At 30.2% G+C, this 106,130-nt stretch overlaps 3 protein-coding genes and 2 pseudogenes across 13 annotated transcripts; 1 reads left to right on the forward strand and 4 right to left on the reverse strand.

Annotated features, from left to right (window-relative positions):
* Window positions 1–11,548: 11,548 nt before the first annotated feature.
* On the reverse strand, window positions 11,549–20,495 carry LOC145184570 (QRFP-like peptide receptor). Of its 2 annotated transcripts, none has more exons than XM_090093894.1 (2): window positions 20,375–20,495; window positions 11,549–15,505 (listed from the first exon to the last, which is right to left on the reverse strand). In XM_090093894.1, exon 2 carries the CDS (start codon window positions 15,491–15,493, stop codon window positions 14,219–14,221), a length of 1,275 nt encoding a protein of 424 aa, XP_089950020.1. In that variant the 5' UTR covers window positions 15,494–15,505; window positions 20,375–20,495; the 3' UTR covers window positions 11,549–14,218. The 2 variants fall into 2 exon arrangements, with proteins under 2 accessions (XP_089950020.1, XP_089950019.1); XM_090093893.1 differs by lacking the exon at window positions 20,375–20,495 and adding an exon at window positions 16,334–16,812.
* A 3,494-nt stretch (window positions 20,496–23,989) lies between these two features.
* Window positions 23,990–25,838, reverse strand: LOC149886186 (uncharacterized; annotated as a pseudogene).
* A 2,958-nt stretch (window positions 25,839–28,796) lies between these two features.
* Window positions 28,797–84,680, forward strand: LOC149886187 (uncharacterized). Of its 9 annotated transcripts, none has more exons than XR_016454208.1 (17): window positions 28,797–28,984; window positions 30,514–30,669; window positions 33,126–33,182; window positions 38,223–38,250; window positions 39,195–39,249; window positions 41,815–41,966; window positions 42,725–42,847; window positions 44,211–44,258; window positions 44,376–44,481; window positions 44,557–44,781; window positions 44,921–45,027; window positions 45,938–46,026; window positions 54,735–54,870; window positions 64,815–64,841; window positions 65,687–65,760; window positions 70,594–70,752; window positions 74,711–75,040. XR_016454208.1 is itself a non-coding variant. In XM_090093353.1 (16 exons), exons 2-16 carry the CDS (start codon window positions 30,577–30,579, stop codon window positions 74,919–74,921), a joined length of 1,554 nt encoding a protein of 517 aa, XP_089949479.1. In that variant the 5' UTR covers window positions 28,844–28,984; window positions 30,514–30,576; the 3' UTR covers window positions 74,922–75,040. The 9 variants fall into 9 exon arrangements, 4 of the variants coding, with proteins under 4 accessions (XP_089949479.1, XP_089949481.1, XP_089949478.1 ...); XR_016454209.1 differs by having other exon boundaries at window positions 28,809–28,929; XR_016454207.1 differs by lacking the exons at window positions 28,797–28,984; window positions 74,711–75,040 and adding exons at window positions 29,236–29,514; window positions 84,365–84,680.
* On the reverse strand, window positions 72,419–73,494 carry LOC149886188 (uncharacterized; annotated as a pseudogene).
* A 7,171-nt stretch (window positions 84,681–91,851) lies between the features above and the next one.
* LOC149886189 (neuropeptide Y receptor type 6-like) lies at window positions 91,852–100,003 on the reverse strand. Of its 2 annotated transcripts, XM_090092910.1 has the most exons (3): window positions 99,942–99,988; window positions 99,750–99,835; window positions 91,966–93,952 (listed from the first exon to the last, which is right to left on the reverse strand). In XM_090092910.1, the coding sequence occupies exon 3, from the start codon at window positions 93,938–93,940 to the stop codon at window positions 92,636–92,638; it is 1,305 nt and encodes a 434-aa protein (XP_089949036.1). In that variant the 5' UTR covers window positions 93,941–93,952; window positions 99,750–99,835; window positions 99,942–99,988; the 3' UTR covers window positions 91,966–92,635. The 2 variants fall into 2 exon arrangements, with proteins under 2 accessions (XP_089949038.1, XP_089949036.1); XM_090092912.1 differs by lacking the exon at window positions 99,750–99,835 and having other exon boundaries at window positions 91,852–93,952; window positions 99,905–100,003.
* Between the last annotated feature and the right edge of the window lie 6,127 nt (window positions 100,004–106,130).

A 106,130-nucleotide genomic window follows, 5' to 3' on the forward strand; every position in this document is an offset into this window, starting at 1 on the left:
AGTACTACTTTGATCCATTTATAAGCCGTTTTCAGAAAACACGAATTTCAACGTTTTGACGTTGCGTAAAAAGTTTTAAAACAGCATTTCAGGGAATCCCATCCATTGCGCATGCTAGTGTCAAATATTTATCATAAATTGTAGAAGTAGCCGTTGCAGTTTTCTTATCGTTAGCTCTCAAATGTTCATTAATCAGACATCATCGGCGAAAAATTTCTATCGTATTGAAAAAAATAAGATCAAAAAACAAAATATAATAAATCTGTAAAAGTAAAACAGTTCACACATTTTCTTTTTTTTAATTATGGTTTTTTAAAAGCTCAAGAGTTTTTAGAGACACAGGTGACAAACATTTAAACAATTAAAGATTATATTTCTAGAAAAATATATAAGGATTATATTTCTAAAAACAAGGAACTGGTGGGATTTTTTTTATTACGCTACAACCTTCATATTATTGGATCTTTCTCTGCCGTCTGCTGAGGTAGAGACAGATCGTATGGCTGAAGACATGTTTCTTGAATCTCAATGTTTAACATGCTGCTATACTATTGAAACGAAAGAAAATTTATAACATTTCGTACACTTCATTTTGCAGATTGTTTTTCCGTATTTAGGCAGTGTTAAAGGTTACCGTCAACTGTTGTTACTTCGACCGCCCGGATGACTTTGGCCGCTATTTGTGATTTTGATTCCCTGCAAAATGTTTTCTTATCACATTAGGCCGTAGTTTGTTAAAGCGGTATAAAAGTAAAAAACTAAGTAATAAAAGAAATATTTTTCAGTTGAACAAAATGGCTGACAGAGGCGTCGCCTTGGAGGGGGTAGGGGGGGAGTCACCCCCTCCCAGAATCTAGAAAAGAGAAAATTTGGGAATAGTTATTTGTTTCCTTCACATCAAGCACAAAAAGATTTAGTCATTTAAAAGAAAAACTTGAAGACATTGACAGTGTATTGTGCTTGTAAACCTGTCTAGAACAAGATGGACCGCACGAGCAAAATCGGTTAAGGCTTTAAATCAGTGTTTATAGAAGGTTATTGATCTTCTTCAGAGCATCTCAAATAATAGGATTTTTGATGCTAACACGAGAGCTAAGGCAATGGGACTTCTGAAAAAAGTAACAACTTTTGATTTCATTATTACTCTTTTCTTCTTGAAGAATATCATTGAAGAGATAAAAATATGAACAGAAATCTCAGAAAATCCAAACTTCAATGTCATTGACAGTATTAATGTATTTGAAAGTACTGCCAAGAACATACAAAATATCAGTAACGATACAGATGCTATGAGTAATTTGATTGAAAGTGCAGTAATATTTTCTAGGAAATTACACATTGATGCACAAAACGATTACGAACGACACCATAGATTAATAGCAATGGAGATGAAAGCTTTTTACCGGAAAGAATTCAAAGAGGTCATAGGCTCTTTAGCCATAGGTTTAACCGAAAACTCGGCAGCATTTAAGGAAATATTTGCCCCTACCACCAAAATTTTTAGTTTTCTTTTAAATTAGGATAATTTGAGTATTGAAAGCTTAACAAAAGCAAACAAACTCTTTCCTCCTGGATACAAGGATCATATTCCAGACGTTCATGTGTTGAAAAGCCAGATGGAAATTTTAATAGATATCTGTTTAGAAGAAGATAATGAAGATTTTAAGTCATCAAGAACACCAGCTAAGACGGTGCAAGACATTTTGTACCATGTTGTGAAGTTAAAGGATATACTGAAACAAGCCCATAAACTATGCTTTTTTGTAATCACAGCTGCTTATGGTGTAGCATCAAATCAGCATTTTTTCAGTCAACTCAAGATTGTAAAATCACATCTGAGAACAACAATGAGTGACGAGAGATCTCATGCTACTGAAGTGCGAAAAAGAACTTTGTAAAGGAGTTAACCCCGAACATCTAGTTAAACGATGGGTTCAATTGAAGAAACGTCATATTAAAATCAAACAGTATACAAAAAATAATAGACTGATGATAAAGTATTGTGCGTATAAGTTTTGAAATGAAATAATATTTTCCATATTCCTTTGTGCTAATTCATTTTCGTAAAATTTTATACTACTATATACGCTGCCAGAATAGTTTTTTTGGACTGATACAATTTCACTGTGAATGGGTAAAACCTTGAGACGTTTTTTGAATTGAATATTTTGTATATATGTAAAGGAAGTTATATATTGTTAATAGAAGTAAACAAATACTGATAATTGGCAATTCATGAGAGTGAGTGCAGTGTATTATAACAATCAGTAGATTTTGTAAATAGGACAGAAATTGATTTCTTGAATTCTTGAATTATAAAAAAAAGTTGTGAAAACTATGTTAAGCAGTTGGGAAAAACAAAGTCTCTTCCCCCCCCCCCCCCTGGAATTTTCTCACGCAACGCCCCTGATTGCTGATAGTGACCTCAATTGACGGAACGTAAAAAGTACGTCAAAATGTATAAATACAAAATACTCGCGTGCTTCTGTCAAGATTTAGATATATTATATTTACACTATTACAAGCTAATATATAACAAATATATAACAAATATATAACAAATATTTTTATATGAAATTTGTTCCATTCACTGTGTAGTTAGTTCAAAAAAATCAAACGAAATGTTTATGCTCGAGACACTTTATTTTACCTCGGACCTTTTAATTCCACAATTTCATCAAACATAAGGAATCAAGCATCGCCAAAGCCTCAAGTGCACAGAAATGCAAATAAAATGCAGAAATGTTACTGGAAACAAAAAAAAAACAAAAACTATTGTTTTTTTTGTTAGATAAAATAAATCAAAGATTCCCCTTATGAATTGTATTTGAGTTTCTATAACTTTGTTGACAGTCTAAATGTGTTTCTAATTTGCATTCGATTCTACATGAAAAACACTTTTTTAAACAAGTTTTATATTTCTTTAAACGACATAGCAGATTTTTTCTTCCCTGTAACGTAATAGCTCCAGAATCAAAGTTTACAATCACCAATACCAACACAAGAAATAAGCAGTATGATTTAATCGCAAGCATTTTAATATTTCCAATCTCTCTCTTTTTTTTTTTCTTTCTCAGTTTAGAGGAAAGAAACAACGCGTAATTGTTAGGTCGGATTGTTTCGAATATTTTCCGACTAGTTGATGAGTAGTTTCAAATTGGTTTATTTATGTGTTTCTTTTGTTAACTTTTTACGTACAAATGCTAACTTGACGCCACCATGGTAATAGAAATAACAAGAAAAGTATTTTTGTCGTGTGATTCGCAATCTGTAAACTATAATCGGGTTCTTTTCTTTCGTGTAACTTTTTTTTTTGTAGTCTTGAATTTAGCCCAGCATTAATTGATAATTCAAACCTTCTTTAATCAAATAAATATTTGAACATAGTTGCTTTCATGTCTCGCATAAGTTAGAGTTGTTATTAAACGTTTTGTTACAATAGTGTTTTTATACTCTTTAGGAAAGTTTTATAAAAAATTTAAGTTCACCGATATTAATTAGTGAATACTAATTTTTTGTACCCAATTTAAAATAATACCAAAAAATACATTTAACACATTCGATGATTTTAAAAGAGCATGCTTTGGTAATGTTCTTTTTTTAGAGAAATTTATTCCTTTCATTTTGAAGAGCATATACAAATCTTGGGATTTCCAAATAGTTGACCCTTAGGAGATATGCAGGGTATAAAGGTTTTAAAAATACTTGAAAAAAAAGTACATTTTCTGTAAACTTTACACAAACGAAGCACCGAAAAATATTTTTTTTATGTGTGTGTGTGTTGGAATTTACAGCGTTATTTAGAAATTTTAGTTTATTTTGAGATAGTTAAAACATGAAAAAAGCTGGTTGCTATTACTGTCTCTTTAAATCTAAAAGTCAATATTTCGCAACTTATCAACCATTAAAATCATCAAAATTTATTTTAAGTTGCGCCTCAGGGTGCGTATTCACCAAACTTTCGTAACTCTTGCGCAGCTCAACTGAGTTTATGGAAACCGTACGTTTATCTAACTATTTGGTATTCACCAATATTTTGCAGCATTTCCGTAGAAGGGTCCGTATAGGGTTGCGCATGGCGGTGAATGGCGGTGAACTTACGCAATAACTTATGCAAAAAAAACAACCGAGTTAATTTTTTTTTTTTGAAAAACTAAGTTTTCAAAATTAAAAAAAATTTAAATAATTTAAAAAAAACAGCTGTATGAAACATGATCGTTATACTTAATAAGACACGTATCTTTTTACAAAAGGTGTGAAGAAGAACATCTATTTAATGATAATAATATTTTATCTTGATAAGATGTTATCATTATAATACAGTTATTTTTTGTTAATATCTATGATTATTTTTATACACTTTTTATAATATATATAACTTATATATGTTAAGATTCTTAATAAAATATCAATCGGACAATAGATCTACATATGTATCATAATAATATATCGCCATGCTTATTACTTAGTGATTTTAAAGTTGCGCCAAAGTTAAGGCAGCTCATCGCAAACTTAACTTTTCTTGTTAAAATTGAGCTGAGCAAGTTAAGGCAGCTCATCGCAAACTTAACTTTTCTTGTTAAAATTGAGCTGAGCAAGTTAAGGCAGCTCATCACAAACTTAACTTTTCTTGTTAAAATTGAGCTGAGCAAGTTAAGGCAGCTCATCGCAAACTTAACTTTTCTTGTTAAAATTGAGCTGAGCAAGTTAAGGCAGCTCATCGCAAACTTAACTTTTCTTGTTAAAATTGAGCTGAGCAAGTTAAGGCAGCTCATCGCAAACTTAACTTTCGTTACTACTGTTACTAAAGTTAAGTTAAACTAACGTTTAGTGAATACCATTTCAGTTTGGTGAATACCTATAGTTTAGGGCTGAACTTACGCAAAAACTTACGAAAGTTTTTTTTGAAGCGCAACTGCACAAGTTTCGTGAATACGACTACTACCGTATTGAACTTACGCAAAACTTACGCCAAACTTGGGTGGTTTCTGCTAGTGATTACTTTATCACTTTTCATTTGAGATTGTTTTTGTATTGGAGATTATTATCATTGCGTATATATATATAACTTTACTTTTACTCATTCTTTAAACCACATGTTGCAGGATCACTTTCTCGCAAAAAAAGTGGGGATTTATAGGTTAAAAATGAAATGTTAAATTTGCCAAATCCCCATACTTAATCTTATACAAGTTCCTATAATGTACATAACCGAAAAAAATGTATAAGAAAAATGAAGATAAAAATGCAAAAAAAGCATTTTTAGTGGCACAGGACAACCCATTTTCTGAAACGATATGAACAGCTGCGGAATGGCATTTTCATATTTGGGCGATTAGGGCATTCCGAGAAAGTTCTTATAACCCCTCCTCCCCCACAAACGCTTTTAATGCCTCTTTTTCATCAGGATTAAGTGTATCTTCAAAATGCTCGTCTTTAAAAAATTCTAGAACTTAAGGTCTTTCAAAGATTCCTATTTTAAGTTTTGCTGCACTAAGCTTCAGAATTTTTTTAAGCAAGTAATAAAACCTGGATAAAATCAGTTTTGTCCATTGGTCTCATAAGGTTTTCAAGCTAGATGTGAAGTAGCGGCAGGAAAAACCTTCCGTGGATTAACCAGCGGAACGTGTTAATTACATTTTAGGGGAGACCGGGGCTAGTTGGCAACAGTTTTAGTAAGTTGGCACACCATTTAATGGAGTGTATCCACTTGTCACATAGATCACATTGGATAGCTGATTGATTTTTAAAGCGGTAGCTAAAAATCAATCAGCTATCCAACGTGATCTATGTGACAAGTGGATACACATAAAATGTAATCGAGTTGACAATCAAAACTTTAAATACTTGGTACTGCCTAATCTGTACAAGAACATTTCTTCCTTTCTCTAATATTTCTGATCTTGAGTTATCTACCATACTTGCTGGAAAGTCACTGAAATTTAACCTCGTTAAAAACAATCCAAATTTGAAAAACCTTTTTGGGGACCTCAATTACTCATCTTATACTTCAATCAATTGCAAAGATGTAGATGTTCCTAGATACAATGAATATCCCGAAATTCTGTAACTTATCTCCATATAAATATATATTCACTAGCATTTCATATTGACGATTTTAAAATACTATTCGCATCTTTTAATAATATGCCTGATATTTTGGAATAACTGACTCTAAACTGCATGATAAAGATGTGTCTATAACTAATGTTGATTTAGACGGATATGTAACCGTTTACACTCCAACGAAAGCTAAAAAGGGTGGTGCTTTGATGTATATTAAGTCTAGTTTAAACTTTAAAGTTAGAACTGACTTGATTCTGGTTAAAAGTAAACAACTCGAATCGATATTCATTGAAGTAATAAATGCTAAAAAAAGCAACTTAATAGTTGGTTGTTTATATCGTCATCCAACAATGTGTTCGTCTGAATTTGTTGATTATTACCTAAATTTTCTTCTTGAGAAAAATAGCTTATACAAAAAGAAGTTTATATTAATAGAAGATTTCAATTTTGACTTGCTCAAATACAATACATCCAATGAAGTTTCACATTTTTTAGAATCAATGGTTTCAAATTCTCTCTTTCCTTTTATCATACAGCCTACACGCATAACCACTCATTTTGAAATAGTAGTTAATAATACTATTTTAAATTTTTATTCTTCTGATATAATCTTAGGCAATCTTACCGCTTCAATATCTGATCATCTTGCTCAGTTTATAATAATGCCGCATTCCAAAACGCAAACTTCACCTGAACCTATTTTTAGGAGGTGCTTTAAAAACTTTAAAAAAGCTGAATTTATCCAAGATATTTCAAATGTTGAATTGGATGACTTTATAAAAGAAGAAAATGATGTCAATTATTCAATTAAAAAATTAATCGAAATTTTTGATTGTATTTTGAACAAACATGCCCCTTACAAAAAATTGACGAAAGATCAAGTAACTAGTGATAATAAACCTTGGATAACGAAAGGCATTCTCAAGTCAATTACAATTAAAAATAAACTTCATAAAAATATTTAAAATCAAAAGACTGTAGAAAGAAAAATTTACTTTTTGTAAAATTTAAACAATATCGTAATAGTATAAGCAATCTTATAAAGTTTAGCAAAAAGGAATATTACACAAACTTTTTCAGTCACAATATCAATAATATAAAAAACACGTGGAAAGGTATAAAAGAGTTGATAAATGTAAAGCCAAATAAAAGTTACTCCCCAACAAGCACACTGATTAACAACAAATGCGAAACTAATCCTAAAGCTATCTCTAATCATTTTAACATTTCTTTACTACGATTGCTTCAAAATTATTCAATGGAATTCCAAGCTCTAAATTCAACTTTCAAAGATATCTGACCAATCCTGATAGCAACTCTTTTTATGTGCAACCAATAACTGAAGAGGAAACCCTCGACTATATAAATTCCACTATCATAGAAGGTAAGAGTCTTGGACCGAACAGCCTTCCAACAAAACTTTTTAAACTGGTGTCAAAAAATCTATGCAAACCACTAAGTATCATCTTAAATAATTCATTTTGAAAAGGAATATTTCCTGATGTCTTCAAGCTGGCCCAAGTTATTCCAGTTCACAAAAAAGGATCAACGGTTGACTGCACCAACTATCGTCCGATCTCTCTTCTTTCTAATTTAAGTAAAATTTTTGAAAAAGTTATGCATAGCAAATTATACGGCTTCCTAAACCAAAATCTATGCTTATATAAGCACCAGTTTGGTTTTCGTACAAAGCATTCTACAGCTCACGCTCTTATCGAAATTACAGAAAGTATAAGAGCTGCTCTTGATAATGAAAGCTTTGCCTGTGGGGTTTTCATTGATTTACAAAAAGTTTTTGACACCGTAGACCATGACATTCTCCCATCAAAGCTTAACTATTCTGGTGTACGCGGCACACCCTTGCAATGGTTTAAATCATACCTTTCCAATCGTCAACAGTTTGTTACTTTAAATGGCACCTTCTCAGACATTAAAAGCGTTGGTATTCCTCAGGGATCCATATTAGGTCCTCTTCTCTTTATTATATACATCAATGATCTTAATGTTTCTATCAAACATTCAAATACGTATCATTTTGCTGATGATACAAATCTTCAATTAACGACAAACTCCCTCAAAAAACTAAATATATATATTAATGAGGATAAGGCCAGTCTTGTTCAATGGCTCTGAGCAAATAAAATCTCATTGAATATTAAAAAAACAGAATAGTAATGTTTAAGACGCAGTATACTAACTTTTCTAAAAAAACTAACAAGAATCTTCCAAAATACTTGAACTTTAGAATAAGTGGCCAAAATCTGCCTTTGTCTAGTAACATAACTTATCTTGGTATTGTGATAGATGAGAAACTTTCATTTAAAACACGTATAATTAACCTTACTCTCAAATTAAACCGTTCCAACGGCATGTTAGCAAAAAATCGACACTATGTTGAAAATTTCATTACATATCAGTGTATCCTTTCTTGGAACACCCTTCTGTACACCCTAAAAACAGGTTTTATCCTTAAATCCAAGAATCTGTTCTTAAAGTCACTCCATCATTTTTACATAAAAAGTTACGCTTAACTTTATTATTTACCTCTATAACTTTTTTCTTTATGTTTATGTACATTTTATAATTTCTTATTTGTGTATATCTGTATATATATGCATGTACATGTGAATACATTATAATAACTATTTGACCTATATCTTAACTCTTTTAAAAGTCTGTTTTATAAGTGTTACTTATAAATTTTTGTAAAGTCCTAATTTTACTATGTGACTAGTTTATTTCTTAAGTTTTTCTCTTGACTTTTCTTTATATTATTTAGGCCATTGCGTTTTATTAGTGAATTACTATTTGCAATGACCTGTGTTTTTTGTAACATTCTTAACACGAAATATATTGATTGATTGATTGATTGTAAAAAGAGACAAGTTTAGCAACATTAAGCATCCATTTTAAGCGCATCTTTTTTATGAAAACTCTTGATAATTCTTATCCAAAAAAACTTTTTGACATTAACTTTTATTGCCCTTAAGTCGATAGAATAGACTTTTCTTTAATAAAAATAGCATCAACAGCATTTTTTGTAACGTTTTTAGAATTTACAGGCCTGTCTACTTTTCTTTTATAACTTCTCATGTCTGTAGATCTGTAGTGTTATATAACTTAAATGAATTTACGACTAATGCGAAAAGTTGCATGTTGGCACATGTTGCCAACTAGACCCGCGATCATTGTGCCAACTAAAGGCAAAAGCTTTTTGCTCACAAAATGGCTTATAAATCCCCTAAAACCCGAGATATTGAGAAACACAAAATGTTATTGATTAGAGTGAACCATAAAACACCTACATCTATTCGAGTTTACCTGTACCAAATGCTATTGCTTTTTAAAATTGAAAAAATAGTATAGTTACAAAGTTACAAAATTAATAAAAAAACATAAAGTTCGCTACAGCTTCTATGCACATGCGCTCATAGCCCTGATACTACACTAAAAGATGAATTTCGGAAATTTTTGGTGGAAAATTGCAAAGTTAAACGCAGTGTGTTAACATACCTCTGTGGCCAATTAACCCCGGTTTCTCCTAGACACATTCATTTTGCATTCCCGTTAGCATTCGGATACCTTCAAATTACTAAAATGGTCGACTGATATGATTTTCTAATCAATAGCATCAAGTAATTTTTTCATGTTTTTATGAGTTTTGTTCAAGTGTACGGATTAAGCTACAGCAGTTTATGGCTTCTGACTGCCATTGCGCAATAACACGGTCTTCAAACTCCTACTAGATGAATCTATAGACGCCGATCACGTTAAAAATTTACTGGAGAAACTTCGGAAAGGTCTTTAATATTGCTACTGTAGCACAATAGTCAACAATAAAAAATTAAGATAACTGGCTGCTCCTCTTTCCATAGTTGCATGCTTTAATGCCAACTGCAAGCAAACTTTTTTCTTTCAGTCGCGATGTCAAAAATTTAACTTGCTTCTTGCAGAGATTCAAATCTTTGACCGAATCATTCAGTTACCGTAAATTTAGTAAATCTTTAAAAAAAAACTACTTAGCATAGATTTTAAATATTCGGACCAAAGGTATCAAAATGTGACAACCATTGTGGAACGGAGGTAGTACTATCTATTTTTAATTCAAATGGTTTAGTAGATTTTCTAGAGTTAATTTTTGAAACTGAGCCTGTTTGAAATGTTGTCAACTGCCTGGAACATTTTCTAAAAATAAATAGCAAATCAATTTCCGGTTTTGCTCATGATCTTTGGCAGCATTTGGCATTTTAATGGATTGATTTAAAATAAAGTAAAAGTTTAGCAAAAAATGATGGCCTCAAAAGGCAGCCAAAAATGGGCACAAGTATGATTGAAAAAGTAAAAATGCATAACTTTATATATATTTGCATAACTATATATATTTTTCATTAGATTCAATGGAGAAAATTCCTTTCACATGAGCAGGTCCAAAAACCAATAAAACAGAAACTTGAAAATCAATTTTTTTCTGCAGTCGTACTAGATGGATTTCTAAACTGCCTCTACAGGATATGGAATAATGTTTACTACCATTTTGTATAAATGGCGTTCTCTGGTCAGCCCTTCTCCCATAAAAACAAAAGTGCGTCGTTTCCCAAATATTCCTACAGTTTTTCGTAATTTTTAGCCAACGCATGCTACCAAATTAAACTTAACCCTTTCATGCTCAAATTATTTTCACATAACTAACATAACCCATAAAAAATCATCTACAAAAAGAGTAGTACTATGAAATGTTAAAGTAGACTCTTTCTACCGCCTTTTACAACTCTCCTTTATAAAATAATATTGTTTTCAATCGGTTAGAATGCACTATTTGCATTAGGGAAGCTTAGCTTATTTGTTGTTATAAAACAACCCAGCGCATGAAAGGGTTAATGTTCAACGCACAAGAAAACATTAATCTTTACTGCGCATGCAGGTTAAAGTTCGATGTTTTTTTAAATTAAGTTTAAACTTTCAGCAATTTGTCATTATTTTAATGTTTACTAGAAATCCAAATTTAATACCAGAAAGGTATGTGTTATTCTTAAATTTCGGACTTCCTTAAAATTTTATTTCTTCATCCAATTCTATTTGCTATTAAAAAAACACTATGCTACGGCTCTTTTTTGTTTATTTACATTTGCATTATCCTGGAATTGTCTGTCAGCATTATTTTGGTATTATTCTCGTATTCCTAAAACTTAAATAAAGTTAAAGAAAGGCTTAGATTTTTTGTTAAAATAACAGTCTAAAAAACTCAAAGTTCAATTGAGTTTTTTTGACCATTCTTCGACGATGTATTGAGCATTCATTTAAAATTTCTTTTGTCTGCAATCATTGATCAAAATTTCCAGTGCTTTTTGAATCTCATAGACCTTTTTAGAACAATTCTCTTGGCAACAAGATCATTACAACAGCAACACATTTATTGAGCCCAATTGCGGACGCATACAGTTTTTTCAAGGGTATTTTTCAACATTTTTTCATTGTTAAACTCTTTTTGTAATATGAATAATAGAGGCGAGCGGATAATATTACTACTAAGGCTGTCAACGGGTACCCGGTTACCCGGTTACCCGGTTACCCGCTCGTTGGTTACTTCCCGGGCAGCATTATCAAATGACGCGTAACCGTTGTCGATAACGGCTCAAACATAAACCAAGCTATGGACTTTCTTGATGAATGGCCGGATCAGCGCTGCTTTGCTCACACGCTACAGTTAGCAATAGGAGCTGGTCTGAAACTTCCACCAATTGTGAATATGATTCGGGCTGCAAGGTATTTGGCGGCACACTTCAAGCGAAGTGCGTTAGCAATGCCGGAATTACATAACAAAGAAGCAGCAATGAGATCTAAGGATGATAGACTGCTCTACACGATGGAATTTCACTTTAGACATGTTAGAGAGATTAGTGAAGCTACGTTGGGCGATTGGAGCCGTGCTGTATGACCGAAATTTTACCACAAAAAGAAATGCGTCAACTCTACAAATGACGGATGAAAACTGGTTGCTTGCGCAAGCCATTATACCAATTCTGAAACCATTAAAGCAGGTCATAACTATGTCATCTGGTCACAAATATCCTTCGTTGTCATTAGTTTATCCGCTGTTGTCTATTATTCTAAAAAATGTTTGAGTAGCAAAACTAGATGAATGCACAGCTGCCAATAATTTCAGAAATGTCATTACTGAAATAACAAAGAGATATTTTCCGGATAGATTCAGTGCACTACCTGGAACAAGAGCATCTGTATTAGATCCACGTTGTAGGCTTTTAAAATTTTTTAAAGACCCAATTCGAAATGAATACTCCGCCATTAAAGCTTAACCAGACTTACCGAAGGAAAATGTTTTTGATGAACTAGTATTGCTGTGCACAGCCAAAGAAGGGTTTGGACATATGGATGAAATGGCGTCTTAACTTTCGGAAACGCCATTGACTGTCAACGAAAATATCACAGAGTTTTGGCGAGATAGCACCAAACGTTACCCAAAGCTTTCTATTTTGGCTCGCAAGTACATGTGCATACCTGCAACTTCGGTGCCAGCAGAATAAGCTTTTTCAACTTCTGGATATGTGGTAAATCGACGGCGTACATCATTGGCACCCGTAATAGTAGACATTTTAGTTTTTCTTAACCTTAATTAGGAGTTGTATAACCTGGACACTTTATGTAAAATAAAGTTTAGATTTAAGTGAAATTTTAAATGAATGACATCATTGATTGAGATGTTTTTATTGTTTTTTATTTTTTATAAGTAGAACTTTTATAAAAAAAATTGTTTTTTAACGGGTACCCGGGTACCTACCCGTTCATTCAACGGGTACCCGGGCAAGCATTTTTGTGATTTTTGACAGCCTTTAATTGCTACATGCACTTTGAAATATTTTTTCAGCCATCAAAAACCACTAGTGTAAATTTTTGACTACACTTGAGAACAATCTACATCCATAGGGAGAATGAACCTGTTAATGATGAATATTACAGCTCATTATTGCTAAACTTATGATTCTGTAATTAATACTTAATGATTTTAATATATTTTTCTACTTATCTATTTCTTTAAGGATTTCTTATCACTTCCATCATTGTTCTTGCCCATGGATGAACCATTAGAAATCTAAAATAATTGAACATCTTCTGATAATTAATGTCGCTAAGCTAAGTCAGTTTACCGAAATATTTCTATTTTAATGTCAAAATCAGTTCTAGCATGCTTTGTACTGATTCCCGTTCAAGGTCTTTTCACAACTTGGTTTATGTTCTGATATCTCTTTTGATTCTAATTCCAGTTGAACAATATGAAATTTTTTTGTATACGTGCAGAGGTAATCCGTGAAGAGTCAAACTTAAGATTTCTAAAAGAGAGCTTTTCAGAATCAAAGCCTAAGTTCTTATTAAAAGTTTAATTCTGAAAAGTATAGCAATCGCTTTCTCGCACCAAGATGGCAAGGAGGAGAGAGAAGTGTTGGTATTTAGGACGGATTTAAGTTACATGGAGTCGGTTTATGCCCAATCTATACCCGTTATTCACTTAACATGTTGCAGTGTATCCTTCATACCCTTACACACGCTCACAAACTTACGCAACTGTTGTTTTTATCAATATTTAAAATCAATATTTAAAATCAGTACTTTTCAATGAAGACATAAAAATCTTTAGAACTGGTTTTATCCATAACTCTCACTAAAAAACAGTCAGTTTATCTAAAGACAATTTATTATATTCTATACTTTATTTTCAAACAGATTCGTCAAAATTTCATATGACCTAAAAGAACTTCAGATTTAAGACCTTTGATTCACTTAATGATTACGTCCTTTACAGTCCGTTGTGTCTTAAGCTTTCCTGCTTTTGAAGGAGTTAATGCAGCTCATATTAATAATTTATATCGAAATCTTCACAAAGCAATATGAAAAACATCATTTCGTGAAGCGTTTTTGGTAAAAATATCGCTTTAATCTTAAAAGTATTAAAAACTGAATGTAAACACGTTCAACATCTTCAATTCATCCAACACGTTCACACGCTCCACACGCAACGCCATTAAAACATTCTTTTTTAAAAGTAGTTTTAGCATTAAGTGTCTTTTTGACTTTGTGTTTTATTCCTGTTCTATATATAGATCTTTACGCATCTCAAGAAAACTGAAATAGTTTCTTCCTAAGGAGTTTTATTACCTGCTCTGACAAAATTCATCTGAATTGTTGATTCAGACATACTGCGAGATGACGACACTTCTAATGAAGAACGCCTATTTAGAATACAGAGCAAGTCTTTCAATTGAGATCTGAACTTATCATCTACCACCGAATAAATAATAGGATTTACAGCAGCATGAAATCCGTACGGAATCTCAGATATCATTTTTAAAAAGCGTATCACGTTTCGATTTTTGATGTTGCTCAGTCCGTAAAGATCATTGATAATCCAAACAACTCGGTTTGGAAGAACTAATATTGCAAACATCACTAAAATTGAAATGAGCATAATCATCGTTTTTTTGTTTTTAACCACGCGTAATCTTTGCTGCTCGTCGTTTAAAACTTTGCTCTTTACGTACACTTTTTTCAGCCAAACAATCATTATTGTATAAAGAACAACTAGCAAAGCTATTGGTATAAGGTAATATATAAAAAACAAGACCCATGTGTAAACGGTAGATTTACTTTTGCTCCATTTTTCTTCACACGTTGTAAAGTTCCCGAGCTGAAGAACTACCAACGGCGGAACAACTGAAAGTAAGCCTGCCACTACGTTGATGCTCATAGCTATTCTCAATCTAGATTTACTAAAAGCTGCACTGAACAGGTGTACAATACCAAGATATCTATCTACTGCAATAATGACTATGAAACCCACAGCTATATTAGCGCTCGCAGCTAGTATAGCTCGAAGAACCTTACACAGAACTAAACCGTACAACCATCGGCATGTCCATGTCTCAGGAATACTTACAATAGTTTGGACAACCGCGAACATAAAGTCAGAAATAGCTAAGCCTGTAATTAATCGGCGAAATCTAGAGAGCTCTCCCCAACCGATAAGTCCAAAGCCAATTACAAACCCGTTACCAACCAATGCAAGAGCTGAGGATATAAGATTTCCGATACCTATTACTTTATTTGTCACGTTATCACAAGAAAATGTTACGGTTACTTCTTTTCCTTGTTTTATAAAAGCACAAATAGCGGTCATGTTTGGGTTTGTGCAGGAGCAACTCTCCGCCAAAAATCCTAATAGTTTACAAACTTCTTCAAGAGTCATCTTTGAAATATCAATTCCTCCATTACTATCAACAATCTCAGTAGTTGTCATAGATTCGGTTGAAGTGTAAACTGTGGTGGCAAAAAAATGGTCAGTGGTTAAGGTTAAGTTTGTTTCGCTGCCATTAACGTAAACAGCCATAATCAATGCAATGAAGAGCAGAAAGCGCATCTTCAGCTATAGCTAAAAAGCAGAATACAATTTTGAAATCATTTTGTAAACTAGTTATTTTCTAAATCATTTTTATCATCTTCTGGTGATAAACAACCCTAAAAAAGCTCCCTTATCTTTCATCTGTATTATGATTAACTTTTTGAGTTTGATTTTAAAAGTAATAGTTTATTTGCAACAACAAAATATTTTTATTGACAGAGATTTATAATGACCCAAAATAAATATCTTAATTTTCTGCAAATAGTTTTGACACTTGGCTGGAAAGAGATTTCAAAAGTTTTCAAAACGCATCAAGACATCAAGAAGTGAACTGTCTTTTGTTGATAAGTGGAGAAGAATGTTGTTTGTGTGTGAAATCAAGATATTTTTCAAGACAAGAAAAATATTTTAAGGCCAGCATGCGCAGAAGAAAAATTTTTTAGTTTGCGAAATTTTACAATAAATATACAATATCCCCGTGCTCCCATCTGAATATTTTTCTGTCCGCAGAAAACAGATCACTCTGAAGATGGCTTCAATTTAGATAACAACATCGATTAAGATGTTTCCCGTAACTTAATTGATCTACCACATCTAATTTAAATCACAGACAATATGCAATCATATAACAAAAGATTTTTCGCCGCGACTAAACTAAATCCGGTTGAAAGAACCAAGATAACCGTCGTTCTGCTAATCTGCTGATATATATTTGCACATTTTTTTTCTATTTGAATGTTTAAGAAAAATATATCAATAAAGAACAACAGCTTTTTTGATATTGTCTGGTGTAAAAGTCCTAAATAAATAATCATAAAGCAATGGGTTTTACAACAAGAAATGAATTTTCAAACTTACATGATAAAAGCGTTTCGAGAAGTTGTCGATAGTAAATCTTTATATCTTCTTAGAAAAATGCATCTCTATTTTAAACAACTTACAAATAGTAACTGTTTAATCTGGTCGCGATAATCATATAAAAACATCAGTTACGAGGAGGTTATTAACTGCATTGCACCACAGTTTTGGGTATGACGTAAAGGATAAACGTAATAGCCACGTTGTACTTATTGAATATTATGGTCGAAATTATTAAAAATATTATGGTTGAAATTATTAAAAATATGTATGATATACTATTAAATATATATTAAAAATATTATGGTTGAAAACTTTAGAGTAGACAATCATATATTTTTTAAATTTTAAATGTTTTAAATGCAACATTTCCTCATATGTAATTAGATATGTGATTAAATAGTTCTTCATTACGATAAATGTTTGAAAAAATAAGAAATGTAATTGATAACATCAACAAGGTATTCATGAAAGTTAGAATGCCAGAAATTCTTCTTCTACTCAAAATAAACACGAAACTGCAGCTTCTTTTTAAGGTGATAATCATAATTTGTTTAAAAAAGGAACGCCTTAAAAAAATATTTTGAACCTCGAAAAATAATACTTTTGTATTTAACTGAATTTTTTTAACAACATGATAAATGGCGAAACAACCAAATGATAATTACACCTTCTACTATGCTTGTTTTTTTAAAACACGTACAGAACAAAATTTCATCACCATATTTAAATATATTTATACAATAGTATACTTACATAGTATACTTTATTTTCTATAGATGTAATTTAAAAACTTTTTAATTTAGATTAATAATTATTTCTTTTAAATCTGTAAATTAGTAAAACAAGATATGAGATTTGTAAAATCTATACATGCCATTATCCACAGTTGGCCATAAATCTGTAGCCCGTGATACACCATACCAAACTATTCCATTTATTGACTTTACCTCTGCACGAAATAATTCTCAAGTCTGTGTAGTTAGGCTATCACAAAAAATACAAACTCTTCATCGTCATCAGTTTTGATAGCTGGTTTCAAACCTTTCCTTTACCAATTCGATACCACACTTTGTACCTGCCAATGCGTTTGGTTACCGATAGACATCAACGTCTTTGTGGTAAGGTTTTTTCTCATCGGAGAACTTGATCAACGTTAAACCGACGGTTACGTCCAAATCTTCTGCTTTTGGCATCATATGATGATTTTACGCTACCTGGTTTTGTAACCCCTTCGCAAAGTTGGGTATAAGATTTTATCAATACCAACCAGTATCTACTTTTATCGAGCTGCTTCTTTTGTTGCATGCGTCTTAACTTGACTTTGTAAAGTCGAATGAATCTGTTAGTTGCGTTTTTAAGAGTTTTTCCAGCGTTTGGATGCAACTGTTTGTAGATCTTATTCGCATTTACTAAAAAATGTGCAGATGAAACATTCAAACCTTTGATAAGTGTACCAAATTTTAATAACAGCGGCTTCAATTATAAAGCGATAATTGTTTTTCCATGTATTAACTACCGAAAAGACCAATCTAAATGTCTCGGAGCTGTAAAATCTACAATTCAATTGTATTAGTTTGGGTTGGGGATTGTCCGAGTCCCAATAGGAACCGAACGAGACTTGACCCTAACGGGTATCGGACATCAATCAAAGCAAAAAAACTTTATCGGACTCCAATTACCCGAACGGTTTTTACCCGATAACGCTGATAAGATCGGATAGTTGAAATTTTCCTTACCCGACGCGACTCAATCTTTCGGGTAATTCAAATTTTCAGTACCCGAATGTAATTGATCCAATCGGTACCCAACTTCGATTACCCGTTAAAAATAACTTCTGAACGAATCTTTCGCTTATTCAGTGAAAAAGGTCTATTTTGTTCAAAGATAATTTATATTTTTTAAAAAAGTTAACAACAAAAAATATAACCGTAAAAATCGCAGAAATTACATTTTCACTTGACCTATTTGACAGTTAAACAAATTTAATATATATGTTCATATTTTCTTCATGCTATTCATGCACTCCGGTTGGCAAAGTCGCGAATAGTTAAAAGAAATGCTAGTAATTGGGAATAGTTGCGAATTATTCTAAAAATTCAAATGATTGTAAATGTTAGGGCACAAGCTTAGTAAAAACTCTCTGCCCTTAAGGCTAGTCTTTTTGCCCATAAAAGTCAGAAGGGTAATAAAACTAAACGTCTGTCCAATTCATTCCAGGGTTTTCTTTGCTATTTTGAGCATTCCTGCATGTTTAGCATCCTCAGAGCGTTTGTTTAGCACTTCCAGCCTGACAATCACGAAGGGAAGAAATCGTATGGATCCTCTGAAAACTGAAAAAAATGCTCTTCATCAATTGCAACTTCTCTCCATTTGAGAAAAAAATTGAGAGTAGTTGCAATTGATAGTAGACAGGCCTGTCAATTCTAAAAGTGTTACAAAAAATACCGTTGATGCCACTTTTATAGAAGAAAAGTCTATTCGATCGAATTTGGGGCAATAAAAGTTAATGTCAAAAAGTATTTTTGGATAAAAATTATCAAGAGTTTTCATAAAAAAGATGCGCTTGAAATGGATGCTTAATGTTGATAAACTTGTCTCTTTTCATATGGTGTACCAACTTACCCTGAGAGTATAGGCAATTTAGCCATGGCGGGAGTAAGTTGGCAGATATTTTTTTTCTTTTTTGGAGACCCTTTTTGAGCTACCAAATATTTCTTTTTTAATTGACACTTGAACACGCTTGCCAATTCTTTTGAAGTGCAGTTTGATATCCTCAAAAAAGTTCACCTAGAAATGCACAGAGCTTAAAAACTAAAACTGCAGCCAAATAGCCCCGATCTCCCCTATGGACATATATGACATTGAAGGAGACAGAGTTTGTCAAAAATGTTTTTTAAAAACCCTGATTTCTTTCAGTTTATTAAACAAGCAGCACATCCTTAAATTTTAAATGGTTGTTTTGTAATCAGTGGTAAAATTTCAAAGGTAAAAATGCCATATTTGCTAGAGTTTTATTTCTATGATGACTAAGGCAACTAGTGTGTTTAGAAAGATAACTTTTGGTACCAAATCTCCATTTATTTTCACAACTTTTAACCTGCTTCATTTACTGATGTTTTTATGTAACTGCGGCAGTTCAAGTTATATCCTTCTTTAATGTACTTCTAGTTTAAATAAGTTTAATTTAGTTTCTTATTTAAGTTTTAGTTAATACATGCTACTGACTCATTCAAAAATACTAAGTGTACCCTATTTCCATAGCAACTCGTAGCGAATGTTAATGACTACGATTTTGGCAACTTTTGCTAATTTTCGGGACCCGAACGGTGATTAAGCAAAAAAACCAAACGAGTACGGGTTTATGGTAATAAAAAATTCAATATTCGAACGGGTACCCGATAATTTATCGGTTTCGGTTCCTTAACTGTCTTTGCTCGTTAACCCTTTCGGTTATTGTTTCGGGTTCTCGGGCTGTCGGGTTATTAAAGGGGTCCCGAATGGATCAAAATAGCTATATCATGAGGCTCGAGAACTGTTTGATTCTGAATGAGGAAGGTTTGGTAGAGTAATTCAACAACTTGTCAATGTCAGAAGCTTTTCAATTCTATAAGAAGAACGGCTGAACTTTGTAACAAGAACAAAGGTGACTACATTTCTTATTAACTAATTTAGTCTGCTGAACTTATAAGCACTCTTTTCTTTTTTTAACTTAAAAAATTTAGTAAAAACATGTATAGTATGTATTTATTTTCTCCGTTATTATAATCCCAGGAGATTAAAAAGTTTTGTTTTTAAACTAGCTAAAAATTCGTATTTTCACTATTATTATTATTTCGAAAAAATGTTTTCTATTTATATCTTGAGTGTGCTAAATTTTTTATCAATGTTTTATATTCTCGATATAAAATAAATCATAAAACAATTTGCTGCTCAAAATTCACAAACTTTTAGTGAACTTTAACAACACGAAACTTTTTAAATCTTTTCAAAAAACGAATTACACTCAATAAAAGCACAATAAACTGAATATTTACTTACAATCAGTCCATTCCTTATTTCTTTCAGACATGTAATAATAGCTTTTGGAATTAACAGGTATCAGATAGTTTTTGCCGTGGTGAAATTACTTAGTTTACATATGATTTTGTAATCACAAACTTAACATAGAAATGTTTGTCATAACTGTTATGTTATGATAGTATTAAATGACATTTGTGGAGGTGTTAACTTACAATGCCTAAACGAGGCAACAAACATTTTAATACTTTTCAACAAACTTAGCTGTTTCGACATTTTTATATTCATTTTTTTTTTAAATATGAATATCTTAATGATAAGATTATTAGCAGTTAATAGCAGCAGCAGAAGCAATAGTAACAACCATACGCAAATGGTTCTACATTTTTATTCCGTTTTTTGTTGGGGAAAGGATATTGGCAATTACCGTTTAATTTGGGCAATTTTTGAGCGCTTGCAGAAAGTAATAATTCAACTTTTTTTAATCAGTCAGTCAATGACCAATATATTGTCTGTCATTGGTAACTGTTCTAATTCACAGCTTTTGTTCCTGTTTTGATTTGCGGGGATGGCGTCTTTCCAGTGTGAACAGTTCTTTCAAAAAAAAAGCCAAATAAAAAAGCATTATTTTATAAGTAATTTTAAAAGGATAGTAAATGAATTAAGAGGCTTTTAGTAAATTTTAGCAAAGACGTGATGCATTTTGTAAAAAAAAAAAAAAAAAGAAAATGCAAGCAAAAAAATTTCTTAGAAAGTTTAGCTTAGGTTTTCCTGCACAATATTTAGTTTTAAAAAAAGGAAAAATTACAAAAAACTAGCGAAAAGAAAAATACTATTGTGAAATTAGAGAAAATGATAAATGTATGGCATAACTTTCTACTTATACAAAACACATTTCTGACACGTGTAAATAAAAAGTATGACAAATGTATGAGGAATGTAGACAACATGCATGTTTGACTCGCATGTTGACCAAATATATTTATGAAATGCACTATTGTGACCTTAAAACAAAGGTTCAGAAAATCAAAATGCTCCAGACTCAATGACCACTTATAAGTATGAAACTAAATAAAGGATGTAAAAGTGAGGCGCTAAACAGATTTTTTGAAGAAATTGAAGATTCATAGGATGGATCAGTCATTTCATTCTTGTTGAAGCGATCTTACTAGAAACTTTTTAACTAACAGTTGATGACGTCATATAGTGTATTGGCAACTTGAGACGGCACACGGTCGTTTAGCAACAGATATTTATTGTGCGCATGCGCATTGCACATAAACTTATATCCGCTACTAAGGGTGTTATTTTACTAGCCTTGAAATCCGACATTAAGTGGGCTCTTTAAATCTTTGTTATATACGAAACAAATAATTTAAAACTGAACAATCAACATTCTCATTGTAAGCTTACATCCTATTAAGTGTGACTGCATTAAAACAAACGCAGATATTTCACGCTTAAATGCTATAATCCGACTGTGAAATTGCCCGATATTGTCCCCACGGATTTTACTGCTATTCTTATTCTTAAAAAAAGTTAGGAAAATCAATATCTTTTAAGGTAGTGTTATATATCATTAAAAAGAATAAAAGCTGTGTTATAATATTTAGCATAATATTTCACCAGCCATTTTTTTAAACAAAGATGTGATGCTAAAAAGTTGGGTAGTATTTCGCTATTTTTTTACTATTATAAAGACAATATGGCCAACTTATTTCAACAATATTGTTAGTAACTTTATACTAACACGTTATGTATATATATTTATACATAACATCAACTTTATATTTTTATTCTGTAGCTCTTTTTCGTATGAGGAGTGATTTTCAAGACTTTGCGATCAAGTTATTTCTTGTATAATAATCTCTTGATATACTTTCTAGTTTTCGGGTTCCAGACATGCTTGAATATATTCTTTCTATGTTATAAAATTCTGCATGTATATTCTCACCACCTTGTTCCCCATATAATCCAAGGCCCACTTCCCATGTATTCAAAAACACTCCAATGTGATTCTCCAACATATGCATTTTTGGAGTTATTGATTCGTTTGGCCAAGTAGTTCGAAAAAAATCCATTAGTTCACGTACTGTTGTTTCTAAAATAAAACAAAATTAACAAATAAATGTAAAAGTAAATTTAAAAATAATCAATCGATCCACTGGACCTGAAGGAAGAATTTTAGCAGTTATTGTAAAATAAAAGGCTTGGTACTCACATTAACTCACAGCTGGTGTTGAAGGGCGTTTAATCAGGAAAATGGAATAAGATTGATTAGGTTCCACAAAGACTTATATATAGCCTATAGACTTACCGAAACTTTATACCTTTTCTTCGTCGAATAACTTAAAAGAATTCATTTCATTGTGATTTCATTCTTTTCGATCTTCTGTTTTCAATTGCATTTCACTTGTTGTGATTTTGGACAATAAGCAATAATGACGACCTGTTAAATTACATATTTGTTTTATTATTTACAATGTTCTTAAAGATATTAGGTATTTTCAGTAGATATGCTAAACAAATACTAAAATTATGGTCTCACCATTAGCTTCTGAGATGCCATAGACAGCACACAGAAACGTATAATCGCCAAATATAAATACACGCAAATTCTTTTCCCTAAAACGACAATCATTAAAAATAAATCATAATTAAAAAAGCAATGTTTGTTTTTCTTTAAAAATTTTGTATCACTATTACCCCAAAAAATTTCTGAAAAATTTGTTTTATTTACACTCATTTTACTGACTGAAGTTGCCTAACTTCATCTGTGTGCCTTGAGAGCCCAATTTTAAGGTTTGTTTGATAATTTTTGGCCTCGAATATATTGAAAACTGTCATGTTATTTTTTGAATTTGGATTTGCAACATTAGCTACTTGATAAATCATTTTATATGGTCACCTCCAATCTTTATATGTATTTCACTAGTAGTTACATGTTATACTTAATCATTTTTTTTATTTTTTCCCTAGGTAAACCACAATCTGCCTTCAGTGAAACAATTTCTTCTGACTCAAACTCAACTTGGGGATATGTAATTTTTTCAGTATATTGATTTTATCATTTTTGTTAAAAGAATCAAGCATAACCGCTGTTGTAGATAACACCTGATGACTAAAAAATGAGACAACTTTAAAATTGTTATTATAGCCATACTTACATAGCTATCAAATTTAATTTAAAATAAATTTATAAACAATTATATGATACTTAAAAAAATATATTCATTGGTTTTCAACAACATCTTTAAAAGCAATTCGAACTAGACGAACTGAAGTCATTGAGGCAAAATGTTTTGCCACATCCGGATCCACTTTGTTAAGACAATTCACGATACGCCGTTTGAGTTGAGGAATGCTTGTTGCTTGCCAATTATCTTCTCAGACTAAGCGTTTCAACTGACCCTAAAAGTCCTCAATTGGTCGAGCTTCTGGTACATTGGGTGGATTTTTTACCTTTGGCAGGTATTTGATGATATTGTCATCGAGAAAAGAAACCACTTCATTTGCATAGTGCGAGCTAGCTAAATCTGGCCAGAACAAGTACTCTTCATTTTTATAATGCTCATCAATGAAGGGTATTAACCGCTTGCGTAGTTATCCGATGTATGCTTGTTTGTTGATTGCCTGACCACTTTCAAAAAACATTGGTTTTGAAGTCCCTTTGGGCGATATAATCAAAAAGACTAGCACCTTTTCCTCGTACTTCTTCTTTCTTTTGAATTTGACGTCGCTAGTTGTAGATGACACGTCGCTAGAAAGTCATCGTTGCCAGCCAATGTATTCGCATATGTGAAATATGATTCGTCATCCAAGACAAATTCATAATTCCTAAATTTGAGATATATATATCTTTTTCCTCTTGTAATATCTAATATTCGTCTTGTTTTCAAGAATTTTAGATATATACGATTAGTCACAATCGAATCTTTGAGCTACTTGACGTTGTGAAACACCGTGATGATGATCAAATGCCTTTTTCAATTGGTCAATGTGTTTTTTGTCCATTTTTTTCGCATTTGGACCGCTTTAATTTTTTCGTTGATAGCCTAAATTCTTGTCTACACGTTCTACAGCACGATATATGGTCGCTCCTTCATCTAGAAAGTGTTTCACTGTGAAGATATTTGGCTTTTCCAGATGCGAATTTCTAAATTAGCAAATGCGTTTTCTTAGGTCTTTTTGCAAACTTGTTTTATACGGAGCCATTTTAAATAATACTTTAAAACTATAATATAATTTTAATAGAGTATTAAGTTCCCTATAAATATACTAATTTATTTCAATTGCATGATTATGAATAGCATAAATTGATTTAAACTTTGTCTCATTTTTTAGTCATCAGGTGTTATTTTTGCCTTTTTTGTTGGTCCTGCAGTTTCATTTAGTGATTGGTAAAGTTGAGTTTTACATCTTCGAATAGTTCTCTGGCTAATCTCAGTTGATGTTTTGTAGCTCTTCAGAATTATAGTAAACTGTATTGCCTGTGGTGACAAATTTATCTTTTAACTATATGCAAATATTTAATTAACTTTTTTTTGGAAACAATTATTTTAATTTTAAAAACAAACATATCGTACCCGAGGTTACCAGAAGAGAGTTCAAACGAATGTGGTTTGTTTTTTGCCTTTTTTTGTTTTGCCAAGTGAACAAATGTACTATCTAATTCTTTAGGAATGTCACTATTCTCACGAATTTTATAAATCTCTTTAACTGTCATTGATGAGTTGGATGATTCGGAACTATTGTGTGATATATTTGATTGTTTATAGTTTTTGCAGTAAATTTTTTATTGCAAGTATTGTTAGAACACTTTAGGACTATATTCTCAAGGATATTTTGCATTGCTTTTGAAATACCACCCATGGAGATATTACAACAGCAAGTTGTGCATTATGTTTCTGTTTCCAACTTTCCAATTATATATGGAAAAGTACATGTAGCACAAAATAAATGTTGACAGTTATTAAGTAGGACAAGTCTGTGTGATATTCTTTTTCAAACCTTACAGACACATAAATCTCTATGTGGGTTATCAGCTATGTCAATAGACTCCCTTGTCCAAATGTTCTTTTTGCCTGATGGTGGTCTTCCACATTGCTTCTTTTCTTCCTATCAGACTTCTTTAATAAACACATGCATCTTTCGAGTAAGCATAGTTGTGGCCAGTGACTTAAACTAAAAATAGAGATCGTTCCTCGTTGTTCAATATGTCTCATAACTGTATAGCATTTCATACATGTTTTTGGTGGATGGGTGTCTGACCTGTCTTCTCCTAATTCAGTGAAAAATGTCTTGTCAATTCTGATCGTTAGAGAACTTACAATAAATGAGTCATTGTCGATGTAATCTCCGCATAGTCTCCATAGTTTGACAAGACATAACATGTGATCAGTAGCAGTCGCCATTTCACGTTTTTAGGTGCGATATAGTACTTTTTTAATTCAATATTTTGTTAACTTTAAAAAATGCATGGTGAATAAAGTTAATGTTTTCTAAAAGTGTTTACATTGTAGTTTTAGAAAGTTTAGTTTTTGCTATGAAAAATTGAAAAGAAAAAGTTACAGAGGTTTGAAAAATAGGAAATTAAAAAAAATATACATTTTTTTTACAGCTGCTTAAATCTTTATCAAGAAGCAACAAAACCGGACTTTCTTTTATTTTGTTATTATCTATGATCATATGACTCTCCTTAAAAACTTTAAATGAGGTAATACAAAACTAGGAAGAAGAGATCTTAGTTTTAGAATATGTACCTATTGTAGCGAATTTAAAAATATTTAAAACAAGCTTTGAAATAAAAAAACTTCTAAAGTTACTCATGCGCACTATAAATGTCCGCCGAGGATCAATCTTAAACTACCGTGGGCAAATTGTTTTCAGCGAATCAGAAAAAATGTTGAAACTGCCTCTTATTCACAATAATGTTATTTAATCAGACATCATTGGCGAAAAAATTCAGTTGCATTTAAAAATAAGATCAAAAATTAAAGTATAATAAATCTGTAGAAATAAAAACAGTTCACACATTTTCTTTTTTTCATTATGCTTTTTTAAAAGCTCGAGAGCTTTGTTTACAGTTGAGAGTTTATTTCGCTGATATCAGCGCTCGAAAACAAAAAATAAAAATCAAACGACATGACTTGAAACACAGTTCGGTAAAATATTCAGTGGATTTGATTGAATTTATTAGTTAAGGTTTTCTTAAACTAGAAAAACCTCTCTTCTTCGTTTAGCTATTTTATACTTTGCTAGTTAAGGCAGAATGAATACAAAATATCAAAAGATCTTTTTTCTTTAATATTAAGGAATGAATCGTTCAATGGCTTTACTGACGTCAATAGTAAACGGTAAGCAAAATATACTGGTGATACACATTTAAACAATCAAACATTATATTTTTAAAAAGTCGGAACTGGTGGGATTTTTTCAACCTTTGTATTATTGAATCTTCCTCTACCGTCTATTTAGGTAGAGAAATATCGAATGAAACACGTTTTGATTTAACTCTATATAATAAGTTTATAAAACAGCTAAAAGATTTAAGAGCTTGGATCAAGGGGTGGGATTTTTGTGGTGCTCACAGTCAAATAGGTATATCCAGCCATTGGGGTTTAATATTTAAAGAATAGTTTTATGAGGATTTTTTTTATGCTTGCACAATTCACTTTAATCAGGAACAAGTAAAAAATTTTTTGCATTAATACGAGGTAAAGGAAATTAGAATGACAGAACCACAGCAATGCAATTCAAATCAGCTTATCACAATGGGTTAGTACTACTTTCAATAGAGCAACCTAATTCTGATAGTAATTGTCTCCCAGAGTCAGGTTTCTCTGTCGCAGTTACTATTGACTCATTTAACAAAGTAGTATTTGAGAATCAAATCTCTACAAATGAAAAACTGATTTTTAAACAGCTATCTGCATTATTGAAAAAAAAAAAAAAAAATTAGAACCTTGTGTATTACAAAATATTTCAAGTGAAGAGGTTTTGAAATCAGTTGCTGATTATTTGATAAAGAAAGTTCAAATTTGTCAAAAATTTATTCAAGTTCTTTCAAATTTGACACCAAGTGAAAGTAATTTATTTAATACTGATTCTTTTTCACAAAACTTGCTTCACAAAATGGAAACTATTTTTCTAATGCAAATGGAAACTTTATTAACTAAAAGGAATATTATACAACAAATTATTGAAATAACAAAAAGTGATTGCAATTTTACATATCTTTATAATGAACATGTTGATCATACCTAATTAGAAACTCTGTTTATATGAGAATATCTTACTTTTTAAGGTTTTGTAATCGAGATAAAGCACCACGAAAGAAGGCATATAAAAAAAAAGTTGGCTCGTATCTATGCTTAATTTTATTTTTGAGTTATTTTTTAAAAAAAAAACATTTTTTAAAAAAGTTGTTTTTTTTTCTCATTATCATCAGCTACTTATTTCGTATCTAAATAGGGAATAACATATATTTAAAGTAATAAAAAGCGAATAAAGTGATATATGATTTAAAGTTTAATGCAAAGCTGTGTTACAAATGTATCTTTTTATATCATTACAAATTTCAAATATTTCTTTAAGTTGCGATTTATTAAGATTATTTAGACCTGAAAGACATCCCTAATGCTTTGTGCCCAAAATTACACTAGTTTATCGGGAGTTGGCATGGACGTATAAGAAGATGGACGTGCAACTCATTGTTTTAGATCAAAGAGGCCGCAGAAATCAGCGAGCCATGAGAGTTTCCGACAAACTCTAAATTTTTACCCGTCAACAAAAAAATCTATTAAAATGGCTGCCCACAGTTTTAAAACAGAAACTCTGATCACATGTATTAGTTTAAGCTTTTATAGTATTTTTCCGATATGTCGCCTTTTTTTGCCTCAACTACTCTATAGCCTCCATAATATATTATTGCGGTTTACCAATAATATATTATGGAAAACTGGCTTCGCTAAATTCTTTAAAACTGTGACAAATTTTTTTCTTTATTGAACTTACATTTATTTTATGTATATTTATCCTTAACTGTATATATATCTGTTGTTAAACATAAAAATAGAAAATTCTATAATATTCATAGACTCCCTGGACATGAAACCATTGTTCTTTAGGTAGCTACAAAACTAGTTGATATTTTGTATTATTTATTATATCTCTAGTATATTTATGTACTAAAGCAATTAATGTACTAAAGTAGTTAAGTAGATGATCTCAGCGTTATTTCTTAAAGTATTAAGAATGTCTAGCTATATAAAATTCAGCTTAAAACTTGTTTCTATTGCTGTTATCTTTAATAAGAAAAAGAAAGTTGATGTAACTGGTTAGACGAGACCAAAAATTTCCGACATTTCGACTGACTTAAATATAATTTAGTTTCTATTGTTTAGAAAAGATTTATAACAATACGCAACGAGCATGGTTCGCAAAAAAAAAAAACAATATCGCTGCACGTCCATCTCTTAAACGTGCATGGGAGTTGGCAGGTATTGGTCGTGATGTAAAAAATTTAGCTTTCTCCTTGCAGAGATTCAAATCTTTGATCGAATCATTCAGTTCACGTAATAACTTTTGGCTATTTGTCATCGTCTTTTGGTGTAAAAACTTAGAAACAACGTAAATCTGATTTCTTTATAAATCCCTATTGTTGTTGTCAATTTAAATGTTTAATATACAAATATAAAAATATATGTTAGATACAAATATATATAATAAACATAGATATTTGTTTATAAAGAACATAAACCGTGGTATGAAAATACGAAATTCCTGTTTTCTATTTAAAATTTTTTATTTGTACTCTTTATATTGTAATTAGTTCGGATGAGATAAAAGGTTTTTTGTCTGCAATTGCGCAGCATTTTTTTAAATAAATAGTTTTCTAAGAATCGGCCTCTAAGATGTAACATACTTGGTCACAGAAAACATAAAGATTTGCGGCATCAGCATCAATAAACAACCAAATCTATTTTTCTTTTGAAATATCCACTATAATTTGGAGCTTGTGTGTATGGCAATTTTTTGTCAAAATGCAAAGAGAAACCTTTAAAAACATAAAAATGATTTTTGTCTGTAAATAAATCATTGATGATTGAGCATAAAGTATGAGGCACTGGTGTATAAAATATGAACCATTGATGATTCAGGTATTGTAAAAGTGGAAATCTTATACTATTCCTTAAATTATTCCTAAATTTATGATTATTCCTAAAATCATGTTTAATTAACACCACCTCAAATGAAATACAAAAGGCTATCCACTAAACTTCCCAAAATTTGAAAAAATTGGTTTAATCTGTTTCGAACAAAAGATTAAAAGAGATGGAAAACATTCATTCACCTTCGGTTAATTTTTCTAAAGACAAGCTTTATTTTGAAGCTACCTGTCAGAGTAGGCTATATATATATATATATATATATATATATATATATATATATATATATATATATATATATATATATATATATATATATATATATATATATATATATATATATATATATATATATATATATATATATATATATATTGCCTACTCTGACAGGTATATGTATTTATCTGGTAAAAATTTCGGGGTTCACCACTTAATTTAACAAGTAACAGAAGTTCTCTATTTTAATTTTATGATGTTCACTAAGTTAGTCAAAAGTATTTTAATATGGTGTTCTAAGCAGCAGCAAGAAAGTTGTAATCAAATAGTAACACAAAGTCATTTCATCATTCTTAATGCAAAGAGATTGTAAAGCTTTGATATGCAAAGTTTATTCAGAAAGGATTGTGCAAAATAGATTGTGCATAATACTTATTTTTTGCAAAATACAAGTTTTAGCTTCTCAAAAGGCAAAAGAAATAAATCTAACAGCCAAAGAAGTTATAAAAACCAAGACTGAGATAAAATAGCTTTTATTTTTTAGGATTTTATTACAATAGCCAAAACCTTCAATCTGTAATCATTTGTGTGTGTGTGTGTGTGTGTGTGTGTGTGTGTGTGTGTGTGTGTGTGTGTGTGTGTATATATATTATATGTATATATATATATATATATATATATATATATATATATATATATATATATATATATATATATATATATATATATATTCTTATATTGTTAAAAATTTATACAAGCATATATTTTATCTAGAGATGGGTTGTAACATTTTAGACTGACACCAGTTGATATCACTCAAAGTTCTTTGTTTCAAGAATGAACATAAAGTTACTTTTGCAGCGTGCAATCTACAGTGAAGGAATGACTCCTCTGAAATATCATGTTGTTTTTCCTTTAACTTTTGTATTTGTAAGTTTGAACTTTTTTATTCAGTTATTATATACAGAAAATATTTCGTATAAATATATGTCAGATACCTTTGTATGAAGCCTTTGCGTTAGTTATCTAAAGTTGCTATTCAAACTAAATATGCAACTGTTAAAAGCTTAGTTTTCCATATTTAAGAGATTTTTGGTTTGCATTATCCTAGTTTTTCCTAACTTTCATTGTACATAGACCCTATATGAATGTTAGTTAAGTATAAATAATTGTTATTACAAATGTTTGCAATCCATGATTAAATGGATGACCTCTCCAAACTCAATTGTTATATACTTTTGTAAATAATTTTCATTTTTTGTTTTTTCCTGATTTTTTTTATAATAGGTCCAATAGTTTGATGCTTAATTTTAACCTCAGATGTTTCATTAGTTAACAATGAATTCCTCTTCATAAACATATTCACTATTATAATCATCATCTTTGTCTTCATCATTGTTGTTATCTAAATTTGCAAAAATAGTTTTCTCATCATTTAAACTTTCATTAACTTCAAAGTGACCAGCGTCTTTTTTGTAAAGAGCTGATATAACTACCAGCTGTAGAGCGTGGGCAAAGGATAATTGTTGATCCATTTCTAGAATTTTTCCAAGTTTTTTCATAACTCTTGAACCATCAGTCATAATACCAATGATATCATCCTCAAGATTTATTTTAAAGTTGTGGAGTCTTTCTTTTAGAAGTGAAATACACTTTCCTGCTGGCATATTTCCCAACGTACAGATCAAACTTAAATTCCATTAGCTTTTCAACTCATGTACATTTGCATTCTATTATTTGCAGTTTTTAAAAGAAGTCCACTCATCAAGTGTTAAGGAAAATTTAGAGCCTCTTGATATTTGATAAATTATTCCTTTTATAACTTGCTTTTTAAGCTGTTCCTAGTAGCAAAGCACCATTTTTCTGATAGTATTACATGGTTTTCGGACATTTTTATATTCTCATTCAGTTAACCCAGCTTGTATGTAAATGGATTTTCAAATTCTACTAAATGATATACCATATTTCAGTGCCATATGTGCCAATACTTCAGATAGATTTTCCTCTTTTTTTGATGTTGTTGAAAAATAGTTTGTGATTTTTGGTTTTTTGTTTTGAAGATCTTCTTTTAATTCTTTCAAATTTGAAGCTCTAATGGGTAAACTTGGTTTTGCAATTGCAATGTTGCTTTAAGTTTATGTTTAGACAGTAAATGGGAATATAGACCTTTTGTTGAACCACCACCAGTTTTCAGTACTTCTTGCATGTAGTAACTTTGCACCTGGCTGTTTCATCTGCACCTCTTAAAAATGTCTCCATATAAGATTTGTGCTAATGAATTCAGCTTAATTATTCATGATATTAATTTCAGTTCTAAGTTTTTTTTAAAGTTCTAAAGTTCTTAAATTATTTTGACATTTCTTAATCGCATCTATAATTCTAACTGAATTTGTTACTGTAAAATCGGTTACCATTTTGAATAACTGTAAAAATATTTTATTAAATAAACTTTCTGTATTTTGAAAACATCATTAATTTAATCACGCATACATTTCTTTGCATAAAAATTATAGGGTTCTATCCAATTTTTGTTGTTGTTGTAAGAATTTAACTTCCAGTTTTTCTTGATTAAAATGTTTTATTCCTGTCATTTTTTATTATTAAAACTACACGCCTTTAGTATTATGTTTCATAATTAAACTGAAAATATTGTTTATAACTTTTAAATTTTTTGCATTTATTATAAATTGTTAATTTAAAGTTTTGTTAACAAATTCATATAAAATTATAAAAAGCAGATGGAACCCTTTAATTCTTAAGCAATGGTTTGGAATTAATATGAAGCCGAAATTTTGAAATTATATTAAAACATTTCAAAGAGAAAAAGCAGCAATAAAACAAATATTTTTCTATAAGAACTAGTCACTTTATGATGTACAAATAAGTTAATGGCTTAATCCCTATATATCTTTACTTTTATTTATTACATTCCTGAAATCCCTGGAAATTTTTTATGAAAAATCCCAGGATTATGGGATTACCAATTTGTAAGGGATCCTGGGATTGCCATCCCTAGTTGTAAAATCTGCCCTGGATACTTTGACATGGTATAACCATAAAGGATGTAAATAAATTCATAAAAAATCATAGCTAGTGATAGACTACACATATTTAAGTTTGTCTTCAAAACTTGTTTCATTGGGTTTGAACTTTTTCTGTAGCCATTATTCACTTTGAAAGAATATGATTGGAGATATGAAAAAATATAGAGAAAAAGATTTTTTTTAACTAAACAATGCTTACTTATAACAAAAGCTATTTACAATAAATTCATCTGCTAACATAACATATTAAGTCAGGATATGTAAGTTTTACCTTCTTAAATACTTTTTAGTTTTACAATTTGCAATGCATTGATTAATCTCTTTTAAATCTACAAATTACAGACTGCTGATGCCATGACCATGACAACTGTCTTCTCCTACTTGCCCAAACTTGTTAAGGTAATTTTTTTTTTTAAATAAACTTCTGTTAATCTTTTAATTAGCCTTCTCACAATATAGTTTATTATAAACAAAAAATGACATGTAACTAATAGATATTATAACAAACTTTTATCTTCACAATTTCTTAGTAATGCTTTTCTGTTTTTGTTGTATTTTTTGTTTAACACATTATGATGAATGGTTGATATTCAGGTTATTTTTTTAATTCCTTTTTTACAAGTAACATCTGTTTTGTAACATACTCCTCAGAGTTAGGCTGCCAAAAATAGATGTAATGTAAATAAAGAAAAAAAAAAAATTATTAAATTAAACTTAGTGAAAATTTAGCTGGGAAGTTAGTAAGTTTGCATTATGTTATTTGATGATTTAGCCATTTTTATATTTTTATCAATTATCATTTTGATTAGAGGGAGAAAGTGTTATAAAATATCAAGTTATGGTGTTACATTATGGCATATTCATGAGAAATAGTCTGGCCACTTGCAGTAATCCTTTGTTTGCATTTTTTTAGTGTCCAGTCTGGTTCAGAGTGTACAAAATTTGTTTTCATCAATTGTTCTATTTATGGATGCAGTACTTCTAGGAGGCATAAGGGAGTCTCAATATTTAAAGCTCCTGCTTCTAATGACAGTTAGAAGGAATTTTTATTATACACTCTAATTTGAATCATTATAAAAAAATGCCATCTTAAATTTAAGACAAAAATTGCCTTTTTTTTTGGGTCCGCGTTTATTTTTATTATACATTCTGACTCAAATAGAAAATAAGTGTCTGTTTATTTGCAAAAAGCATTGTCTTCCAGAAATGATACTTAATGACAATAAAAAAAGACACTAAAACCTGGATCATTGCCAACTCTATGCTTACCAAAAAAGTTTCACACCATCAATTCCTATACAAAAAAATCAGCATCTGCCCTTGCTAAAAAAGATGCTTTAACGACTTCAAATAATGTTAATACCTTTAAGCCTACATATAAATCATTTGAAGAGTTCTTAAATTGCATCAGCAAGTTAAAATTTGTGACTGAACCATGAGTGGAATAACTGATGTCTGGAATTGTATTTAAGTCAATTCTTTATATTAGACATTGTATTTGAAAAAAATTTGATTTATTTTCTTCTAGGAGTAAGTTTCCCTTAAATTAGACAGAGTATTTTTGATCTCAGTCATGTATTATGCTGATTGAGTGGACATTATGCTGTTCTCAACGCAAAAGCATTGAAAAAAGTGAAATCAAATGTTTAAAAAAAAATTAGCCAATTGTAGTATCCCTGCTAAATTCTATGCACCAATTACATTTACATCTCCAGATTGTCTGACACTTACATAACAGAGTGTTTGTCTGGAAAATAAAGAATTAAAAAAATAATTAGCTTTGATGAAGTAAGAGATTGGAAATTTACCACTAGTTATTAGTAAAAATATTGAAAGTGATTTTGTTCAAATAATGGCAGGAGCTGATAAAAGTCAGATTTCTCCATTTACAAACCTGTTTTTGGAGCAGCAAAATTATTTAAAAAGCTTGAGGCAAGGGATTTGTTGGTAGGCGCCTGTTTAAATTGTTACTGTTTGGGATTAGCTGCAAAATGACCAGCTGCTTTTACCAAGTCGTAGGTGATTGCATCACTATAAAAATTATGTAAAGCTAATTATATAAGTTAGGATTCAATAAAAACATAATTGAAGAATTGAAAGACAAAGTCATAAATTTTTCGGTTCATTAGAAATTTATAAACCTAGTTCTTGATGAAAATTAAAGAAAATCTTGTTTGGGACAAGCATTCTGAAGAAGTAATTGGTTATGTTGATTTGGGTGATCCTAGAGTTAATTTTGCAAAATTACAACAAGCTAATACAGGGTGACCGTTCTGTCAGTACTTTACAATCAATTTATTTTTAATGTAATATGCATAAACTACTGAAATTACAGTAACAGATCAAGTAACATGTAGTGTAAGTATACCAATCTCTATAAACTTATAATCAACAAGCCAATAAATTTGTTTTTCATGTTTTAGTTTTTTTAATTAGAAGTATTGCAAATCTTTTTAAATACAGTTTTGCAAATTTCGCTACTACAATTATTACATCAGTACAATTGTTTTTCCTATTTTGGAAAGCTGTAGGAGTATTAGAAATCTCTGTTGGTTTAAAAGTAATGGCTGTTACTTGTGATGGAGCATCATCGAATAGAAAATTTTTTAAAAGACAATTTAATCTGACTGAAGAAGATCTTAATGGTAATGTTGATGTGAATTACTGCACTGATAATCTATTTGCTGATGATAATGATAAAAGATTTACATATTTTACTTTTAATATTCCTCATTTAAGTAAAACAGCAAGGAACAACCTTTTCCATTCTGGAACTGGTAAAAGCAATCACTATATGTGGAATCAGGGTTAACATATTCTATGGTCCCATATTTCTGATTTGTTTTATGAGGATTTAAAATGTCAGTTACATGCATGTCCAAAGCTAACTGTTGAGCACATCAAAATATCTCAGCTAAGAATATTCATTTAGCTGCACAAGTGTTAAGTGATTCATGTGGTACTGCATTAAAAATCTTTACACCATCAGATACAGCTGAGACAGCACAACTTTGAAAATATTTTAGTGATTTTTTTGATTGCTTAAATGTTTGGAATACAAATAATTGTATATCAAAATACAACTCTTTATCAAAATACAACTCTTTTTTGAAACCATTTTCTGACACAAACGATGTTTGATTTACTTGGCAAATAGAAACATTTTAAAAGTACTTTCTGATTGGCTTTTTTTCTATTGAATCAAGATCTGGAAATTTTTTAAAAAGTGAGTGTAATATGTTTATTACAAGACAAACTCATGAAGGTTTAAAAATCACATTTAATTCTGTTAATGAACTTGTCAAATTTTTAATTAATAACAATGTAAGTTATGCATTAACTGAGAGGTTTTGCCAGGATTCTTTAGAAAATTACTTCAGACAGCAATGGTCAATTAATAGAAGAAAAGATAACCCTTCCTTGTATGATTTGGTTTCAATAATAATACCATTTGAAATCAACTTATATTTCACCCAATTGCTGGTAACTGTCAGAATGTCAATGAAGCAAAAAAAGTATTAAGGGAGAGTACAATATGTATACCACGCAGAAAATAGACCTTCTCTGAAAAATATTTTCATATGAAAAGTTGATTTTTCAAGTGATTCAATAAAAATTTTCCTTATGTCTCCTTGTACTGCTGAAAACAAATAAAACAACATGCATAAAAATGGCTATTTTCATAGTCACAAATCTTATTAAAAATTTTAAATGACATAAATTATTGATAATAAATTAAGTTTTGCTTAATTTTGCAGACCCTTTTTACATTTACTTTTGTTCAATTTAAACAGGCGTCTATTATTTTATAAAACCTCTACAGGTATCCACTTCCCCCCCAAAAAAAAACTAGTGATTTCACAGGCAAATCTAAGTTGAGATTAGTTGATATATATGCATATATATAAATATATGTAAATATATATGTATGTATGTATGTATGTATGTATGTATGTATGTATGTATGTATGTATGTATGTATGTATGTATGTATGTATGTATGTATGTATGTATGTATGTATGTATGTATGTATGTATGCAAACATATATCAACTAATCTTAACTTTTAAATCTATGAGTTATTTGTTTTATATCATAAATATAAAACATGTGTGTATAGTTAATTTCAGACTTCATTTTAAAATATTCTTTGTTTTTGTAGAGATAAGGGAGGGTCTTTTACCTAGCTCTTATTCACAGGAACAAATAACATTTTTAAAAATTAATCATTTTTATGATAAAAAGTTACTATGCCAAGCATGCTTTTATGAGACTTGTGACTATGAAAATAACCCTTTTTTAGTGTGATATTCTACTAAACTATTATAATCCAAGTGATTTTTTTTCATATTTGAGCAGAGGGATTTTAACTTGGTTTGATTCTCTTTGATTTTGTGGATACTTAGTTTTTCTTTTGCATATGAAAAAGATTTTATTCTGGCATAAAGTGTAATGAGATAATAAAATAAGTTTAAAGAAAGTTCTTTGGAAACTCAATGTTAGCTAAAACTCCACTGCTTTTTAAAATTTCAGTTACAATTAACTTTGAATCAATTTTTTTTACAAAACTTTTACTTTCTAAATTTGGAGAAGACACTTCACAAACCACCACATTTTTTAGCATTCACAAATTTATTATAAGGTTGTTCTGCTTTATTAGTATTAAGAAGTGAAAGGCAGTCTTTGCTTAACTTTTGCTTCCATAACCAAAAACTGCTAATTCTGCAATAAAATTTGCTGAATACATAGCCACTTTGAAAAAACATAATTTCTTTATCTCTATCAAAAAGTTCAACAGATGATAAACCATTTAAATTTAAAAAAGAGTTATTTTAAAATGAGTTTGTTAGAAATACTAAAACATGATTAGATAGTTCATAGCCAAGGAGTCTAGTTGATTTTTTAGTCAGATTGCTAAAGAAAGTTACCTGATTAACATTTTTGTAAAACTAAGGATAAAAACTGCATCACCTTCAGCATAAAACCAGCTATTAATGTCTCTAATAGAGATAGAGTTTATTGTGAAGTATCTAAAAGTATTGCATGATTAGTTCTTAACTCATCTCTATACAAATCAGGATAGGATTTGTCAATAATTAAGGTAGCAGTGCTTTTATCAAGCAAATTTTTAAATTCATTAAGAAGAATAGATGGTTCAGGGTTTTATATTTTTAAATCTAAATGAATACTTTGATGAGTATTGGACTTTTAATATGTATCTTATGCCTTTTTTTATACATAATCTAATATAAAATACATATGAAAAAAATAATCAAAATAATTTTCTTTATATATATTTTTCCTATCAATATATATTTTTATCAAAATAAATAATCAAAAAATAAATAAATTACTGCTAAGTTTTAATTATAAAGATTAAGTGTTGAATTCCAAGTTCTTATTTTTCACAATGCTTAGAGTTAAATGTATTTCTTTTAGACATTTGGAGCTTCAGAAGTTCAAACAGGTAAATGTCTATGGTATTATTAAATTAAGTTAGAAAAGGTGCAAAAATTTGGAAAAAAAAAAAAAAAATCATTTATTTAAGATTATCAAAGTTTGAAATATATAAGGTCTTTTCAAAACCTCTTTTTAAGCAAATCATATGAATGTGCCTTTGCAATGATATCGTGTAAACAAGTTAGCTAAAATCAATTAACTCTCATTTAATGAGTGAAAGGTTTTCAAAATCAATGTCTGAAACACTTCTTTTATATCTTTTTTTTTATTTTTTTTTGCTAATTTTGGTTTTTTTGGTTAAAAAGGCGCATAAAGCTTTACTTTATGTTGCAAATGTTAAGAAATTTTCAAATCATTCAGCATCATTTTTACAAACTTTTTTAAAATTGCCAATCACCATTTCTACAAACTGTTTTTAAAATCGCTTATCGTCATTTTTACAAATGATTGTAGTTTCTAAAAAAGGAATGGTCATGATGAAATATCTTGGTTGGAAAAACTCGGAAATTTTGTTTCATGGCTCAGAGTAGAAAAATGTTTTTGAAAAAATGATGATATAATACATAAAACTGTGACTCAATCCTACACTGTTAACAAAGTAGTCTGAAAATACTTACAGTGTCCTAAAAAGTCTGTTTGTTATTCAAACATCTGTTTTTTTTTTTAAGCTACAATACACAATTTTTTAAGAAAAACAGTTGTTTTTAACCAGGAAATAAATTGTGCACTTCCTGAATTTTCACATCAATTTATGCAAATAAATGATAGTAAATTAATAAAACATAGAGAAACTTGTGCTAATTAATTTTGTGCATTAGTGCATTAGTTACTTTTTTCATATGTATTTTTAATTATGGTATGACTTTTAAAAAGGCTAAAGGTTATTGCACAATAATAAAATAGTTGTCAGAGAAATTTTATATTTTTCTATACCCATTTTTTGTTGTTTAGGGAAAGATGCTGGGTTAATTGCTGCATCATTATTTATATCAAGAATTTTTAGCAGGTTTGCTTGAAATATAAAGATTTCAGTTATTTTTATATAAAGTGACTATTATGAATTGATATGAAATTAGAATTACTTTTTAACATTCACTTTGAAAATTAATGGTTTAAAGTCTTTAGCTTTGCTCTTTACGATAATTTAGCTTTGAATTTTTTCTTAGAACAAAAAAAGGAGCCACTATTGCTTTTTTAAGAAATATGCTTATTCAAAGAGACAAAGAGCAAGATACATTAAATTTAAAAAGTTATTGACTTTTATCTTACATCTGTGAAAAGCAGTCTGAAAATAAACCTTTATTGTATGTTTCAAATTAAAACAATAATAAAATTTAAGTAAAAATGTAATTTTTAGTTTCCATATGCAATATTTTGTTTTGCGATTGCCTGATATTTTTATCTTTAAAATTTTGCTATATGATTAAAAATATTAAAAAAACTTTTCAGTTAGAAAAAAAGTTACATCAATTGCAGAGCACCTGATTTTATTTTTCAAATAGCAGCCTATTTGTCTACAGTCTACAAGCTTTGTTTTCCTACTTGGTAATTTGTTATTATTCCAACATCTTCAAAAAATTACTAATTCAGAAATTAATGTTTTCAGAGTTCGATTAAATGAATTTTTTTAAAACCTGCTTTTCACAATAAACACCTGTTTTCTTTTGGTTTTTATTTCACTTCTCATTGTTCTTAGAAAGCTAACAACTGGAACTTGTTTAACTTAAGGATTTTTTCATTTATAATGTTCAATAATAGAATGTTCAAAGTTTAACAGACTGAAGTAGATGTATCCCTAATTTGACTATAAAACATCTTTCAGTTTTGAAATTTCTTTTAAGACCTGTTTTTGAATGAAACCATATTATGAGTATTTTAAAATTAAAACTCGTCTTCATCCATCTTTTGCCTTAATCCTATTTCTTTTATTTTTGCAGTTTTAACAAAGTTTAGATATACGCTAATTTATAGTACCAATTTCTAACTTTTTAATGAAAGTTGACAAATTCATTATTGAATTATTCAAGAAAATATACCAGACAAAGTTTTATCAATCTTGGGAATTGAAACAAAATTTTTTTAGTTTTTAGTGGTTTTTTCTAGTAATAAGAAAGAGAAAATTTGAAACTGACTGAAATACTTAAATTGTTTTTAACTTAAAACCAGAGTTTTGAAATGCAAAAAAATACATAAGGCAGAGTATTTTGAACTGCTGGCCCAGCACAAGTTTAAAAAAATATCAATATCTATTTTATCAGTGCCACAAAATATGTGGGTTTAGAGTTTTCAATTTTTTATTAATAATATTGTTAATAACCTGGTTATACATGTCACTAACATTAATATGCATGCTGCCAGCCTGAAATTTTGTACCTCAGTAGTTTTAAATGTGAGAAATAAAAATATGATTTCAGTCATTACAATAGATAACTAAAAGTTAAAAACCATTTGTAAAAAAGCATGTTTTTAAACCACCTATTTAGCTACAGGTAATTGAAAAAATTATCGTACATTGTTTTGATAAATCCTTAAAAAATCTAATCCATAAAAAAAATCCCCATGAAGACCGAATTAATATAAACGTCATGTATGAATGCGTATGTGGAAAGATTGCATTAAATCTTTTTTGCTTACAAATATTATTTTAACACTAACAAAATCTTTATTCCCTGGTGTAAAGCAGCAATAACAGTTATCACAATAAAACTCTGTTATCATATCAATTATCTCTTAGTTCAGAAGAGTTTCCTTTTTTGCGCATGGTTTATGTTCTCATTTTCATCAACTTTTTTAAGTTGTTGAAAATGATGAAATAAATTCAAAGCAATTTTATCTTAGATTTGTTTTGGCTATTGCTATGAGCATCTGCGCTCATCTCAACATGAATATTTTCTATAGTTTTTGTTTTAATCTTATTTTGATTTTCATTTTGATTTTTGTTTTTGCAAAACAATCAACAACATGCTGACAAAATTTGGAGGCAATGAAAGAAATAATGAAAAAATCCTGAAACTAAGAGTTTCCATCTCATAAACCGTAAAGCACTGGTTACTGTCAAAAATTTAAAACACTTCTCTTCACAAATTTAACTTTCACCCTAAAAAATTAAACAAATGTTAGGCAGAAAGTGTGTAACTTTTTTTTTTACAAGTTATTTTCCAGTAACCCTTTGCATCACAGTTTTGTGAACCTTGAAATACACTTTTGGGTTTTCATTCATTTGATCAATAATGACATAATTAAATTTCAATATGGTATCAATCGAGGTGGTTGTGGTGAGGCTGTTAAAAATTGAGACTTTCTTATCATTGACTTTTTATCTTAAATTGGTTTAGTTAAAAAAAAAAACTATTAGAATAACAGTTAGTGGCAAATGGAATGCATACATGCCTCATACTTGGAACCAAATTACCTTCATTTGTTGGAGGCAGAGAGGGTAGAGGGTTGATTGTCTTGGATATTTTTAAATAAAAGCATCCATAGAGCAGTTGATTCTGAATATTTTGTTATTGTTGCTGTTATTAACTACTTATTAATATATTAAGTATAATTTTATTAACACTCACTAAAGCCTTTTGTGGGGTTACTTTGGTGATATACTGGGCACAAAGAAAGTGTTGCTTATCTCGTCTGCTGGAATTGCTATATCAACATTTGCATTTGGATTCAGCCACTCATATAGCTGGGCTTTAGTTACAAGATTGCTACAAGGCGCATCAATGGGTTAGTAAATTTAACTTCAAAATTAGCTTCAGTTATATTATTTAGAGTATGTAAGAGTATGTTTTAATATTGCTCTTGCATTTTTTTAACCTCTCACTTCTCATGTTTTTCATTTGGATTGTTCTATAGACAAATTTGATTACATATTATTAGTGAATAGCAAAAAAAAATTCAAACGGTTTAAATGTTGATTTGAAGTTTCAATTTTTCATATTAAGAATTTCTGTAAATTAATAGAACAACTAACAAACAAACATTATAATAACTTTTGTAATAATAACATGATAATTTTGATATTAACCTTGTCAAAATGCGCCATTGCTTTTAAAAACATCAGAACATTCTCAATATTGGGAGTGTTCTCAAAAAAAAAAAACTAAAGCAGTACCAGACCATCAAGCCAACCATATTTTGAATTGTTGCAGATATTGAATGCAAAATGAAAGTTTTTTTTGTATATATAGCATCAAACAATAGCTGAGTGTGAGTCTAGATTTTTCACACTTCTTTTTATTTTTTAGGTTTATAAAGATTGAAATATTTAATAAATCAACTTGCACTTTAAACAAATAATTTTAGCTTTGAATTTATGTTATTAAGTTCCTTTATATATATATTCAAATGTTGTCTTTCTGTTAAGGTTATCTAGTTGTTATGTAACTGCTGTTATAATGCTTTGTGTTACATTTTCGCAATGTTGTTTAAAATAATGTTGCTTTTATGATTAATTTTCTAGTTCTAAAGTATTACTTTTTAAGGTGTGGTTGTCATTACTAAATGCATTATAATTGACGTTTGCGATGATACAAATGTTGGATTGGCTTTAACAATCCTTTTTACTGGATATCAAGTTGGACTTATCATCGGACCTAGTTTAGCAGGTAAAATATTTAGTAGTAAAAATGATATTTTTTCCCTTTGTTGTTACATTCACTTTGCATATAGCTTTTACAGCAGTGTATTGACACAATTATCTTTTTTATTACAGGGTGGGGTAATGATTTGCAGAAAAAATTTTCAGAAGTTTAAATGGCTTAACAAAATCGAATTTTTGTATTTATTGTGTTTTTTAGTTGGCAAAACTGAAATCAGAAATAATTTTGATATAAAATAGCCTAAAAATTGAAGCAAAAGTAACTGTAATGTGAAACTTGATTTATGCTTTTTATCTACAAGATTAGTAACCAGAATCAAATTTTAGAGGGTCTAAAAGTACTCAGCTAATTTCTGTGAACAAATTTGTTGGTAATAATTTTCACAAACCAAGTTAAGAAATATGCTCAGAAGATTCTCCTATCGCCATAAGAAAATCAATACAATGCTTGAAGTAGAAAAGACCATGAGAAGAATCTAAAGACTATCAAGAAGATTTGTGTTAGCAGGCCTATAATTCAACTTTTTACAAAATAGCTTAGCTTCTAGTTAGAGAGCGAATAAAAAAAAACCTCTGAACTGATTAAAGAGTTTTGGCCAAAATTTGTTGAAAATTTTCTTAATAGAGAAAAACTTGCCCATTAACTTAGTTAACTTAGGTCATTATCCTTAGTCAACAATGAAGCTAGCAGTTGCTTCATTTGGTAAACAATTTTCACCCATCTTAACAATTTTCACCCATGTTAAAGGGAAAGAACAAGTGAATACAGATGTTCTTATCAGATTTTTAAAAAAAGCATATGGTACCATATCTAAGAAGACTTTCACTGGTGAAAGCTATACATTCCAACAGAAAAGAGTTCTGAGCCATGAGACCTAAGAAATCTCATTGCTTTAAAATAAAATATAACCCATATTTAATCAAAGCCTTATGGATCTTTCTCTAGCCTTTTTTTGAATTCACTTAATTATTCAATCGGGACAATTGAAGAGAGCAGTATATGCAAATAGGCCCAATTAAGTCTCAGGCTTTTCAAGCAAACCATTACAAGGGGCTGGAACTCAATATCAAAGGAGAACTCCTCAGCCTTGCCAGTTTTTCCATCCACAGTTAGAGGTTGTCATTTAAAAAATTCAAGAATCAATTGAATGTTTAGATAAAACTCAATCTTATTTTTCAGTTTTCAAAATATTACTCAGAGAATATTTTTTCTAACTTGCCTAACTAACTTGTGTAAAATGCACTATGAATTAGTAATTCTTAAATAAAGCATTGCTTTCACAAACACTTATGTTAAAAGAAATTTACTTTTTTATTGTGTTTTACTTCATAACCTAAATCTCATTCATTGCACAAATCTTGAACTTTAGCTTTATTGGTTTTTCCTGTTGAGCGTTACCCACATACTTTCACTAAAGGTATAAAATCATTATTTTTATATTTGTATTCTGTTTTTCTACAATTATTTATTGTGTGTATTTGCATATTTGCATATGTGCTAGTACTTTTTTAAATATATTGCTTCTTTGGTTTAGACTCTTTCTTTGGGAAATATCCAATATTTTTACCAAACCTGGTAATAACAGCCATTTTCGTTCTTGCAATTCTATGGATATTTTGGGTTGTTCCTGGAGATAACAGGTAAATAACATTTTTAAAACTTTAAGCTACAAAAAAAAAGAGTGAAAAAGCTTTAATTTTTACATGTTCTTTTAGTGTTTTAAAACCTGAGACGGTTTGTTTAATTAAAAAAGAAACACTGGTGCACAGTGATTTCACAGATAAACTGGACAGCTACTCGAAGATCTCTCAAAATATTGAAGAACAGCATCATGTGATGTCAGAAAATGCTGCCATACATAAAAGCAGTAAAAATATTGATTCTCTTTTTCACAGAACAATTCATGCTCTCAAGTATTCATCGCTGGGTAGGATTTTGAGGTTGGTAACTTTTCCAACTTACCCATCATGCTTAGAAATATTGTATTTAAGTGAATAAATTTATCTATAAATTAGAGAATAATATTTTATGCATTATTGGATACTTCATTCACTAATTTCATTTTCCTTTATTATTCAGATCAAAGCAGGGTTTAACTTGTGTCATTCTTTATGGTTTTTATGGATTAGTTGGTATTGGATTTATGGAAATTGTGCCTATTTTTTTGGCCACTGCTAAAGAGTATGGTAAATAAAATGTTTTTTGGTAGAATCATATCATGAATCTCTCCCATAAGTATTGTTTAAGGTAGTAGATAGCTCGATGTTTTTCTTCCTTATTTTAAACCATGACTTTAGGGTGAAAATTTAATTGGTTTTATTAGACCAAGTTGTTTAAAACATATTTCTTTTTTCTAACTCAGTATCTAATTCAAAGTGAAATAGATTGTCCTGACCTTTTTTAATTTTATTTTATGATATATTATATCGAAAGTTTATGTACTTAATATCATTAAACAACATAGATCATGGTAGAATTAAGAATCAAATCCTAATTCCATATCAAATTTGACATCATTTTACATAAAAAAATACAGATACTGTTTATGATTAATATGTAAATGTGGTATAATGAAATTAGTAGTTTAGGAAATTAAAGAGCGATCAACGTTCCTGTATAACTTGCAACTGCAATAGCAATCTAAACTTAATACAAAAAGTTAAAATGCTAGAAAAACTATTTACAAGACTAATAACAGTTAAAAAGTAGTTTATCCAAAGCTTTTCAACAGTATGACAGGTCAGAAGAAAGTTTACAAAAGACTGATATAATAAAGTGGATTAGGTAATTCTCAAATAAAACCTGTAAAAATGAATCTAGTGCTTAAAAATAAATCTAGTACATAAAACATCTATTCTAAAAAGTTAAAAACTGTCCAATTAATTTAGATATGCTTATAACGCTAATGAAAAGTCTTGTTAAACACATTAGCTTCTTTTGAGTTGTTTTTGTTATATCATTATTTTTTAGTAAATGTTTTTTTTTTTTTTTTTTTTTTACATGCATTTAAAGGGCAATTACTAAGTGATAAAAAATCATTTTTTGTAAAATATTGTAAGTATTAGACTTTTATATCCTGCTTCCTTTCTTTTACAGGTGGAACTGCAATGACAGTGTTTGATATTGGAATGTTGATGTTGATATATAGCATTATCTTACTGTTTACTCAACTTGGAGCTTCAAAGGTTTGTTAAGTTTAAGGTTACATTTTTTTTTTGTTAAGTTTAAGACTGATATTTTTGTTCAGAATAAAATCTCAAATAAAAATAAAAAATGTATTTTTAATAATCAGATTGATAGTTGAAATAATAAAGCTTACCATTTTAAGATTGATAAATTAGAAACTGTTATTCACTGTTAAATTTTTATTAGATTTAGTATTAAGTTAGAGAAACTGCTCAGTTAATCAAGAAAACATTCTGAACTGCCATACTGATTCAATAACTTTGAAAATATTTAAATTCAACCAATACACAGTGTGTAATATAAAGTTTACACTAAAAGAATATATTTATGAACCGGTTAGAGTCTAATAAGTTAGTAAAGTAAAATGTGTCAATCATAAAAAACCCACCCGCAGAAACATATTTTTTTGAGTGGTTAGAAATTTGTCACTTGAATTTTTACACGCGTATAAAAATGAAATGGCATAATAAATCATTTAATTGAATCATGGTGCTTTACATTTAAATCTTTGCATCAGCAATCAAGAGATCTACATTTTTTTTTTTTTTTTTCTTTTTCTGAAGAATCATATTTAAGCACCTCCATTCCAAATTACATCTTTGTTTTTAATAATCTTTTAAACAATTGATTTATCCAATGTTTTCATCAAGTTCTTTTACAAAATTATCAAAGCTAGCTACCTTGAATCTAAAACTATCAATAAACCGAATCTCTTTTTGGAGCTCTCTTCTACTATAAAATCCTTTGAAAAACCGGTATACTTTTCCTCATTCTTATATATACATTTCACAACACCTTTAATTTAACAAGACATTTCACCATTTCATAAACAATCAAATCACCAACTTATTGATTTAATTCATTATTCAAACTCTCGACAGGGTCCAAAAATACCAATAAGTTAATGAGTTCAGGCTTTCTAGGTTTTGAAGAACCAGTTAGACCTTAGGCTTTAGCTCTCTTTTTTAATTTTTTTACCGTTGATGATTTACACGCACCACAAGGAGCTAGTGGATTCAATAAATTAATCACCTCAAACTTTTTAAGTTTTGAATAACCACTTAGACCTAAACATTTTATTTTAATTCGCAACTCTTTTAACTTCGTCATTTTTAAAAGTCTAGGCATTATTTTTGTTAGCAACAGAAATTCTTATGTCATTTTCATTTTCATGCAATAAATGCTTTGCTCCACGAATCCTTTGGATCTAGTTTTAATAAAATATTTATTGTTCCATACACGACCATCCCAGAAAGATATTGTTCTAGTTCCTTTACCTACAAGTTTAGAAGCTCCGTACAAGCTAAGAAAAGTAAGTTGTCCAATTTCTGCAGACTTTAATAATCACGATTTTTGATTTTTTTCTGCATCATAAAGCCAAGAAGAAACGGTTTTCAAAAAGTATTTACCCATAGAGTTTACATTATAGAGTTCGAAGGATGTAAATTTTATACTTTGAATAAATCTTTCATTTCCTTTTTAACTATATGTGACCTAAATTTGAAGTTATTTTCTCCTAATATTTTCTTTCATTCTTTTTGGTCTTCCATTTTTTCCTGTAATTAAAAGATCCATTATTCGATAACAGTAATATATCAATAGACTCTCTACGGTAAGATTTTTTAGCTAAATTAGAAAAATCTGTGCAAAGGAAGCTCTTACTTCTTAAGGATGTCTTAAGGATGTTAAGGACTTCTTAAAGATGTCTTAAGAGCATTTACATTTTTCTATCTCACCTTACTATAATACAAACATATTATAAAAAAAATTTATCGCACATGCTCATAAAACATCCTCATCGTTTAAATATGGTAGAACATCGTTTAAATATGGCAGAACATTTTGATGAAACAATAGAGACCTTTTTATATCTCCCACACACCAGTTTAAGTATTTTATTACTATATTTATATAATGTATTGTTTTCAAACAATATTGGATCATCTAGCTAAAATCTTTTGAACTAAAGAATATGCAATCACATGATATCTCAATCTTATCACTTTCAAATACTTCGCTTATTCTAGGAAAATCTCTATAAAAATCATAATCACATGTATCACATTTTATACTACTCACAAGTAGGCTTTCGATTTCGTAAAAAAGTGGTATAAATCTCTATTCCATCTTTCAAATAAAGAGAAATCATCTTTATTACAAATAATTTACACTAATTTTTTTCTATCATTTTTTCATTTAAGAATTTTTAATAGTTGTATCATATATGCGTTGTATACCTAAATCAGACTGTAAAGATCTGCAATACAACACAAAAGAGTTGTTTAAATTTATAAATGATAGTTTAATATATTCATAAGTTCATTCATAGCTGCATGACATTCTTTATTAGGCCTTACATAAACCATTAAGTCTGAGTGAAGCATTCCAAAATCATTTTCACCACGTAAAGTTTGATGATATTCAGCGATTCATCATCTAATTCACCTGACTCATTGATTCAATATCTGATTCTTTAGTACATCTATAACACAAAATATAGTTTTTTCAATATATTTATCTCTGATATTTTTCAGTTTAGAAATATAATCTTCAATATTTTTGTTTTTTCCATTTCCTATTTTTTATATAAAAATCTCATTCTTTAAATCAATTTCTTTCGCAAAAATATTTCGTATAATATATATGCTTTAACAATTTAAATACTGCAGATTACGAATCATGTCTAAAACAAAAAATTGAACGTAGAACTTTCTCAATAACATTATTTTGTTTGTTACTTTTATATAAAAATTCCGTACACAGTTCATCTCCAAAATCTTTTTTTATAGACTCATTTAGCTCATTATTAGATTGTAAAAATATCATTTTACTCATTTAAACATGTAATTTTATCTTCATCAATAACTAACCTTTCAAAAACATCGGCAAAATCATCATCCCAGCCGTCACAGCAACGCGATATATTACGTGTTGTTTCTGTTGCATGTTTAATACCCGCTAAACAATAATACGTTTCAAGAATTGGTATTCAACCTAAGATATAAAATAGAATTATTTAGCGAAACACAAATTATAATTGTTATATATTTTATAGAATGTTCTATTTTTATGGATGCTTTCACCATTGCAGAATCGTAGAATACTATTAAAATAGATATTCGTAACTGTAGTAAAACCAGTAAGAGTTGTTACGGCATAATTTGTCTGGCAGATCTGTCGACATATTTTGATCATAATTTGTCTGGCAGATCTGTCACCACACAGGTAGTTATTTCAAGGGTGGTCATGGGATGTCTTGGCAGTTTTACAATAAAAAGGGATATTTTGTTAATCTTGGTAAATGAGGTCGGGATTTTGAAATCTGAGCTTATTTTGTCGCTAGGAGTGGTCAAGTCCAGGTGGTCAGGGGTTGTCAAGACGGTATATTCTTTATTTTTATCTATTTTATGAATTTAATTTCTTTGATATTGTAAATATCGTGATATATGATATATATATATATATATATATATATATATATATATATATATATATATATATATATATATATATATATATATATATATACATATATATGTATATATATGTATATATATGTGTGTGTGTGTGTTTGTGTATTTATATATATATATATATATATATATATATATATATATATATATATATATATATATATATATATATATATATATATATATATATATATATATATATATATATATATATATATATATATATATATATATATATATATTAGGGTGATCCAAAAAAACTTTTTTTTACTTTTTGTTATTCCTAAGGTCTAAATGTGTTCATTTATGAAAGAAAACATTGTACCAAAAAAATCAGCCAAATCGGTTAATATTTAGAGGTCGCGCTGGGGCGATCTTTATACCCCTCTAAAATTGGAATTTTCAAAAGTTCAGTAAAATATTGACCTTCGTTTTCTGTGCACATTTCGGTTATTTACCGTTCGATTTTAATAAAATAAAAACGAAAACAAAGCTCTTATTACGCATAATAATTTTTGTTAAACAACATTTCCTTTTTAAATGCATATTAAAGCGGCAAAATAAATTGCAAACTAAGCCAAATTTCATTATATTTTATTATATTGGTTTATTATATGGTTTAGTTCAGTTCGAGACTTTATCGAGAGTGTTGTGATTCCTGAAATAAAATTACAATAGTTTATCTATTTTGCTTGACTAATAATATTAATTACAGTATTTTAAGAAAGTGATATAATTACGTGTTTCAACGAAACTAATTTTGTTTGGAAATATAGGTGACAACAAAATATATTTTCATTCATACACTGTATTAAAGAAAATTTAAAATGGCTGCAGTCGCAAAGTCAACACGCAGTTCTACAGCAAAATGGTTAATTGGTCAACCAATATCAATGCTTTCCCATCTTAAGCTTCCAACGATTTTGGAAGTATTAAAATGTTTTTTCTTCCACCATGAGGTGAAAGGATTGAGTATACATGAAAGTTCGGTAACAGTTATCAAATCAACTTGTGAAATTTGGGAAAAAGCTTAAATTCCTACAATTCGAAAGGATAATGCAGTTACAAGGCTTGAAAAATTTCATAAAGAATATACGGATCTATTAAAAGACAGAAATAAGAAATCAGCTGTTGCTAGAAGCAAAGTAACAGACTTTGAAAAGAGAATTATGAAACTTTTTGATATTGCGCCAACTAATGTTTTTGATTTAATAAAAATTGCTGAAGATCACGATTTCCTCATAGATCAACGAGATGATAGAAACATGGTCTTGGGTTCCATTGATAAAGATGATGCAGAGAAAGAAGAAAATAAAGTTTGCAGAGAGATAAGTTTGGATAAACGTTTGCAAAAAGAAGCGTTAAGGAAACAACACTCTGAAGAAGTAGTTGTTCTTGAGAATTCAACTTCGCCTTCAAGTTCTGCTTCAAGTAGCGATCATGATGATATCGTAGTTTTGAAAGGAAAAGATGATGTTGCAGAAAGCTCCGGTCTGAAAAGGAAGCGTTCTATAAAAAAAATTATTACCCCTGAAGTTGTCGCTTCCTTAGATAGAGGAAAAGTAAGCAATCGTGTGGCAATGCGAACTATAGCAGCTACAATGCAAAGTTTAGGAGCTCCCATTGAAGAGTTCTCTATATCTGTTACTACTTTTCATAGGGCAAGAACTGATTATCGTGAAACTCATTACAATGAAACGAAAGAAAATTTCAAACCGGATGTACCTCTCGTAGTTCATTGGGATGGGAAAATTATGGCAGACATCGATAGAAGTGGAAATGTTGAGCGTTTGTCAGTTTTAGTAACAGGGCGTGGTGTTGAAAAACTTCTGGGAGTGCCAAAACTTTCTGATTCAAAAGGAGAAGCCATTGCTACTGCAGTTGTAGCCTCCCTCCATGAATGGGACGCTTCGAATCTTATTAATAATCTCTGTGGCATGTCGTTTGATACCACAGCTAGCAATACAGGATCTGAGAAAGGTGCTTGTAATTTACTTGAAGAAAAATTAGGAAAAGAATTATTGAATTTAGCTTGTCGTCATCACATTACTGAAATTGTTGCAGGATCTATGTTTAAAATTTATTTTCCAACAACGTCCGGACCAGATGTTGCTATTTTCAAACGATTTAAACAAGCCTGGAAGAATATCAAGAAAGATGATTTTAGCCCAACAGTGCAAGATGAAGAAGCTGAAAGATATCTTTCAAACGTCTCGATTGAAAAAAAATCGTCTATAATTAATTTCTTAAAAAAATGTTTGCAACCACGAGATGATTATAAAGAACTTCTTGAATTATGTCTAATATATTTAGGAGAGCAACCTCCTAGTGGAATAAGATTTAAAGCACCTCGAGCCTTCCATCATGCTCGGTGGATGGCAAACTTATTTATTCAATTAAAATATGGTTATTTAGATATCAGTTTAAAATGGTGCAACATGAATTAAACGCAGTAAGAGATATTAGCATGTTTGCTGCGTTAATATATGTTCGACAGTGGTTTACTGCACCACTCAGTGCCTCGGCCCCATTTAATGATTTAGATTTTCTAAAAAATATTGAGGAATATTGTGAAATGAATGAAAATATAGCGACCGCTGCAACCAAGGCAATGAAGCGGCATCTATGGTATTTAAGTGAAGAACTTATATCTTTGGCCTTTTTTAGTGATGATGTAGAGATTGAAGTTAAAAGAAAAATGATAACTGCCCTTCAGCGTCAATGCGTAAACAATAATAGGCCATCAAAGAAATTAGCAGATATTACAAATGTAATGAGTAAATCCCTTGAGGACTTTGTAACGTGTAAATCATTTTCATTTTTTAATTTCTTAAATATTGACATTTCCTTTCTTGAAGAAGATCCTTCAAAATGGAAAAACAATGAGTCGTATGCCGACTCTAAAGAAGTAGTGAAGTCTCTTAAAGTTGTTAATGATTGCGCCGAAAGAAGTTAGTACAAGACTTTAATGCTGTCTTAACAAAAGATAAAGAGCAGCAAAAGTATGTGCTAAATTTAGTTGCAGAAAACAGGGCTGTCTTACCAGATGCAAAAAAATCAACATTGAGTGCTAAACAAACCAGGCGACAATGAGCAGCTATTGTTGTTTAATGTTGTTTAAGAAAAATTATTATGCGCAATAAGAGCTTTATTTTCGTTTTTATTTTATTAAAATCGAACAGTAAATAACTGAAATGTGCACAGAAAATGAAGGTCAATATTTTACTGAACTTTTGAAAATTCCAATTTTAAAGGGGTATAAAGATCGCCCCAGCGCGACCTCTAAATATTAACCGATTTGGCTGATTTTTTTGGTACAATGTTTTCTTTCATAAATGAACACATTTAGACCTTAGGAATAACAAAAAGTAAAAAAAAGTTTTTTTGGATCACCCTAATATATATATATATATATATATATATATATATATATATATATATATATATATATATATATATATATATATATATATATATATATATATATATATATATATATATATATGAATAGTGAATATTGTGATATTGTGAAAAATGTACAATAACATTTAACTTTATTAACATAAAAAAATACATATTACTATATAAATAAGAAACTAGTTGATGTTATACATAAACTACTCCATCTTGGCCTACTCAGGTAGAATGGAGTCTTTGTCCTTTTCTCTGACTCCTCCTCATTCTGGAGACCTTAGGATTGGAGCTGCAAAGAGGACTCCAGTTGCTCCTCTGACAGAGATCCAACTGGAGTGACCTTTATGATTACAACCTGATGACTGTGTGCCAACATCTTGTGTACAATCTGGGGCATATGGTACCATTTGTACATCAGCTCTTCATCAACACCTAGAATCTCTGCTGACTCTTGATAACCCCTAAAAAACCTCCTAGCAGTATTGCCATTATTGGAGTTTCCAGATCCTCCTGACTTTGGAACATCAACATTGATACTAAGACCACCCCTCAGCGCAACCTGAATCTGTTTGTTTTTTTTTTTGAGCTTTAGTAGTTTTTTATTCTCTCCCCCCCCCCCCCCCCTCCTAGCCTGGCACTTCTTAAAATCCAACCGGATGGCTATGTGAAGGAGGCACTTCATGCTCCTTATCCACAAATGAAGGGTGGGCAGCCCATGTTTAAATCTAATATCTGGAAGATCCGCTGCAACTCTATAAATTTTCAGGTCATTTAGGTTGGAGCTGCTCAGGCCTGCAAATGCTGCAACTTGTAGTAGCGTCAGTCACATTAAGAATGATGGCAACTTTTCCATCAACCATGGTCTCCTCTAGCTCGTGGTAGATCATGAATCCATCCAAGCTTGTAGGGACAGCCTGGAATTCCTTGAAAAAGTTACTCTCCTCCACCACAACATGTTTGCTCTCCTTTATGTATTGAAACCTGATTCATAATGAGATTTTCAGCCCTGATCTCTAAGCCAACAGACTCCATCATGCTTAGGAATATGATTGAGAAGCTTTTGCAAGTTAACTGAGGCATGCCCACAACAAAACTTGAATTTAAGATAATAGCATGAGATTTAATATATATTTAATTTAATTGTGTAATATATTTAATTGTTCTAATAATCGCAGGGCTTAGTTAATTGTGTAATGTTCTTTCTATTTGTGTATTATTACTTTAGCACAAATAAATTACTGTGCCCAACTATCTACTTACCCACTGTCCAGAAGATGGGCCAAAGCTTCAATGTCAGTGTTGCACTAATGCTCAGTTGTTGAGCCATCTATCTGGAAGATTCTCATCTTCAGAACTTAAGCATCCTGCTACCTCCCCCCCCTCCTTTAATTTGTAGTAGCAGGCCATGAGGACCTGCTCCACAGATTTTTTTTGCATTGTCCTCCTTTGCCCTCTTCTTTTAGGTCCAGGATGTTGCCTCCTCAATGATCTTTTCGGCCTTCCTCCCTTATATCAATTTAAATGATTTGCCAAATATTAATTGATAGTTTAGTTAATTTGTTACGGAAATTTCTCTTAATTCCTCCTCCCCTGTGCTATTTTTACAATACTTGCCACACACACACACACACACACACACACACACACACACACACACACACACACACACACACACACACACACACACACACACACACACACACACACACACACACACACACACATGTATATGAGTATTAGTCACTTTAAATAACAAATTATAATTATATTATATTTGATTTACCTCCTTCATTAACTTCAATTTTCTCCTCTGTCTCCAGGTCTTCCAACAACCAGTATCAATTTTCCATAAAAAACTTTTCCCTCTTCCTACCAGAGTTGGTCCAGCGACGATTGAACCTCTTCAGCCAAGCCTTGGCAACCTCTTGCGCCAGTCCGATGTCCTCCAGCAACAAGGTATTTAACTAAATACCCTTGGTAAGCTGGTCAACCTGACCTGTATCTTTAGCTTCGAAAATGCAATCCGTAATAATATTGTTCATTATGGTACAAAATACTAGAGAAAAGTGAAAATGTAGATTAAACTTAACGCATATTTGACCCAAATTTACCGCATTTTCTTGTAAAACATTAAATATTTATTAAGGTCTATGAAGTGATTATTTTCTAGTTAAATGAACAAAACACGTTTGACTCATTTAATCTTCTGGTCAGTAACCAGTTACCTGGGTATCCATTTCAGTTTCTAAGGTAGAACTTTTTAATTTATTAGAATTTGTTATAAGAAAAGAAAAATAGTTTTTCACTTTCACAATAAGTTTTGTACATTATAATTTTGTTTTTTCACTACACAGTAGGTGGGTACCCGATTATCCGGTTATTGAATAAATGGTGAAAGTTTGGTTATTGACCAGACGGTTAAAGTACAATTTTCTAATAGAAAAGCACAATTTTTTAAGAGAAAATGACATTTTAGATGAAAAAGTTACTTAGACGACCTACATTAAATTTAAGTTGCCTGCTAGGTGCTACTTAAATTAGTTTTTATGCTGTGAATGGCGTCTTCCAAGATACTAGAAAGCAATTAGCGGGTGCGTTTAAAATAGCCATAGCTTTATGTGGTCTTCTAACGGTTATGAGAATTTACTAGTTGGATCTATTTAAAGGCGCTAATAATATGTCGCGGCTCTAAATAATATATTAAAGGAGTTGATATTGTAAATAATTTTTGAATTCATTATTGTCTTTGGGAGAGCTTTAATAATTCCCCACATTTACGAGATAAATAACTCTAAAACCGTTGTTTATGCGTCTTCTTCAATTTTTTTAGCCAATATTTATGATTGGTATCATTTATAGTAAAAGGCCTAGCACCTACTGTGCTCAGGTGAGCTCAGAAAATTTAGTATTAAAGTTTTATATACACACACACATATATATATATATATATATGGGAGTATTATTTAAAGTTGATCTCATGTGTTGCCTAGTGCGGCCTAGTGTTTTTCTGCCTGTGTAAAGTTAAGTGTTAAAAAAAAGATCGAGCATTTTAAAGGATTCTATTGAAAAACACCTTGAAAAAATGCAAGTAGAAAAAATAAGTTTTCATCTTTCTTCTTCTTATTTCAATATGTAGTGTCTATGGACTAATATATCCCTTTACAGTATTAAAGTATTCTAAAATCGTTTTTCTGACTTTTCTTTATTATATGATTTTTTCTTTATGACCAATATTTGAAAATTAACATTGACATTTCCGTGGTAAAATTCATATACTGAGCTTTAAAATAGTAGGGAAAAATTCAGTTTTAGAGTGCTGGGGGTCCCTAGATTTCATTTTAAAAAAGAAATTACCCAAATATAGAAGATGGTTTTGAAGGGTTTTGGTCACCCCTGGCCCACTGTTCAATGTTGCAAACTTCATCCGAAACACACCCCGATACCTTAGCTATTTTATATTTAGGAATTCTTCTACAAGGTGGAAGGAAACGAAACAAAATGTAAGGGCTGTAACAAAACATACTTGATCAATGAAAGCACCACAAATCCTTTATGGAACCATTTGAAAATAGTCCACTTGAATTTATATAAACAAGAAGAAAGTAAAAACAAAGAAAAATCAATATATCCGGGCCTTTTTTTTTTCTTTGCCATTACAGCAAAGAATATGTCCACAAAATACATTCCTCTTCTTTTGAAATCTATCCAGAAACAAGTAAAAAACATTCTCAATACAGACTAGTAAAATCTTGATGGAGAGGCCTTCGCATCCGACGTGTGGTGATCACACCAATTTGTTTTTCATGAACCTTACACTCCACTACGTAGATTCAAACTTCCAATTAAAGTTCTTCTTGGTGAAAATATCCTACTTCTCTGAACAGCGTACTGGCGACAATATTGCCAAGAAGCTTAATGAATCTATCAACAAACTTGAACTTGATTTTGGAGTCAAAACCTGGATAACAGTCGACGGTGCAGCTAATGTCCAAGCAGGTGTTAGGAAATCAATTGGGGTTCAAAGTGCAATTTGGTGTGTTGTCTAAATCTAGTTGTCAGTGGTGCTGTCGATGATAAAAGATATCCGAAGTGGTCAATTCTCAGCCACAAAATAATAAAATTAGTAGGTCACTTCAACCAGTTCTCTCAAATTACTATGACTTTAGTTAATTCTACCAAAGTCTTAAATAACTCCAGAATGAAGCTAGTGCATAGATGTCCCACAAGATGGAACTCTGACCTCCTTCCAATGGAGTCTGGTGGATCTTCCTCCGGCGATGCACTCTTTAAAGAATCCGAACCCTACTGTTTCTGGAGATTGTAAATTGACAGATCTTTTGCCAACAGAAGATAAAGTGGAATCTATTCAATCTGTCATCCGGCTTCTGAATGGCCTATCAGAATTCTCCGAGAAATGCAGCAACGAAAAGAATGTTAGCATCTGTTTTGTTATCAATTGTGTATTCAATATTGGAGGAAGATTAGCAAGGGAGATGATCAAGCTAAAAACTAAGGTGTCATCAGAGTTGCTCACTACTTCAAAGAAGATCTAAACAATAGATTCAAAGAGGAACTGATGAATAATGAATTTTTCATTGCTCATTTTTTTGCCTCCTCATCCACAAAGCATATACCCTAACAGCAAGGGCATATCTTTGTGGATGAAGGGGCAAAATTTGAAGAAGTCAAAACTGCAGTAAAGAAAGCTATGGAAGAACTGTCAGAAAAAGAAATTTTGGCTAGCCAAAGCACTTTTGCCTTCAATTTTGAATGATAAGGATGATGACAACTTTGATTTCAATGAACAACTGAGGAAGAAAGTGTTTGGTGCAGATTAAATTGATCCTGGAGGCGAAACAAGCACCTAGAAAGCCATTTCAGCTAAAATTGCTGTGTGTTTTAATGCAAAGCCAGTTCCAGCAAATACAAATGTACTGGAATTCTGGAAGCAAAACTAGTACATTTACCTAAAAATCTCAAGGCTGGCTATAAAAAACCTCTGTATACCTGTTGCATCATCAAAATCTGAGAGAATTTTCTTAACAGCAAGAAGCATATATAGTTCTAGAAGAATCGACCTTCAATCTCAAAGGTTGAGATGTTGGTATTTATGAAAGAAAACACTAAGCAACTCAATAAAATTCAAGACGTTGTGTGGCTAGGAAATGATCTTGGAAACACTTTTAATCTGATTTTGACATCTTTTTTTACTTCTTAACATGGAAATCTTTTCCTTTGATTGTACATTTAAATATTAGAAATAAATAAAACTGAATCTTATTTCAAAAGCATTCCTTGTTATGAATCCGCATAAATACGCAAAAATAATATCGGATCGGATTACAATTCGAAAAAAAAAATTTTTAGACTGCAATCAGATCCGGAGGTATCGGACGAAATTAAAATCCGAAAAATTTTAACAACTTATTTTTCGATATATTATTTTCGGATCAAATCAGTCCGTAAATAATTTGAACCGATCTGTAAGGATAGTTCGGTGCGCAATCCGACAATCCGATCAATAGTAATGGAATCGGCGGTCTCTGGTCTCAGATATATATGACAGATAACAACTCTGAAACCAATTACAAAAATACGCGATGTTTAAAAGTTGATTAGTTGCTGTTAAAAATTACAGCTGCTTTACTTTAAATTTTCAAAATTATATAAAAAATTCAAAAATTAAAATCATATTTCATAAAAATAATTTTTACAGATATAAATGCATTAAAACTATTGTTTTTTTAGCTGGAAAAAAAAGTCAATAGTTTAAAGTTTTTTGAGAATAATTTTTTTAAACATGTTTTTTTAGGTAAATTGATTGTTATTTTTGAAGGTTTTTATATAATTTCGTTTCTTTTGAGTACCAGGTTGACATACTTTAGAAAAACTTTTTTTTTCAATACATTAGGGACATGTCATATTCTTAAGGGTCTTGAGCTACCCCTAAATATATTTTTTGTTCAAAAATATTTTAAACCTAGTGTTTTAGTATTATATAGAACAAATTAAAGGGGTAGGAGCAGGTTTTTTTAAAAATGTTGTTTTAAGAGTCACCCTCATTTATATATGTATGTATATATATATATATATATATATATATATATATATATATATATATATATATATATATATATATATATATATATACAGTATTGGACAAAACATTTGCAACCAACATCGAACAATGCTAAAAAGTGTTCCTAATTTTACATGTCTTAAAAACGAAACGAACTATACTACCACAGCAAACAGTTCAGGAGTCTGGAGTCATAGCATGCCATGACATGAGCAATCAGCTGACAGGTGACAGCACACAGGCAGAATTTCGTTGACAAGTGCCATTTTGCAGCGGACAAAACAAGTGCAACTTTTTTGGTTTGTTTCATTTTCTTAAGTCTGGTCCGTGTCAACGTCACGGAAGTTTTTTAATAATTAAAGGAAGTATCCAGAAGTTTCCAGAAGCATGCAGAAGCTTCCAGATGTTTCCAGAAGAAGCATCTGGAAGCATCCAAAAGCATCCAGAAATATCCAGAAACATTCAGAAGCATCCAGACGCATCCAGAAGCTTCCAGAAGCATCGAAAAGAAGCATCTAGAATCTTCCAGAACAGGTTCACACAGGTTCATTTTACTATATAAGAGACATGTAAATCGACATGTAATTCAGTCATTATATGGAAGTCAATCAGTCAGTATTATCAAGACAGTTTATCGAAGTGAGTTTCATCAAAGTGTTTTATCGAAGAACATCAATACAAGAAGTGAAATACAATAAGTGTTTCATTACATCGATACAGTCCACATCCAACCAAGACGTTGTGTTCCACAGAGCATTATTGTATCATCACAAGGTAAATTTAACACGGTAAGCCTTGAGAAGCGTGATTATTTATTTTTATTATTTTTATGACTTCAAGTGCAAAAATGGTTCCCGACAGTCTTGGATTGGAACTAAGAAAGAAAATTATTGGCGATTACGTAAGTGGAATGCCACAAAAAAGTATTTGTGATAAATATCGCGTGAAAAAATGGACCGTATCAAGACCGTATCAAAGGTGGAAGACCGCGTTCCACCACTTCTAGAGAGGATTCTATGATCGTCAGATCCGTCAAGAAGGATCCCTGGATATCATCAGTCGAGATACAAAAGCAATTAGAGCTGCCTGTATCGGACCGAACAATCAGACGACGTGCTGTTGAAGCCGGATTGTTTTCTCAACGCCCTGCAAAGAAACCGCTGATTTCACTAAAAAACCAGAAGAAAAGACTCCTGTTTGCTACATCTCATATTGACTGGAATGTGCAGAAATGGCGAACTGTCCCGTTCCATGGTGGAGGCAATGTAATGGTCTGGGGTTGTTTTTCTGCTAACGGTGTAGGTCCAATACATCGAAACGATGGAATAATGGACCGTTTCATGTATAAAAATATCCTGAAAGATGTTATGTTACCTCATGCTGAATGGAATATGCCAATAAAATGGGTTTTTCAGCAAGACAACGATCCGAAACACACTGCAAAAGTAGTCAAGCAGTGGTTTCAAGACAACCACCTATCGGTGATGGATTGGCCGCCTCAATCTCCGGATCTCAACCCTATCAAGAACCTGTGGGAGATCGTCAACTGCAGAATTAATCGTGAAGGTGTTCGTAGTAAGGATGAAATGTTTGAACAAATCCCAAAGGCCTGGGCAGCGATTCCACAACGTTTCATTGATCACCTGATTGAATCTATGCCTCGAAGATGCAAGGCTGTGATCGACAACAAAGGATTCGCCACGAAATATTGATAGCGAAATACAGCTTGGTCAACATTTTGTCGAGTTGCACTTGTTTTGTCCAGAAGGAAATCAACTTTTTTTAATACTTTTGATTAATTTATTAATTTTCGTGTACAAATAATGAACTTTGTGATGAATAAAACTTGAAGAACTTTGTCTCTAAACAGTTACATAGTTATTTCTCTAAATTGAAAAAATGCAGCACTTTAATATAAAGAAACTAAATTAGCATTATTTGGTTGCAAATGTTTTGTCCAATACTGTGTATACATATATATATATATATATATATATATATATATATATATATATATATATATATATATATATATATATATATATAGTTTTTTTTATTTCAGACTTAAATGTGTCATTGAAACTTTATTTTAAACACGTGTCAGAATTTAATAAAACTTTCGTAAAATCAATGTATTTTTGGTTCTACGTGTTTGTTCAAGATATAAGTTCTATACTTAATCCTCACTTAATATGTTCTTTAAATCTTATAAGACTCGTATTTAAAACCTAATAAACACGTGTTTGAAACTTTATAAAAAACGTGTTAAACTCCGTTTAAGCTTCCAGTGAAATCAACGAGTTTTTAGCTTACGGCTGGATCGTGACGAAAACGTGTCTATAAGGGTTTTAATTCCGAAAGTGAAACTAGATGTGCCGGATGGGTTATTTCTTTTTAAACGCATAGACAGACAGACAGACAGACAGACAGACAGACAGACAGACAGACATATAGATAGATAGATAGATAGATAGATGCAAAAAAATGCAAAGAATATATTTATAACATTCAATATCTCTCTACTCCATTTTTAATTTTATCAAAATCAGTTTCTATATTAGATATATAAGATCTTTAGACATTTTTGTTGCATGAAAAACACTATTACGAGAAGTATTTTTAGATACGATTGTTCTATAAATCTAATTCTGTTTCAAAATATTCTTCCATTAATACTTAACATATCCATTCCCTCTACCATCTTTTTTAAAATAAACACTAATAAAACACTAAATAAAACACTAAACTGTAAGCACTAATGTCAATAAAATAACATACATTACTATGTATTTGATCTGTGTAGTAAAATATTGAATACTTTAAGTATTTTTGTATCTATTCAGAAGATGGTAGACCATAACTAATCAAAGTAACACTTTTCTTTTTGCTTTTAGTACAAGCTGCCCATGGTGCTTCACTACATTCACTAGAGTCCGAGTGAAAAATATCACATTCCTTTTTTCTTGGCTTTTTAGATATTGGATCTCGTAGATATACATCTCTAAAGTATTTTATCATTGGATCACTTGCTGCTTCTTTAAGATAAAAGTTAGATAATGGTTTGTTATCTAACAAAACTTCACCAACTTTTATTCTTATTTCTCTAAATGTTATAATATTTTGTATAAAAAAGTAAAAGTTAAATCATATTCATGGATATTATTCAATATTCAGGACAATATTTAGGATCTAAACAAACGTCAAAGTAATCCATTATTGCCTAGAAGTATTAGTGGTCTAAAATCTGGGTGTGGTAAAACATCCTGATTTACCAACATACCTATTAATCTACTCATTAATCCAGAATGGTTGGAATGTAATAGTTTAGGAAAAAGTTATTTTCAGCCAAAATATCGTATTGCAAAGAAATTGTTTGAAGAAAAATTACCAAAAGAAACGATTTCACGATTTTCAACAATGATGATGCAATAATTCAACGAGCTGTCTACGTTTATTCACTAATATAGGCAACAGCAAAAGAAAATAAGCAGCTTAAGATTATTGAATGTAGTAATCTTGATACAATGCCTTTTGTTCCGAATATTAGAGAAATATCATCAAAAAAAAAAGCCTCGTCATTTTTAATCCTGTAATATAAGAGAAGCAGAACAAGTGTGAAGCTTATTTCACTCGTTGAAGACCTAGTAATGTGGGTTGTATCTACCTTGCTCAAAATTTTTTTAACCTTCCAAAACAAAAAGTTCAAGAGAATGCAAATTTTATTTGTCTATTTCCACAAGATACAAAATGTATTAACCATACTTATTATGATCGTGTTAGTTAAGACATGCTAATCATACAACAGTTATATAAACATAACTACAGTTAAAAATACAGCATAAAAGGAAAGTAATGCATATTGTATGGTCTGATAACAAGACACAATTCTGAACTAAATTTAAACTTCCATTATAGTTAGACAAGAGTAAAAAATATTATTGTGAATTGGTTTAGCATGGAAAAATGCTACTCCTTTCCAAACGTTAACTATATAATTTTTATAGAATAGTCATTTTTATACCAGAAGGTAATTATGAGTTAAAATCTATTTTTGATGCAATACAAAAACAAACGGAGATAAATGGTTATAAAATTTTATTGATTAAAAAGGTTCACTGAGAATACATATGACGCCGATAAGGGGTTATTTGGTCATGAAGAAGGAGGATGGGATAAATATATTTGTATTAGTTCAAAGTGGATGTTTTTTCAGGAACTACTAGCAATTCTTTATCTAATTGGGAAGTGGCTCTGGATGTAATGGAACACCAGTAACTGGTTTCAAAACAAAAGTGAATGTTAGTGTTCTAAATCAATTGATATGTCTATTTATTTATTGAAATGCTCATGGTGAAGAAAAAGTCATGGTGGAACTAGCTATGGTGTAATGGAAAATAATTACGCAGTTTTACTGCACGATCATCTACTAGTAACATTCAACATTTGGAGACTTAGATCCGACAGGTTTTGTACCGTTAGACGGTGATGTGCAACTATTTGTACTTCCTTTATTCCGATGAATATTTTAAATTCATATAAAAAAACAATTTGTGCTAGATATTTGGTTGATTATTATCAAATTATTATTTAGAGCTTCGTTCCGTAGATCCTTTTGCTCTCGCACTCTGCGTCATGGCGCAGAGCACTATAAAATAAAATTATATCTCTAATAATAAAAATGAAAAGTTTATTCAAAAGCAATAATTTATCACATTTGAATGAATGTATTGATTTTTTATTTCTTTAATGGGAAAATCCTATCAATCCATATGAATTAGAAGCTCTCTCCATTAATCTGAAGTATCTTAAATATAAAGAGGTTAAATACAAACTTTATATTTGAATACAAAGATTATATTTGCAATGTATTTACTTGTCGAAGAAACAGATGCATTAGTATAAGAAAGTGGTATCATTTTAAAGAAAAGTATCTGAAATGCTTCTTGCATAAACACGTTTAGTGATTATTCAACTGTAGCATTCTTGTGAAATATTTATTCACTTATGGTATTATCTAATAGATTTTCAGAATAAATGAGAACATTATTTAAGCTTAAAAACCCGACGGTGCAGTACTAAACATGAAAATAGTAATGATATATTATTAAATGGAAATAACATATCAAAAATATATTTCAGATTTAAAACTAGAATAAAAATCATTTTAAAGATTTTTTTTCAAATTAGAATTCATAAGAAATTATCACTTGTTGATGGTTGGTTAACGACCATCATTAAAAAATGCACTAATAACAAAAGCTTAATACATCTATTGCAATTTCAGATACTTTCAGTGCTAATAAAAGGTTAAATTGTATCTACTTGTTTATAGTTGCTAAAATGGTTGAAATGTAAAAATTTGATAATTCTATCGCAATCACAATACTTGTTTAGTATAAGAAAGTGGCCTCATTTTAAGGAAAAGTATCTGAAATGCTTCTTGCATAAACACGTTTAGTGATTATTCGGCTGTAGCATTCTTGTTTAATAATTATTTAGCTGAAATATAAAAATTTAATAACTCTGTTGCAACCACAATACTTGGTTAAATTGATTGGTCGGATGTTCGATTTTTTTGCCGCTTTTCTTTTACCTGCGTGTAAAAACTAGAATTTCGGATTGTTAACCACTCAAAAATATATTTCTGTGGATGGGTTTTTTATGGTAAACACTTAATCAAAAAATAGGGTGAGCCAGCCCTCCTTTTTATACCACTCCAGTTGATAAGAACTTTCTCAGTGATTTACTTATTTTATATTTTAGGTTTCTTCACTTTACTCATATTATATCTATTATTTTATTTGATTTTAATTATTTTTAGTTGTTGTTCTGGTTTGGAGCAAAAAAGGTTTGACATGTTTTATCACTTGGATTGCTTTGCAGTTAATAGTTGTTAATATCAAAATATCATCTTACTCTTGTTATGTTCTTTGGAACATTTATCTTCCATTAACTTCTTACAATTTTTTTTTTTTATCTTCTATTTCCATTTAATGAACTTTAGCTTAACAAAAAAGTTAACATATTCTTTATTGGCATTTTTGAATCGACTTTGAAATGGCATTTAAAAAAAACATTATCGCGAAAATTTTTCAGAAAGCTTTGCAAAATGTATAGTAATTTAAAACAAACTGGGTGAAATTTTTTGCTTTTATGGATACATTCAGTTTTAACATTTTAATGGATAAAAATATCTTTTTCATGATCACTTAAAATGTAAGAACTGTAAAAGTTAAGAATTACCTATTATATATCAAAGAACAGCTAATATACTTATGTCATTTAAACGTTTAAAGGCAAAACAATTTTTATCACGAATGGAATTTCATGGGACAATTAACCTCGTTAAAAATAGATTGCAACATTGACTTTCGTTTAAATGCTTCTAAGAAACATTTAAAGTTATTGCACTTCATTCACTTGTCTTTGGAACAGATGTGTTTTTAAGATGCGTTACTTTCAGAAATCATACAAACCATCAATATTATGTAATTTTATATCTTTAAAACTATTCTTAAAAAAGTTCGAACTGCTAAAGTCAGTTGTTATTTTTCTAAAATTATAGTTATGAAAGAGTTTCATTTATAAACACGCTTTGTTATCTCTGTATTTTTATAAAAAAAAGAAGATAACAAACATAATTAAATGTTCACATAAATTTTTTTGTTTTATTTTCTTTTTACTAAAATAAAGACGTTCTTGGGATGCATCATTTTATTTGGTTGCGCACTTCCTATAATACCAACATCGGCATTAGTTATGAACAGGTAAGTCGTTTTTTAATTAAAGTTTTAACCATGACTTATTTTTAAAAGTTCAACTAAGTAGAACTTAAAAATTGAAGTATAAAAAAAATGTCTGAAATGTTTAATAATGTATTAACCTGGCTTATTTTTGTATTGCTTTTGTTGTTCCTTTCATCGTTAAATTTATAAATGATTGGTGTTATGCATCAATGTGGTTCACCCAAATAAGAATTGTTTCCAAATGATTCGCAATGTTGTTTAGCACTAAATAAGTATTGTTTTTTCAGCTAAATTTAACTTCAAAATGGCATAAAGTTATGGTAAAGAAGAAATCAAACGAATCTAATGAAAAAATACAAACAAAATACATTTTTGATTAGTATCATAAAAATCCATAAGCTATCACAGTATCTATGTAATAGTTTCAAAAATACTTTAAGATATTTTTTCCATATTTTCATATTCTTATTCTTCATTTTGTTAATGTTAAAAATCAATAGCTAAACCAAATGTCTCATTATTATCATCAAAATCTAACTTATTTACCGATCATAAAAACTTAAAACAATCTCCAGCATCTTTAGGGATCAGATTTATAACGTCTTTAAGATATTTACTCTTTTCTATAGATGAGACTTTTCCATTTGGTTATTAGAACGGTACCGCGACTTGAAGTATTGCTTTTCGTTGTATAACAGCTTTTCAATATTGACTTCTAACGTTTTAAAATCATATTTTTTACCCTTCATTAATAATGCACTGTGTTCTGATTTATATAGATATATTTCACAGCTGAGACACTTCTTAATCTAGGTCACTTGGCCATTTATAATCCAGTTGACAAACTTTTTGACAGAAGTGAAATCTTCATTTTGATACGCCAACTTTAGTTTATTTTGTGTTCTACAATTCTCCATTACACGGACATAGTCTTTTTCGGTATAAATGCGTTTTGTTACTCTTAATGCTGATTCTTCTATGAATATAGAGTCAGTAAAAAGTAAACTAAGTCTTGACAACAGAAACCGAAAATATTCAGCGGAAGAAGAACAAGTTTAATGCTGCAACTTTGTCCTCTATACAAATCTAACCAAATCTAAAGTTCAAATAATTAGGCTTTGATATGTTCTGAAACGTTTTTATAAAAGATCTAACTTTCTATTTGCCCCTGACTGCTACATAGTCTGTATTTTAAAACTGCCAGCATGCGTCCCAAGTTTGTAAAAATTATGTTTTCGCTTGTAGGTAGAGGATGTGTTTTTGTAAATCAAAGACCGGTGTTTCAAGATACTCATTGACTTCAGCTTCTTCCTTTTTTCATCATACTTTAGAGCGCTTCTGCATTCATTAAGTGTGCAGCATGATTTTCTTTCATTTTTTCAAGTTTTTCCATAGTCACAAAAACAGATGGTCTGGCCAGTTAAGCCGTTTTCGCAAGATTCTATTGTTTTCAAACAATAGAAGTTAAAATTTATGTTGAAAATAGTTAATTTATCGTGCCCAGTCTACTAAATAGTGCACAAAAATCTAAAAAATGGCAAACTCTGGAGAGGAACAGTCCATTGATTCTCTTATATTAGATCTAGAATCAGACGTTTTTTTGAAAAAAGTAAGTTCCTAAATGATGTCGATGCTTTTCTTACAGAAATTGAGAATGGAAGCGTTTCAAACAACTTTAACTGCCAGCAGTCTGAAAAAATCCAAATCAGAGAAAGGACTCAAACACCACATAACAACGCATCATTTTAAGATTGACTCTTCAACACTGCAAAGAAAAGCAGCAACTGATACTAAGCGTGTGTGTACTGCAAAAGAGTTCACAACTCTCATTAAAAAAAGCATTAAATTTGTGGAAAACGATTTTTGCTACCCTTTATATCAGAGATGAGCTTTCAATGACCTTGCAAATCACATTTTGGCTCACTTGACTAAGTCTAAACATACCACCTCAGTTTTAGTTATTGGTGATGAAATTAATTTTACAGATAAAGAAAAAAATTTAATTGAATATTTGGGTGGGTATGATTTAGTACTTTTTATTGAAGGATACGTTATTCAAAAAGTTGACAAACCAGATTTGACAAGAAACACTCTCAATTTTGTTGGAAAAAATTGTAGAAAATGATTCAAATTAATTTGACAAGTATAATCATGATACTAATAAAAAATTTACTATTTTAAAAAATTGAGGTGGTCTTTGGTTTATATCATCTGATGCTTTGTCACTATTTAAAATACCAGGAATAGCATTTAGAAAATTAACAAAAATTTTAAGTAAAAATGTTGACTGCAGAGTTGCTTCAAGATGTTGGAGTTTTATCTCACTCACAAAAATTTGCAATGTTTTTTCTACCAAAGTATCTGAAGAATTGTCTCTCAATCTTTTAGACCATCTTTTAACTCTTTATATTTGTGTTTGCTCATTTTCCTATTCAAAGGACCTTGTAAATTTGCATAAAACCAAATCTAAGAACAAAGGAACTAATTCGTTAAAAAAAGAAATCAAGAAAGGAACTTTGAATTCCACTGAACTCCACTGAATAGTTTAAATAAAAAATAGACATTAGAAAAGGCTATTTTCATAGCCATAAATGTCATTAAAAACATATTCTTGCATAGGAACTATATTGCAGCATGATGGAGAGATGCAATGATTAATAAAGTGAAAACCAAATGAAGTTAAGTAAGTCCTTATTTTAAGTATCAAATGCTATATAGTTAAAAGTAGTTTAATAGTTATTTTCATCATTTTATTAAAATAATTTTGAAATAAATAATGTTAAGAATTTTATTTTAGCCTCTCCTTTCTTTGTAACACAACTTCAACTTAAGAGATCACTTTTCAGTCTCCTAGAGAATTTTAAAGGTTAACAATGTACCTTTTGGTGCCCCAATTACCTTTAGTTTCCACAAGCAAATTATTCTAATCGTCACATAATGCACAGTGTAAGACATGGTGGCAACAAAAAATTAAGTCAAAAAATCATTTTATCTCACTATTATATTTCTTAATAAAAAATAGTATTCAAGACTTGGGAACCCTTTTTGCAAATACTAAGGACAAATGTGTTTTTGTATATTTATGTATATACATATATATATATATATATATATATATATATATATATATATATATATATATATATATATATATATATATATTATATACACATTTGTCCTCTCTCTCTCTCTCTCTCTCTCTCTCTCTCTCTCTCTATATATATATATATATATATATATATATATATATATATATTATATACACATTTGTCCTCTCTCTCTCTCTCTCTCTCTCTCTCTCTATATATATATATATATATATATATATATATATATATATATATATATATATATATATATATATATATATAGAGAGAGAGAGAGAGAGAGAGAGAGAGAGAGAGAGAGAGAGAGAGAGAGAGAGAGAGAGAGAGAGAGAGAGAGAGAGAGAGAGAGAGAGAGACACACACACACACACAATTATTTTATTCAAATAATGCCTTTATAAGGTTTTTGGCTATGAATATAGCCGTTTTTGATTTCCTTATTTTGATGAGTTCATTTTTTGTTACAATTTCGGCGTGGCAATTTCTCTGGTAAAGGTCTTTGGTTCTGGATTATTGTTAAGACTATTAGTTCCTATAATAGGTAACCTGATGTTTTCTAAGGAGAGATTTCAGCAAGTGTGAAGGCCATAGTTTAGATCTTCATTAAATAATTCAGATATGTGATTCAAAAAAATGTGATAATCAGTATTCCATATATATCGCGTCTTAGTTTTTTTAGAACCCAGTCTTAGTAGACTGGGTTCTAAAAAACCTCCAACAATAAGATAAACAAAAGCGCTCAACTGGCAAGACTATGTATTTTATGACTATGGTTTTTCTCTAGCAGAAGTGAATTCATTTTTAAAAACATTACACGCTATACAAGTTTATTTTTAAAAGCTATAGTTTTTTTCGTCACTTCGTTAAAATACTTTATTAAGATTCTTATTCCTCCAGTTTTTACGTTTTTTTTTTATTTAACTTTTTTAATTTTCCTCCAGTTGTTACATGTCTTTTTTTTAATTAACTTTTTTCACTGCTCACGGACTTGTTTAGAAAGTTTTCATTTTCCTTCTTCTTTAGAGTGATGCTCTACTGGTACAGTGTTACATCTATTTTCTTCATCAGACAAATCAGAATATTCTAATACAGACATTTTCAAGAGAATTTGCAGGTCAAACTGTTCTTATCAGTTCGACATGCGACTTCTCTCAAAAATGTCTGCATTCCATTCTGAAATAACCGTTTTGTAATAGCCATTTAATCTCAAGATTTCTTGAAAAATGTATGTGCTATGAAAACTTCCATCAGCTTGCACCAAAGCTAGAGTTGAAGTTGATAAAGTAATTCACGTAAAAGCAAATCAGTTTCGCTGATCTCTTGGTTAGAATTAAATAAAAGTTAACCATCGAGAGAAGAATTGGGAACTAATGTTTAACACGTCATGCGCTTTTCCACAAAAATATAATCAAAGGAGGCTATTAGACGTAACAGAAGAGAGTCTTTTCAATGTTTCAACTATTCTAGCTAAATGCCCAGTTCAGCAATAGACCAAACGTTGGTTAATATTTTATGCGATTGAAGGCAGTGCAATCGGAGAATGATAAATAAGATTATTGTTTGTAATAAAATAGCAGTTTACCCAAAAAAGAACATGCTTATCCCATTAAAAAAAATAAATTCACCTCATTGTTGCATAACACCATCCAAATGTCTATAGCATTAATTTTACTATTTTAAGTTTGATAAGATTTTTAAAGATATTCCACAACGTAAGTTATTAACCTGTTACTTTTAAAATTTTTAGCGTTCTACAATGGATTCTTCTTGTGATTGTTCAAGTTTCTCTTTTCACTGTTTGTAACATATGCTTCGTATCTATCAATATATTTTTGGGAAACAGTGTTGAACCTGAACTTATCGGAACAATCAATGGGCTGGGAATGTCTGTATCTTCTATCGGAAGGTAGTGGATAAATATATGAGTTTTAATAGCAAAATGAACTAAATAAATGTTCAAAAAGTCAGTGTTTGGAATGTCGAAATGACTTTAATGTTTTGCAAAAATCAATAAATGCATTGGATCAAGATATTTTATAATTTTAATAGATATTTCGAATAAAAAGCACAAAAAAAGCTCAAGCTAAAATATTCAAGGTAAACTAATATTATACACAGATGAGTTATAGATGATCATTTAAAATAATGTATCTTCTTGATATCGGGTTATCCTGAAAGCAGAGTTTCGTAAGGGATTTTTTCATTCAGTTTTGAAATCACTTCAAATAATCTTCCACTATCTAAAATAAAAATTGATTCTGCTTTTCTTGCATAATGAAGGTTTAGTTGAAACCTGATGGAAGGGCAATTTCTCTTTCTACACTGTTATTAACTACCTTATGTACACTCACGGTCTTTTGCCATCCTGATATGTTTAAAGATTATGTTGCAACTCTCCATTTTTTGCCAAAAATAAGTTGTCCAGATTGTAAACCTCAAGGGAACGTCACTTTATCAGATCAATTTGATCGTTTTCTATAAGATGCATTAGACTTCGTAGATTATTCATAATATTGAGATGCCATGAAATATTTTGTGTCGAGACGCGATCTCGCTAAGTGTTTAACGCTTTGAGTGGTGTTTTAGTTATACCTTTTGATGCTTTTAAAAAGTTTTTTTAATCTCGGGCAAGAAGTTAGTTGTTTAATGGAGCATCACATGTATTTTGACTGTGATGCTCCATTAAACAACTAAATTCTTGCCCGAGTTTTGACTAGGTTTTCACTAATGCAAGTGTAATAAGCCTTCCAAATTTAAAGCATCTAACAGCCTGATGTTTTAATTAATTAAATTGGCTTTGGAATAAAAAAAAAACCTCGAGAATGTAAATTCGTTTGAACAGAGGGCTGACGGAAAGCCCCTGGAGCTCGTAATATTACACCACGCGGCGGAGCTATTCCTAGGAGCAGTAGGGTGAGCTCGTATACTCCTCTATAAATATTGCAATATCTCTATCGAAGGTCTCAAATAATTCTTTTCTCCATTCTCAACCTTGCGGAGATCAACAGCTCTCGTCGGATTTATATTTCTGTGATTTATATTGAAGTGATTGGGAAAATTGCTTAAAGATTTCAATTTTCTTTAATCGAATAGAATAATTGTAAGGGAAAAAAGCTATTAGAGATCAATCTGAAGCAACTGATAAAAGTTCGGTTTGGCAGTAGAATATATACAAAAAAACCAATTTATGGACCCTCAAATAAGAAATTATATATATATATATATATATATATATATATATATATATATATATATATATATATATATATATATATATATATATATATATATATAGGGTATTTTGCCGCCCGAGGCAAGATTCCAGTTTGCCGCCCTAACTAAAAAGCACCAATATATTAAATAAACTTAAAGTAAAACTATGAGTGACGTATAAAATCGTATATTTGCAAAACATTAAATCCGAACAGTACAAACACAAAAAGCAAGCAAAATACGCACAAAATGGGCTATGGGCATATTTTAACATTAGTTAGTGAAAGAAGTTTATTTTCCTACTCTTTTCAGATGCAAAAGCCTTCAAGAGTTCAGTAAAGCCTAATTTTTTAGCCATATCACTTTCTATGGAAATTACAGAAAGACCTGTCAAACGATTTTGTGACAGTAGATCTTAAGTAATCTTTAATTAATTTTAGTTTTAAAAACTCTCCAGGTGCAACTTATACTGGCTGGGTTAACTGAATTCGTAAAGCAATAGAAACATTTAGAGTGAAATTATTGTTTCTTAAAATAAACTTTAGTACTTTTAATGGTGACGTTTTTGGTTCAGTTAATTCAGACAATGCGAGCAATTCATCTAATAATTCCATGCCATCAATATCTGTTATCAAGTATCTGTGCTTAATAGTTTTTGAAGATTTAAACATTTTTATCTAAAACTTTCCTTTGAAAAATCTTTTTTAATATTTGCAATATCGTAAAGGAATTAAAAAGCATCACAGTGTTCATTTAACTGGTTAAATCTTTTTTCAATCGAATTTATAGTACTATCCAAAATACAATTAAAACATTCTATTTTAAATCTATCTTTTGGATTTATAATGGGATCATCTCGAATTTCTTTAAGAAAGCATTTGTTTTTTAAACCTTGGTCTAATAGAAACTTCAAATGAAAATGGTGGCTCCAAATCTAATTCAGCTCCAATTAATTTTGCATCAGAAATAACTTTTTCAAAAGCTTCATCTGAGCGATATAACTTTAAAAAGTTAACAGTTTTGTTCAAAGTTTGTTTGGCTTCAGAAATGTCAGTTTCAATATTCTGAATAACTTTTCTTGCTAAGTTTACTTGGTTCAAAATATTGAACCATATCACAGTACAGTAACAAAATTTAAAGTTTTTCATCTTTTGATCTAACACCTCTGCTTCATGACGTGAAGATGGATCATAAAAAATGTCCTGGCTGATTTCAAAAAGAGCATCAAAGATTTCTCCAGCACAGTATCGAAAAGGTCGCACAGTTTCAATTCTGCTTTCCCATCTTATTGCACTCAAAGGTTTTGGAAAGATTTTTTTTCCAAGATGATTTTTCAAAACTGTCCATCTACGAGATGATTCACTAAGAAAGTTATAAATGGCCAGCACCATTCCAAAATAAGTCACAGCCTCTCTAGATGATTTTGCAGTATCATTAACGACCAAATTTAATGAATGAGAACATCAGAATTTCCACGAAAGGTAAGATATTGTTCTCCTAAAAATCTCACTATTTCAAGTAATCTTTTCAGAACTAACTCCCAACCCTGTATCTCTGCACAGAGAAGTCGTTCTTGTGATGCATCAGTTGTTTTAATGGTATCTAGTTGGTTTACTAATTCCATCCATTTGCTTAATGAACAGATGTGATTTTTAAAAGTTTCATGTTCCTTCAGCTGTCTGTGCAAATTTTTCCAGTCTCCAAAACCGATTGTCTTCAAATGTATGTCCATGTCATCAAATAACTTACATGAGAAACAAAACACAACATCTTTTCTTTTAGAGTATATAAACCAGGATCTTTTAACAACTTCACCATTCTTGAGTACTTTTTGCGTGCATGAAGGATTAAATCTTCTGTTGTTGGCATTGACAGGAAATAGAAAAGGTGGATCATGTGCTGATGGACCATTTTTAACAAGAGTCACACGAAGATCATCTAGAATTCGATCAGGCCAATTGGCAGGATCTGTCAGGTCTGTAGTTGGTAAAGTTTGAAAACTCTGTACTTCTTCTGGCACAATTTTTTTATTCACTGAACCTTACACTCTAACAGCCTTCTTATTTTAAAACTGGTTAAGAACATAAAAAAAAATACAAATGCTGAAAAAATCAACAAATATGTAAACATTGAAGACTGACCCCCAAAAAAATGGTTAAGCAAGTTGAACATTTTAAAAAATAATATAAAATTTTTTATATTATCAAAACTCAAAATGCCGCCCTAGGAAAGTCCCCCTTGAGGCAGGTGCCTCTCTTGCCTGTGCCTAGAGCCGGCACTGTGTATGTATATATATATATATATATATATATATATATATATATATATATATATATATATATATATTTAATGTTAAGTGCCCACAAATTACACATGAATTAGATAAAAACCAGTATGTTGTGTGTAAAACTTGCAAAAGTATATATGTAAAAAATATTTTGTTAAAATAGTCAAATCATCACTGTCAGACTTAACCATTATGACAAATATAATATATGAATAACATAATTCGACTGGTTTGAGAATTTTATAAATTTTTTTGTAATAAAAGAAGGTATGCCATCCATTTTATACAAGATATGCTAACGATACAAAAGCTAACGGTTGTTAAGTTTTTTATTCCTCTTAGCATATTTTTACTATTTTTTAAGGGCGATTGGACCTTCAATCTTGGGATTTGCTTACTCATGGTCATTATCGAACATTGAACGCCATGGACTTGGATTTCCATTCAATCAATACTTTGTATTTTTCATATTATCCTTCTGCTGTTTATTAAATTTTGCTTACGTCTTCTGGCTTATTCCTTCTACTCTGGATAAGAGAGAGGATTATTCCACTAAAAAAGAGGTTTCTCCATGATTATGTTCAATGCTAATGGTTTGTTTGTTTTGATACAAAGAAAGTTTTTTTTTGATAACCAAATAATTGTTTTTGTAATAAAAGTTCTTTTTAATATCCTAAATCTTTTTTTAATGAAATCGACTCCTGAAATGATATGAGGCGTCATAAAAATACGCGTGGTAAACATTGTATTGATAACAGTGTAATGTTGCTTTTTTAAATTAAAAAAGAAATCTTTAGGGTTATAATCCCCTTGTAGAACACAAACGATAACTAGCATTACTAGTATCAGTTACTAGCTTTAAAGAAGATAATCAGGTCATAAATCAAAAGGGTCTGGGAACTTTTAACATCTGCATTAAGCATTCCTTATCTTCTTAAAAGTCATCTTCATAAAAACTTTGTTGGATGCTTCTGAGAAGTGTACCGAATAGATTTTGGATTGAGTGGACCTTATTGAAAATAAACATTCAGAAAATAGTTGTAAACTACGCTGTAAATAATTCACTTTTATACACAATTGTTCCAGCTTTATCACAGTTTAAAGAGCCACAATTAAAATCGAATTCGTCTGTTTTTTTCAACGCAACAGCCAAATGTTTTTTTCATCACAAGTTTTCAGTCTATAATTTTTTTCAAGTAATAAAAATTCTTAATCTTTGAATTTATCAACTCGGAAAAACCAATTATAAGCTAAGTCTCTTGTGCAGATTACTGTATAATCTTGCAAACATACTGAATTCGATCACTGTACTGAATAGAGCAGCACGGTTTTTACTAAACAGACTGGTCCATTTATATTTGCGTGTTAATCTCTATATTTGTTGGAAATCACCCTTCAACATAAAGATAGACTTCCTGTCTCATATTTTCTTTTTTTTAAACAGAAATCTAAATATCTGCAAGAATCTCAATGAAGCCCAAAAAGTGTCGGGCAGTTCGTTGACTTTTTGGAAACGTGAGGTTAAATAGAACTGTATGTTGTTGATTAGCTGCATTTTTAAAATACCCAAGAATAATTCCGTATAAATTGTGTTATGTATTTTTAAAAATTCAGAGGTTGGTTTTATGAGGTGAATCAATCTCAAGGTTGCGTTCATGAATTAACAAGAATCTTTTAAAATTTACATAAGTTAAAAGTATTTTAATTTTAAATATAAAGGTTTATTAATCTTGTCGCAAATTTTTCTAATCAGACTAAATTCAAAGCGTCAAGATAGCAAGCACAGGCATCAAAAATATCAAGTATTTATATTTAAAAGAAGTAGTTAAATAAATAAGTATTTAAATGAATAATATAAAGTTAAAGAAAAAGAATAAAAACTGAAAAGAAATGCCAAAAATGAAAAAATACTGAAACAACTTTGTTGAAGCTGCAAAAAGTTGTATTTAATTAAAAAAAAGTTGTATTTATTTAAAAGTTGTTTTTACTGTAATTTAATTAAAAAAGTATTTAATGTTGTTTTTATGTAATAGTAAAACTTATGAAAATCAATAAGTTTTTTTTTTTAAATCAAGTAAAAATAGGTTCTGGGAGCTCATTTAACGCATCATTAGATAAATAGGGTAATTAATCAACCATGCTGTATAAAGCAATTACTTATCATATATCTTAGTAAAGTTTGATACTTTAATGATACTAAACAATCTGCTAAACTAACCTAGATAATTACTATCACTTTGCAATATTCCTCGAATCAAAACAAATGGTATAGTTTTTTTCCCTGCCCTGGATTTCAAAACATCTTCAAACTAAACAAAGCTAAAATGTTTTTGTTTATCCCCCCTGGTAAAAACAATATCTGAAATAAAAAACTAACCTAGATTAGAGAGAAAATTAACTATCTATTACACAACATAATATCTATTTAGCAAACTCAAGCAAATATAAACATATCAAAAAGAAGAAAATAATCATTATAAGAAATATTAATCAACACTTATTCAAATTTTATTTCATTAAACTAACTTGTATATACATTTAAGGCCAAATCATCAATTGAAGTAAAATTTGATGAATAGAACAATTAAAAAATGTTAATACTTTTGTTACTACTTATCCCAATGACTCTATGATACAATGATTCAATGATCATCATCAATTTACCCTTGAGCTGTAGCTAGTTGATTTGCAAACTCATTTATTTTTAAAAAGCATATTCTTAAAGCGCTTTGTTGTTCTTGCATTTATATTATCTTGTATGTTTAGTGACATCCTGGACACACGAAAAACATTTATAGATAATTTTTCATTTTTTTTTTTGCATGGAACACAGTTTTAGTTAGAAATAGCACATATTAGTTTACTATCTTCAGTATAGTGTAAAAGCATACTAATAACATACTAAGATAATTTCAGCTTATTCTAGAATTACTTCAGTTCGATTCCGAATCTTTTATACATGCACGAAATAATGAGTTACTTCCTATCATTTATCTATTTTTATAAACTTTTCATAATCTTAAATATTCAATGCAGTAATGAGGTTTATATTTGATGGTTCATATGTTTTTAGATTTTGACGGGGTTTTAAGTAAATTTAGAAAACATATTTTGATCTGATCAGTAGAAATATTCAAGCAAATTTTCAAAAATAAAACGTCCACTGTTGTTAATGATGTCTAACGCTTAATAAAAAAGTAGTGAGCGAAACGATCGTAGTTACAAGTATTTTTACATAATAAATGTAGTTAAGTAACTTTGTCAAAGATAGCTTTTTTCAAGTGGTTTGAAATTGTAACGATACAAAGGAATAAACTCCCGTAAAAGCTGTTATAAACCAGCATCTGAGCTCTAAGTTTTTAAGCTGATATTTAAACGCAAAATAAAAAATGTGGAATTGATCATGAAAACTAAAATATACTCACTTATACTCAGCTTGGTGCGATAAACAATAGCTATGATAATGTTTTTGATGCTCACAATGAGCTTATGTAATATCGTAACTAAGGTCCGTGAAGTATTTATTACTAATGCACAATTAATTACTAACGATTTTTTATAACTTTTTTAATGTAAAACCTTTTTTATCAATGTTTTTAAATAGCACATAAAATTAGATTCTTACGTGTAGTGGACATCTGACCTGAATGGGAAACCAAATTTTACTGAGCCTTTATGTTGCTAAGCCCCCAAAAGCTACTTGATGCAAAATTAAGACAGCAAAAAAGCCATTTAAAAAAGTTTTAAACCATATGCAATAGATAGATTTCTACTCAATTTGTTATAACATTTGAAGATTTTCAATCGATTTTCGTGAATATGACTTTGGTTATTTTAATTTTTTTGTAATTATAGTTTGAAGTGCATTTAGTTACTTTTAAAACTCGCAATTAATCAAAATCATATTACACTGGTCTGCGTCAAAAATGTTCCTAGGGTTTTCTTAGGTGATTCTCAATGAAATTTATCTTCTAAATCAAAATCTAGGATTCAAATTTGTCAATCAGTTTTTAAGATACAGACTTGGAGCTCTATACCGCATATAACAGCTGAGTGTCCATTTTATTGCGATTCCCAGTTGACAGTTGTGTATTAATATATCTATAAACAGTATCTAAATTATATTTATAAAGTTTTATAAATCATTGTCAATTTTTTACAGGCTAATATATGAGATAAATCAAATTTATTTCATAAAAATGAATAGAAAATGTAAAAACAGTTCCGTCAGATTCTGTTATGTGAGTGGAAAGGTAACTTTTAGTAATCAGCAATGCACCATAACAACGTTAGTAAAGTCCCTAAGGCTTGACGATCAAGACAAAAGCTTTTCCCCAAATATATATGCTGCAAAGTCTGTGTCGTAGCCTTAAGGTGCCGGAATGAGGGCACAGCAAACTCTATGTCATTTGGTGTACCAATGGTATGGAGAGATGGGAAGGACCATACTAAAGACTGCTATTTTTGTATAACCAATTTTCAAGGTAAGATAATTTCTTAAAAGAACAATATTTAACAATCCAAACATATTTATTTTTATTGTAGTCTAATGAAGTTTGAATTGTTTAAAAAAGTTTTGCTGAAATTCAACAAAAAAAATTCTTTAGATTGTATGGAAAAGTGGATAAAAATCTGAAAATAAGTATGTGAACTTTTTCAGGTGTCAATAAGAAAATCAAACACGTGGTGGTCTATCCTGATATTCCTTCTGCCATTAAGTCAGTACCACATGGTCCAGGAGTTTTAGTTCCTTCTCCACCTGAGAAAGGCGAGCTAGAAGAGGATATGGAAGATGTAAAAGTGGAAGACACTGATATATCTGTGACTTATGAGCCAACCTCTAGTAGGGCTTTGCCAAGACCACTCACTGAAAATCAATTAAATGACTTGACCAGAGATCTTGGTCTTTCTAAAGAGAATGCAAAACTTCTTGGTTACCGTCTTAGTGAGAACAATCTCCTCTCAAAAGAAACTACCTTCTATTGGTATAGAAACAGAGAAGAAAAGTTCGAAGTTTCTTTGAAATTGATTCTTCTAGCTCGTCGGTATATTAAAATGATGTAAAAGGCTTAATAGAGGCACTTGGCCTTCTTTACCAACGAAGAAAATGGAGGCTCTTTATTGATTCCTCTAGCAGAAACCTAAAGGCAGTACTCCTACACATTGGCAATAAAATGGCATCTGTACCTATTGGACATTCAGCCATAGTCTTGCATAGTCTTCACCATAAGCAGAAAGACTGGCCATCTCGGGAGGCATTCATAATTGGTAGCTACAACATGATAGCTGAACCACTAGTACCTCCAGAAAATGTTTTACTTTCTCCTCTCCATTTCAAACTTGGTCTGAAAAAAAAATTTGTAAAAGCACTGAATAAAGAAGGCCGAGCTTTTAAGCACTTATTGCAAAAGTTCCCACAGATCAATGATGCCAAGCTACGTGCAGGTATACTTGACGGTCCCAAAATTAGAACTCTGTTAAAGGACAATGATTTTGATATCAAAATGGTAGACGTTGAACGAGATGCATGGCGAACATTAAGCACAGTAATTGAAGGATTTCTGGGAAATAAATAAGCTCTGAATGTGTTTCACATGTCAATTAGCTTAGGAAAAGCTTCGAAAAACTGGGAACTCGCATGTCAATGAAAATGCATTTTCTCCAATCACATCTTGACTATTTTCCTGAAAAGTGTGGAGATTACAACGAGGAACAGGGTGAAAGATTCAACTAGGATTTAAAAACGATGGAGACCAGACATCAAGGACGTTGGGACATAAACATGTTAGCTGACTATTGTTGGTGTCTTAAACGCGACGAATCTATAACTTTTTACAAACGGAAGGCATTAAGAACTTCTTTCATCGAGAAATAGATTTTTTCTTTGCAGTATTCGATTATTCAAAAGTTGTTTTTAAGTTTAAAGTTAATAAAGAAGTGAAATTGAGCATTTTTTCAGTTTACAAATAGTTATTGCAATAAATTATATTACTAGAATGAAAATGAGAGATTTCTTGAAAATTATGCTTTTCTCAGAAAAAATAGGTGAGCTGTATATCAATAACCTGACCTGATTGAGCAAAATGAATGTCATATTCGGGTTTAGGAGGCTAATTTTATTAGGAATTACCTAAGAAACCCTCAGGAACAGAAAATTTTTTTAAAAACGCACCCCTGTGTTATCTACGGCGGAAAAGTATATGAGGAACCGATCGAGTGAACAGGAGTTAAGCTGTTTAAATTTATTATAACTTGAGTGAATTCCTTTCTTGTTCTTCTTTGACATATTTTGTTTATTTATATAATACAGGTTACTTATCAATACGATTATTTATCAGTATTATATTTTAAAAAACTTTAAAAAGCCAATGCTGTTATGTTAAAATCTCTGTTTTATTTACTGAGAACCGAGGTTCTTTGTAATTACAGCTATTCAGCATCGGGACCAAACTTTTGAAGAGCTGAGATCAAGAGCACAAAAAAATATCCTCCAAATATTATGCTCCGATTATCTAGTGCTTAGCCAAAACCGGCTGAAGCATAAAAAAATGTTAGAAGTAGCATGAAGAAGTTTCCTAAAACAAAGCTTTTGGTTTTGGTCGAACCCGATACAAAAAGATTCCGTTTATTTTCAAGAATGAACATACAAACAAGACAAATAAGCAGTTACCAAAATCTAACTTTTCCCGAAGGAAACCCTTCCGAAAAAGAAGGAAAGAAAATTGTGAGATATCAAGTTTCATCAGCTCAACAGCAGTGTACGTTATTCTTCTTTTCCATTTTCAATCTCATCTCATATGAAGAATTTTTACGAAGAATTCTGGAAAAAGCCAAGTCAGGAAAAGAATTTCCTGACGTGGCTTATTCTTCATTGACGTGGTTAGTACAACGATTATGACTTTCAAGTATTGCACAATCATAATCTTCTGAGTCATCATTAACATACTTTTTTAACTCTAACTTTAAAAAAATTGATTCGCTAAAACAAAAACAAAACTCAGTCAAAAAACGAGTATAAACATCACAGTCGTTCTCTGAAATTCTACTTTTTGAACAAAAGGAAAAACAATTTTGATTTTCCTCTTCCGATGAATAGATTTAAATGGTAGCCCGTAGGACAGAATTAGATGGATGAGGCATAGCGCGATTCCCTGCAAGGAAACCTCTATGGTACCTCTCAGCGCTAACTCCTCTGAGTTACCTCTGAGATAGCCTCTGAGTTACCTCTGAGCCTATGAGGTAACTCAGAGTGGTGAGCTGGCCATCGAGCAGCGCCCTCACAAGCAAGCGCCCTCGCTAGTGAGCGAGTGTAAAACAGATAGTCTATGAAGTAGCACCCTTGCAAGCAAGTGAATGAGCGGTGCCCTCGCAAGGGAGCGGGTTATCGAGCAGTAAGCGAGCAAGTCTCAGCGGTTAGGGGTAGAGACCAGTGACTGGGCGTTTACAAATTCTACTGCACTCGGCGCGAATAGCAACCAGCGAGCAGCGGGCGACAAGGTTGATGGCAACTCTTAACTAGCTACTTAACTACTCCTATGAAGCGGTTTTCTACAAATTTCGCTATAGTGTCGAGCACAATGAATATCTTTACATTGACAGACGTGGCTTCAGATGAGATAAGAGTTATATTTATAGTTATACCATTACCATTGTTTCCTAGTTATAAGCCTAAACCATGAAGGTGTTGATTTCTTGCACTGCAGTTTTCAAAGTTCAACTTGCCTGTTCAAATGTCTCAACCAGAGGTGAACATCAATATTGAAGTCCAAGTGGTTTCAGACTCTGAATCAGTTTAAAGCGTCAAAGGCGGTTCTAGTTAGCAGTCTGGTGACGTGTTAACACGCCTGCCCGGGAGCGAATGGCAAGACGGATCATAGATGTTCGTATATTCGATATTCGAGTCAACGTTTGAAAATGAATTGTATGTTTCCTAGTAAACTTATACACAATTATATATTTTTTTCTTGCCTGACTGTAGTGGAGGATTAAATCTACTATGATTGAGTCCTGTTAACAGACAATTTTATTTGCATACTTTCTTTACATGCTATATCATCAACCGATTTGGTATTCTTACATATAATCTCATCTAAAACTTCCAACATTTTAAAAATTTTCATTTTCATATTTTTAGAGTAACTAAAAAAAAATTTAAACTGTGGAAAGTAGAAGGTTTTATGCGTGGTTCATTTAGAATTAAACTGTAAGCATTCCAATGTGTTACGAAGCACTTTTTGACTATAGGCACTTTAACTCTAAAATACCATCCACAAATATCTAGTGAACCTCTGAACCAAATAAATGGTTGGGAAACCAGGTCTCTTGTCATGTATTAGAGATGAAACTATTTTATTGATTCATCGTTTAACATTAAATGATTAATTAAGAAACAAGGGCGTTATCTTCCGTTTTATTACAAGACAAAAGCAAAATTACGAAATTGTAAAATGTCATTGCTGAAAAAAAATATCATACCCTTCAAAAAGATTAAGTTTAATTGAGTTTTAAAAATGATACATGTTTACGGCATGCTATTATTTGTTGCATATAGTAGTATGGAAATGTAGTGTTGATTTTTACACCGTTATAAATATCAATGACGATGTATAGATTTAGTCTGTTTTCAAAAGAGTTTTTTTCATTACTTTACTTTTTATTGGCAGCTATACATTTAGTTAATGCATTAAATATTGTGGTAAGCTTCTACAAGGATGTCGACATTTTACAAATCGGTTGCATAAATAGAATGTTTTTGTTTCTTTTTGTATTCTCATGTTATTACCCACCGCGCGGTATGTCTTTAATTTTTAAAACTGGTTACGGTGGCAATCCAATATAAAAGTAGAAATTTTGTATATATTGTGAACTAACAATAAATACAAAATTTAAAGATATAGCATATAAGTAATGCATTCGTTCTATTTTTAGCACTTCAATCATACAACGTTCTGCTTCGTGCTGTTCTAGACAATATTCAGTTAAAAGATCTTTTTTAAGCAGCAACTTTTGGTTCATAAATGCTTTCAAAACGATTCTTCTCTATTTTTTGGACTTGAAGTTCTGTTTTTTCGATTTTAAAACATTTTTTTCTTTAAAAGCCATATTTAATGCTTTTTTTTTTCTTTTAATATAAAATCTTCGTAAATAATAGAACAACACGTCAAAGATGGCCTTTCAATTAATAAATATCATAATATAGTTCCCTATCCTAGAACTGTATTCTTAGCTATAACCTTATCTTAAGGTAGTAAAAAGTTTGAAACTATTTTTTTAAATGTTTAACTATTATCTATTTAGTATTTTATTTAAAAACTTACGTTTAGAGGCACACTAAACAAAAGCAGAAAAAAAAAAAAAGGGGGGGGGGGGAGGGGGAAGAAAATAAGAGAGCACCGTACAAAACACTTATAATAGCCGTGTTTGAAAGCCTCTCGTAGTCCATTGTTGATTTCAAATAATTGTTTATGAGTTACAGCTGGATTAAACTGCGCTCACACATAGCTCTTGTTAAAAGGATGTTTAAAATAGTTCTAAATATGATATATACATTTTGATGCAATTCTTTTAAATTGTAATCTTGAATAGTAAGCTGAAATAATTCAATAGTGACCGTAGATTTAGTTCGTTCAGGAATGATTAAAAACGCGACATGCCTAAAATCAGAAATCAATCCATATACTCTGCCTCTTTAATGGCTTTTCCATATTTTTTAGCCAAGTCAATCAAAAGTATTTTAGTTTTGTGGCAGTCAGGCTGTAATGGATTAACCAGACAAAAATCTGAAATTTTCAGCAACTTTCAATAACTTATCATAAGAACATCAATGCGAATTTTTTTTAATGTCTGAATTATTTCGCCCATCTTCTTCACCTTCATGCAGTTCCAACATTTTCTTCATTTTTGAACTTTTGCAAATATTAGTTACTACTAAAGAGCTGTTTAAACAAACTTATTCTAAATTTTCGCCCCTTCAAGTAATTTTCAAGCATGATTCTTTTATAAAACGCTTTTTCTAAAGGTATTGCAGCGTTTGGTTTTGAAGTTCATTTCAATGGTAATATTGTTTGGTTGTTCCGTTATGTTAAAATTATCTTGATCAAGAACCACAGTTAACAAGAATAACTTGGAATTATCTGGGTAACCTGGTGTAGTGGTTCAGTTGTTCTATCTGTAATACCATTATTCGACGGTCCAGGATTTATTGGCTTGTCATTTTTTGGTTATGTTGAAAACCAATTTTTTGAAGTATTTGCCAAATACTCGTTTTCAATTTTACTTTTCTTTTTTTTTTTTTTTGTTTGTTTTTTTGAAAGAGAGAGAGCTTGAACTTAAGTGATCTTTATTTCTTTTTAATGTTTTTTTGTTGTTTTAGATTTATATACCTAATTTCTAAAACATAGGATTGGTTAAATTAGGTATTTGATTAATTAGGTAAGTGATAAACCATTAAAAGTGAAAGTAAAAACATTTAAAAACTTTGAAAATTTTACTACGGCTCAAAGTTCTTTTTTTAAAAAATCCGTACTCATTTTGAAAGAAAGTTGCCAATTAAATTTATATTGCATTTATTGTATAGTTAACACTTCGCTCATATTTGTACTGTTTCAACATTTCTAAATAAACAGGTATTTCACTGAAAAAAGAAAACAAAACATTGTGCTTAAAAATAGAATTTTTTTTGGCTTTTTAAAATGTTTGCTGTAATCATCCCAGTCCAAATTCTTAATTAGTTCAGTTTCCAGCACAAAATTCCGTAAGTAATTTTTCCAGCACAACTCCGTAAGTAATTTTTCCAGCACAAAGCTTCTTTTTTAAAGTAATTTTTAACAATTCAAAATTGTTAAAATGCTCCTGAACATGCAAGTTCTTGCATTTTCTAGAGCATTCTTATCAATTACTGTATGGCTGTATTTTATTACAGTAAAAGGTTATTTTACTCAGCAATACAAATGGCTGAAACCTGTTTGCTAGACCTTTTTAGGTCAACTGAAAGTCATGTTAAAAGTATTGAAAGAAACTCAAATTTTGCATTGACGATGCTTAGAAGGTAAGAAAAGATTACAAATTTTCATAATTATTTCCGAAGTTATTTGTAATTAATGTACTCAAAGTTGTAAATAATGTACAAATACTAAAAGTAATAGTAAATAATGTACTTATCTAATAAAAATAATAATAAAAAAAACAGTTTAAAGTGACACTAGTGCAAGTAAAACTGTTATTCTTATAGTTCAAGACATAAAATCCAGCGTTAACTGCTGAAAAGCAGACTCCAAACATAATTGACAGCACTTCAAAAAAGGCCGATATAGGAATTACAAAAATTATCTTGGTATAGAAGACTCCTTTCGATCATTGATTTTGTGGTCTAAGATGTAAAAAAATTTGCATTTCTTAGATATTGGACGTCAAAAGAAAGAAGAAGAATTAAAATTCAAGAATATTATCTCCATGATCTACAATGGTGATAAAAAAGTGCTTAAAAGATTCTTTAAAGCCAGCATGCTTGACTAACCTACCAAGCCAATATCTAATATTCTCTCAAAAAAGCAAAAGACTAACTATATAATTAACTTAAAGTAAGAAATTCTATTCGTATAAACTAGTGAACTTAGGTCACTGTAAAATTTAAAATCCAAGACATGAACCAAACATAAATTTTGCTTTTCGTTTTCAATCCAAAGCTTTACTTTGGATTGAAAATGAAAACAACGGAAAAAAACATTCACACCGTTAGGATATTGAGACAAATGATGGTGGAGCAATCCAAAGTTCCAGGTGAAACTTGTGGAATAAATCAATTGAAAATTTAAAAAAAAAAAAAAAAAGGCGGAATGTCTAAAACCTAACCTTAACCTAAAGCATATCTTACCATTTCTTTATTTGGCCAAGTCACATGAATAGAAAATTATTGGAAATAATTGTATAATCTTGTACATTGCTTGTAAAATCAGTTTAAAGAAAATCAGCCAAAAATTTTTTAAAATTTTTGAGAGAGTTGCAACAGAGAGTTGCAAATAAACAAAATTGTTTTCAAACTTTGTAGTTGGATCAAAATGAACCATCTGCCAAAACTTTACAGCTTTGAGTAAGTTTTAATAAACATTCTAAATACAATTCATTCACATGTACATATAAAAAGTTCTCCAGTCTAAAGGCAAATAAAATATTCTTTAATGATTTCTGAAAATAACAGCGGCTCAAAAAAATGATTTGCATTTGGTTGAGGTCTTGGCTAAAGCAAATAAGTTATCATAATATGAGTAATTTCACTAACATTTTGGTTAAAACGAGAAATGAAAATTTTTTATATTATATGCTTGGAAGATTTCGTTTCTAGATACAACCTTTATGATTTTTCCATTTTCATAATTGCTAAATCATCAATGATTGGGTATAAAATATGAACCATTGATGATTTAGCTATTGTAAAGGTGAATATAATATGTAAATGGTCATTCCTAATATTATATTTCATAAACATCACCTCAATCCAAATACAGAAGGCTATCTGTTAATCTTCCCAACTATGGAAGTCCCAGAAGCTGTTATAAAGTTAGGAAACACCAGTTTAAGCTGTATTGGAGAAGGTATTAAAAACTTAAAAGAATTAAAAAATGCTCATTTACCTTCGGTCGATTTTTCTGAAGACAAGATTGTTTTTGAAGCTACCTGTCAATATTTGTCTTTTTGAGTAGTTAATTGATTGTTTAAAAAATTCAATGCTACTAGATCAGCTGCACTGTACTCCCTATTTAGCATTACCATGTTTGATACTTCAATGGGAATGTTTTTGAGATAGAACAAGTTGCAGAAGCTCTCTTCATTCGCACTGATTTAAGATGTTGGTAAACGTTTTGGTAATATATTGAATTTCAAAAAAAGCTTTATCATTCTGCTTGCTTTCACCAAACCAAAATACTCCTAACATAACACTATATATTTCTTCTCATATGGCAAAATATTCAGGGTTAGTCTCTTAATTGAATAAGCAACAGAAATTCTCTACTTGGTTTTTAAATGGGTCACTTGGTTAGTAAAAACAAGTTAAATATGTTGTTAAAAGAAGCAGCAAGAAACTAGTAATCAAATAGTAACAGTCATTTTAAATTTATTTTGTCATTCTTAAAGCAAACAAATTGTAAAACTTAGATACGAAAAGTTTACTCAGAAAAGATTTTTTAATTTTAATGGTAATCTGATAAATTATTTTTTGTATAAATTTTTAACAACATCAGAATATATACATATATATATATATATTGATGTTGTTAAAAATTTATTCGAACATACATTTTATCTAGAAATAGACTAACTTTTTAGACTGACATTAATTGATATCACTCTAAGTTTTGTTTTCAAGAATGAACATTTAATTACTTTTGCAGCGTACAATTTGTAGTGAAGGAATGACTCCTCTGAAATATGATCTTGTTTTTCCATTAACTTTTGTATGTTTTATTTTTTTTTACTTAAATATTGTATACATAAAAAATACGGTATAATTATATGACTGATAAATTTCCATAAAGCCTTTGCGTTAGTTATCTAAAGTTTGTATTTCAATCAAATACGCAACAATTAAATGCTTAATTTTCCTAATTTAGTTGAGAGATTTTTGATTTGCATTATCCCAGTGTTTTTTACTTTCTTTCTGCTAACACTCCACCTAAGCGTTAGTTAAGTGTAAAAGTATTTTAATGGAAGATTTTTATATGTTAAGTGTAAAAGTATTTTAATGGAAGATTTTTCTATGTTAAGTGTAAAAGTATTTTAATGGAAGATGTTAAGTGTAAAAGTATTTTAATGGAAGATTTTTCTATATTAGTAAAACTTTTAGTAAATACTTGATATTTCTAGTTCAGATTTAATGAGACCATTACGCTTAATTCTAGCTTCTGAAGTTTTATGTTGGGTTCCAGTTTAGTTGGGTTCCAGTTTAGCTTCACTCTCAGCTCCCCTTATTGTGTTATAAATATTACATTTTCATTTTTCAGCAGTAATATTAAGGCACTTAATCCGTATTTAGCCGGAAATCCAGGTTGGGAAATCAGTTTGTTTTAAATTCAAAGATTAAGTAGACCTTTCAGATGTTTAACATTAACTAGTAAACTTTATCAGTCACCTTCCATTTTGGAGCCAATAAAGCTTTTGGAAACATTTTTTGAAAATATATTTCTGACATTTCAATAGAGGTAATGAAAAAAATTATCTTCAACAAAAGCATTATTTCTTCTTTGAAGCTGTTTCTGTAATTTAATAAATTTTTCAGAGATATTAGCCATATAACTCATGCTTTACCATCGACCATAAACAGATAACTCATGTCAGGGTTGTAGGTTAAAAATTTTTTTAGACAGTTCACTTTTGAGAATCATCTCACTTCAATGTGAAGTAAAAGTCTCACACGTTCTGCCTTTTTTTTCTTCAAATAAAGCGTGCATAGCTTTAATAGCTTAAAAAGTTGATCTCATTTGGCATTAGCTTATTTGTATTAATTCGCTTTATAATCAAGTGCATTACTTTGATTAGAATAAGTAAAACAATTTTAGTTGCCACTTTTTACCTGTGAATAGTACCATACATTTAAACAATTTCCAGATTCTAATTTCTTTACCAATTTTAAGCAACCACTTTTCTCGACCCTCACATTAGGAGAGCAATCTGCAGATGCCTACTTCCGAGCTAACACAAAACGTACAAGTACTTTCGAAAAACTTTGGAAACGTTCTTAGAACGTTCTTAGAACGTCTCCGACCGTTACTAACGCTTTACGAAAGTTTCTTGAACGTTTTGTGTTAGCTTAATTATTTCTGCTTCATTAAATGCATTTTTTCTTTTTAATAAAGTGGGCTCAGATTTTCCCAATGAAATATTGGAATGCCTTTTTACAAAAGAATAATACCAGTTTTTATCTGGCAACTGGTATGTTTTATCAAATTTATGCTTTAGTTTATTTTGAAAAACAAAAAAAAAGCAATTTTTTGTACCATTTCAATTATTAATCCGTATAAAACCTGGCTACATTTGAAAATATAATTTTTTAACTCTTTTTCTTGTGCAGCTGAGAATATGCATTTTGCTCCACAAATCCATTTTATCAAAACTTCTTTCTTGAGACATTCAATCTAAGTGTTTTTGGACACAGAATGAACAATAAATGCTTGAAATTATTAAGTTTTCTTTTCTTTTATGGCTTTTTGTATATCATTTAATTGATATTTTACTATTGTTTTTTGATTTTGTGGCATCAAAAACAAAATAAAAATAAAAGATATTTTAAACACTTTAAACACTTAGAAGCTTAATAGCCTCTTTTTAGCACTGCTTTTACAGCAGTTTTGATGATTTTTGGAAATTGTGAGATGGCGATTTTTTTTGTAACGTGAGTTAATATCTAAAACATGAAAATAATTTTGAATTTGAAAAAAAAAACTTTTTTTGCTGCTTTTTTTTACCCTTAAAACTTTCTTTTCTTTAGACTGTTTTTAGTTTTTGTGCTTAATAGGTTAATAATCTGCAACCTCCATGGAAGAGCGTGATTAAGTATTATACAGTCAAGCAAACTAAAATTAAAGTTCTAATAAAAATATTTTACTTATAATTTAAGTTACTTAGAATTTAGTATAACAGACAACATGTAGCAAAATGACGTGATTTAAACATTAAAGTTAAAATAGTCAAATAGTATTGTTAAGCGAGAGTGTCAAGATGTCAAATCTTGACACTCTCGCTTAACAATACTTTATGAACATCAAAAGCCCAGTTTAGCAAAAAATAATGCCCTCAAAAGGCAGCCAAAAAATGGGCACAAATATGATTAAAAATGTAAGTTTGTAAAGAGTCTATGTTTAAAGTTGTCTGGTCAACAAGCTATAATAGTACAGTCACAAAAACGATTTAAAGCGAGTGTCAAGATTTGACCGTTAAGAACACCAAAAGCCCTGTAACTCAGCTACCGCAAAATATTTTTAATTGAAATTTTGCATACATAGAGACATACCCGTGGGTTAAAATTCCACCATTTTTCAGTAGATTCAATGGAATTAATTCTTTTTCACATAAACACGTCCAAAAACCTCTGAATCAAAACCTCAAAGCCAATTTATTTCTCCAGACGTACTAAATGGATTTCTAAACTGCCTCTACAGGATGTGAAAACATGTTTTCTATCATCCTGTACAGAAGGTGTTCTCTGGTCAGCTGGTTACATAGTATCCCCGGAAAAACAATAGTGCGTCGTTTCCCAAATATTCCTACAGTTTTTTGTAATTTTTAGCGTAAGTGCTAATCCCCCAAACTAACTACTTACCTCATACGCACGCACACAAATTAAACTTCATGTTCAACGCATTAGAAAACAATAATCTTTATCGCGCATGCAGGTTAAAGTTCGATGTTTCCCGATGCGGTAAAAATTAAGTTTAAACTTTCAATAATTTGTCATTATATAAATGTTCACTAGAAATTCAAATTTAATATCAGAAAGGTATGTGTCAATCTTGAATTTCGGACTTCCTTGAAATTCCATTTCTTCATCCTATTCTATTTGCCATTAAAAAAAAACACTATGCTACGGCTCTTTTTTGTTCATTTATGGCTCTTTTTTGTTCATTTTTTTGTTAAAACAACAAACAATAGTCTAAAAAACTCAAAGTTCAATTGAGTTTTTTTGACCATCTTTCGATGAGGTATTGAGCATTCATTTTAAGTTTCTTTTGTCTGCAATCATTGGTAAAAGTTTCCAGTGCTTTTTGAATCTTATTAAAGCTTCTTAGAACAATTCCAACCACTAATATTTTGACTGCACTCTTGAGAACAATCTACATCTATAGCAACACTGGACCTGTTAATGATGAATATTACAGCTTACCATTGCCAAACTTATGATTTTGTAATTCATATGTAATGATTTTGATATCTTTTTTCTACATAACTTTTTCTTTCAGAATTTCTAAAAACTTCCATCATCGTCCTAGCTCATGGATGAACTATTAAAAATCTGAAATAATTATTTTATTTATAGTACTTCTATTTTAATGCTAGAATCAATTCTAGATAACTCTAGTCATTGATCTGGTTCTTGTTCCTGATATTTTGCTGGTTTAGTTTTTATTCTGGTATCTGTTTTGATTCTTATTCTAGTTGAATATCATGAAATTTTTTGTATCCGTGCAGAGGTGATTAAAACTGAAGATTTCTAAAATAGAACTTGTCAGAATCAAAGCCCAAGTTTTTTTTAAAAGATTTAAATCTGAAAAGTATAGTAATTGCTTTCTCATACCAAGATGGCAAGGAGGCGATAGAAGTATTTAGGACGGATTTAATTTACATGGGGTTGGTTTGTGCTATATATATACCCGGTAATAACTTAATCTGTTACAGTGTATCCTTCATACCCTTACACACGTTTTTATTAATATTTAAAATCAGTACTTTTCTATGAAGACATGAATTCATTGAAATTTATTTTTATCCGTAACTCTCTCTCTAAAAAACAGTCAGTTTAATTTTAGACAATTTATTATATTATCTTTTATCATAATTTCAAACACCTTTGTCAAGCTTTCAAATGACCTTAAAGAACTTCAGATTTAAGAGCGTTGAATCACTTTAATATTGCTTCTTTTACAGTCCGTTGTGTCTTAGGCTTTCCTAATTTTGTAAGAGTTAGTGCAGCTCATATTAACAATTTATATCGAAATCTTCATAAAGCACTGTGAAAAACATCATTTTGTGAAGCGTATTTGGTTAAAATATTGCTTTAATCTGAAAAGTATTAAAAACTGGATGTAAACACGTTCAACATTATCAATTCATCCAACACGTTCACAGATTCCACATGTAACGTAGTCAAAACATTCTTTTTTAAAAATGGTTTTAGCATTTAGTGCCTTTTTCACTTTAAGTTTTATTCCTGTTCTATATATGGGTCTTTAGCGCATTAAGGAAATTGAAAGTGTTTCTTAATGCGTATCAAAATCTTCATGAAGCACTGTAAAAAATATCTTTTCGTGGAGAATTTTCTTTTTTGAAAAATACCGCTTTGTGAAGTATTAAAAACTGGGTGCCAACACGCTTAACATATTCAATACATTCAACACGTTCACACGTTCAATACTTAACGCAATCAACACGTTCTTAGACTTTTTTAAAAATAGCTTTAGTATTTAGTGTCTATTTTACTTTGTGTTTTATTCCTGTTCTTTCCGTATATCAAGAAAACTGAAGGAGTTTCTTCTAAAAGAATTCCGTTTTTTGTGCTAAGAATATTCAACTGAATGAGTGATTAAGACTTACTACGAGATGACGACATTTTTAATGAAGAACGCGTATTTAGAAAACAGAGCAAGTTTTTCAATTGAGATCTGAATTTACCATCTACCACTAAATATATAATAGGATTTACAGCAGCATGAAATCCGTACGGAATCTCAGATATCATTTTTAAAAACCGTATCACGTTTTGATTCTTGATGTTGCTCAGATCATAATTTTCATTGATAATCCAAACAACTCGGTTTGGAAGAACTAATATTGCAAACATCACTAAAATCGAAATGAGCATAATCATCGTTTTTTTATTTTTAACCACGCGTAATCTTTGCTGCTCGTCGTGTAAAACTTTGCTCTTTATATAAGCTTTTTTCAGCCAAACAATCATTATTGTATAAAGAACAGCTAGCAAAGCTATTGGTATGAGGTAATATACTAAAAACAATACCCATCTGTAAACGCTAGAATTACTTTTGCTCCATTTTTCTTCACATGTTGTAAAGTTCCCGAGCTGAAGAACTACCAACGGCGGAACAACTAAAAGTAAACCTGCCACTACGTTGATGCTCACAGCTATTATCAATCTGGATTTACTTAAAGTTGCACTGAACAGGTGTACAATACCAAGATATCTATCTATTGCAACAATGACTATGAAACCTACAGCTATATTAGCGCTCGCAGCTTGTACAGCTCGAAGAACTTTACAAAGAAATAAACCATACAACCATCGGCATGTCCATGTCTCAGGTATACTTATAATAGTTTGGATAACCGCGAACAAAAAGTCAGAAATAGCTAAGCATGTAATTAGTAGGCGAAATCTAGAGAGCTCTCCCCAACCGATATATCCAAAGCCAATCACAAACCCATTGCCAACCAAAGCAAGTGCTGAGGATATAAGATTTGAGATACCTATTGCTTTATTTGACAAGTTATCACAAAGAAATGTTACGGTATCTTCTTTTCCTTGTTTTACAAATGCACAAATAGTGGTCATGTTTGGGTTTGTGCAGGAGCAACTCTCCGCCGAAAATCCAAGTAATTGACAAACTTCTTTAAGAGTTATCTTTGTAATATCAACTGTCTGATTGGTTATTACAGACTGGGATAAAGCATAAACTGTTGTAGAAATAAAATCCTCATTGGTTTTATCTGACTTATCTCTATCGGTCATAACTATCTCAGTAGCTATCATAGATTTAATTGAAGTGTAAATTGTTGTAGCAGAAAAATCCTCAGTGGTTAAGTTTAAGTTTGTTTCGCTGCCATTAATGCAAACAACCATAATCGATGCAATGAAGACCAGAAAGCGCATCTTAAACTATAGCTAAAAAACAGAAAACGGTTTTGGAATCATTTTGCTAACTAGTTATATTTAAAGCAACTTTTATCATTTTCTGGTGATAAACAACCCTAAAAAACTCCCTTATCTTGCAACTGTAATCAAGATTATCGTTTTGAGATTGATTTAGTAATAATTTACAACAATTAAACATTTTATTAAAGTATATTAATGGAAAAATAAGTATTTTAATATTTTGGAAATAGCTTCAACAGTTGGTTGGGTAATTTTCACTTTTTATCCTTTTTTTATCTTTAAATAATAAGAGTTTTTCTTTGCAAATCTCAAAGAAAAGTATGTTCTTCACTTTCTTTCCCTTTATTCTTCTGAACATTTAAACTTTGTTAAAGTTTTTTAAACATGTCTTCTTGTATACTGTCAATTTTTTTTTTTTTTTTTTTTTTTTTTAGTTTTACATTTAATTAGTCGTAATATAATAAAGTCCGTGATATATGCTCTCGTAATACAACAAAATCCATGACAAATGTTCTCGTAATACATCAAAATCCGAGATATATGCTTTCGTGATGCAATAAAATCCGTGATATATAGACTAATTTAAATAAAAACTTGGTATCTGATAGAAGATCTAATGATCTTGTCGCCAGAACCATAAAAAGTTATAATAGAATATAACTTAAGCCATTGATAGATATAGACAAATAAAAATGACAAAATACAAAAAACAAAAGAGCGTGTTTACACAAATTTCTTAATTTTAAAAGTATTTCAACATATTGTCATTAAAGAGAATGAATTTTTTTAATTTCTTTTTAAAGACTGGGCAGGTAATTGATAAATCAAAATTAGGTAAAACAATTTTGTTACAGAGATTGGGTGCACGATAAGCTATACAGAACTGATTGAATTTTGTTCGACAAAAGGGTTCAAAGAGTGAGTTATCATTTTGTAGTGTATACTTATTTTTTGTTTTTAAGGTAATAAAATCTTTAAAAACGTGTAAGGACGGATTGATTTTACATTGAAAAATAAAGCATAATATTTTATATACATTCACTTCATAAATGTTAAGTACTTTTATATTTTTGAATAAAAACTTTGAATGCGTAAATCGATTTTCAAAACAAACTAAGCGTAATGCGTCATACTTGGTCATACTTACCATACCATACATGGTCATACTTACCATGATTAAATTAAATCTATTGTCAGTCTCTTAGTTGCACTAAAGTAGATTTCTTTGGTCTCCAACATCCTTTTTTTTTATCAATAAAAAAAAGATGTTGGAGACCAAAGAATCCTTTGCTGTCAGAGGGGGTTTACAATACTTCATTCGAATTGCAAAACTAACACTATGTTTGCACATAATTTTGTGAAAGAAATCTTGACAACTACATATATTATGTGATCAATTTTCTTTGTTGTTGAACTTAACTAAGGTCTAGACTGCAAAGCTTTTTGTTTGAACTGATCAAAAAAATTTCATTTCATTTGTTTGATTAAATCTATATTTGTCTGAATATCTTTTATTTCACCGTTTGCAGGTAACTATCATTCAGTTGGTTCATCTTTTTGGTTGGATGAGATTGATTTGTTGGTCTTGGCCCACTGATAATCTTTTGTCAAAAAGTTAGTGTAACTTTCGGTTCGTTGCTGTATTTTTTTCATGTTAGTTATATGTTCATTTGACCATTCTGCAACCTTCTCAAATGCAACCTCTTTAAATCTTGAGAACTGATGCTTTTCCATTATGTATTTTTATTCATCACTTCTCTGTTAAATAATTCAAGAGTATTATTTTTATCATTATTTTATTAGTATTTGGTGTGAAATATTTAAAGCCTTCATACCAATTTTTATGAGGATTCTGCAGCAAAATGCCATGAAAATTCTGGTTCTTTTTTTCTATTTCTCAAAAAAAAACTCGAAGCTTTTTTAAAGATCTCTTTATTCTGACATTTTTTTGCAATCTTTCTTTATCCTCAATAAATTCATCTTAATGGTTAAATACTTCAGGTTCATACTTTCCTGATTGATTTTTGCCTGACCATAAGAAATAATTTCTTATGTAAGTTCGAAATTAGCAGTTTATTTTTATTGAAACACATGATCATTCGAAACACATGAAAACGGCAATCCATATCAATGGTGCCAACTAGTTAGACAGGAACCTTGTCAATTTGATTTGTACGAAGCATCAACATGAAATTTTTCTTTTACTGAAGTTTGACATAAAAGTCTTTTTGTTGATACAAAAATTTTGAATTGTTTTGGACATAATCATTTTCTTGCTCTTCATCTGAAACATCAGAGTAAACAATTTTGTAATTTACTATGAAAGATTTGTAATTTACTATGAAAGACTTTGTAATTTACTATGAAAGATTGTCGCTGCTGAGATTATCATTGTCGCTGCTGAGAATATGAAAGATTCATTGTCGCTGCTGAGAATATTATTGTCGCTGCTGAGAATATTATTGTCGCTGCTGAGAGTATCATTGTCGCTGCTGAGAATATTATTGTCTATGCACTGCCATTTTTTTCAAGATCGAAATATAATTTTGTAGTTGTTTTATTTGGATTTGGTGGCCAGTATGTGCAAGGGTTTTTAAATTTCTTTTTGGTTTAATTAGTATGTAACACATTTTGTTGATTTCAGTCTTTAAAAAATTGAGATGCCTTCTTCGAACCTATTGTTTCTGTCATGTTCATGTCTATTTTCAATTGTGTAAATGATCAGATTGTCAGCTAAATCAAATAAAAGATGCAAACTGAAGCATCACATTGTTCTTTTAGGTTCACATTTAAACTTGAAAAAGAATAAATAAAAAGGAGAGAAGGAAGGAGAAAGAGAAAGTGGGAGAGAGAGAGAGAGAGAGAGAGAGAGAGAGCCTCTCTCTCTCACTTTCTTTCTTTCCCTCTCTCAGAGAGGGAAAGAGAGAGAGAAGAAAAGAAACGAAAAGAAAAGAAAAGAAACGAAAAGAAAAGAAAAGAAACGAAAAGAAAAGAAAAGAAACGAAAAGAAAAGAAAAGAAACGAAAAGAAAAGAAAAGAAACGAAAAGAAAAGAAAAGAAACGAAAAGAAAAGAAAAGAAACGAAAAGAAAAGAAAAGAAACGAAAAGAAAAGAAAAGGAACGAAAAGAAAAGAAAAGAAAAGAAACGAAAAGAAAAGAAAAGAAACGAAAAGAAAAGAAAAGAAACGAAAAGAAACGAAAAGAAAAGAAAAGAAACGAAAAGAAAAGAAAAGAAACGAAAAGAAAAGAAAAGAAACGAAAAGAAAAGAAAAGAAACGAAAAGAAAAGAAGAGAAAAGTGAAGTAGAAAATTAGTTAGAGCAGAAAGGAAAGAAGAAAATGCCTGAAATGTTTTTACGTCTTCAAGTTAAACAATGCGGTATGCACTTTCAACAAGATAGGGCATCTGCTCATTGTTAATTTAAAAGTCATAGCGTTTGATGCCCATCAAAAGATATTGCGCCAATTATATTTCAACTTAGGGAGGTATGAAGGAGGTTAGGGTTGTGGGACTATTTTTTTGGTTAGGAAAGGCCAATGTCTGGTGAATATTTGGTTAGGAAAGGCCAAGGTTGTGTTTTCCGTCCTCTTATATTCTATTACACAATTTATCTCAATATAAGTTCTAGTGTGTAATCGTTAGCACTCTTTTATTCGTTACGTTCGTAAAATTACAAATGATACTTTCTTACTCTTCTTTAAGTGTTTAATTCTGTTTTTATTAAGTACTCCTCTTTTTATTCTTCTTCTTTTTAACGAATATATTTTCTTTTTCTTTAATTGAAACGGCCGTTTATTTTTCTTTCACTAACATTTCTTCGGATTTTTCTGTTTACTTCTTAACTTCTTCTGTTTATCAAGTTATTCTTCTTTTTCATTTTAAACAATATAAAACTTCTTGATTATTCAAAAAAACCTTTATAAAGATTTTCTCTCTAAAAATTCTTTTTAAGAACTTAAAAACTCTCTTTTACTTATTTTTAAGACTCTCTTTTTACTTCTCTGAAAAAAACTCCATCTCCCTTCCGTAAAACTCTGTCTTCCCGTAAAACATTTTTTTTTTTTTTGAGCTTTTAAAGTTTTTGCTTGTTTTCGGTTGCGATATCTTTTCATCATTTATTTATGTCAGGTTGATTAAGATTCCATGTGTACGCCTTTTTCAAGTCGTTGTTTTTAATTTTGCTTCATTCCGCTTACATCTTGTTATTTATTTATATGACAGGTTGATGAGTTTTCGTGTGCACGTCTTTTCCCAATTGTTGTTTTTAACTTTTCTTCATTTTGCTTTTATCTTCTTATCATTTATTCATATGACAGGTTGATGAGTATTCGTGTATACGTCTTTTCCTGATCGTTGTTTTTAAAGTTTTTTTTTTTCATTTCGCTTTTATCTTTAATCAATTATTTACATGGCAGGTTGATGAGTCTTTGTATGTACGTCTTTTCCCGATCGTGGTTTTTAAATTAATTCTCCCTCCTCACATTACGTAGAATAAAAGATGTGAATTATCAAAGATTTTTTTATAAAATTTAAATCATTTTTGACCTGTTTAGTACCAATAGGCGTCGGTGGTTTCAGCTGAACATTACTGGAGATCAGCTGGCATTCAAGTTAGAATAAGAGTTTGAACCGTACGTTCCGACCTTGTGGAAGTAAAAGCCTACTTTTCTACCTTCTTGAATAAAGTTATCCCATTTGCTACACGCAATCAAAAGAGCAACCTGCCTTACAATCGTGTTTGTCGTCTACAATAGGGCACCTTCTATATTAGCTTTAAGTACAGATATTTTAGTTCTGATTTTAGATCGTAACCTAGGACCATTTTATCTTAACTAAACCTAATTGAGACTTGTAGTTTCAGCTCTCTGGAGTTTTTACAATTGACATAAATAAATTTTTAATGTTTGCGGTCGGGTTTTTTTTGCTGATACAGCGAAAAAAACAGCTATTGTAAAAATAGCTCGAGAGCTATTGTACACTGAAATCTTATTCACCATTCCATCCCTACCCCTCATCCGCTTTATTACTTTTAGCTTCAAAGGGAGTTAAATACAAGTTTGAGTTTTTCAAATTTATTAACTCTCGAACTCGTAGGGCCCTAATCAAACGGGTAAACAATGAGATATCTAGGTAGTTAAAATAACTAAATTTTTTTCTCTAAATGTTTATTTTATATATACTAAATTTTTCTTTTCTTAAATTAGGACTTTCTTAAAGCATAGGACTTTTGTTAAATTGAAAAAAAAATCGGCAAAATATTCAGAGGATTTGTTTGAGTTTATAAGTTAAGATTTTCTTAAATTAGAATAATTCTCTTCTTGGATTGGCCTTTTTATATTTTGCCAGTTAAGGGGGAATGAATAAAAAATATCGAAAAATATAAAACATTTTTTATTTTTCGATATTTTTAGAAGCAATAAAAGAAAATATTTCTAAAAAAAGGAAAATGGTGGGATAAACAAGTGTTTATTACACTGCAATCATTAGTTATTAGAATCTTCTCTGCTGTCTACTGCGGTAGAGAAAGATTGAATAGCTGAAGACAAATTTTTTGAATCACAATGTTTTCTTTGACACTCGTGTGTAACAATTTAAAACACATCAAGCCACTATTTGCGATTTTAGCTTCCCTGCAAATTATTTTCTTGTTCACTTGCAACTTATTGATCAGAAAAAACTAAAGTAGGTCATAGTTTGTTAAAAGAGCTATGCATATTAGTTTTTTTGTTGAATTCAATTATTCATCATATCGAAGCATTTTGCTTAAAATATTTTGAAATTGTAAATCAAAAATCTATTTATTCACCTTAAAGTCTGTAATTGGCTATGAAAGATTCATTGTCGCTGCTGAGAATATTATTGTGTGTGTACTTAAGGTGAATACCTTAAAGTCTGTAATTGTTAATAAGTAAAGTGTGTGAAAATATACAAATATATAAATAACAAATTAACAATACTTACATTAGAGCCTGTAATTGTTAAAAGCAATAATAATCACCTTATAACTGCTTTTGCCGAGATGTAGACATATTATATTCACTTTATTACAAGCCAGTATGTAACAAATATTTGTATATGAAATTTAAGTCATTCACTATGTTATTAGTTTAATGAAATCAAGTAACATTAATTATGCACGAAAACTTTTATTTTACCTCGGACATTTAAATCCCAAACATTAATTAAAGATAAGAAAACACTTCTCAAGAAACTTCGCTAAGACCTCAAGTGCACAAAAATGCAAGCCAAAAGCGAAAATAAAATTGGAAATAATAATAAAAAAAACTATTGCTTTTTGTTAGATAAGATAAGTCAATGTGATAATGATAAATCAATGATTCCCCTTATGAATTGCATTGGATTTTCTAGAATTTTATTGACAGTCTAAATATGTTTTTAATTTGCATTCAATTCTACATGAAAAACACTTTTTAAAACAAATGCCAAAATAACTGCTAAAATTAAAGTTTTATTTTGTATGAAGTGGGGCTGAATAATCGAAAAGGTTAGAATGTTGTAATGCGAATTTTAAAAACATGCTTAATGTAGAACGTGCTTAATATCGGATCAAATTACTGAATATTCTAAACTTTTACATTCTATTAAATAAATAAGAGGTCAATTCTAAAGAAGCAAGTAAGTTATCGAATGCAAACAGTTGTCGTGGACAGTCCTCCTTACAAATTTTTTCTTTCTTTCAATACCTTATTTATTTAATTACATTTAAGAATTTCTCAATTCAAATATTTCACAGGGTTACGTTCTTATTTGATCAATGAAATAAATATTTCAACATTGTTGCTTTCATGTCTCGATTAATTTAGAGTTGCTAAGAAATATTTTGTTGCAATAATTTAGAACAATGTCTTCTTAAAATATTGTTCCAATCTTTTTATACTCTTTATTCATCATATAATGGTTGCTTTCATGTCTCAGAAAATCTAAATTCAGTGAATACAAATTCTTTGCAACCATTTATAACCGGTGCCAAAAAATAAATTTAACACATTCGATGAAATCAAAATAGCATGCTTATAGCGTTAGTTGTAAATTTTACTTTTTTATCTTTCAGATCTCGCATATCTTAGCGGTTTCATCAAGATCCATTGAAGATATTGGCTTTAGGTTTTGCTGCATTAATCGTAGGGAATTTTTTAACCAAGCATTAAAACCTTGTCAAATCAGTTTTATCGATTGAACTCACAAAGTTTTTCAAGCCTGATGCACAGAGACCAAAAATAAGTTACCAGGTGAATTAATAGAAAAAAGTTAAGTAGAGCAGACCGGGGCTAATTGGCTACAGGGGTTAGCTTAACTTGAAATTTTTGTTCTGCGTTTAACTTGCAATTTTCCAACAGAAATTTCCAAAATTCTTATGGAACCTTCCCACTTAATTAGTTCATCTTTCAGTGTAGTATCAGGGCTAAAAGCGCATGCGCATAGAAGTTATAGCGAATTTTGTGTTTTTTTTTACTAATTTTGTAACTTTTGTAGCTATATTACTTTTTCAATTTTAGCTACGATTAAACTCTTATAGATGTAGGTGTTGTATGGTTCACTCTAACAAGCCACATTTTGTGTGTCTCAATATTTCGCGCTTTTGGGGATTTATAAGCCATTTTATGAGCAAAAAGCTTTTGGGGTTAGTTGGCACAATGATCGCAGGGCTAGTTAGCAACATGTGCCAACTTATAACTTTTTGCATTAGCCGTAAATTCACTTAAGTTATATAACACTATAGATCTACAGACATGAGAAATTTTAAAAGAAAAGTAGACAGGCCTTTAAATTCTAAAAATGTTACAAAAAATACTATTGATGCTATTTTTATAGAAGGAAAGTCTATTCGATGGACTTAAGGGCAACAAAAGTTAAGATAAGAAAAGTTATTGGATAAATATTATCAAGAGTTTTCATAAAAAAAAAAGATGCACTTGAAATAGATGTTTAACGTTATTAAACTTGTCTCTTTACGTATGGTGAGCCAACTTACCCTGAGAGTATAGGCAACTTACCCCGGCCCGGTGTAAGTTGGCTCATATTTTTTTTGTTTTGGAGGTCCTTTTATGGCCAACAATTACTTTTTTTTTTATAATGTTTGACACTTGAACATGCTTGCCAAATTCATATTCTTTTGAAATGCATTTTGATATCTTCAAAAAAGTTTACCCAGAAATGCACAGAGCTCAAAAACTGTAGCCAACTAGCCCCGGTCTCCCATACTATTAAAAAACAGTTTTCCTAAAGTTCATAAAGCATCTTTCTTTAATTTAGTGAAATCTTTTTAATTTAACTAGTGTTTTAAATACATAAATGATGACTTTCTTTGACTGGAAAATTTGATCTGAGCTTTTTAAAGTTGATCTTGGTTTAAAATAAAGTAGATTTGTCATTAAAAAATAACCAGAAACAATAAAACATACCACTTGATTTTTCAATGAATGAGAGGCGTTTTGTATTTATTTTTCAAATTGTTTTTCATTCAAATACTTTTAATGTTGGTTAATATACAAAATGATTTTTTTATTAGCACATTTTTCATCAATTTCTTTTAACAAAAGTTTTGACATCTAAAAAGCTCTGACTAGCTCCTTTTGAAAACTTGAAATAGTGAAAAGTGTTATTTCTAAGAAACAGGTGTACAAAAATCGCCAAAGTATACCACCGTATTAGCTAGTTAATCCATTTTGATTAATGAGACCATGCAGCATTTTTTGACATAATTCATAGACTTTTCTCTCTTTCTCTCTCTCATTGCTACATGCTTTTATTTTGTGAGATATTTACTATTCTCTCTTTCTCTCTCTTAATTTGGATTTATTTGCGTTTGTTTGCATTGCCTTGCATTGGTTTGCATTAATTTCCATTGGTTTGCATTGGTTTGCATTAATTTCCATTGGTTTGCATTGGTTTGCATTGCCTTGCATTGGTTTGCATTAATTTCCATTGGTTTGCATTGGTTTGCATTGGTTTGAATTGGTGAATGCAAAAACAATTCTTTATTTATTTTGCTTAAGTCTTAAAAAGTTAAGAACTTAACATTCATCAAAAATATGTGTGAAACAAAAAGGTAAAATTTTGTATTATATTTATGAATTTTTAACCACTTGTATCCATTCAAAATATCATTTTTAAAGTTGTATATCATGTTAAGTTGAAGCCACAAGGCAAAAAGATATTTATATGGCTTGAAATATATATGTCTTGGCTGTTGAAAATAATGAAAAAATATTGCTGCTACAAGATTATTGTTATATTTTAAAAATGATCACAAATTTTTTTTCTAAATTTGACAGAAAAATATTACTCAAGGTGAACTCTGCTAGATTATGAAAACGAGTGGAGTACCTTTCTCAAATTATACTGGACAGGTTTTCGCATAATTCATAATTTTTGCATAAATTACGCTAGAAAAACTTTTTGCCTGGCTGGTATGCACGATCTTTTTCATAGATTAGTGGATGTAAGTGATTTTCAATTTTTCAAGAAACAGTAGCATGGTTATTGATGTGATTTTACTTGTCATTCTATAACTAAATTTTTGATTTTTACATTTTTAAGGTACTTTTTGTAAAAGGTTATATTGGCACAAAAAATGTATAAATAGTTGTTAAATTTAATTTATTCGTGGTTTGAATATTTTCTGACCGCTGTGTATTGTAGCTGCAGGAAAACTTTATTTAATATTACTAATTATTTGTATTTATGCTTTTGTTTAGTGAAGAAACTTTATGCAAAAAGCTCAACCAGCGAAACGTGTTCAATACTTCATACACGCATTCAGTTTGCATTCTAGTAAGCATTCCAATGACATTCAAATTGCCTTAAATGTTCCGCAAATAAGATTTTCTAATTAATATTGTCAAGTAATATTTTCAAGTTTTTATGACTTTCATTCAAGTGTACGGAATGAGCAGCTAGAATACATGGCTTCTTACTGCCATTGCGTAATAATACGACCTTCAAATTTCTATTAAATGAATCAACAAACAGACGCCAATCACGGTATGAATTTACTTGCAATAGATTTTTGAAAAGGTCCTTCAGATAACTTATTGATCCGCTTTCGATAGTGGCATACTTTAATGCCAACTGTGAGCAAACGTTTTTCCTTCAGTCGTGATGTCAAAAATTTAGCTTTCTCCTTGTAGAGATACAAATCTTTGCCCGAATTATTATTCAGCTTGCGTAAAAACTTTTGGTTCTTTGTCGTCGTCACTTGGTTTAAAATAAGCACCGGCCGCGTCTTGTTGCTCATCAAAAGCCGCACACTCGGCGCGCTTTGCATTGTTCACAGAGTATACTCCATCAACCGATGGCACTGAAGCAGTGAGAGAGCTGTTGTGAGGAACTTGTCTGAAAACTATATCTGATATCGGGTACACAATTTAATGCTTACTTTTGAATGAAAGTCCAGTGGTATTAAAGTTGTCATAAGTGGGAGTCACACAGTGAGTCAAAATCCAAAAAAACTGGCAAAAAACCAAAAAAAAAAAAAACAATAGTATTATACTTTTAAGTTTGATATAGATAAAAACAGTTCAAAATTTGATTTGAAGACATATGTTTAACATATTTGGTAACTATAAACATTATTTTTGACACTGCATTTTGATTTTAGATAAACTAAAAAAAGTACACCATATTGATTTTTTTTTATTTGTTTAATCATGAGTTCGGCTGAAAAACTAAGAGATTCCACAAGATTCCATGGTAATTTTAACATTTTTCCATTGATAGGTATATATGAAAGCAGAAAAAAAAATCAGTTGCCCAAACTTTCCCCAATTCATTATGTAACCTTTTAAAATAATTCAGCTTTAAAATTTCATATTAATTATTTTTCATACATTTTACACTCTACATTAGCACTACAGAAGAAATTTGTAATAACTCAAAAACCAACCTTCAAAAACTCATGCTCAAACAAGTCATAGTAAATTTTAAAACTCAAAAACCTAAAATTGTATGATTTGACGGCCTACTTCCTGAATTAAATGTTTAAAGATAAAACTTTCATACAAAATAACGAATAGAAATTGATTGCTTACACTCATCATTAAAATACATTTAGTTCCTACCATTCAATAGGTAGGAATTAATCATGATAATGTACTTGAGGCTCTTCTTCTTGAGTTTCATGGAGTGGAGGGTGTGACCATGGAAGTAATGATGATAACCGGAAACAATAAATCTCAAGAAAACGCTATCAATATTGAATTGTAATTGCTAAAGCATTCAAGAACCTTCTCAAAGCTTTTGGAACATGAGCAAATCTGAATGGGTAAAGAAATAACAGTTATCAGAAAGCTGCAGGTCCAGGTAGAAAAAACAAGGACTGAGAAGATTTAAGTGAGGGAAACAAAACATCTAGGGTATAATAAATCAATAAAATTCATACCAATTCAAAAATTAGTTTACTCACTTAAGCAGGCGCTGATCTAAGGGGTGGCCATTATGGCAATGGCCACATAGTTTAAATTTAACGGCAGCCACGTCAGTTATGGGTTTTTTCGCTTAAGGAATATTCATAAAAATTTTAATTTGTCTGCGGTAGTTTACGGATTTTGGCTATAGAGATTCCTGCCATGGCTACAACGGTTCTTATAATACGCTACCGACATTTTACTCAATCAATAAACGCTGTGAAAAAATATTAAAGTATCAATCTTTTATCGAAGTTTCAACCGTAAAAATAAAATTTGGCAACACAGTTACAAATTCCTGGATCCGCACCTGCTTAAGTATTAAGAATTATCTTGTTTAAGGTTACGAAGTTGGCTAAACATCCTGCTGAAACATTGGCATTAGCTTCAATAAGAAAAGCCTCGGGAGATCTTACTTAGAAGGATTTTGTTTTTGTCATTAAAAATTCTACAATTCCTGGCAAAGTTAAAAGCTTGGAAGCTAGTTTTCCAATAAAAATGAAGATACCTTGAGCTTTAACTTCAGTGTGATCTTCCCAATGAACAGAATCAAATTATCAGAAATACATCCATAATACAGAATGTAAATACTTATCCTTTATTTCATGAAATTAAGAATGAAAGACAGAAATGTTATCCTGAGAGTGCAGTTCTGACAAAAATATCAGCTTCAACTCCTCTACAGACTATGATTAATCATACCCCGACAAGGATACGAAATTTTACTGAATGTCAAGATTCAATGAGAATATTCGCTGAGA

Source organism: Hydra viridissima, unplaced genomic scaffold (assembly GCF_058129835.1).
Source record: "Hydra viridissima isolate aposymbiotic clone 2 unplaced genomic scaffold, HvirCarnegie_v1 scaffold_7, whole genome shotgun sequence".
In the NCBI taxonomy this organism is placed as follows: Eukaryota; Metazoa; Cnidaria; class Hydrozoa; order Anthoathecata; family Hydridae; genus Hydra; species Hydra viridissima.

Excerpts from the sequence above, each read along its gene's own strand:
- LOC145184570 (XM_090093894.1), bottom strand. The coding sequence starts at position 15,493 with ATGCGCTTTCTGCTCTTCATTGCATTGATTATGGCTGTTTACGTTAAT.
- LOC149886187 (XM_090093353.1), top strand. The coding sequence starts at position 30,577 with ATGAACATAAAGTTACTTTTGCAGCGTGCAATCTACAGTGAAGGAATG. Across the intron at positions 44,482-44,556 it reads GTTGTTCCTGGAGATAACAG|TGTTTTAAAACCTGAGACGG; the intron begins GTAAATAACATT and ends ATGTTCTTTTAG. Across the intron at positions 46,027-64,814 it reads CTCAACTTGGAGCTTCAAAG|TTGTTGTTCTGGTTTGGAGC; the intron begins GTTTGTTAAGTT and ends AATTATTTTTAG.
- LOC149886189 (XM_090092912.1), bottom strand. The coding sequence starts at position 93,940 with ATGCGCTTTCTGGTCTTCATTGCATCGATTATGGTTGTTTGCATTAAT.